The sequence below is a fragment of the Macrotis lagotis genome, chromosome 5 (genome assembly GCF_037893015.1).
Source record: "Macrotis lagotis isolate mMagLag1 chromosome 5, bilby.v1.9.chrom.fasta, whole genome shotgun sequence".
Lineage (NCBI taxonomy): Eukaryota > Metazoa > Chordata > Mammalia > Peramelemorphia > Peramelidae > Macrotis > Macrotis lagotis.
In genome coordinates, this window is record NC_133662.1 from 70,371,958 (window position 1) to 70,493,853 (window position 121,896).

General features: G+C 33.9%; 1 protein-coding gene and 1 pseudogene across 1 annotated transcript; both read right to left on the bottom strand.

The window, feature by feature from the left end:
- Positions 1–50,899: 50,899 nt before the first annotated feature.
- On the bottom strand, positions 50,900–57,684 carry LOC141489310 (protein MEMO1-like; annotated as a pseudogene).
- A 1,043-nt stretch (positions 57,685–58,727) lies between these two features.
- Positions 58,728–117,945, bottom strand: ELOVL4 (ELOVL fatty acid elongase 4). The gene is made up of 6 exons (XM_074237382.1): positions 117,515–117,945; positions 87,082–87,269; positions 84,362–84,442; positions 71,475–71,646; positions 67,809–67,936; positions 58,728–63,705 (listed from the first exon to the last, which is right to left on the bottom strand). The coding sequence occupies exons 1-6, from the start codon at positions 117,612–117,614 to the stop codon at positions 63,436–63,438; spliced, it is 939 nt and encodes a 312-aa protein (XP_074093483.1). The 5' UTR covers positions 117,615–117,945; the 3' UTR covers positions 58,728–63,435.
- Between the last annotated feature and the right edge of the window lie 3,951 nt (positions 117,946–121,896).

Here is a 121,896-nt window from a genome sequence, read left to right on the forward strand (position 1 = left end):
AATCCTCATAACTTGACTCCAATCTCCTATTCCTAGTTTATTATTCCATACTTTACTTCATGAACCATAGTTCCATATATATATATATATATATATATATATATATATATATATATATATATAAAATCTTTGCTGCTCCTCACACATAACATGCATTTTCCTCTATGACTCTGACAAACTATTTTCTTTATCTCTAATTCATCCTTTCTGCACCTCCATTTCTGAGAATCCCTGATTTTCTTCAAAGTTCCTCCAAAATTTCCTTCAATGGCACCTGCTACATGAAGTCTTCCCTCAATCACATCCTAGGATGCTGGTGATTCCTTCTGAAATTATCTTATATTTAAAAATTTCACAGGATTGGGACTAGCCAAGATGGCAGCGTGAGAGAGGAATTCCCCAAAACTCTTCCCCAAAAAACTCCATAAGCCATACAATTATGATTCTAACAAAATTTTAGAGAGGCAGAACTAACAGAAAGACTGAGTGGAAACAATTTCCCAGTCCAAGACAACTTGGTAGATTTGCATGAAAGGGATCAGAGGTTGGAAAAAGTGACAGAGCAAACCAATGCCAGTCTTCCAGGAACAGCCCACAGGTTGCTCTGGGAGCACCTGGGTCCATGGCAGTGGGGCGGTTTCCAGACCTCTTGGCCTAGAGATCGCTGGGGTTCAGCTTGGAGGGTCAGCAGGAGAACTGTGCCCCACCAGAATGAACATGGAGTTCAGGCCAATGCCAGCCTCAGAGCCACAGAAACTATGGAGCAAACCCATTTTGTTATGAGAACCAAGCAAGGTTTATAAACTAGGTGGAGTTGAAAAGACTTAGGAGATAATTGGATATAGGAAGGGAAAGGCAAAGTTGAAGATGACTCTTAAGTTTTATACCTGAGTGACTGAAAGAATGGTGAGACACCCAACAGAGATAGGGAAGTAAAGATTGCAAGGTTTTGAGGAAAAGATCATGCCACAGCAGCTGCTTCTAGAGCACTCAACCTACAGACACTAAGGGAGTGAGGAGAAACTGCAGAGATCTCTCCTTGGGACAAGGCTCTGCTGTTTTGCACACTCAGATCCAAGTTGCATTAGGAATCCCTATACTACCATAGAAGAACAGGGATCCTCCTCACAACTCCAGGGAAGAGGGGAATGCTTGTGGTCATCCATATACCAGAATACAGGCCAGGAGAGCAGTCTGAGTCTCTCATAATACCTTGAAGGAATTAAAATCCCTGGGAGGGGGATCCCAACCCCCCCAAAATACTTTGAAAGTGAAGTAAAGCAGATATAGGCTAAGAAAATTAATAAATAATAGAAAAAGAAGAATCTGACCATAGAAAATCACTTTGGTCCCATGGAGGATCAAAAGATATCCTCAGAAGATGATGAAGTCAAAGCTTCTGTATACAAAGCCTCCAAGAGAAATAGGAATTGGTCTCAGGCTCTGGAAGAGCTCAAAATAGACTTGAAAAGCAAGTTAGGGGAGTAGAGGAAAAAATTGGGAAGAGAAGTGAGAATGATTCAGGAAAATCATGAAAACCAAGTCAGCAACTTGGGGAAGGAGATACAAAAAAAAATGATGAAGAAAATAACATGCTAAAAACCAGTTTAGGTCAAATGGAAAAAACAATCCAAAAGGCAAATGAGGAGAAGAATGCCTTATAAAGCAAAATTGACCAGTTGGAAAAGGAGATTTAAAAAAACTCTCTGAAGAAAATAACTCCTTCAAACATAGAATGGAGCAAAGGGAAGCTGATGACTTTGCAAGAAATCAAGAAACAGTAAAACAAAACCAAAAGAATGAAAAACTAGAAGAAAATGTGAAATAATCTCATTGAAAATACAACAACCTGGAAAGGAGAAATAATTAAAAAATTACTGTGCTACCTGAAAGTCATGACCAGGAAAAGAGTGTAGACTTTAGTTTTCAAGAAATAATTCAGCAAAATTCTCTTGAGATCCTAGAAGCAGAGGGTAAAATAGAAATTGAGGGAATTCAACAATCTCCTGAAAGAGATCCCCCCAAATGTTATAGCCAAATTCTAAAACTCCCAAGTCAAAGAGAAAATACTACAAATACCTAGAAAGAAACAATTCAACTACTATGGCACTACAGTCAGGACTACACAGAATTTGACAGTGTCTACATTAAGGGCTCATAGGGCTTGAAATATGATATTCTGGAAGGCAAAAGAGCTTGGATTGCAAACAAGAATTACCCCACAAACTGCCTCTATGACTTTTCTCTCAACATATTAATTTTGATTAATAAATAGCATGGAAACAATGTAAAAATTATCAGACTGCCTTTTGTTGGGGGGGAGGGGGAAGGAAGGGAAGGTAGGGGGGAAATGTATAAAATTCAAAACCTTACCAAAAAATGATAGATAGAAACTACTATTGTATATAATTGGAAAACAACTAAAATAGTTATATAATAAAAAAAAAACCTGAACATCCTTTTTCAGGGGAAAAGATGGACATTTAATGAAACAAGGGACTTTCAAACTTTCCTGTTGAAATGACCAGAACTAAACAAAGTTTGATTTCCAAGTACAGGACTCAGGTAGAAAGGACTGATTAAGAGGGATTTAATGGTGTTGAACTTCATGTATTCTTTCATGGGAAGAAGATGCTGATAACTCATATGAACCTTCTCATTTATAAGAGCAGTTAGAAAGAATATATATAGAAAAGGCATAAGACAGAGTTGACTATAATGGTATAATATATTATAAAGATGGAGGCAATGGAGATAAAGGAATGCACTGGAGAAAGGGAAAAGAGGTAGAATGGGCTAAAATATTTGATATAAAAGAGCAAGAAAAAAACTTTTGAAATGGAGTGGGAGGGGAGAAGGTGAGGGAGAATGAATAAGCTTTCATTCTCATCAGAAATGGCTCAGAGAAGAAAAAATACCCAATCAATAGGGTATAGAAATCTATTTTACCCTAGAGGAAAAAGGAGAGAAAAGGAATGGGAGAAAGAAGAGGGGGGAGGGGAGGGGTAAGTGATAGATGAGAGGGAAAATCGTGGGAGAGAGTAGTCAGATACAACACATTTCTGAGGAGGGACTGGGTGAAAGGAGAGAGAGAGAGAGAGAGAGAGAGAGAGAGAGAGAGAGAGAGAGAGAGAGAGAGAGAGAGAATAGAATAAATGACAGTGGGGAAGGAATAGAATGGAGTGGTAATACAGTTAACAATAGCAACTGTGGTAAAAAATATTGAGGCAATTTCTCTGCTGGACTTATTATAAAGGATGCAACTCATCCCAGAGACAGAGTCGATGGTATCTGAACACAGACTGAAGTACACTTTTTCTTTCTCTCACTTCTTTTCTATTGAAGTTTCTCTATCATTTGGGGAGGAGGGGGGTTTATGTTTAATTTCATAACAAGATAATTGTAATAATGTGAACATAAATAAATAAATCATTAAAAAATTTTCACATGATTGGAGAGTTAGAGGAAATATAATCATTCCAACTTAATAATCAATGGGATCTCCATTGCAATATGTCAGGAAAGTGCTTGCCCAATCTCTACTTAAAGATCTCCAAGGAATGAGAACCCAACATTTCTTAAAGGAGTCCATCATATTGATAACAACAGCATTAACAACACAATAATATTAACAGTTAATGTTTATATATTTTATGAGGTGTTTTAGAATGGCTACCATCTCTGCTTTGAGGGCTTGCTAAAACTTTTTCAAGGTTACTTGTCCACCTTTAGGGTTCACCCAATTCTCACCTGTGACTCCAAGTAGCTCAGCAAGCACAAAGGGTATGGTTAAATCTTGGCAGATAGACTAAATCAAGTTGAAGGCAACTGATATGTCTCACCTGTCAGTGAGTTAGGGAAATGTCTACTCCAAACATATGAAGATTTTCCCTGATGAAATGGATGAATGAGAACAATTTATTCCAATGGCCACGAAAGCAACTGAAGCAGACACCATGGAGTCCTTAGAACTTAGTCATAGTTGGAAGATACCAAGGTCATCTATGCATCCTCATCCATCACCAGTCATCTTGACTTACTTCCTGCCACTGGATTTCAATGATTCTTAAAGAGTATCTTAGCAAGCACAGGGGGTATGATTAAATCTTGGCAGAATCTAATTCACATACAAGTCAGGAAATTGCCCTGTAATACCATTGGTCCTTTTCAAAAACAAAAGACAAAAAATAGCAACGATGTGTGCTAATTATATCTTATTTTATCTTCACAAAAGTCTGAGGAGTGAGATGCCATGATTCCCATTTTACTTTTGGGAAAACTGAGACAAATGGAGATTTAGTGACTTGCCCAGGATCACACATTTAATAACTGTGTGGGAAAAATTTGAACTCAAGTTTTCCTTACTCCAGACCCAATCCCCTATCAACTGATTACCTTTTGTTGGCACCAAACCAAAATCAGTTACTTTTGTCATTTTCACCCTTTATACTTGCTGCTGTTCTTCAGGATCAAATAGAACAAATCTAATACCACTTCCACAATATAAACATCATTGACTGACTTCCCCTTTGTATTTTAATCCATGAATTCCTAGCTTTACTTCCTCTGAAGTCTTTGAAATCTACTTTCCCAAAATGTAGAGTACATGTCAGACGCTCACTGAACTTCCTGCCCTCTGTCACAAACTCTAAAAATGCTTCCTCCCAAACTTCCCATTGTTTCTATTCCAGCAGCTGGTTTTCCCTCTTAATGAGAATCATATTCAGAAAAAAAAAATTTCTTGTTGGATCCTCCAATTTTTGAAAGATTAAATATCACCAAAGCATGTCAAAAAGTTATTAGCTGTTCTAATTTGGAAAACATAGACCTCAAGCAAATTTCTGAACAATTTAAGTCCCCCATTACAGTTAGATCCCTATTAGTGCAAATAATAGGTTCCTCCCCCCACTGCCCTGCCCCATTCGATCACATTATTTGATGTCACACTGCATGTTTCCATCAGTCTGGAACCAATAACTATTTTTCATAATTATAACTTCAAATAATATAAATTCAAATATTACTATATCTTGCTTCTGTTCTAGGTTTATGATCCTTTCCTCAAATTCCTCATCTATGAGTTTTGATTTTTGGGGGTCAGGTGATCTGTAATATACTCTAATGTCAGAATTACTTGTTTCTCTATTCATTGACCTTCTTCCAAATATCCCCTCTTGCTTCCATACTTTTCTGGACTTCCTCACATAAACATGTGTGTGTGTGTGTGTGTGCGTGTGTGTGTGTGTGTGTGTGTATGTAAATTTAAAATATGATTCTATGCAACCTCTCTTTTGTCAGTCCTGTTGTTTTTGAATAAGGAATGTCCATTCAGAGACATGGTCCAGTTGGTCCCAACAAATCTCAGTAACATCTATGAAGCCAAAATGTACCTCTTTACATTAGCACCTCTACTTCCTCTTGGTTTTTTTCTAAACCTTAAGCATATGAACATTAGTACCAGCTTCTTTCTTGAATTTTATGTCTTCTGAATTTCTAGGGTCTGCACTGCTATATTTTCTCTTTATTGGTAGATAATCTTAGGTTATAGTCCTGGTTGAGAGATAGAAATGTCGTTTTCTTCCACCACCTTCTTCTTTTAAACTCTTTTGTTTATATTTGCAAGATGCGTTACAAATCATTTTTATATGTTTTATTACGTTTCTACTTTCTGACCAGTAATGTCATTTCTTTTTAAAGCCATAAACCAAAAGTTCAAATTCCATTCTCAAATACTCACTTTCTTATTCAGTTCACATCTCTTCAAGATATTTTCAGTATGCCTACAGAGAATGATCTTATATCCCAAACTTTTATTATGTATATAATTGGAAAACAACTAAAATAGTTATATAATAAAAAAAAACCTGAACATCCTTTTTCAGGGGAAAAGATGGACATTTAATGAAACAAGGGACTTTCAAACTTTCCTGTTGAAATGACCAGAACTAAACAAAGTTTGATTTCCAAGTACAGGACTCAGGTAGAAAGGACTGATTAAGAGGAATTTAATGGTGTTGAACTTCATGTATTCTTTCAAATGTAACTGCTGACAATCCATAGAAAATATAATATAAAATAATAACAGCATGTCAACTTGCCCCAGAACATTTCTATCTGAATATCATTGATAAAAAATGAGGAAAATGAGATAATTACAAGAATATTAGCTGATATATAAGGCAGCTAGGTGGTGCAAGGTAAAGAGTGCCCGGCTCAAGACAGGAAGATTTGAGTTCAAATCCAATCTTATCTTAGACTTTTGAGCTGTGTGATTCTGGGAAAGTCACTTAGCTTTGCTTGCCTCATATATAAAATGAGCTGGAGAAGAAAATGACAAATCAATCCAGTATCTTTGCTAAGAAAACCCCAAATGGGGTCACAAAATATCAGGTATGACTGAAGAACATCAATAACAACACAGGTTTTAATTTTCCCAAAGTACCTTATACACACTAATGATTTGAATTGCATAAAATTCTCCAGTTATTATCCCCCCCCCCCCCATTCTACAGATGAAAGAACTTGATCTGTCTATTCGGCTTCAGATCCACAGTGATGAGGTAGGAGATGCATATTCCTTTGGAAAATATTGAGGAAGAGGATTCTTGTGAGGTCTTACTTACAGATGCAGGGGTTGTCCCAGGCTTCCTGAACTTGAAAAGGATAGATAGGAGTGGAGCATCAGGGGAAAAGGAAAAGAAGTAAACGAAAAACCAGAGCATGGAAACGTGATTAGGCTCAGCAGCTAGGGAGTCCTGAAGTACTGAATATCTCAGAGACAGAGCAATATTTTTAAAATTATAGTCAGAGTAGATAGACAGAAGAGGGAGCTGTTATGGAGCAGAATCACCCTCAATTCAAATCTTGGTGAAACTAAGAACAAAACAATAGATTCTAGTCTATCCCAAAAAATTAGTAATCATTGTGAAGAAGAGCACTGAGACAAGATAATGTGAATGACTGAAAATTTTGCAATTTCTCATTACTTAATTTTATTCTTCTGAAAGGCTTTTATCCCATTAGCCATTTTGAAACCCGTTTGAGATTGTACCCATTTTCATAATGGCAGAAAATGAGCATGCCTCTTGATTTTCTTTTGCTATTCCTTTAATGTCTTAATTAAATGGTTTTTCTAATAGAGTCTTGATTCATAAATGGCTGTGTAATGTTGTTGTTCAGAATGAGACCTCAGGTAATAATTTTCATTAATAATTGCCTAGGGTAGTCACATTGTCCCTGAGCAAAATAGAAAGAGGTTTCAGAGCCTATAGAGTTCTAGTTATTAAACAAGAATTAGTATTAAGAATGTCCAAGGGATGTATAATTGAAAAAGAGGTGGTCTTTTCATGTAGAAAGATCATGAAATGAATGAATAATTAATGAATGGGTATTTATAAACACAGGCACCATGCACTATAGTACAAATCAAATACAAACAAGGAAAAACAGACCTTACATTAAAGAAACTTACAGTCTCAAAGAAGAAGAAAATATAAAAAGGGTATTATAAAGGATGAGAAGAGAAGGTATGCACTTGACTTAAAAATGTCCTCAAAGCGATATGTAAATCTATTTCTGGGCTAGGTAAAGTGAATGCTCATCCATTAAAGCCCATGGCCCTAGCAACTAATTCTGGGGCAGAATAAAAAATGAATAGTCTAAATATCATACTTAATTAGTGACTCCTATAATACTTACAAACATACCCATACTTCCCCCCATCTTTGAACAACCCTCACTTGCCTCTACAATTTCTAAAGCCATGTTGGCTGTTCCTTGGCTGTCAAATTTCTAGAAAGTGCTATCTCTACTTATCTATCTGTACTTTTTCAATTACTAAACATCTCTCAGTTCAATGTAATCTGATTTACATATCCATCACTCATCTGAAACTGTTCTTTTCAAGAACATGAAAAATTTCTTTGTTCCCAAATTCAATGGCACTTTCTCAGTCTTTATTCTTCCTGACCCTTTTTCTGGAGACCTGTTGGAGTTTTTTTTTTTATTATATTGCTCTTTCTACCTGCATGACCAATATAGCTCATTCAATTTTTCAGGATCACCATCCTCTGCTCCTTTTAAGTGGTTGGGCTCTGAACTTCTTGCTCCTTCATTCTTCCTAGCCTCCCTTTTTCTCAGTCTGATTAAATCTTGTGACTTACTCAATCACTTCACTTAAGCTATGTGATCACACACAAGATCTCATCAATATCCATTTCTCTGATTAGAAACTGATATTCCCCTGTCTAGGAACTTACCTTATGCCTTATCCCTTTTCTTTGTCCTCATCAGACTTCCATTCCAATCTCTCCATTCTTAAGTTCTTTCTTAGAAATACTGTGGTCTTCTTCTCTGGATATAGATTGCATTGCCCATAATAGGTCTCTTAGGGTTTTCTGTGATCTCTGAACTACTGAGAGGAGTTGCATATGTCATAGTTTATCATCTCACAATGTTGTTGTTAATGTGTACAGTGTTCTCTTGGTTCTTCTCCCTTCATTCAGCATCAGTTCATGCAATTCTTTGCATGTTTCTATAAAAACTAACCTCTCATGATTTCTTATAGAACAATAGTACTCTATGATAATCATATACAATAATTTGTTGAGCCATCCCCCAAGTGCCATCTACAAATTATTGCATATGATTGTCACATGATATAACTGAATGCATGCTATTTTTTAAAACTTCTCTAATGTTTTTTCTTCCTTTTTCATGTTTTATCTTCTTTCCCTTTAGTTCTAATTCTCTTTCTTAAAATGATTAATATGTAAATATTCTAAACACAAAGATACATGTACAACTTTCATCAAACTTTTTGCTGCAATGGAGAGGGGAGAGGGAAGGAAGGATGGTAGAAAAATGTGAACTCATAAATGTGCAGATGAATGAATGCTGAAAATCATATTGTATGTAATTGAAAAAAAAATAAAATTTTAATAAAAAATATAAAGAAAAACTGCCTTGATATTCTAGAACCAGGGTAAAATAGAAATTGAAAGACTTAACCAATCACCTCCTGCTATCCAAAATTAAAATTACCAGTATTATTATAGCCAAATAATAGAATTCCCATGTCAAGGAGAAAAATATTACAAGTAGTCAAAAATAAACAATTCTATTACTGTGGAGCCCCAGGCAGGATAGCACAAAATTTAGTAGCTTCTACATTTAAGGATTGTCAGGCTTCAAAAATGATTATTCTGGAAGGAAAAACAGCTTGTATTAAATCCAAGACCCCAAAAAATTGAACACACCCTTTCAGGGGAAAAGATGGACCTTCAATTAAATAAGGAACTTTCAAATTTTTCTGACAAAAAGATTGATGCTAAACAAAAAAATTTGATCTTCAAATATGAGACTCAAGTGAAACATAAAAAAGTAAACAGGAAAAAGAAATCACAAGAGACAACAATGTTGAATTATTATATTTCTGTATAGGAAGATGATGCTGATAACTCATACAAACCTCATCTATTAAGGAAGTTAGAAGGAGTACATACATACAGATGGATGGATAGATAGATAGATAGATAGATAGATAGATAGATAGATAAATAGACAGGCTTGAATACAAAGGGATAATATATTACAAAGAGAGTTAAGGTGCAAGAGAGAAATGTGCTGGGAGTAAAGGGGAGATAGAATGGGGTAAATGCTTTCACATAAAAGAGGCAAGGAAAAGCTTTTGCAGTGGAATGGAAAAGGGAGCAGGTGAGGGAAGGTGAGTGAATGAACCTTACTCTCATCATTATTGGCTCAGTGAGGGAATAATATACACACTCAACTGGATATAGAAATCTATCTCACCCTACAGGGAAGTAGGAGGGAAAGAGAATGAGAGAAATGGAAGAGAGAAATCAGAATCAAAACACTTTTGCTGGGGGGTTGGGTTAAGGAGAGAGAGAGTAGAATAAAAGGGTATGGGGTGGGAATAAGATGAAAGAAGATATAGTTAACAATAGTAACTGTAGGGAAAAACAATGAAGCAAGTTTCTCTGATAAAGGCCTCATTTCTTAAATGCAGAAAACTGAGTCAAATTTATAAAAAATAAGAGTCATTCTCCAATTGATAAATGATCAAAAGAAATGAACAGTTTTCAGATGAGGTTGTAAATGCTATGTCTGGTCATATTAAAAAAAATTCTAACACTACAGATTGGAGAAATGCAAATTAAAATACTTATACCTATTGAATTGGCTAAAATAACAGGAAAGGAAGGAAAATTATAAATATTGGAGGAGTTATAGGAAAATGAGACATTAATACACTTTTGGAGGAGTTGTGAAATGATTCAACCATTCTGTAGAACAATTTGGAATCATAGATAAAGGACTATAAAATCATGCATTACCTAGCAAAGGTCTGTATTCTAAAAGAGATGAAAAATAGGAAGGAAAGGATCTATATGTATAAGAATATTTATAGCAGCTCTTTTCTGGAAAGCAAAAAATTGAAAATTGTGGAATGTCCATCAGTTGAGGAATGACTGAACAAATTGCAATATGTGATTTTGATGGAATGCTAGACTACCATAAGAAATGATGATCAAGACTCTCTCAGTAAAACCTGGAAAGACTTACATGAACAGATGCAAAGTGAAATGTATTGTATACAAAGTAAAAGCAATATTCTCAGCAGTGTTGTAACCCAAGACAATTCTTCAGCACTTATGATAAAGAAATCTATTTATCCCTAGAGAGAGAGCAGAAGGTGTCTGAATACAGATTGAAGCATATGCAGTTTGAATGTAGACCAAAGCAGGTTATTTTCACTTTTTAAAACTTGCTGGGGGTGGCTAGGTGGCATAGTGGATAGAGCACCGGCCTTGGAGTCAGGAGTACTTGGATTCAAATCTGGTCTCAGACACTTAATTACCTAGTTGTGTGGCCTTGGGCAAGCCACTTAACCCCATTTGCCTTGCAAAAACCTAAAAAAAAAAGCAAAACAAAACTTGCTTTATGTTTTTTGTTCTTTTTTCTCGGGACTTTTTTCCCCTTTAGTTCTGATTCTATTTTCACAACATGACTAATTTGGAAATATGTTAAACATCATTAAACATGTATAACCTAATAACAGATTACTCACTGTCATGAAGAGGTGGGGAGGAAAGGGAGAGAAGTAGAAAATGTGGAATCCAAAAGTTTATAAAAAGATGAATGTTGAAAGCTATCTTTACATATCATTGAAAAAATAAAATCACATTCAAAAAAAAGAAAGAAAAATATCTAATCTAATGAGTTAGATTAAGTTTTTAGCACTTAAAATCCAACACTGCTTGGCCCTAATCTGTCCAAACCCAAAACAATTTGGCTCTAATCTGTCCAGGTAATCTCAATGGGTATTATTCCCTTTTCCTTTGTATTCCGTGATTCAGCCTAACAGTCTTTCCCTCTCACACACTCTGTTTTCCATCTTTATGGCTTTGTGCCACCATTTCACATGTCTTCATTATCATGACTGCATAGAATCCCTTTGTACCTTCAAGGTGAAGTGCAGAAATTGTTTTCTTCATGAAGGCTCTTCTGAGTCTCCTTAATTCCTAGTCTACTACTCTCCCAAACTACCAACTAAGTTGTTTTTAACTACTTTGTATGTGGCTATATTCATCAACTTTATTAAATGATATTTGTGTTATAAACATGCATATAATTATTACCATGCATTATATCTGGTTTTATATACATTTGTTGTCTTTCCCATTAGAATGTAATCTTTTTGCAAGGAGGAATTGCTTCATTCTCTGTACTTGCCTCCCCAACACCTAGCAGTGTCTAGCACATAGAAGACATTGATTGAATGATTGATTGATTGACTTATTCTGTCTAGTGCCTTTTCTATTCATTGTCTATATTGTCTCTTGGTGACATCATCAACTACTACATTTCAGCTGCCATCTCTCTGTAATTAACTCCTGAGATCCATAAGTACACATATTCAACTTTTATTTCTTTCCTCAGCTCTAGTCCTAAAACTCCAACTTGCTGTAGGACATTTCTGCCTGTGTGCCCAATAGGTATCTTAAACTCAATATGTCTAAAACAGAACTTATTATTTGCACACACACCAAAAATCTACCTTTTCTTCTATCTTCACTATTCAATTAAGGGTGCCATAGCTCTTCAATTTTGGGGTGCTAGGTGGCACAGTGGAGTCAAGAGAACCTGAGTTCAAATCCAGTCTTAGACAACTTAGTAGCTGTGCCCTAAGCAACCACTTACCCCTGTTTGACTCAGTCTTCATTTATAAAAGGAGCTAGAGAAGGAAATGGCAAATAACTCCAGTATCTTTACCAAGAAAACTCATAGTGAGACGGTGGGGAATTAACCTTGACTGAAATGACTCAACAACAAAAAGTTCTTCCCAGGTTTACAACATAGGAATCACCTTCAACTCTGTATTCTCACACACTTCCCATTTTTCAGTAGTTGCAAAGTCATGTTGATTTTATCTAAATCTCACATCAAAATCCCTTTTTCTTAAAGTCAAGAAGACCCAAGTTCAAATCCTACTTCAGATATTTGCTAGTTGTATATAACCTTGGACAAATTGGCACATCTTTCTCAGTCTCAGTTTTCTCATTTGTAAAATATGAAAATAATAATAGTACTTATCTCACTTGCCTTATTGTGAGGATAGAGTATCTAAGCTATTTTGCAAATCTTAACTCACTGAATAAATATTAGCTAATATTATTGTTAATAGTTCCACCCTTTATCACCTTTTGCAATAAACTCCTAATTGAATTACCTGTTTCCAGTCTCTCTGCTCTCCAATCTGTCCTCTAAAACTTTGCCAAATCAATATTCCTTAGAACACAATTCTCATCATGTCACTCCTGTGTTCAAAAAAAATGTTCCCTTTAACTTTAGTATAAAAATATACATCTATCTGTTTGACTTTCAAATCCCTTCATGAACTGACCCCACCTACTTTTTCCAGATAGATGGAGCATTGTTCCAACTTGTACATTCTGTATTCCATCCAAAGGAACATACTTGATGTGCCACATAGATGACATTCCATCTCCTAACTTTAAACCTTGGTACAAGCAGTCTCCCTTGTATGAAATATACTCTTTGGAACCCTTAGCTTCCTTTCAGACTCAAGTGGAGCTCTTTTTTTTCCTAGAGAACTTTCCTGATTGTCCTTCAGTGATTAGTGATCCTCCACTAAATTGGTGATTCACCTCCAAATTGTTCTTTGGAAATGTCCTGTGTTTTCTTATCTCGGGATTTTTCCTAAGACCAGACACTGTTTCCCTTTGTTCTTGTATCCCCCAATATAGTAACATACCTGGTGCCTCAAAAATGCTTGATATAAATGCTTGCTGATTGAATTGAATCGATTTGAAAGAAACTATTGCATTAGAGCTGTGCTTGACATTACATAATACCACAATATATCCAGTGTACACTCCCATAGTTTTTATCTAAATTAATAACAATGAATCCAAACTTGTTTATCAGGAAAAAAGATCTAAACATTCTGCATGACTAGCAAACACCTTGTTAGATGCATATATTAATAATTTCAACACCTGTTCAATTCATTTCTGTCTAAACAAGTTATTTTATCATGCTTAAAAATACAAGATCTTCTATTTCAAAAAGAACCATTTCTGATCCTTTACCTGTAGTATAAGACCAATGTGGGTATACTATTAAGAAACTTATCTGCCCTTTCTAGTATTGCATAATTTTCAAAAACAGTTGTTCAGTGGTTTTATTTTTCTCCAATATTAACTCTAGATATCTATAGTCAAAAGTAAAAGGTCACTGTGCAATGAAGAATTCCTTTCTTTTATTCAAAGAGACTCCGGTGACACTCAACAGGCTTTATCAAGTCAAGCATTTGATCTAAACATTTAGTATATGCTAATGATTTGTAAATGTCAAAGTGAAAAAGCTAGATGGTGAGAATATAGCAACAGAGTAGAACATGCAAAATAGTAAAGATGAAAGAAAACTGAGTTTGCAATAAGAGTATTGGGGTTTAAATATTGCCTTTTATTTCTGACTACCCACATAATCTTGGACTAGTGGTTCTCATACCTTTTTGTCTCAGGATACCTTTATACTCTTTAAAATTATTTAGGTTATCTCAAGTAGATCTTGTTTACTAACTCTGCTATTTAAAAAGTTTGAGAGACATAATTTCTAATGACAACATGTTTATTAATAAAAGGATGGTCATTTACCTGGCTCTCTCTCAGACCAAGGACAATCAAGACAGAAGGTTCATGGTTTATATGTTCACTCAAGAAGGGTTTTCTGGAGGGTGGAAATCAAGTCTGATTGGTTAACAATTAATAGGAGAATGAATATTACAATGAGGTGCTGAACCTATACAAATAAACTTTGATCATGACATTTACTTGTAAGTTAAAGCCAGCTTTGGGCAATATATTCAAAGAATTTATCTCCATCCAAAGTGAAGAGCACAATGGCTTCTCCATTTGAGTAGGTCTGAACAAAAAAGATAGTCCAATCTCATTATCTGTAATGTCCTTCAAGAGATTAACTTTTAAAATCAGAACTTTAGAATTAGGGAGCAGCTCTGGAACTCTTCAAATCATTGGTTTTATTAATCCTTTCTCTCATCATATATTTGCTATATTGGCAATTAAAACATCTTAGTGTTCTTATGAAAATAGTTTTACAATATTTTGGTTTAATTATGCAGCAAATTTAATTAGCAGCAAATTATGCTTTTGCTATTTCAAGGGATTTAGTAATCTACTTAAAGGAGTTCTTTAGAAGAAATACTCTGCAGAGTATTTTTTTAAAATGCCTGTTTTGTATTCATTTAAGGAAAAGTCATTCATTTTTTAAAGGAAAAAATTCAAAATATTTGCATTTTAAATAAGCCTGAAATATAAAAATTTGAATTTGCTTAAGAAGGGGGTTGCTATTCATTTTTTGTAAATCTATTGCTCAGATAAAGACTTTATTCAGCATAAGTTTCACTTATTTTTTATTTTAAAAATTGCTTTATATTTGTATACAAATCCACTCCTATTATCTTTATTCCTCTTCATAAGTTGTTTTTTCTAGTTTCAAATGCTCTTCCTCAATCACTCCTTGAGAAATCAATAAAACAAAAATCTGCTAAAGATATTATACTCAAGAAAAATAAATATTTGATTCATCCATGACCAAAAAAATGCTTTAATCTGTACTTTGAGTTTATCACCTCTCTATTTGGAAGAGTGTAGCATATTTCGTCATGAATTGTTAAGGGTCATTTAAATAAAAAGCACTAATGGTGCTTTTTAAATGGTTCATTTTGCAAAAATTCAATTTGCAACTCTTCAAAATCAGGTATAACTATATAGAAAATGCCAGGACAAGCAGAAGTAAACTCTTATATTCCTCTAAGAGATGAATTTTGTATGTTTTTAAAATTTCAAAAATAATTTAATATTTATAAAAGATTTATGATAGTATCTATTGAGATATTATGCTATCTGCTACCAAAAATGACTGAAAATGTTCTCTTAAGTATTTATAGCAAATACAGGAATACATAAAAATGACATTATTTGAAACTGAAGAAAGGTTTCACTTATATTTTATATCTTAGAATCATAGATTTAAAGTTGAGACTTCAGATGACATATGATTCAATCTTATTTTATAGATAACAAATCAGAGGACTAAAGGACTTGCACAAGGTCACTTTAAGTAGTAAATGGTGACTCTCTTACACAGATTCTTTGGATTTCATCTCAGAATCTGTCCTGTCTGGATCCTCAGTAAGAGTATAAATAGTTGAACAGGTACAGATACCCACTGTGGAGGGAGATTAGAGTTAGAAGTTAAATGTTGTAAAGGACCTTAGAGGCCATGACTTTCAACACCCACATTTTATGATGAGCTATCTGAAGCTCAGTTTGTATAGAAATGCATGTCAGAGACATTTCTTTAGTCTTTTGAACACCAGATCTAAACTCTGACTCCCTCAATTTGGAGATTTTCTACACTGATGAAATCACAAATTTAATATAAAAAATGAAGGCATTATTAATAGCAAGACTTCAATATCTAAATTTGTACTATGTATCTGGCATACAATAGGTAATTAATATAATGGTTTTACACTTAAATATACATATTTGTGTTTAATGGTAGCCATCTCTAGGATAAGGAGGGAGGAGAAAGAAAAGAGGGAAAAGGTTACATGAAAACTTTATTATATAAAGGAGTAGTAAGTTGTATACATAATAGACTTGAAGTTTTATGTATAATCATCTTTTTTCTATTCTACTATATTATGGAAATGTTTGTCTTAGTTCTTAAGTTCAGAATAAAATTAATAAAACTTAAAAAAAAAAAGAAAGGAGTGAATCATTTATCAAAAAATAACTCCCTGACAATTATGAATAGTACAAACAAAATTAATTCAAAATTTAATGATTTTGAAACAAAAAACTCAAAAGAATAAAAGATATTCTGTTTCAAAAAGATAAGCACTTACTGAATACTATCAAAAGGTGAGATTTTAGGGGTGGCTAGGTGGCGCAGTGGATAGAGCACTGGTCCTGGAGTCAGGAGTACCTGAGTTCAAATCTGGCCTCAGACACTTAATACCTACCTAGCTGTGTGGTCTTGGGCAAGCCAGTTAACCCCATTGCCTTGCAAAAACTGAAAAAAAAAAGGTGATATTTTTGCCTTACTAAATAAATTGTCTTTCCTGTTTCATATTTCTATAAATAAGTATTTCAGGTCTATAAAAACATCCAATTAATATGTCAGAAAAGACATAAATCAATATTAGAGCAACAATTCTATTTCCAAAGTAGCATTAGATCTAAGAACTGTCCTCCACCTCATAAACATTACATGGAAATCTATACATGTTTATGCAGGAAAGAATTATCTGATTACTACTTGAGAAACATGCTTGATATGCAGATTTTTATGGAACAAGGATAGGTCCACCCATTAAGTTTGAGAGTAACTATCATCATAGTATCTAAGTTTTTTAATACCTTGCCAAGGAACAGGCATATCCAATTAAATATCTTTGGAAATTAGAAATATCTTATTTCCAATTACAATAAACTATATACCATTCCCACATTATAAATCTAAACTTTGACTCCCTCAGTTGGGAGACTTACTACACTGATGAAATCACAAATTTAATATAAAAATGAATCGCATTAACAATAAAAATATTTAAAGTCTTCTCAATATGTGGGGAAAAGATTGATTTCCTTTAAAAATAATCTGGATAAGAGAGGTTTTCACATACAACTTGCCTTTTCAAGTCTTCCCATAGTATTTTGTCTGTAATTTACTCTTAATTTCATTCTGCCTCATCTATCCTTATGTGTATATAAGTCAACTAGCATATAGTCCAGGCACTATGCTAAGCATTGGTGATACAAGAAAGGCAAAAGACAGTCTTTGCTCACAAATAGCTCACAAACTAATGGGAGAGACAACATATAAACAACAAGCTTATGCAAATAAGCTTTATACAAGATAAATTGGAGATAATCTCAGAGGTATAGCCCCAGGGGAATGCTAAAGCTAGCTCATACTAGCTCTCGCAAATCAATTATTCAATTTTCAGTGTGAGCATTTCCCCATTGGAGATCTTTAAATGTTACAGATCAAGGGTTTTTTTTTAATGTTGTTGATTATTTATACTTAAGTGATGGGAAAATGATAATAATGCAGTTTAAATTTTAAAATGTGTCCCCCATACATTATTTCTTTTGAAGATGACTCTAACTTTTACTAGCACATTCCTGTAAGGCATTAACTTTAAGAAGGAAGAGGGAAGGGCAGCTGGGTGGTGCAGTGGATGGAGCACTGACCCTGGAGTCAGGAGGACCTGAGTTGAAATCTAGACTCAGACACTTAATAATTACTTAGCTGTGTGGCCTTGGGCAAGTCACTTAATGCTATTGCCTTAAATAATTTTTTTTAAAAAAAGAAGGAACAGGGAAAGATTACTAGTAAAGTTAAAGATATTAACCAAAATTTGAAGGAAACCAGGGAGGCCAAGAGGCAGAGATAAGAAGGAAGCAATTTCCAGGCATGAATTATAACCTTCTGGAGCACAGGGATTGAATAACATGCCACATTTGTATTACTAACATCTAGCAAAAAGCCTTGCACATAAAAGGTATTCAATAAGTGTATGTTGAGATATATTCTGTTAGGCATAAATGACCACTTATAAAACTTGACCTTAAAAATGTTAAATTCTGAAAGGTAATTTAGCTCACATTCACATATTTTTGACATATTTTAAGTATATTATCTTAGTAGCACTGAAAAGGAAAAATTTTGTGTAAATAGGTTTTTGTATCCAAGTGAAATCATATAATTTTCTTGTCACTCACTTGGAGTGCTATGGATGATGGGAGGGAAAGTGTGAGTTAAATTCCTCAAAGTTTTGAACCAAGATGCACCTGATATTACCCTCTCTTCTACTTCCTAGCCCCATTCATTCACTTTTCCTATGATAATAATTACTGGTCCACAGCTGTAGGTAAGTACAAAAAAGTCATGTTAATTAGCCCTGGTCTCACAAAGAAAGTCTGGAGCTTGTCTCAATATTTGTAAATTGAAAAAAAAAAAATCAACACTTTCTTGGAGACAAATGATCTGTCCGTTAATTTTCCCCTGAGGCTGCAACCTAAAGTAGACAGACTACAACCTACTACATTCCAGTGGTCACACCTTTCTTAGGTTGACCTAAGTGCTATTTGTAAGTTGATCAAAGATGGGTGAGTGCTTATTTTCATGGTTGCTGGTGTGTCTAAATCAAAGTCCTACAAGTCACAGAAATACTTAACGAGTTAAAGACAACCTGGCATAATGAATGTAGAGCCAGATTTGGAGTCAGAGAGAAGGTAGTTCGAATCTCTGTGCAGAGGTTAAAATCTTATTATGACTCATGCTAGTTGTGATACCTTGGCTAAGTCACTTAAGCTCTCAGAGTCTGGGTTTCTTCCTCTAGAAAATGAACATAATAATAGCACCCACCTTATAGGATCATTGTGAGGATCAAATTATATAATGGATATGAAGCATCTTGAACATATGATGCATATATAAATATATGTATGTATATGTATGTATATGTATGTATGCATGTACATATAATTACTGGGGCATACAAATGTCATAGAAATCATAAGATAAAAAAATTTATAAATATCAGTAATGATAATGGTATGTATTTTTAATAGTTCTTCCACATGCTAATCATTAATTAACTACGGTGTAAAAGACAGCTAAGGGAAAAATGCCTAACAATTGCATTGTCCAATTCCTCCAACAATTAAATGACCAATTAATTAATGGTTTGTATATAGAAAACAAGGGAATATTGATTAATTGGTTACATAGTTACCCCAAAATACTGTGTCAAGAAGCAATGTGGTACAGCAAGATTAGGTGATAGGTAGATAGAGAGATAGATGGATGATAGATCAATAGATTGATAGATAAATAGAATATTTGAAGTCAGAGGACCTGCATCAAATCCCAGTTCTGTTATTTGCTACCTCTATGATTTTGAGCAAGTCCCTAAAGCTCTTTCTAAGTACATTATAGCCATGATGGATGGTCCTGAATCAATAAAACTGGGAGATATAGGTTGGATTTATCAACTTCAGAGAAGTTTAAATAATATCACAATTATTAAAGACCTATATGAAATGTATTAAATTTAAGAAGATTCTAAAATTATAAGAATCTAAAGTTTCTGTGAGATTTTATATATATAATTTTATTTTTTCAGTTTTGAATTATGTATAACACTTGTCATATTTATAAAAATGCAAGATATTGTGAAAATTTTAGAATGCCGATGGTATAATTCTCAAGAGAGTTAAAAGAGGTGAAGATCAAAAAAAACTTAGGAAAAAAATTCGGATCCTGTTATTACTGAATATTATTACCAAAATAAGTGAATTCAATCAATAACTATGTGCCTATTGTGCCTCTTTCTAACCTATACTAAATTTTTTTTTAAATCTACATGTGTATTTGGTTATTTTTTTTATTAAAACTTGGAAAGAAAATAGACTTTAAAAAGCAAGATGCTATAGTAGATAACATTGTTTTAGTCATTAAATCGAGTGCAAGGTTCTAAAAATATAAGAACCTAATGTGCTTAGTGTCCCTTGATTTGCAAAACTTTTGGTCTAGAGGGACAAAAACATCCCCTCCAATGAGTTATCTTAGCATGAATATATTGCACTCCCTCTGGAAAGGATTATTCTTCTAACCCCAGTTTGCATTGGTGGGGGGGCATCCCTACAGGGTTCCTAACTACTTCTTCTCTTGGGGTCTTTGAGGGTAATTGAGGTGTTGTGTCTTCCAATAATCTCTTCCTATCTGGTGTTTTCCCACCAGTTGCTATCAATTAGTTTTTATAAAGTGATATTTCTTGAGAAAATATATAAGTAACAGAAGTTACAAAATTTCTCCTAAACTAGGGGCCCACTCTTCTCCTGCATACACTTGTTTCCATTGGGGAAGTAGCACTGACCTTAAAGCATGAGCATTTTGAGCCACACATATAATGAATGCATTCCTTTTCTTTCCTCTTGGATTCCCCACCAAATTTGCTTTTGGGTGTAGCATCATATAAATCCTCCATTGCTCAGCTGGACTAACACTTTGCAAGATATAGTGCCTCAGCTGGTGGGACAATCCACTGCCAGGTTAGATCAAGCTAGAGACAAATATTCCTATTACCATCCCTACTAGTCATTGATGTAATTTCTGGCTGCTGAAGGGTCTCCTGATGGAAACTCTTCCAACTTTTTAAGTTCATAATGTTTAATCTAGCCCATTCTATTTCCAGATTCTCATTCACTCAAGATAAGAAAAAGAGAAACATATCAAATAAAGATGCCTTGTGTTTAGGGGCACATGGTGACCAGATGGAAAAATAGAATAACCAGTTCCTACTTCACCTGATGGCTCAAAATAATTCTCCTTGCATTAAAGCTGCCAGAGGAGTGAGCGATCATCTGCCCAAATTTTGGTATCCAAACTCAGTTCTGTCTCAGTTTATATTGCATTAGTCCTTTGAGCTCCTTGGGCAATTGGAAGACTTTCATTAACACATAGAACTAAACTCTTCATTAACTGAGGAGTGTAGTAAATCAGGCAGAAACTGATTTACTAAAGTTCCATGAGTGTATTGGCAGAAAATATTACACGTACTTTGTATTGTGATGTAAAAAAGTTTGAGAGATGTAGTTTCTGGGTGATTAATCATCTTATTAATAATGCTAACATGTTATTAATAAAAGGATGTCAAAGACAAATCACTTAAATCTCATATGGCCTTGGAAGAGGATGTTCCTAAGCAATTAGTAGCCATAGTGGCTATTGGTGATGTTAGGATTTCTTGTATAGTTCTTTTGTGTACTCTTGCCACCTCTTTATCTCTTCTGCTTCTTTTAAGTCTCTACTGCTGTTGTCTTTTATCATGTCCATTTTTGCATGAAATGTGCCCTTGATATCTCTAATTTCTTTGAAGAGCTCTCTTCTTTCCTATTCTGTTATTTTCCTCTATTTCTTTGCATTGCTCATTTAAAGAAAACCTTCATGTTTCTTCTCATTATTATCTGGAATTCTGTATTCAGTTAGTTATACTTTTCCCTTTCTCCTTTCCTTTTTCTCTTTCCTTCTTTCCTCAACTATTTGTAAAAACTCATCAGTCATTTAGTTTTCTTGTTCTTTTTCTTTGAGATGTTTTTTGTGTACAATATAGTGAACTTGTCCATAATTCTTCAGGAACTCTATCTACCAAATCTAATTCCTTAAATCTATTCTTCACTTGTATTTCATATTCATAGGGGACATTACTTAAGTCAAACCCATATGGTTTGATGGTTTTCCCTACTTTCTTCAATTTAAGCTTGAATTTTGCAACAAAAAGTTCTTGATCTGAGCCACAGCTTCAGCTTTTATTTTAATTGACTGTATAGCTCTAATCTACCTTTAGCCATAAAGCATTTCATTTAATCAATCTAATTTCCATATTTACCAAATGGTGAGGTTCGTGTATACAGTAACTTTTTGTGTTGTTGAAAAAGAGCATTTGCTATGACCAATGTGTTATCTTAACAAAGCTCTATGAGTCTCTATGCTCTCCATTTTATACCCCAAGAACATGCTTACCTGTTTTTCTAATTATCTTTTGATTTCCTACCTAAGTATTCCAATTCCCTATAGTAAATGACATCTCGTTTTTTTTGGTTTTATTTCTAAAAGATGGAGATTTTTTTTTAAAAGAACTGATCTGCTTTGGCCTCTTCAGTATCAGTGGATGGAGCATAGAATTGCATAACTGTTGTTGAATAGTTTGTCTTGGATTCCAATAGATATTTTGTCATTTTTTAAATTATCCCCTTATACTAGTTTTCTCCTCCTTTTAATGACTATGAGATTACGTGCTACTGTTTTTCTCACCCTTTTATTCACTGAAGACTACTCCATTTCTTCTAAGGGATTTTTGCCCACAGTTGTATATATAATGATCACCTGAAATGAATTTGCTTTTAATTTCTATAACACGATTAACTCACCAATTCAATCCAACATACCTTCATTAAGTCCTTAAACTAAGTCTAGTACAACACTAGACAAAGGGGATAAAAAAACACAATAGTGCCTTCCCTCAAGGAACATATTTTCTATAGTCAGTCTTCAAGGATTTACTAAGAGCTGACTGCTGCAGGCTCTGTGTTAAGTGCTGGAAATGCAAAGAGAGGTAACAACAAGAACTTGCCCTCATGGAAATCACATTATATTGGACAACATGCAGATAACTATATACAAACAAGAAAAATACATGCTAAATAGAAAATAATCTTAAAGTGACTGCTGGGAAAGGCCTCTGGCAGAAGGTGGGATTTGAGGAAGTCAGGGAAGCCAGGAGCGGGAAATGAAAAAAAAAAGAAAATTCTTGGTATGGAGCGTAACCAGGACAAAATGGAGGTCCTTGAAGAATAACCAATAGGCAAATGAAAACTAGATAATAAAATATGAGGGAAGTAAATTTGAAAAGTCTATAAAGGTAGGAAGGAACCTGGTTTTGAGGATTTTAAAGGACAAACATTTTTAACTACCTACCAGATCCAAGTGCAAATATTATTTTGCCTCTATTATAGATGAAGAATATGAGAAATTATAAATTGTCCAGGGTCACTAGCCACTAGTATCAGAGGTTCTTTCACTCAACAGTATAAAGATTCATCATAAAATAATGATACCTACCTTATGAGACTCATTCTACCCTCTCATTACCAAAGGGCTAGGTAATTACATCCTGGATAGACCTGTTTCATATTCATGTCATTGGAAGGGAGGAGAAACTCAGTTTAAACAACAGGATACATTGTGTATGACAGAGTAATAAGGAATTTTAAGTGGATCTTTCCCTTTTTTCCTATGGATATTTGCCAGTGAAAGGGACCTGTTGGCTTATTTCTCTGAAATTCTAGGTATAAGATTCTGGAAAACCAGAAGATTAAGAAAATAGATATGATATGTTCTATGTGGGCAATAATATTCCACCTCCATGGACTTCAGTTCCTTTATCAATAAAATGAAATAGTTGGACTAGATCAGGAGACAACAAACTAAGGCTGGTAGGCCAAATCCAGGCTGCTATTTGTATTTGTATGACTTTTGAGTTAAGATTGGTTAAAATGTTAAAATGTAAAAGTCATTATTCCTTCTTAGGTGTACCATACCATACCATACCATACCATACCATACCATACCATACCATACCCAGTGTACCACTGGGCTGGATTTGACCCAAGAGACATAGTTTTCCAATCACTGATCCAGATGATGTCTCTTTTAGCTTTAAACATATGATTTCCCTTAAGCCCTATCAGGAAACCAGGTCCAGTGTCTCTTTGCAGCTCAGAAGGTTGCTGAGCTAATAGATTACAATTGTTGGGAGTGATCATAAAATCACAGACCTAGGACTAGAAGGAATGTCGGTGTCAATCTAATCAACCTCTTCATTTTACAGATGAAGTGAAGTAACCAATAATTTAAAAGTCCACTTTTTGATCAGGTAGACATTGCTTTTTTTTGAAATGGGACTTAATTCTTGCTATTAAAATTAAAATTTAAATTTAAAAAATAAATTAAATTTTAAATAGTTATTTAATTTGTATATGTTGTCTATAGACTTTTAAATAAAAGGAGACCTAAATGATAGTTACATCCAATCATAATAATTTGGAACATAATTATGAAATTATATACTTAGGCTAATTTTTTCTCAGAAAACAAAAATATCAACTTAAAAGAACAAATTTGGAGGTAAGATCCTAGCCCAGGAGACAGGGAAACTAAAAATACTGTAGAAATGATTGTGATTGTCTGTCAGATATTAAAACATAACATGCATAACTAAAATAGACTTAAGTTCTATTGAGTTTTTTTTTAGATTTTTGCAAGGCAAATGGGGTTAAGTGGCTTGCCCAAGGCCACACAGCTAGGTAATTATTAAGTGTCTGAGACCGGATTTGAACCCAGGTACTTCTGACTCCAAGGCCAGTGCTTTATCCACTATGCCACCTAGCTGCCCCCTATGCCACCTAGCTGCTCCTCTATTGAGTTTTAATACATGGGAAGATATTTCATTTCTAAAAAGCTACTGGCTGAAATAATCTTAAAATGTCATCCTCATGCTTCTGTTTAAAGTTATGACTTCTAAGAAAATAAAATTTCATTAAAAGCATCCACTCATTTACAAAGGCTCCACATCCTCATTTGGTAATGAATTTAAATGCCTGAACTTCTCTTTTCTTCTCATTCATTCTCTTGACCATTCTTTTTAAAATTCTAAACATAAATACAAAATAAGAAAAAAAATATTGCCATGTGCATAGCAGTATATGAGACAATTCAAAATTTAAAGCAATAAATTTTCATTTCAAGAAAGCCTATATATTAAAGACCATACATGTTGTTCAAAATTGTCCATCTTTTCTTTTATTAATTTATTTTCACATTGCTACAGTAATCTTGTTGTGAAAGTAAACTTAAACCACCCCTGCTTCCCCCAACAAAGATAGAGGAACCTCAAGAGAAAGGAAGTAAGAGAAAAAAAAAGTAAGACAAATATTATACCATTATAGTCGGCTCCCTCCTTAGCCTTGTCTATATATGCTCATCCTAACTGTTCTTATAAAGTTCTGAAATTTGACTATAATATTTCTGGGAGTTTTGGCTGTTTAGGGACATGATCATTGGATTCCCTCAATTTCTATTTTACCCTCCGCTTGTAGGATCTGAGGATTATTTTGCTGTATTATTTCTGAAAATTGATATCTAGGCTCTTTTCCTGGTCATGACTTTCAGGGAGTGCAATAATTTTAAAATGATCTCTTCTGGATCTCTTTTCCAGTTGTTTTTCCAGTGAAATATTTCATGTTTTCATCTAGTTGTTCATTCTTTTGGTTTTGTTTTATTGTTTCTTGATTTCTCATAAAGTCATAAGCTTTCTTTAGCTCAATTCAACATTTGAAAGTATTTTCTTCAGAGAGTTTTTTTAATTGCCTTTTCCAGCTAGCCAGTTCTAGGGCATTCTTCTCTTCATTGGCCTTTTGGATTGCTTTTTCCATTTGACCTAAGCTGATTTTTAACATGCTATTTTCTTCAGTGTTTTTTTGTATCTCCTTTACCAAGTTGCTAATTTGGTTTTAATGATTTTCCTGCATTGCTCTCATTTGTCTTCCCAATTTTTTTCCCTACCTCCCTTACTTGATTTGCAAAGTCTTTTTTGAGCTCTTTCAACCAATTCCTATTTCTCTTGGAGGCTTTGGATACAGAAACTTTAACTTTGTCATCTTTTGAGTGTATATTTTGATCCTCCATGAGGTCATAGTAATTGTCTGTGATCAGATTCTTTTTTTTCCTGTTGTTTGCTCATTTCCTCAACCTATGACCTGATTTGCTGTACTTCCAAAGCTTTTTTTTGGGGGGGGGTGGTTAGTATATCCCTCCCAGGGAACCTTAATTCCTCCAATTATTCTGAGAGGTGCTGACTGCTCTCCTGGCCTGTACACAGGTTTGTGAATGACCACAAGCACTCCCCTCTGCCCTGGAGCTGTGATAGCAGAGAGACCTCTGCAGTCTTTCTCCACTCCTTGGACTGTCTGTGGACTGAGCACTCTGGAAGCAACTGCTAGATGACTCCAGGCATTCCCAAGGCTGCTCTGAGGTCTGCATTGGGCTGGACTCTGTGCTCACTCTGAGGGGACAGAGTTCTCTCATCAACCCTCCAAACCTTCTCCAGTGATCCCTGGGCCAAGAGGTCTGAAAACACTTGGCATAGTACAGCTCCTGCCTAGACTTCACTGTGGCACTTTCTAACCCTTGGTACCGGTGTATTAGATTTTCCCATGGATCTACCAAGTTGTCTTGGGTTGGAAAATTGCTTCACTCAGTCTTTCTGTGGTTCTGTCACACTAGAATTTGGTTAGAGTCATAATTTTTTGACTTTTGGAGTTTGGGGGGAAAGAGCTTCTGGGAACTCCTGCCTCCTGCCTCCAGTGCTATCTTAGTTCTGACCAATTGTCCATCTTTTCTTTGCTTTTCCTAACTATTCTGAATCCAAATTTAGGTCTATATATCCTTCTTTGATTGAAAAAAAAAGAATTGCTACTCAGAACTCTATATATGATTATCATTCTTCTTTTGAACAAATATTACATTCTTTCCTAGAAATCTATTATCCAGGCTGTCTCCTTTATCCATTTTTAAAAGAATTGTATTTTGAAAGAAAAATGAGCAAGTATTTATTAAAAGGCTATGCATGCAAATACAAATATCTTATAAACCTGACCTCAAGGACATTATATTCTAATGGAGGAATACAACCTTCATTAGGGAATAAGGGTCAGAGAAGAGAGATTTGATTTGAGGAAACATATGAATTTTGAGTGAAACCAAGAGACATATGTTATACTTTTCCAGAAGCAAAGATAGTATTATTTTGACAGGTTTCCTAAAGTAGCTGTGGAGTATATATGTTCTATTTCAGAGTAAATGGCAAGATATGTTGTCAAGGTTCAGTTCTTCTGCCATTTCATGATATTGAGTGGAATATTCCCTCTTAAGAGTTAATATTTTTAGTGAAGTCATCTTAGGGTTAAAAATCATTAAAACAAGGACAGACTATTATTCTTAGACTATTCTTAGAAGAAAGAGGAAGAGAGACCTTGCATTTCAAGACAGGCACCCTCCCAATTCTGTTGGGGGGGGGGGGCAGTGGACTATTTCCATAGAGACCTTGCATTTTTAGTTAGTCACCTATTTGATGATAAAACTATCTTCCCTGAGAGAATAGTAGACTGTTCCTATGAGAATAACCTTGCATTCCAATGAAGCTCATATGACTCCTCTTGTTTGATGATATGTAGACTGTTCCTAGACCTCGTGTTCCAAGACAAGTTACATTACTTCAATAAGATAGTTATAATCCTGAAGGTTATTCTCACTATCTGGATGGTGAGGTAATATTTTATGAAAACCTTTCATTGTTTTCTCTGTTGATGTTTTTCACAAGTAGAATGTAACTCTGAAGACTAACCAATGAGTTGACAGAAAGGGATGACAGGAAGGAAGAGGGAATCACATTCGACCATATAATCTTCCTTGACTGTCAATTCGGGGCAGCTCCTTGATCTTTACTACTTTTGTGAGACTTGGAGTGTGCCCTTTTCTCAAGAAAAAGCCAAAATAAACTTTTTTTTGCACAGAGGAGTTTCTATATATATATTTTTTTAGTTTTTGCAAGGCAATGAGGTTAAGTGGCTTGCCCAAGGCCACACAGTTAGGTAATTATTAAGTGTCTGAGGCCGGATTTGAACTCAGGTACTCCTGACTCCAGGGCTGGTGCTCTATCCACTGTGCCACCTAGCTGCCCCCGAGTTTCTATATTTTTAACTGGATTTTTATCCCACACAGTTTGGGCCCCTGACTGGGAATTAGCCCCCTCTTTAAGACTCTCTTGGACACACACTCAATTGGATGCCATGCTGGAAATTGTCAGCAACTTGTGATTTAGTGCTCAGGCAGATTCCTTGAGGAGGGAGGGAAGAATCCCAAAGAAAGACTTAGTTTGAGCAAAACTGAAAGCCAGAGGACCTCTGGAGGCAGCACTACAAGGGAGATGCCCCACCACAGGAGAAGACCTAGAGATGGCACCACAGGTTCATAAGTCTGTGTACACAAGCCCAGGTGTAAGTAGCCCTGTGGGACCCAACCCTTGTTGCCCCCACATCAGATCAAGTCTGCAGATTGTGACAGATGGGAGCAAAAAAAAAAGAGCAGGGGTGGAAGTACTCCCAAGCAAATAATACAATTTTTAGGGAGATATTCCAAAGAAGTCCAAGTGGTTAGAGGCTGTGTGGACAAAACAGAAGGGTCAGACGTGCCAGCCAAGAGCCCTAATAACAATGGGGAATAAATCCAAAGTAAAAAAGGAAGAAGTGCAGAAAATGACAAAATGCTGTTGACTTTTTCTCTTTCCCGCTTCTTCACTGTGATTCTGTGTTGCCAGAAAGCTTTCTCCTCCTTTCCCTCCTCCCCCTCCCTGCTTCTTTTCTCCAGGGAACTTGCCTGGTTTTTTTTTTGTTTGTTTGTTATCTCTTGACCTTGGGAGGGAAACAGGAGCAAAAAGGGAATTTGTTAAGAAAAAGGACTAATTAATAATAGAGAGAGAGAGAGAGAGAGAATTGTTTCATGAAGACTTAGTAAAATAAGTGTTAAAAGGGACCTTATTTTGAAGTTAAAGAGACAGGAAAGAGACAATGAAACTTACTAGATATGTTAATTAAAGAAATCATAGAAAGAAATGTTATTTTAATTTGAGAAAGTTTTGGAGAAGTAAATTCCAGAAAGTCAAGAGAGTCAGATTAATTCTAAAGTATATAATTTGGTCATACAGAAATGCCAGAAAAGGGAAACTAGATAGTTAATCTTTTACCAGAATGATATGGTAACAGTTTATTAGCATAGATTCTGGTAATGTTAATTATTACAGAGTAGAGTAATGGAAAAAGTGGGGATCTAAGATTTTGGACCTGCCTCCTTATGTGAAAAGTTATGTGGTTTATTCTATCTGAAGAAGGGAGTAGGTTATATTCCAATTAGGCTGCGAGATTTTTTTTGAGTAGCTGTTTACCTTCTCAAAATTTTACCAGTTAAAAATCAATAAATGTTAAATATTAAATCCTTTGAATGGAAAATGTATTGTGGAAAGTGAAATCATGTCTATGGTTTATATAGCTAGATCAGAACAGTATTAACTACAGTCAAAAAGAGTTAATGAAAAAGAATAGTGGAACAGAATATTAAGGAAAATGTAAGTTGTATAGTCTGAGTAAGAGGTTCTGAAAGTACTGGAAAGAGAATCAAGGCAGAGAGACAATTGAGGCTTTTGAACCATATGTTAAGTATGGAAATTGGTTAAAGCATGTAGACAGAAGATTTGCGCAGTTTTGACATTATATAAGTAAAAGGATTGATTTGGGGATGGTGGAGGTGATTTAAAAATCAATGTAAGGAGTGGCTAGGTGGCGTAGTGGATAAAGCACCGGCCCTGGAGTCAGGAGTACCTGGGTTCAAATCTGGTCTCAGACACTTGATAATTACCTAGCTGTGTGGCCTTGGGCAAGCCACTTAACCCCATTTGCCTTGCAAAAACCTAAAAAAAAAAATCAATGTAAAAAAAGGTAGCATTAAAAGCTAAAAGTTCAAATGGAGATATATGTTTAAATGAGGTTGGGGTAATCTTAAGATTGCATTAAATTTCCACTTTTATAATATCTAACAGTGAATTGATTGGAAAAGTGATAAACCCAATAAGATGAAAAGTTTGATAGGAAAGCAATTGCTAGGTAAATGATAATTTTTTATTATATTATTTTTGATTCTATAATGTGCTAATCTCTTGTACAAAGCAATCTGATGATGTAGGTAAAATGAATTAAAGGGTTTGTAAAAAAAAGTATGTTTTTTTTATTCTAATGTTTTATGGCTCCTCCAGAGTCACAGGAAGAAAAAGAATTAATGGAAATGCTGTAATAAATAGGGACAGAATGACCTTGGTGAAGGTTGGGAGTCTGCCTAAACTATTGTCAGGATAGACTGTGAGTTATGGGCTCTTAATCAAGCTTTAGAATTACTAAACAAGGGGTAATATTTTACACCAATTCAAAATATGTTTGGGTTCATATTTCTGGAAAAAAAATCTAGGGTGAATCAGTAATGATAAACAGTAAAGGTGAAAAATTAGTACATATTACTTTATTTACTTTTTTATTTTTTTAGGTTTTTGCAAGGCACTGGGGTTAAGTGGCTTGCCCAAGGCCACACAGCTAAGTAATTATCAAGTGTCTGAAGCCAGATTTGAACTCAGGTATTCCTGACTCCAGGGCCGGTGCTCTATCCACTGCACCACCTAGCTGTCCCTACATATTACTTTAATATATCAAATTGAAGGGAATCTCCAATTCCCAGAACATTATGTTCTAATATTTAGAAATGTTAGTCAGTGAGGATAGAAAATTCTTATGTTAGAGCATTGAGAAGTTAGAATTGTACTGATAAAGATAAAAAGAATTTGCAAACTTTTTAGGCTTTGAAAAGAAAATGATTTAAGATTATTTTGAGTATGACTTTTAGAATTTAAGAGAAGTACAAAGAAAATCTTGCAATTATAAAAAGGGATTTTTAGCAACAACTGGTTTTAAGAATTTTTTCTGTGTTGCAAACTTTTAGGGAGAAAAGGGAATATACATGAAATTGAAATATGTAGTGAGATAATTAGTAAACTTTGTATAAGAACAGAGTCAAACAACTTTTTTTGAGAATTTAAAATTGTGTTACAATAACAAACAATGAATGAACTGAGGTTTAACCTATCATATTTGTAAAGATTTATTATGAGAAAACTAGAGCATACCTTGCCAACAGGTTATATTTCTCAAGGTCTTTTTGGTCCAGAGAATTTGTGAAAGGCTGTGTTTTTTTAACCTCATATTTATAAAAGGGAATATCTATATGTAAGATCAATGTAGCTTATTTAATATCTGTTACTTAAGAAGAGGAAATAAAATGCAACACTGGCATGGGTAAAAAGTGTACATTGGGCTTTTGAAGACTAAATTCATGGAGAATCTTATCTTCTCTGTTTTGAAAATAGAAATGTATTTGGAATAAGAGATAAATAAGCTTATAAAACACAAATTTAGAGAAGATTTGTATGTAAAAGCTAATAATAAGGTTAACTTTAAGAGAACCTATTGTTTTGTTTTGCTTTAAAAGAATGAGATGTCAGCATGAAAACTTTATGTTTCATCTAGGTTAAGAATTTAATGTTTAAATTTTAAAATAAAATTACAGATTTCTTCCCCCACATTAAATGCAGATTCAGAAGGATAGTGTATAAGAGATTGGGAGGTATATATCTTAACTGCAAGATACTTCTTCCAATAATGTTGTGTAAATGTGAGGGGCTTTGGAAAATGATTAGGAAATTAAAAATTATGTAACCCTAATTAGTTTACTTATCAATGAGTAAGATGTTGAAGAGTGTTATCAAACATGTGATCTGCTTTTAGAAATATAAACTATTTTACTATAATGATGTAAAACTTGGAATTAATGATTTATTGCTTTGTAAGGATAGTAAGGGAAATTATCAAAGGTCATGACCCTCTGGGTTCCCCAAAATTTTTAAATTTTGTGTCCAACCTTGCTCTAGATCTATAGGTCCAGGTATAAATGTAATAATGAAAAATTGTTTTGCGAAATCTAGTTTTTAATATGTTACACTTATTCTGTTTTGCTAAATTTGGAGAGCCTTAAAATAATCTAATGGATTTAATGAATGAATGAATTAAGAGTAATAATTTGTATTTCAAACATGGCTAATAATTAAACAGGTTTATTATAGAGAATTGTTTGCATAAGAACTTGCCAATAATATATATATATAAATTGTAATTTTTGTGGTTATATGTATATATATATATATATTTATATTTATAATCTCAAAGTTGTGATTGCTTTGAACTAAAAGCACCTGAGCAACATGCAAAAGACAATAATGATAATAATTTGTGATTTTTTTCTGTGACTATCTCTGGCTAACTGTTATGTGAGAATTCTTAGACTAATCTCCTAACCAAAGGAGGTGTTTATTTATTGTAATGCAGCAGGCTAGTGAAGAAGCCTCTAATATACTATCTTTATCCAGAAATAAAACAGATTAGATTTCAAACAAAGGGATGTAGGTCTGCAGATTAGAAGTTAGTGCCACCAGAAGGATAGAACTTTTAGTTGAATTATGAAATATTTATGAAGTTTTTTTATGGAATACTCCAGATGCTGGGAAACTTCACTGCATTTTGAATGTTTAGAAAGTAACCTTATTTAATATATTCTTTTGACTTGGACACTCAGAGTAGATGTATAGGGAAGGGGGCTGATTGTGACACCACCACCCCCAATTCAGATTAGAATTAGCATTTAGTCCTTGTGAAGTGGATTCACTTGGAGATCTAATTAGATGGAATTACTATTTTAGATCATGGGACTTTTAATTGGCTTTTGTTTTGTGTCTGACATCAGGTATGATCAGCAAAGGCAGTGCTGTTGAGTCAATGCTTTCTTGAAGTCAGGAAGCCCAAAGGAGGTTTGGACACTACACAGGTGTCAGGTGTATTGGAAGAAAAAGTTGAAGGGGCAACTTTTCAGTACAACCTGAGGTTGGACCCTTTTGACTTGACTTCCCCAAATGTGACATTTGAATAATATCTCACCAGATAAATATAAAATTTAATTTAAGGCATCATGTGGATGATCTCTGTCTGGAAACTGACACTCAAAATTATATCTATAAAGGAATTTTCCTTTGATGTCCTGGATCTTCATAGTAAACTGCTAAAGTTCTGATATAGAAATTTTAGGTCAAGTGGAGTTTAATAGCTAGATAGGCCAGCATGTGGTTTTAACCTCTGCTATTAGCTATATGTTTTGAGAAGAATTAAGATTCTTTGATTTTATTTTATACTAGAAAAAAGGATATTTAGATAAGAAGAATAAAGAAGTTATATAATCTCAAAATACACTTCTCTGCAGCAACAGTTTCAAGTTCTACTTTGAGAAGGGAATGTAAGTTAGTTGAGTATATCAGGAGAAGAATCACCTATAGTTTAATTAAGAAACATCTGGGGAAGAAAGAAGAATTCATTTTAGTTAAGGATGCTTGAGTTATTTTAATGAAGAGCAAGAGATTAAGGCTATTTATATGTCACTTGCTGGACACTCTGTCCAAAGATGGTCATCTAATGTAAATGTTATAAGCTCAAGTTAACTTGATAATTTTCAATACATTCACTTGTGAAGTGAACAATTCTGGAAGTCATATTTTTGTTAAAGTATGTATATCAATGTGACAGTGAGTAAGGCAAAATGTGAATTTTTATAGCTTTAGAATTTTATGGTCTAATGATGAGTCTGTCTGATAAAATGTTGTGTTAAGAAGCTCATTTACCAGAAGAGGAGATGTCAACAAGCCATCCTAAAGATACAGAAAGAAATTGAATATCTTCAGGGGAAAAGAGAGAAACCTGACGAATTCATCTTCCTCCATTGTGTCTATGTGTGTGTATAGGTTGTTTGGTCAGGGTTTCAAGAAGAAGATGGGTCCCAAGTGGACAGGAAGAGAAAATAGAACCTAAGAGGATAGCAAGGATAGTGTGAGAGGTTTTCAGATGCCAAATATATATATGTACATATATTTAGGGGGGAAAAAAGAGGATGGATTGAGTAGAATATTCCCTCTCAAGAGTTAATTCTCCTAAGAATAGTCTAAGAGTAATAGTCTGTCTTTGTTTTAACAATTTTTAACCCTGAGAGGACTTCACTAGGAATATTAACTCTTGCATTCCAAGCCAGGCACCCTCCCAATTCTGTTGGGGGGAAACAGTGGACTATTTTCAGAGAGACCTTGCATTTTTAGTTAAATAACCTATTTGATGATAAAGCTACCTTCCCTGAGAGAACAGTAGACTGTTCCCATGAGAAAAACCTTGCATTCCAATGAAGCTCATATGACTCCTCTTGTTTAATGATATGTAGACTGTTCCTAGACCTTGAGTTCCAAGACAAGTTACATTACATCAATAAGATATTTATAATCCTGAAGGTTATTCTTACCATCTGAATGGTGAGGTAATATTTTATAAAACCTTTCATTCTTTTCTTTGTTTCTGGGGTAGATTGTCACAAGTAGAATGTAACTCTTAAGACTAACCAATGAGTCAACAGAGGGGGATGATAAGAATGAGGAGGAGATTGCGTTAGGTCATATAATCTTGCTTGACTGTCAATTCGGGGCAGCTCCTTGATCTTTGCAACCTTTGTGAGACTTGGAGTGTGCTCTTTTCTCGAGAAAAACAAAAATAAACTTTTTTTTTGCTCAGAGGAGTCTCTATATTTTTAAAGTGGATTTTTATCCCACACAATATATTAGGCCTTCAGCTCAAGATGATCTTCTCTTTTTCTCCAGAAAAATGCTGTCAAGGAAATCTCTTGTTGGGAGATTGATGCCTAATTTTCATACTCAGGAACTCTTGAACACAGAATCTCTCAAATTCAAGATTGTGGTAATCTCTGAAGTTGAAAAATCCAGTTTTAAAATCAGTAGTTTGTAACCTGGTCTCAGAATAAGAAACAAAGACCAAAGAAAGTGTCTCTTGGTTCTAGACGTTCAGAAATGCTTCTTTGAGGCCTTTCTGAGCAAGCACAGGTTACAACCATGCACTTCTCCAGAAACTCTGGGAAAAGGAGAAATGAGTAGGAAAAGGAGAAGTTTCTTCCCTTCTCCTCTACTTTGTTCTACAAAAATCAGAAAGTCTTTGAGGCAGAGAGTATGGATAAAAGTAAAATAGAAAATAATGAGTTATTTCTCAACTCATCTCAGACTATTGAGTGTAAAGAACTCTTGGAGTACATCTTTCTGGATTGAACATCAACCTGTTAATCATCAGGAAGTATTATTAATTTCCAAATCCCAATTATAAAAGTGTCAGCACTCAAGTCATCCTTCATGGAAAATACTCATCAGATTGATGGGGGCAGGGAAAGGAAACAGGTTTTTATTAAGCTCCAAATACTCTGCTAATCACTTTATAAATACTCATTTGATCCCCAGAACAACCCTTTAAGCAAGATACTGTTATTATTCTCATTCTACATTTGGAGAAACTGAGGCAAACAGGACAAATTATTTGCTCAGGGACTCTCAACTAATAATAGCTGAGGTCAAATTTGAATTTAGGTCTTCCTGAGTCCAGGCCCAGAACTCAACCCTCTGTGTCACCTAGCTACTTATAACTACAGCAAAATCTACACCCTGAAATTCCATTGTTTTTTGTCTAGGTTCAACAAATTGATAATTCTATCTCCATTTCAACAGTTTTTAAGGTAGCATGGAGTCATCCTAAGTGTCATTATCATTCATAGATGATGTCTATACTCCTATGTGTTTCTTATTATTATAATACTTCCTTTCTTAACTGTTTTGACATACTTGTTCACTGTAACTCCTGGATCTTTTTTAGCCATATTTACATATACCTGAATCACTCCAACCCCTGTTTCTGTACTGTTTTATATTTAACTTAGTCTTTAAGTAATAAGATTCAGCAAACATTTATTAAGTGTCAACAATGTACAACTATGGGTCACTTATGAATGAATGTGATTTTCATGCCATTTTATGCCTATTAAAATGCTACATATAGCTAACTTTTTAGGAATATTTGTATTTGTCATTTTTCAGGTCTTGTTCATCTCCTGTGTCATTTGATTATATATCCTTGCTTTTGTTCCTCAGTCTTTTTTCTAATGCTAACTTTGGGGTAATTCCATGACTTCAAAGCTGGAAAACCTAAAAGGAAATTCTACAATCAATATTTATGGATTTTTGTAATACTGGGGTTTTTTTAGGTTTTTGCAAGGCAAATGGGGTTAAAGTGGCTTGCCCAAGGCCACACAGCTAGGTAATTATTAAGTTTCTGAGGTCGGATTTGAACCCAGGTACTCCTGACTCCAAGGCTGGTGCTTTATCCACTATGCCACCTAGCCGCCCTGTAATGTTGTTTTGGAAATCTATTTTAAATACCCAAATTAACCACAAAGGAAATATGAAGGAAATATCTACATCCAAAGAAAAAAATGATAAATAGAAGAATGAGGGGAATAAAAAAAAGATTTACATAACTATTTGATTACATATTTTAAAGGAATAACAAGTTATACATAATGTGTAATCATTTCTATTATCTTCTGTTATATAAATGTTTGTTTTATTAAAAAAATTTAAATAAAAATTTTAAAAGAAATTTATTCTCACAACTTTGCCCATCTCTATAAATTGATAAGTTCATTAACAATAATTATTATATCTCTGCTATATACAGAACTAGGAATTTGAAATTCAAATATAATAAATGAAACAATCCCTTAAGTGTATGCTAGTAAATATTTAGCAACTGACTCTCCAGAAAAAAACACCTACTCAACATAATTTTAAGTTTAATCTGCATTAATATTTTCTCTGTCACTTTCTTAAATCTGGAAATCAACAAAACAATAAAACAAAATAAATCATGATTTATAGAATTTGTTGATTTCAAAGATGTGAGTGCTTACAGAGAAAATTTAATAAGCAGCTTTTGAAAGCTAGTCCCATCATACCACCATGAGGATTTTACATTCTAATGAGGAAGACAAAAAGTATATATACAGAATAGATATAAAGTCAGTTAGAACAAAGAAGTACAACAGTATTAAAATGCAGAGTAGTTTGAGAGAGAGTGCACTGATAGATGGAGTAAGGGGAACTAGGAAAAAGTTTCATGGAGAAAAAAAGTGTTTGAACTGTGTCTTGAGGGAAGCAAGGGATTTTAAGAGGTAAAAGTGAGGAGAAAGCACATTTCAAGAATGTGGGATGGTCAATGTAAAATTAAAAAGATGGGGATGGAGTGTTCTCTGGGAGAAATAGAGAGACGTAATTTGTCAGAATCACAGTGTAGGAGGGGAAATAATGTCCATTGAGGTTGCAAAAATAAATTAGAAGGTATGTAAGGTATGTAAAAACTAAACAGAGGAGTCTATATTTTATTCAAGAGAAAGAATTCTTAACTTTTTGTGTCCAAGATACCTTTTACATTCTGGTGAAGGCTATAGAACTCTCCTTGATTTAATGTTTTTAAAGTTCATAAAATAAACCATACTAGATTACAAAAGAAAATTATTGAAAAGCATGTTTTTAAATATATCACAATTCCCAAGTTAAGAACTCCTGTTCTAGAAAAAAAGCTACTCAAAGCTGAGTAGGGTTTGAACTGTGATTAAGGAAAATTACTCTGAAGGAAGTGTGTAGGATGGATTGCAATGATGACAGATTTGAGAATTAGAAGGCTGTTGCAATAATCTAGGCCAAAGGCAATGAGGCTCTGAACTAAGGAAATTGTAGGAGTAGAGATAAAGAAACACTGTAAGATATGTCGTGGAGGTAGAAATGATAAGATTTGTTACCTGGTTGAATATGTAAGATAAGGAAGATTGAGGAAAAGTTAAAACTTGGGAAATTGGAAGAATTATGTCTTTGGCTTAAATAGGCTATCAGGGGAGAAAGAAAAAATTTTTGGAAAAATAAAAAGTTCACTTTTGGACATGATGAGTCATCTAAATAGAAATAATAATTAAACTCCATTGGAGTTGATGAGGTCACCAAAATAATATATAGAGAGAAGAGGGCCTAAACAAAGCTAAACAATTTTATGTGAATAACTAATGTCTTTATTTCCAATCACAACCTCTCTCCTGAGCACAAGATGAGATATTTCTATTAGCATACCAAGTATCTATATTTGATTATTTGACTAACAAATCAAATTCAATATATTGGGAAAAAACCTGATTTCAACTAAAAACTATTCCTCTTCCTAGTTTCTCCCAATAATTATAGCCAGAGTCACACAGTGATTGTTTATAAGGTGAAATTTGAACTCAGGTCTTCCTGGTTCCAGTCTCAGGACTATATCCACTGTATCACATATCTCTCTGCTAACTAAACCCCTTAGCTACTGAATTCTTTGCAAAGATCACAACAATAAATATGGTAGCCCTGAGTGTCTCACCCTAAAGGGACATATGAAGTAGATGAGGTCCATTAGTAAATGTTATTCCATTACTTTGATCCTTGCCAATGATGTTACATTTATATTACTGACCACAAGGCAACAAATAAATATCTTAATTTTTTTAATAATAGCCTTAGGATCTCATGACTATAGGGGACTCCTGATGTGGAAGTATTCCATAAGCTAATGTCTTTACGTTTGTTACTCAGTAGATTACTCTAGTTGTTTCTTTTGTACCTACTCTAATCCCTTGGTCCATTGCTTATTTCTTAACCAGTACCAGGCAGTTTTGATGACTGCCACTTTATACTATAGTTTTAGATCTGATATTGCTAGGCCACTTTCCTTTGCATTTTTTCATTAATTCCCTTGATATTCTTGACTTTTGATTGCTTCAGATGAATTTTTGTTGCTATGTTTTCTAATTCTGGAAAATAGCTTTTCGGTAGTTTGATCGGTATTTTAATTTGAGTAGAATTGCTATTTTTTTATATTAGTTAAGTCTAACCATGAGTAATTGACATTTTCTAATTGTTTAGATCTGACTTTATTTATGTGAAAAGTATTTTGTAATTGTGTTCATTTAGTTTCTATGTTTGTCTTGGGAAGTAGTTTTCCAAGAATTTGATGTTGTCTACAATTCTTTAAATGGAATTTCTCTTTCTATCTCTTGCCATTGGGCTTTATTATTCATGTATAGAGAAATGCTGATGATTTGTGGGTTTGTTTTATATCCTATTACTTTGCTAAAGTTCTTAATTATTTCAGGTAGTTTTTTTTACTTGATTTTCTAGGATTCTCTAAGTTTACCATCATATTGTCTGCAAAGAGTGAAAGCTTTGCTTCTTCACTGCCAATTCTAATTCCTTCTATTTCTTTTTCTTCTCTTATTGCTAAAGCTAACATTTCTAACACTATATTTAATAGTAGTGTTGATAATGGGCATCCTAGTTTCACCCCTGATCTTATTAATATAATGCTTATTGATGATTTTAGATAGATATGCTTATTGTTTTAAGGAAAACTCTATTTATTCTATACACTCCAGTGGTTTTTTTTTTAATGGAAATGGGTATTGTAACAATGTAAAGTCTTGAAGATATTGTTTTGACACTAAGAAATTTGATGATCTGTCCAGTCTTACAACTAGTATTTGTCAGAAACAAGACTTAAATCCAGGTCTTCCTGATTCTGGTTCTCTATCCATGCCATGCCATGCCATTCTTTTTTTTTTTTTTTAGGTTTTTGTAAGGCAAATGGGGCCACACAGCTAGGCAATTATTAAGTGTTGGAGGCTGGATTTGAACTCAGGTACTCCTGACTTCACGGCTGGTGCTCTATCCACTGTGCCACCTAGCCACCCCTATGCCATGCCATCTTAAATAATAATGTTGATATTCCAATAACAATAAAATTACTTAACTGTTTGAATATGCATTATTCACTGCCAGTAGAATAAATTTATAATAGAAAATATTACCAAAGCAGTTTAAAAAGCCCCATATAGTTAGACCTAGAATGGACATTAGAGGTAGTCTGTATCAACTCTCTCATTTTATAGATGAGGAAACTGAGGTATAGAGTGGTGCAATGGCTTTATCAACATAGGGAAAAAGTTGCAAAGCTGAGATGTGACCCTAGGTTCTCTGATTTCGAGCAAGGTTTTTTCACTATAGCTCAAGATGGTCCTCTCTTTCATTTGAATGGATTTCTTAAATGTCACTTGTAAAATGAAAATGTATCTAATAAAAATTATAGAAAATATCATTAGGTTAAAATCTTAAAATTAGCATAATAAACACTATCAATATCTTAAAGAATCCCAAGATTACTGCTTTTAGATATTTTCATTTTTTCAAGTTTTATTATAATAGAAAATTAAGAAAAACACTTTTTATTGATTCAACTTATCTTTGAAAGTCCATAATATATGATCCATAATTATGATCCCATAATTGAAAAGTTTTAAATTATAGTGATTGGAAAAATTCAACGTAATTCAAACATTACTAAGTACAACATATGTTGTTATACACCAGGTATATAAGAACAAAGGGAAAAAGTCCCTGCTTTCAAGGAACTAAAAATCTTTCGAGGAGATTAAAACTGTATACAACCATAAAATTTGAGAAGGGAGAGAGCCTAACAATTAGGGGGATCAGAAGAGGTTTCCTGTAGGTGGTGACAACTGAATTGAGTCTTAAAAAGAGAAGAAGCAGATATGAAAACATATGACATTCTAAACAAGGTCCTATGGAAGGGGACAGAGTGTCAATTTGAGGGAATAAGTCACTTTGGTTGAAATGTAGAATTCATAAAGTCTAGTATTGTGAACTAAGCCTAGAAATATAGAGTAGAGTGAGATTGTGAAGAAATTTAAAAGCCAAGAAGAGGATGTGGTATGCCAGGGTAGAGATGGGTTGCCACAAATCAAATTAAATGGCAGTTGTTATCCAGGTGAGAAGTGTTGGGGGCTCTTGATGGTGGCCAGGTAGAGTGTAAAGAAGGGGTTAAATGTTAAAATACTATGGAAGTAGACTGGAAATGGGTGGCACAGTGAATAGAGGAGGAAAAGTCATCATCCTGAGTTCAAATCTAACCTCAGACACTTACTAGCTATGTGAGCCCAAGCAATGAGTCACTTAAATCCTGTCTGCCTCAGCTTTCTCATCTGTAAAATCAACTGGAGAAGAAAATGACAAATCCCTGCAGTATCTTTGTCAAGAAAACCCCAAATGAGAGCACAAAGAGTTGGACATGTCTTAAAAAATGACTACACAAGAATGGGAAGAGGTTTAATAAATAATTGACTATGAAGGGAAGAGGTAAAGGAGACTAAAGAATTAAGGATGCTGAACATTTATGATTCACTTAATCACTTTAGAGATTATTGTTAACCCTTAGTTGAGAGCAGTTTCAGTTGAGTGCTGAGATCCATAGCCACATTGGAAGAGAATGACAAATGAGCAGAAGTCTAGAAAATGGAGATAATGAGCAGAGAAGGATTTTTCCACCCCCAGGGGTTTGGATGAGGAAGGGAGGAAATATATAGGATGATAACCTGATAGGATTGGACATTAAAATGAAGGGCTTTTTTGTTTACTTTGGATAAATTTTTTTGAGGATAAAAAAAATCTGTAATCATTTGAAGGCTATAGGGAATGAATAGATATTCAGACTGGAAGTCAGAAGTCCTTGGTTCTAGTGCTTAACTAGGTGAATTTAAATAAGTTCCTTGATTTTTCTGTTTCTTCATCTGTAAAATAAGGTCCAGATTTTTATTTCTAAGGTGATCTATTTATAAAATTCTAATCTCAGTTATAGTATTTCCTGGAATGAAAAATTATATTTACTATATGGCTCACTTCATTATAATATTTCCTTTGTTTATCTAATATTAAAGAAATAGTATGTTGACAAAGAAAGTCAAGACACAAACCCAGAAAAAATGACATGAAAATACCTGCAAGCAAGGCCTCATAGAATAGTAGAAGAGGCATAAAACAGGAAAAATATGTTATGAGACTATACCACTAATAAAATTCCCACAATTTTGGATGGAGAAAACAAATTCTAAATTTTATTGGACCATGATTTATCTCTATTCCCTTACATTCTTCTCAGAAAGTAATGCTAATTTTTAAAATCAAATAAAAATACCTATGTGTCAAATAACCAATATAAAAATATATCTTCAAGGACTGAAAATTTCAATTATGAAAGCTAACTTTTAAAAATAAAATCAAACTTTATCTTTAGTTTTTATATTGTCTAAATTTGCCTTTCTGTATAGTCCCCTTTCTCTCAGAGAGGCATTCTATATGTAACACAACAACTTGGAGAATTCTGAGAAGATAGTGGGAAAAAAAGAAGGAAATTGCCTTGTTAACTACAGTCACAAGAGAACAGATTCCCTAATTTTGGTTCCAGGACAGAGGGGTAAATTGAATCTTGCAACCAGAAGGATTGCAGTAAGAGCATTTATAGTTACAGTGTTGCTGAAAGTTCTCATCATTTCTCAGGGGAGAGGGGAGTACTTGAGGTAAGGTTCCCAGATATCAAAAAAAATAACAACTTGAAAAACTAAAGTTTGAGACATTATCTCTCACTACTTGGGACTGGAGCCCAAATCTAAAATAAAGTCAACATCCAAGAAATAAGACACTAAAAAAAATGAGTAAGTAAAGAAGAAAGAACCCAACCACTGGTGATAGGGAAGATCTGGGTTCAAACTCGGAAGAAGACAGTGAAGTTAAAATAGCTACTTTTACTTCAAAGAAAAATGTAAAATGGTTAAAGACTCAAAAACAGTTCTCTGAAAAACCTAAAAATACTAGTAATTAATTAAGAGAAGTTGAGGGAAAACTAAGGAGAAAAATAATAAGAGTAATGCAAGGAAAACTATAAAACAATGAAAAGGAAGTCAACTAATTGGAAAAAGATACAAAAACTTACAGAAGAAAAAACTCTTTAAAAATTAGAATTGGGGAGGCGGAGCCAAGATGGTGACAAGAGAGGTCTCTTAGGCACTCTCTCATAAAATTTATAAACTAAGGACTCTAACTAAATTTTCGAGAGACAGAACCTACAGAGGGACCCAGTGAGGCAGTTCTCCTACTCAAGGTAACCTGGAAAAGAACAGAAAGGCTCTGCTCCCCGGGGTTGGAGGGGTGGCCCACCAGAGGGGTGGCCCGGCAGAACAAAGAACTTCAGCTGCCTGAAGGCAGCCCCAGGGCTCTGGGAGCTGTGGCTCACAGCAGCGGGAGAGTTTCCTGACCTAGGCCCCGGGGGAGCACCAGGCACAACTTGGGGGAACAGCGGAGGTACCTCTGCCAGAGCAAGCACATGAAGCCCAGCCCTCAGGGCACACAGCTAGCAGCATGGCCAAGGCAGTCCAGATCCAGGAAACAGAAGCAAGCAGAGCCGGTAAGCAGGAGCCCCCAGGGCATGAACCCATTGAAGCTAGGGAGGGGAGTGAAGAGAGACTGCAGAGCTCTGTCCTCTGCCCCTGGAACAGGACACTGGGGTTCTGACCACATTCAGATCCTGATCACAGTCTAGACCCCTCCAAAGAACAGCAGGGACACCCCCCACCTCAGCCCCATAGCAGAGGGGGGTGCATATGGTCATTCACAGACCAGGAGGGAGGACAGAACCTTACACACTGAGACCCTTGTGGGAGTGTCCCAAAAGCTCAGGAAGCACCCCCAAAATAGGCTTAGGTTGGGCAAATTATCAAGCAGAGAAAAAAGAGGAACACCATTGAGGAAATATTTTGCCTGTGAGCCCAAAAAGGATCAAAACAGTCTGAAGATGAGGAAGCACAAGCTCCTGCATCTAAAGACTCCAAGAAAAACAGAAATTGGGCTCAGGCTATGACAGAGCTCAAAAAAGACTTTGAAAAGCAAATGAGGGAGTTAGAAGAAAAACTGGGAAAAGAAATGAGAGAGATGCAGGAAAAACGTGAAAATGAAGTCAGCAGCTTAGTCAAGGAAATCCAAAAAGATGCTGAAGAAAATAGCATGCTAAAACCCAGCTGAGATCAAATGGATAAAACAGTTCAAAAGGTTATTGAGGAGAAGAATGCTTTAAAAAGCAGAATTGGACAAATGGAAAAAAGATAAGAAAACTCTCTGAGGAAAACAAATCCTTCAGACAAAGAATAGAACTCAGGGAGATTGATGAATTTATGAGAAATCAAGACTCAATACTTCAAACCCAAAAGAATGAAACATCTCATTGAAAAAAACAACTGATATGGAAAACAGATTTAAGAAAGATAATTTAAAATTATTGGAATACCTGAAAGTCATGATCAGGAAAAGAGCCTTGACATCATTTTCAAAGAATTACTACAGGAAAATTGCCCTGATATCCTAGAAGCAGAGGGCAAAATAGAAATGGAGAGAATCCACTGATCCCCCTGAGAAAGAGATCCCAAAAAACCAACCCCCAGGAATATTATAGCCAAGTTCCAGAATTCCCAAGTCAAAGAGAAAATATTACAGGAAGTCAGAAGGACACAATTAAAATACTGTGGAGCTGCAATCAGGATCTCACAGGACTTAGCAGCAACTATATTAAAAGCTCATAGGGCTTGGAATAGAATATACTGGAAGGCAAAAGAGCTTAGAATGCAACCAAGAATCAACTACCCAGCAAAACTGAATGTCCTTTTCCAGGGAAAAAGATGGACTTTCAATGAATCAGGGGAATTTCAAATGTTCCTGTTGGAATGACCAGAGCTGAACAGAAGGTTTGATCCCAAAAGGACTCGGGTGAAGCGTAGAGATTGGAGGAGAAGGGGAAAATATGAGGGACTTAATGATGATGAACTGCATGTATTCCTGTATAGAAAAATGATACTGATAATATTCATATGAACCTTCTCAATTAACAGAGCAAGTAGAAGGAGATTTTAAAAGATGAAGCATAGGAGAAAGCTGAATTCGAAGATAAAATATGGTGTAAAAATCGAGTCAATAGAAAAAAGGGAAATATAATGGGAGAAAGCAAAAGGAGAGGGGGAATAGGCCAAGATATTTTATATACTAAGATTTTTCTTTATTACATTGAGCTATTGCAATGATATGGAAGCGGGGAGGCAAGGGGGAATGAGGGAACTTTCACTCTCATCAGAGGTTGCTAGGAGAGGAAACAGCATATATACTCAATGGGGTATAGGCATCTGCAGTAAGAAGGAGGGGGGGAATGGGGAAAGGGGTGGGGATGTGAATGAAGGAGGAGAGGATGGACCATGGGGAGAGAGTGGTCAGATATAATACATTTTCTTTTTTACTTCTTGCAAGGGGCTGTGATTGGATGGCCTGTCCAGGACCATAGGGCCAGGTAGATGCTGGGCCTAAGGGGTGGTATGGGGGCTCACGGCCTCTTGGCCCGAGGGCCAGAGATCTGTCTGCTATGCCACTCAGCTACCCTACAGCAGAGTCAGAGTGAAAGGAGAGAGAAAATATAGTACATGGTATTGGAGAAATACGAGAGGAGAGAGTTGTGATGAGCAATGGCAACAGTGGAAAAATATGGAAGTAACTTTTGTAATGGATTTATCATAAAGAATGTGATCCATCCATGACAGAGTTGGTAGTGTTGGAACACAGACTGAAGCACATTTTTATCATTATTATTATTATTATTATTATTATTATTATTATTATCATTATTATTATTTGGGGGGTGGTGCAGGGCAAATGGGGCTGGGTGGCCTGCCTGGGGCCGCATAGCAGGGTGATCGTTGGGTGTCTGAAGCTGGATTTGGACCCGGGTATTCCTGGCTCAAGGGCTGGTGCTCTGTCCACCACCCAGCTGCCCCTACTATTATTACTATTCTATATTATTTTGGGTCTTTTTTTCTTTTTTTAGTTTTTGCAGGGCAGTGGGGTTGGGGTGGCTTGCATGTCATACAGCTGGGTGATTGTTGGGTGTATGGGGCCAGATATGGACTCAGGTGCTCCTGGCTCCAGGGCTGCTGCTCTGCCCACTGTGCCACCTGGCTATACCTACAATTATTACTATTATTTTTTATTAATTTAAATTTTAATTTTTTTTCTCTCCCCTTTACTTTATTGCTCAAGCGAATCTATATTTTTGGGGTGAGGGGTGTTTTGTTTACTCTTAAATGAGAATATTTTATTAATGTATAAAAAACATTTGTAAAAAATGAGAATAAATAAATAAATATTAAATTAAAAAAATTAGAATTGGGCAAGAGGAAGCTAATGACAACATGAGATACTAAGAAACAATAAAACAAAATCAAAAGAAAGAAAAAGAGAAGAGAATATGAAATATCTCATTAGGGGAACAACTGACCTGGAAAACAGATCCAGAAGAGACAATGTGAGAATTACTGGAGTACTTGAAAGTATGATCAAAAAGAGTTTTTGTATAGACACTACACTTCAACAAATACATTTAAAAAATATTTTGAAACTTTAAATTAGAGGGTAGAACAGAAGGGTTTTTTCAAAACCCACCTAATCACAACCTGAAAGAGATCCCAAGATGAAAACTCACAGGAACATTATAGGTAAGTTTTGAAGCTCCCAGGTCAAGGAGAAAATACCATAAGCTACTAGAAAGAAACAATTTAAATATTATGGAGTGATAGTCAGGACAGCACAGGATTTAACAGTTTTTTTACATCAAATCTGAAGGGAATAGAATGTGATATTCCTAAAAGCAAAGGAACTGAATTTGTAAACAAGAATAAGTTACCCAGAAAAGTTGAGTATTTAATACTGGAAGGAAAAAAGATATTAATTGAATTAAAGGACTTTCAGCACCTAAACCATCTCCAACCATTCTGATCAATATCTTGCCAATGGATCCAGATGACTTTGGAGCAGAAAATGAAACTGGTGAGTTTATGGTGTGCTTCAAGAATGAAGGTTAAACAATAACAACCAATTGTCAAAGGATATGAACAGGAGGTTTTTTCAAAGCTATCTAAAGTCACAGAGAATCCTCTAAAAATATTACTTAACAGAGAACTGAGAATTAAAATAATTTTTGGAATATCTTCTCATACCAATCAGGCTGACTAAAATGACAGAAGGGGAAAATGACAAATGTTGGAGGAATGTAGAAAAATTGGGACGCTAGTGCACTATTGGTAATTATTTTGGAAAGTAATCCGGAATTATTCTCAAAGACTCACAAAGCTATATATAACCTTTAATTTAACAATACCACTTTTAAGTCTTCTTCCCAAGGTGACCAAAGAAAAAGGAAAAGAACCTATATATTCTAAAATATTTATAGAAGGTTTCTTTGTCCAGATTAAGAAATGGAAACTGTCAGGATGCCCATCAACTGGAGAATAGTTAAATAAGTTGTGGTGATTGTGCTACAAGAAATGATGAGCAGTTAGATTATTATTGATTAGAGAAATGAAAATTAAAACAACCCTGATACCACCTCATACATCAGATTGGCTAATATGACAACAAAGAAAAATTATAAAAGTCAGAGGAGATGTGGGAAAACAGGGACATTAATGCAATGATAGTGGATTTGTGAGCTAGTCCAACCATCCTGGAGAGCAATTTGGAACTATGCTCAAAGGGCTATAAAACTTTGCATACCCATTGATCCAGAAATACTACCATTAAGATTTTATCCCAAAGAGATCATAAAAAAGAGGAAAATATCTACCCCATACAAAATGTTTATAACAGTTCTTTTCACAATGGCAAAGAATTGGAAATTGAGGAGATGTCCAGCAATTGGGGAGTGGAATACTATTGCTCTGTAAGAAATCATAAGCAGGTGGATTTCAGAAAAAAACAGAAAAGATTTGTATGAAGTGATACTGAATCCAAACTTTGTACATATTAACAGCAACATTGTTTGATGATCAACTATAATAAACAGCTCTTCTCAGCAGTTCATTGATTAAAGATAATTCCAAAATTCGTGTGATAGAAAATGTTATTCATATACAGAGAAAAAGCTATGGATTCTGAAAAAAAGACCAAAGCACACTATTTTCACTTCTAAATATTTGTTTTATGTTTTTTTTCTTTCTCATGGTTTTTTCTTGTCTCTTATTCTAATTCTTCTTTCACAATATGATTGATATGGAAATATGATTTACATTACTAGATCAGAATACTTAATGTCATTAGGAGAGGGGAGGAAAGTTTGGGAGGCAGAAAAATGTGGAGCTCAAAATCTTATAAAAATGAATGTTGAAAACTATCTTTAAATATAATTGGGAAAAAATTAAAATAAAAAAGAAATAATAAGCAAGTTAATTTTATAAAAACAAAAAGACTCACATGAAATAATGAAAAGTGAAATAAGCAGAACCAAGAGAATGTGGTGTGCAGCAACAGCAATATTATTTGAAGAATAAGTCTGAACAAAATGTTATTCTGAATATTATAAATACTCAAATAAGCTGCAAAGGAACTATGAAGGAAGATGCTATTCACCTCCAGAGAAAGAACTGAAATAATTATGCATAATATGACTTTACATATTTATTTATAGATATAGATATATGTATGCATGTGTGTGAGAGAGTGCATTGGTAATAATAATAATGTTTGTCCTTCATTTCCTAAAAAAGACCCTGACATCAGGGAGATGATGCCATGATAAGCACATGAATTCGATTTGAGTGAGGAGGTACTGTCCTAAGTTGTCAGACACTCTTTCTCCTCCAGAGTCACCTGGATCCAATGGTCAGATGTGAATTAGGAAATGGCCCTGAATACTGGGCAATCAACGTTAAGTTATTTGCTCAAGGTCACACAGCTAGTAAGAATCAAGTCTCTGAGGTCAGATTCGAATTGCCCTCCTCCTGAATCCAAAACCTGTGCTCTATCCAATGCATCACCTAGCTGGCCCTGTGTGTAATGGTAATCTAGTGTGGAGTAGGGAGGGAAGGAGTCATTTCATAAATTAAAATGTAACAAAAATAATTTTTTTAATTTAAGGGAAAAAATGAGGGAAGAGAAAAACAGCAAAACCAAACAAGGTATGGAAATCATTTAAAATTATAAGCATAGTTTCAGAAAAACTTGAGAAGACTAATATGAACTGAAGAAAATGAAGTGAGCAGAATCAGAAGTATCTATACAGTAGCAACAATTTTAAAAAGACAATCCAAAAAAACTTTATATTCAAACAGAGTTTTTCCTTTTTAAAAAAATGGGGGGGGGTGTGGCTAAGTAGTACAGTGGATAGAGCACTGGCCCTGGAGTCAGGAGTATCTTAGTTCAAATCTGGTCTCAGACACTTAATAATTACCTAGCTGTGTGGCCTTGGGCAAGCCACTTAACCCCATTTGCCTTGCAAAAACCTAAAAAAAATTGTTGATGCAGAAATATGTTTTACATGACTTCATATGCATGAGTATCATATTTCTTGCCCTTCTCAATGTGTAGGGGAGGGATTAAAGGGAGGTGGAGAATTTGGAACTGAAAATAAAATTATTTTTAAAAAGAGAAAATAAATATAATGTTCAACACCTATTGTTCTCACTTTTACAAAAGAGTATCTCTTTTTTTATCAGAATAGCTAAATCTTTCACAGTTGATTATACTATATTGTTGATACTGTGTATGATGTTCTCCTGGTTCTGCTCATTTCATTTTGCATCAATTCATATAAATATTCCCATGTTTTTCTGAAACTATCCTGCTCATTATTTCTTTTAGCACAATAATATTCCATCATAATCATATACCACAACTTGTTCAGCTGATGGGCATTCCCTCAATTTCTAAGTCTTTCCATTACAAAAAGACTTGATATAAACATTTATGTTCATAAAAGTCCTTGTCTGTTTTCTTTTATCTCTGTGAAATATAGATCTAGCAATGTTATTGCTTGGATCAAAGGATAAACATCATTTTATAGCCCTTTGAGCATAGTTCCAAATTTTCTACAGATGATCACTACTCTATCAATAATTCAATAGTGTACCTAGTTTCCCACATCTACTCAACGTTTGTCATTTGTGATAGGTGTGAGGTAGTACCTCAGAGTTGTTTTAATTTGAAATTCTTTAAACAATAGAATTCAATAATTTTTTCATATGATTATAGACAGCTTTGATTTCTTTTCATATCCTTTGGCCATTTATCAATTAGGGAATGCCTCTTATTTTTATATATTTTATTCAGTTCCCTACATATTTAAGAAACAAGATTTTTATCTGAGAAATTTTTTATAATTAGTTTATATTACATCACTGCCAACTGTACCTTTTATTCAAATTTTTTTTAATTTCTCCTTTACTTTGATATATTTTTGCTTTTGATTTTTCTGAGATCATGACTACTACCTCCGCTTTTTTTACTTCAACTTCTTCAGTCCCTTATTTTACGTATTTCTGTTTCAAGTATGTCCTTATAATAATAGCATATTGTTGGATTCTGACTAATCCATTCTGCTACCTTTTTGTGTTTCCCTTCTCCTTTTCCCTAATAAATAAGATAGATTTCTATATCCAACTGAGCATGTATGTAGGTATCTATAGATATATAGATATAATTTATTTTCTATCATAAAAACGTTTCCTTGCACATTTCTTTTGTTGTGATAAAAAATTTTACCCATTCTTCCTTTCTATTCCTCCTTTTAGTAGTGTATCCCTCTTTCTCACTCTTTCATTTTTTTAAATTCTTTTGAGTTGGGTAATCCTTTTTCACAAGTAAAAGAGAAGGTATCTATTGTATAACATGAGTAGTAATTGACTAAACTGTAGATTTATTACATTCCAATATGGATAATTTATAAAGGCAAGACTTTCACCCTTTTTATTTATTAACAATTTGCAAAACTTTTGAAAATTTAAATATATGTGCATAGATTGGTAAAGAGTACAAATTTAGCATATGGTAAATTCTTTACAGGTTGTATTTGAAGAACCATCTGTCACCATGACTTTACATCCATCATCACTTTTTAAAATCATAAAATATTTTGATTTCATTTTCCCTTACTTCCATTGTTCTAAACAAGAAAACATTTTACAATGAGTTGAAATTAAGGAAGGACTAACCAAATAGAAAAAAATAAAAGAAAATTCTATTGACTTTGAGGGTCCAGTATCCCCCCAAAGCAGAAACTGTATCTTTGCAAGGGCTTAACTAGGATTCCATTTAGAGAATGTGTATGTGCAGGTGTTATCCCTGAATATTCAGAGCTTCAGGTGTTCCAGCTGAATAACTCACTGAACTGTGTTGCCAGTCTCTATACTGACTTGATTAGGCATAATTTTAAATTGAAAAACTCTTATTCATTCCATATTCATTCCATTTTTCTGAGTTCTAAGGTAGCATTTAGTAATGCCCCAAAGGAATGTCTTCCACATATTGTGTTATAGTATTTCTTTAAGTAATTGAAATTTCTTCAAGTAAAGAAAACAGATCTAGTTGTCCTATAATACTCCCTCTGGAATTCATCATAGTAACTGAAATAGAAATTTTGACACCCCCCCCCAATGGTGGAAATCAGAAGAAACCACAAAGATTACTAGGATGTTAGATAATACTTAAGAATTTTCCAAATTCCTGTAGTTTTGACTCACTCAGAGCTTCAACCAATATAGAAATAGTGGTAAACTCATCTTTATGGCTTTAGCAATATAAGGGACATTTATTTTAATACTGTGTTCATCTTCATCTATCTGGAGAGCCATGTGCTCAAACATTCCTGTATTCCTTAGCTCTTCCATAAATCTTTTGATAAATAGGAAGGTCATACTGAGGTATTCTAGATAGATAGATTTTCATATATATATATATAATATATACCTGTATATATCCATACTGGAAAGTACACATCAAGATAGGAGCACATGATGGGAAACCGCAAATATGAATATTTTCCAGAAAACAGATGGATCCACTTGTTTGTAAGCATGAGCAACATATCCTGTGTGTGTGGAGGGGTGCAATAATGACTCTAGCAGGTAATTTCGTGGATTATACTATTGAAAGCTAGCCTTCTAATTGTGTATTCACTTGAGGACCAGCTCCCCAAGTGGCTGGCTTCCCAGCAAGCCACTTGGTTGGATATCTTGGGACCTGTGCCACCTATGGTGCAAGAGAATGAATGAAGAGGAAGCAGTGGTGGCTGTAGGGGAGGGGTCAAGAGCAAGCCCAGCCCAGAAGGAGGTAGCTGCTTGAAGGGGATCTGTCCAACCCAGGAAGAGAAGGAGAAAGAAGAGGAAGTAATGGCTTTAGCAACCCATCCCAGATCACCATGGACTCAGAGTGCTCTCAAGGTAGCCCACAGTGGACTCCCAGAGTGGGAGAGAGTCCTGAAACACCCTGTCACCACTTCTCTTGGGACTCTCTCCTAGTCAACCCATATCACTCTGCCACCCCACCTCTCAAGCACCCCATACCCCTCACTCAGCTCCTACCCTGGCATGGCCTCTCTGCCTAGCTTTTCAAAATGATCCCAATAATATTGCAAGCCTTCTGTCAGTTTAAGCTTTCTAAATACCCTAATAATGATAAAATCCTTAGGAGTTACATTTATCATCTTACCATTTAGGAACTTAAACAGTTAACCTTACTGAGTCTCATGATTTCTCTTTTACTTTTTTTATTTTTTACTTTTTTTTTACTTTTTGTGCTTCCCTTGAATCTTTTATTTGAAAGTCATATTTTCTGTCATGTTCTAGTCTTTTCATCAGAAATGCTTGAAAATTCTCTATTTTTTTAAATATCAATTTTCCCCTTTGTTAGGATTCACATTTTTCTTTGAGGCTTTGTTTGTAGATGTTTTGACATCATTGTCTTCTTCTGAGTTTGTGTTTTGATCTTTTCTGTCACCAAAATAGATTTTTATGATTAGGTTCTATTTTTGCTGTTTGCTCATTTTCCAGCTATTTATTGCTTTTGAACTTTATGTTAAAGTGGGCATTCTGACATCAATCCCCTCTGGAAAGAGATCCTAAAATGAAAACACCAAGGAATGTTGGGCCAAATTCCAGAACTATCAGATAAAAGAGAAAATTCTGCAAGCAGCTGGAAAGAAACAATTTAAATGCTAAGGAGCCACAGTAAGGATTATGTAGGACCTGACTGCACCAACATTAAGGGATAAAAGGGCTGCAAAGCTGAGCCTTCTTTGTCAGGGGAAAAGATGGACATTTTAATGAAATGGAAGAATTCCAAAAATTCCTTATGAAAAGAAGCTAAATTGAAAATTTGGACATCAAACAGGAGGTTCAAGAGACACATGAAGAGGTTAAAAAGGGGGGGTAAAGAAAAAACTGTTATCCAATAAGATGAAAATGGCTATATCCCAGAATGGGAAAAAGATTCTCATAACTCTTAAGAACTGTAATTCTAGGAGCAGCTAAGCGGCTCAGTGAATAGAGCAATGGTCCTGGAGTCAGGAGTACCTGAATTCAAATCCAGCCTCAGACACTTAATTATTATTACCTAGCTGTGTGACCTTGGGCAAGCCACTTAACCCCATTGCCTCGTGAGAGAGAGAGAGAGAGAGAGAGAGAGAGAGAGAGAGAGAAGAGAGAATTGTAACTCTGAGAGAATATATACCTAACCAGAAGTGATGGACACTCATGACTTATCCATGAGACTGCTATCCAATGGGATGAAACTAGTTATAACTCTACTTGGGAGAAAGATTCTAATAACTCTCAAGAATTATAACTCTATTAGATAGAATATACTTAGCTAGAAGTAATGGATACTCAGAATTTTCTATGACTCAGAATGATTTAAAAATACCTCCTCCTTAAAAAGGGGGGACAGGAAGGCGACAGGAGGAGGAGTAAATCTCATTACATTAAGAAGTACAGGGGCAGCTAGGTGGTGCAGTGGATAGAGCAAGGCCCTGGTGTCAGGAGTGCCTGAGTTCAAATCTGGCCTCAGACACTTAATAATTACCTAGCTGTGTGGCCTTGGGCAAGCCACTTAACCCCATTAGCCTTACAAAAACCTAAAGTACAAAAGAACTAGGGTAATAGAGGGGAAGAAGGGAGAAGATGAGAAACACCTGAATCTTCCTCTCATCAGACTTGGCTTAAAGTTAATTTACACACATACTCAGTTAACTTAAAATAATCTTACTTTTTAAGTATTAAAAGGAGAAAAGGGGAGGGGGATGGAGAAAGGGAAGGGGAGAAAAAGGGGGAACTAACAGAAGGAAGGGAAGGGAAAAGGGGAAAAAGGGAAAAGGGAAAGGGGAAAGAAAGGGCAGGGGTGGACATAGGAGGGCAAACACACTGAAGTAGGTGGTATTTAGAAACGAAATGCAGATGGGGGGAAGGAGAAAAATACAAACAGAGGGAAGATAGCATGGAAGGCAATAAAGAGTTAGTAATTATAACTTTGAATATGAATGGGATGAATAGCAGAGTGGATTAAAAACCAAAATCCTACAATATACTGCAATTTGAAGCAGGGAGATACATATAGAATAAAGGTAAAAGGTTGGAGCAAAATATATTTTGCTTCAGCTGAAGTGAAAAAATCAGGGGTAGCAATTCTTAGCTCAGATAAAGCAGCTGCAAAAATAGATCTCATTAAAAGAGATAAGGAAGGAAACTATATCCTCCTAAAAGATACCATAGACAATAAAGTGATTTCTACTGAATATACGTGCACCCAATGGGATAGCATCCAAATTCTTAGGGGAGAAGCTGAAAGAACTACAGGAAGACACAGACAGCAAAACTCTACTAGTGGGAGACCTCAACCTCCTGCTCCCAGTTCTAGATAAATTGAGTCATAAAATAAACAAAGAAGTTAAGGAGGTAAATAGATTGTTAGAAAAACTAGATATGATAGACTTATGGAGGAAACTGAATGGGGATAGAAAGAAATATGCCTTTTTCTCTGTAGTACATGGAACTTACACAAAAATTGACCATGTACTAGGGCATAAAAACCTAATGACCAACTGCAGAAAAGCAGAAATAGTGAATACATCTTTCTCAGATCACAATGAAATAAAAATCATATGTAATATTGGGCCAGGGAAATACAGACCCAGAACTAATTGGAAAGTGAATAACCTCATTTTAAAGAATGAGTGGATCACACAACAAATTACAGAAAGAATTATTTTACCCTAGATAATGACAATAATGAAACAACATACCAAAACCTATGGGATTCACTCAAAGCAGCTGTTGGGGGATATATTATATCTTTAAATGCTTATAGGAATAAATTAGAGAAAGAGGAAATCAATGATCTACATATGCAACTAAAAAATTAGAGAAAGAACAAATTAAAAATCCCCAATTAAATACCAAATTAGAAATTCTAAAAATTAAAGAGAAATTAATAAAATAAAAAGCAAGAAAACTATTGAACTAATAAATAAAACCAAGAGTGGGTTTTATGAAAAAAACAAATAAACTTGATAAACCTCTGGTCAATTTGATTTAAAAAAAGAAAGAAGAAAACCAAATTGCTAGTATCATAAATGAAAAAGGTGAACTTACCACCAATGAGGAAGACATTAAAGTAATAATTAGGAATTATTTTGCCCAACTCTATACCAATAAATTTGACAATCTGAGTGAGATGGAGGAATATTTACAAAAATATAAGTTGCCCAGGTTAAGTGAAGAGGAAATTAAATACCTAAACAACCCTATATCAGAAAAAGAAATTCAACAATCCATTATTGAACTCACTAAGAAAAAAAATCTCCAGGGCCAGATGGATTCACAAGTGAATTCTATCAAACATTTAAGGAACAATTGGTTCCAATTCTATATAAACTCTTTGGAAAAATAGGTGAAGACAGAACTCTGCCTAACTCTTTCTATGAAACCAATATGGTGCTGATACCTAAACCAGGAAGAGTTAAAACAGAGAAAGAAAATTATAGACCTATCTCCCTGATGAATATAGATGCAAAAATCTTTTAAAAAATCTTAGGAAAACAAGTACAAGTTATCACTAGGATAATACATTATGATCAAGTAGGATTTATCCCAGGAATGCAGGGTTGGTTCAATATTAGGAAAAGTGTTAGTATACTCAAATTATATCAACAACAAACCTATCAGAAATCATATGATCATATCAATAGATGCTGAAAAAGCTTTTGACAAAATACAGCACCCATTTCTACTAAAAACACTAGAGAGTGTAGGAATAAATGGACTGTTCCTTAGAATAATAAGCAGTATCTATCTGAAACCATCAATGGGGAGAGGATAGAAGCATTCTCAATAAGATCAAGGGTGAAACAAGGATTCCCATTATCACCACTACTATTCAATATCGTATTAGAAATGTTAGCTTCAGCAATTAGAAAAGAAAAAGAAATAGAAGGAATTACAATTGGGAAGGAAGAGACAAAATTCTCACTCATTGCAGATGACATGATGGTCTGCCTAGAGAATCCCAAGAAATCATCCAAAAACTATTGGAAACAATTAGCAATTCTGGCAAAGTTTCAGGTTACAAAAATAAACCCTCATAAATCCTCAAATTTTCTATATATGTCTAGCAAGATACAACAGGAAGAGCTAGAAAGAGAAATCCCATTCAAAGTAACCTCAGATAATATAAAATACCTGGGAGTCTATTTGCCAAGGCAGACTCAGAAACTTTTTGAAAACAATTATAAAACACTTCTCACACAAATTAAATCAGATTTAAATAACTGGGCAAACATCAACTGCTCATGAATAGGTCAAGCTAATATAATAAAAATGACAATGCTACCAAAACTAAACTACCTGTTTAGTGCCCTACCAATCAAAATTCCAAAAACTTACTTTAATGAGTTAGAAAAAAGTTGTAAGGAAATTCATATGGAGAAATACAAATTCATATGGAGAAAAAAAAAGAATTTCCAGGTATTAATGAAAAAAAAGTGCAAAAGAAGGTGACTTAGCCCTACCTGATCTAAAATTATATTATAAAGCATCAGTCATCAAAACCTTTCTGGAGACAATTGATAGGGATACAAATATATCAATGTGAAGAAAAATATGTTTAATGTTGATGTTAGTTTATGGTCTATAGTTTCTTCAAAATAATTTTCTTCCTTGTTTGTATGATTTTACATTTGGATTGTTTCTTTTTCTTTGACAAAATGATTACAACTATGGCTTTCCTTAATTGACCTGAGACAGTAAATTTTGTTTGATCCTCTAACATAAAGTCCATGAATATCTTTGCCTTTTAGGTTTATTTCTTACAAATAAAAGATTGTAGGCTTTGTTTTATTATCCAATTATTCACCATTTTACTAGTTGTTTAATCTAATCAAATTTTTTAAAAAATCAAATAACAAAAATTATATTATTTTCCTCCCACTTCCCTCTATCATTAAAAAACAAAAACAAAGTCTTTGTAACAAAAAATAATTTTCTCCATTGATCATATCAAAAATAAATGTGTTTCATTCTCTCCTGAATTTATTACCTCTCTGCCAGGAAGTAAATAGCATGTTTCATTATGAGTGCTTTAGAATTCCAGTTGAACTTTGTTTTGATCAGACTCCTTAAGTCTTTCAAAGTTGTTATTATTGAATAAATTTTTCTTATTTTGCTCACATTTCAGATTTCTCTGAAAACTGATTCCATCATACCTGTCAAAGGGTATGCACAAATGAGAATCATTTTAGTCGGAGTTTGAAATTGATTTCCAGAATGACTAGGCCTAGTCATAGCATTTGTGTGCCTATTTTCCTATAATCCCATTAACATTTGTCTAATTTTTTTGTCAATTTTGTCAGTAATCCTTCACATTTAAAGTTATGAGAGTGAAGTTTATATTTTTCTCCATTCATGTTTCTAAAATTGCTAATTTTCTAAATTGGCATTTCTTTTTTTGTTGTTGTTGTTCCTCTTTTGAGAGTGTTTTGTTACTACAATTATTTTTTAAATCTACTTACGTGGTCTCTCTTCCCTTTGTGGACTTGATTCACCCTCATACCTTAACCTCTTCCCACTGGTCATCTTTCCCTTTAATTTAGGAATTTAACTTAATTTATTGATTTTTTCTTTCTTCTTTTCACTTGGTTATCTTTTTTCTTCTATTTTCCTTTCATTTTTATCTAAGCAGTTAACTGAGAATCATACCTCTTGGTTTTTTTCATTTTCTTCACCTTTTTACCAAAGATTATTTCTTTACCTTGATCTCTTCATTAGTTCTCTTCCCTTTCTAATTTATTTTAAACTTTTATTCTTTGATATCTGGTCATCTTTATCTTTCCCTTTTTTTAGTCTTTTTATGTTCCTTATAGAATTAAAGCTTATAATGGCTGAAATTTGAGTTCCCTCTTCCATAGTTTCTAGGTTATTGCCTAGAAATCTCCTTTATATCTGTTATGCTTCATGCATAGAAGTTTCTGTTTAAATATCCTTGTGTTTAATTCAAGTCCCTGACCTCTCTATGATCATTTATTTTCTTTACCATTTGCCATGAAATCTTGCCTCTGAGTGTTTACTTTTTCACCCTACTGAAAACCTGTCCCAGGTATTCCAATTTTCCTTCTGACAAGGCAGGACATTGCACATCATGGAGGCAGAACACTTTCTCAGAAGTGGAATGGGGATAGAAAGGAATATACCTCTTGCCCCAAGTTCTTTCAGGTTATACTCATTTTAAAACTCTATCTTTTATTACAGAGTATCTCTCTTCTTCCATGGAAATGTTCTTTTTTGATACTCCATCCCACAACTCCCCCCCCTTTTATCCTTTTTTGCTATTTATTCCCTTTATCCTGCACACCTTGTTCTCAGAATCCAGAGGAATTATGTCTTCTTCATTGTTTACTATTAATTTGATTGGGATACACCATAATCCTACTAAATTTTCTAAAATTTCCTCTCCCCTTTTATACAGCCTTCTAGTTTAGTTCCATTATAAAGTTTAGTCCCTGGTATCTCAGACCTGTTTCTCCACCATTCCTTCTCCTATTTCTTTAAATTCTACTTTCATATTTATGCCCTTTTATACTTTTAGAAAGCTATCTCTTAATGGTTGTCCTGTTATTTCTTTTATTTAAATCCATAATTGTCTTTAACTCTCCAGTTCTTTTATTCTTAAGAAATGATTTTTTTTTGTTTTTTGCAAGCAAATGGGGTTAAGTGGCTTGCCCAAGGTCACATAGCTAGGTAATTATTAAGTGTCTGAGGCCAGACTTGAACTCAGGTACTCCTGACTCCAGGGCCAGTGCTCTATCCACTGCATCACCTAGCTGCCCCAAATGATTATTTTTTAACTTGTGCTTTCCTTGGTAGTTATATTTATTTACCTTTCATATATTGGGGTGATTGAAAGTTGAATAATCCATCACACCTTTTTTTTTAATTTCAGACTATATCTTGATCTCTTTTAATTCTCAGATATTCCATTCCCTTCAGTGGTTTCTGATGGGTTCACAATGGTCCTATGTTCTTCAGATTTCTTCTTTTTTTTTAAATACAAAGATTCTCCTGGTCATTTACAGAATATCTGTCATTGGAATTAAATTCAACCACTATGAGTTTGAAGCAAAGGTTTTTTTTTTTCCTTGAGATCATTCATCCTTGAGATCATTTGTGAACTCTTTCAATTAGTACTTTTTCTTCTGAATTCAGAAGTTCTGGGAAGTTTCTCTGTATTATTTTTTGTTTCATGTTTATATTTTTTGCCTTGTCATGTTTTCCTAGAAAACCTATGTTTATTGTCTTCTATATCAATGCTTTGCTTTTGTTGAGATGTGTTCTTCTAATGTCATTTGTTTTTTACTTTTTCCAGATTTTTCTTCTCATTGATATATTTGTATCCCTATCAATTGTCTTTATTTTTTCTTTGTTTGTTTGTTTCTTTGGGGAGACTTTCCACTACAGATTCAAGTTTTGTTTTTTTTTAGTCAGCTGATTATTTCAGTTTATTATTATAAATTCTACCCTTTGTTCCCTTTAAATTTCCTTTCAAGATTATGATTTTTCTCTTATCACAGAGGAACATCCCTCTGTAGTTTGGCACTGTAGATCCAAACCATGAGCTATTGGTATACTTTTCTTTGTCTTACAATATTTATTCAGAGATATTTACAACCTTTTACATGACTTGTTGATAGTCATCTTCCCTTCTGTTTTCGTCCCTAAATTTGCTGATTTATCTAATCTAGGTTTTTAATTGAATCTTCTTCCTCCTGAGATCTTTGGTGGTTTTAGTCTTTTTGACTTTATGTTCCCCAATTGTTCATTTTGGGGAATAAACTTTTCTTCTTTTTTCTTTAGTGTTTTATTTTCCCCCAGTTATAAGCAAAAACAATTTTTAACACTCATTTTCAAAACTTGGAATTTCAAATTCTCTCCCTTACTCCTGCCCCTCCCACTCCCTCATTGAGATGGCAAGCAATTCAATATAGATTATACAAGAATAGTCATGCAAAACATTTCCATAATAGTCATATTGTGAAAGAAAAACTTCCATTTGTATTCAGGTATCATTAATTCTTTATCTGGGAATGGATAACATTTTTCATCATTAGTCCTTCAGGGTTGTCTTGAATCGTTGTAATAGTTAAGTCATTCACAGCTGATCATCTTACAATATTGTTGCTTCTCTGAATACAATCTGTTTCATTTTGTATCAGTGCATAGGTCTTTCCAAATTTTTCTGAGAGCCTACTGATCATCATTTCTTATAGCAGCATAAAATTCCATCATAATCACATACCACAATTTGTTCAGCAGGGAATTCACTTTTCAGTGGCCTTAGTCCCTGCTGAAAATAAGTTCTTTGGGGATATAACTGGTCTCAACTGAATGCCAGCCCCCCCCCCTTTTCTTTGGGTCTTGTATAGCCCTTTATAATACTTCTTTCCTGCCCAAGTTTCCTCAGTTCATTAGTTTTCTATCTGAGAGTGATGGACTCAGAAAGGGCAATCTATTCTCATTGCCCACTACAATATTTTTAGGTAGAGTTACCACAGAATGGTAGGATGAGAGCAGAGTCAGGGTGTGCTGGTAGAAACTGCAGCTATAACTGGGCTATTTTTGAGTGGGTCCCAGAATATAAGTAGATGGGACCTGTTGAAGTGTGGGGAATATTAGGAGGTAGAAGTTATTGATATTGCATCAACAGACTGAGGATTATGCACTTTTTTCAATAATATGGCTATTATCTTTTTTAGCTCTCTTGAAGTCTTAACCTGAGGAAAACAGCTTCAATTGCTCTACTGATGAAGCATAATTTCAATGTGGGGAGATTTTGATAGTAAGCAGACTTATCAAAAATATCTAGTTCTTTATCTTGTTTGTCATGTGACCCAGAAGTTTAGTAGCTAATTTTTTTGATGGACAATATACTATTAAAAATATAAGTTTTTATGCAAATATTCAGAGTGGGTATAACTAATTGTACTGAAGTTTTGACAGTTAAAACTTTAAATTAGAAAAGAAACCCATTAGTTACACAAATATAGCTTAAAGTTAAGAAATTAAACTCCCAAGAACTAATATATATTTGAATAAACTAATTAAGAGAAAAGATCATTTTTTTTCTCACTGCAGCAGCATATTTATTGTGCATAAATCAAGTGGCAGAGAATGAGGAGCTCAGAGGAACCAGTACAGATTGTTTATAAGGTTACAAATCTATCATTATTACAGAAATAAGAAGCAAAAACAAACTATTGTTATTCCTATCAGATCATAACATAATGGATCTGTGGCAAGTATCTAACAATTACAAATGCATTAAGAAAAACACTGAAATGCCCAATTTTAATGCACAATAAATATTGTATGGTTTACAAAATTTTTAAAAATATTGTCTGCCACAGTCAAACAGTGTGTGTGTGTATATATATATATTTATTTATTTATTTATCCTGCACATGCAGTTTTACATGTCAAAATTTTTAGAACCTTGTTCATGCTTTTGTGTCAAATATTACAGTTTTCCACTTTTTAATAGGATTATATCCAATACCACCCTAAAAAATTAATTAATTTTCACTTTTTATATGACTATATCCAACACCCCCCCTAGCAAATTAATTATATGTATAAATGTATATATATATACACATATACATATATATATTATATATTTTTTAAATGTCTTGACTTGGGATTTCTTCAGTATTGGGAACTTCCAGTGGAAGGCTCACCTCCCAGTGAGGTCACTTCCTCTACTGATACCTCATTCATAATTTGTAGTCTTTGAAGAGATGACTAGGGAACTTAAAAGTCAAATGACTTGTTCATAAGGGATCATCTAGCTTATGTATGTCAGAGGCATGAGGTCTTCAAAACTTCAAGGCCAGCCTTACCATATTGTTTCACAAGTAATATGCATACACAGTACATATTCTCTTCCCTAATGAATTGGTCACATATTATGTCAGTATTGCATTTCAATGGCAAAAGTAGTTTTATAGTTCTGTCCTTGTCCATTACCTTATGACATTAAGCACTGTAAATTTCAAGCTTTCAGCACCAAGGAGTCAAGAATATTGCACTAGAATAGGATTGTACTATACGTTATTAATAAATAATATCTGAATGTAATCACAACAAAATTCACTATAAAACTAAACTTATGTTTAAGTGGAAAGAATGATTCTAGAAAAAAACCTGAGTATTCACTATTCACAGAACTAACAAAGAGTAGTGACTTTTGGAGTTTACTATTATTAATATTACTTTGGAAGACTCCTTGTGTATTTATGTGGCATTTTTTAAATTAAAATTTAATTTTAAATGTTCTTTTCAACAGAAGAGGTAGGTATATTTATGCACATGAAATCTGTAACAGACACTAAAATCAAATAAAGAAAGCTTGATAAAATCAACATATTCTTTTCTAACAGCATATAGATGTAACCTGTTGATATTGCTAATAAAGACAAGAGACATTTCATGTTCCAATCAGACAATAATTATAATTTTTCATAATACATTTCTGACAAAAATATTCAAAGGCTACCTTTTCATCACAAAAAGTTGTTTCCCCACAATCATTTGCCTCAGTGGCTATTCCAATATCCTTTGGGCTGCTAAAACACATTTTCTGCAATGTTTTCTTATATTTACCCTCACCGGATTTCACCAAACACTTAAGAGTTTAGAGTCATCACCAGATTTTTAATACCTAATTATAACCAAAAGTGGCATGTTCATACAACTTCAGCAAGTAAATTGAAATCCAGAATACTTAAGATTGTTTATATTACCATTATGCTTCAAGCCAGAAAATGGAAAGTGTTCCCTTTCAAATTAGGGCATGTAGCTGGTAATTTAGACTAAAGGGTTGTTAGTGAGGGCACATATGTATCCTAATGTCCTCATTAAGCAGTCACTTTGTGATATGGCTCATCTAGTTGGTTCAAAAACCAACTTTAGAAGAAATTGCACATATGCACAAAAAGATTCATGAAAACTCCATTATATTTTGCTAGTGCTATACTAGCAAAAGTTTTTCTGTGAAGAACCTTGTGGCCTGAAAGATAATCTTCCAAATAACAGAATGATCCTTTAGTTTGGACAAAAATCAAAAGTTAACTAGAAGTATTATTATTAAAACAATAATCATAAATAAACAGCTGAGTATCTTACCTAACACTTTAGTTAATCTAAAGGTTAACTGGCACAGAGAGAGAAGGCTCTTTTCTCCCTATTCCAAACCCTCATTTGCTTGTTTTTCCCTGAAAATTTTATCAAATGGGAAGTTCCTCACTGTCAAAAAAAATTAAGGCCTGGATCAAGTTACTCTCCTTTTGCCTTTCCATTATGCTTCTTTTTTCCATTCTCCAGTTGCTTTTCTGATTTGCTTACTCCATTTGCTGAAATACCATTTGTTGCTGTGGTTCGAGTTTTTGATTTCTTGGGGTCATTGTATGTTTGATAGTAGAAATTAAGAAACAGAAAAATAAAACTGATGGCATAAACAATAAGAGCCCAGTGCATCCATTTGGGGAAGGGGCAATCCGTATAAAGAGACAATGCTGTGTGTCCAATGGTCACATAGAACTGAACCTGAAAGAAGAAAGACATAGAATAAGATTAGACTGACCATAGACTTCATTGTTATCTTTTGAGAGCATCATGGTTCAATGCAAAGAGTTGATCTTGGAGTCAGGAAAACTTAGGTTGAATCTCAGTTCTGTTTCTACCAACTTGGTGACTTTAGTCAAGTCAGATGCACCTTCCTTAGTTTTCTCATGTGTAAAATGAAGGGATTAGATTAAGTGATCACCAAGAACCCTTCTAGTTCTAAATTTATGATCCTAAGTATACAACACTCACAAATGAATCTTAGGGAGTAAAAACAATTTATCCACCTAAAGTAACATTTATCCTTCAGATCAAGGAAAAAATATATTACTAAGTCTATATTTTTCATTTTTATCAAATTTTTTGTGTATACCCTTATTTTTTTTAGAGTCCAGAGCTATCATAACCTATATTATAGGAATATACACAGTGTTCTAAAAATCTTAGTGCAGACAAACTTTTATAGCTTTAGGGAAACTCAAAATCATAGTCATTTCTTACTTAACAAGGGAGAGGTAAATAAACATTTAAAACCTTTTTTATGAAGCAGAAACTTTAAAAATTTTAATCCCAAATAGATCTCTTAAAAAGATTCTTAAAGTTACTTCCAAGCTCCAAAATCATAAATTAAGAAGTTATTATTTCACATCATGAATTTTATTAAAACAAAAATAAATGTTAAAATACACACAATATTACTATAATTAGAGCACAGGTAAACTTATTAAATAAACTTAATTGAATTTTATAAGACTAATTTGTTAGGTATTTTGTAAAAAAGATTTCTCATGTCCTATTTTGGACAAGCCTATTCAAAAGACATTATGTTCCTTCTACATAATGGATACTAATTATTCTTAAGTTATAAAAGTCAAGTTTTTCTCTCTTAGGGTACCATCTAATAAAAAATTATTCTCATAATGTTATGAAAAGTATATTGAGTCTGTGTAGGTCAGAGAATCTGAATTCCAATCCCATTCTGCTATTTACTGCACTCATGACCCTTTGAAAGTCATTCAGTATCTCTGGGTCTATTTCCTCATCTGCAAAATGATGAGATTAAACTAGTTGACCTCTAAGGATCACAGGATTTAGAACTTAAAGAGACCCTAAAAATTATGTTATTTCAAATGACTCCATAATTCAACAAATATCTATTACACTTCTAATATGGGAATTACTGTGTCTAGATTCCAGATATATAGAAAAGAAACAGAAAACCAAACAAAACAAAAAAAAGAAAATGCTTAAAACTTCTAATAGTCAAAATAAAGATTTTTGATTGTCTCCAGTTTCACAATGATCTTCAGAACCTATATTACCAGAAAAAAATTATTTTTGTATAGATGTGAATGCTTACTTGTATTTTCAAAATGAGGCTGTGAAAAAAAAAATATACTGTTTGCAATCTAAGGTTTTCATTTCTTATTCTCCACTCAAATACACACACACAGACACATACACAAAGACATTTGGATAACAGGAAAAGTAAGTTATATATTTATGAAAAAGTCTGATGCCAAAAGCTTGGGAAAAAACTACCTACAGTACTTTGGTTGCAAATAACTCCTTCACACCCAATATTCTGAAAAGTTGCGTTTCCTGTTTGGTTAGCAACTCAAAGTAGATCTGAGTAGTATTTTCAACTATGATTCCACTGATAAAATTTAATACACGCTATGATTAAATCAAATTATAATAAATGCTAAGCTTTGAAAAGCAATTATCAGGTTGGTTTCTGGATTTTTTGGTATGACTGAGGGTAAATCCTTTGCTCAGAAAAACAAAACTTACTAGGTCTATATCCTAAGAGCCAATGACTCACTGTCAAAATCACCATTAAATGATCTGGAAGCAGAGACTGGCACTTTCTATAGCTAATTTATTTGTGGCATTTGTTTATTCAACAAATATATGAATAGATACCATTTGTAAGAAATTGAAAGGTATTTAGAAAGTTATAATGGTGAAAGTCACAGTTACTAGATAAGGGAGTTAAAACTTCTGGTAGAGATGATAAATTAAAAAATATATGATACAGCACAGTTATTTGGAAAGGAAGAGCAAAGCATACAGGGGAAAAACAAAATAAAACAGGCATAGATGGTAGACAAAGATACTAAAAACTAATCTTTAAATCAAAGCTTTCAGTATTATAAAAGAGAAACAATAAATGTGGATTTATTTTCACTCAAAAATTTAAAAACAAGTATACATTAACAACACTTCTCATCATTAAAAAGGATCATTTTATCATAGATTTAGAGTTGGAAGGGAAATCACAAGGCAATTTAGGCAAAGGAACATAGAATCATAGATCTAAAACTAGAAGATACCTCAGTGGACATCTAGTTCAACTTCCTCATTTCACAAATGAGGAGACTGAGACCAAGAGAGAGATTGCCTAAGAATACAAAGGGAGTAAATGGTAAAAGCATGATCTCTGACTCCAAATCCATTCCTCTTTCTGCAGTACATTATATTGTTCATGGGATTTTTAAATTATTACAAATTCTTTGGCAGGGGGTGAGGGTTAGAACAGTAGGGGATGGGTAATCAAATCATATACACTAAGTTACAAATCTGATTATATCCTTTGACTAAGACTTTGGCATCCACAATAGTACTGTCTTATTTTGCTTAATTAGATTAGCAGTATTTATAACCACTCACTTTACTTACTGGATAATATTTCCTTTAAAAGTAATTGGTTTCTGCAACTTTGAACTTATAATCATTGATCATATGTTATGTGCCTTTTAAAAACACATCATTTTTTAAATGCCATATATATATTCAGTTAGCTAGCTAAAAATTATGGTATTGATTCTTAATATGTGCTTACAGTTAGGATTCTTAAGATCTGTTAACAGTTTTGAGTGGAATATTCCCCAATATAACCTTTTAGGGTTAATATTCCCAGTGAAGTCCTCTCAAGGTTAAGAAATATTAAGAAAACCAAACCATTATTCTTAGTTTATTCTTAAAAGTAAGACTTTGCATTCCAAATGAGACTTATAATGCCACCTGTTTTCTCGATAAGGAACTGGAAGGATAGTAGACTGTTTCTAGACCTTGCGTTCCAAGACAAGTTACATTACTTCAATGACATCGTTATAATCCTGAAGATTATTCTCACCATCTGAATGGTGAGGTAATATTTTATGAAAACCTTTCATTCTTGTCTTTGTTTCAGGGGTAGATTTTTGCAAGCTGAATGTAACTCTGGGCAGCTAGGTAGTGCAGTAGATAGAACATTGGCCCTGGAGTCAGGAGTACATGAGTTCAAATCAGGCCTCAGACACTTAATATTTACCTAGCTGTGTGGCCTTGGGCAAACCACTTAACCCCATTTGCCTTGCAAAAACTCAAAAAAAAAAAAAAAAAGAATGTAACTGAAGACTAACCAATGAGTTGACAGAGAGGGATGATAGGAAGGAGGAGGGGATCACCATAGGCCATATAATTTTGCTTGACTGTCAATTTGGGGCATCTCCTTAATCTTCACTACCTTTGTGAGACTTAGAATGTGTCCTTTTCTCAAGAAAAGCCAAAGTAAACTTTTCTTTTTGTTCAGAGGACTCTCTATATTTTTTAAGTGGATTTTTTTTAGGTTTTTTGCAAGGCAAATGGGGTTAAGTGGCTTGCCCAAGACCACACAGCTAGGTAATTATTAAGTGTCTGAGGCCAGATTTGAACTCAGGTACTCCTGACTTCAGGGACAGTGTTCTATCCACTGCGCCACCTAGCCACCCCTTTTAAGTGGATTTTTATCCCACACAATTTCTATTATAATTTAATGAACAAATTTATTTTCATGATTATTTTATGAAATGTTTTTGTTTATAGAGAAAAGTATTATTTCTAATAGTACAGAAGGTGTTAAAAATGAAACTGAACATCACTATCTTGTCTAATAGATTCATAATAGAAAAGTAACATCCGAAGAATCTCAATAGTTGAGGTTAAAGAGAAGAAAGGACGTCTGTTTTCTTAAAGACAATCTTAACCTCATTCAAACACTTTGCATTAAATAATCTTTTCACTTGGTTTCTCAGAAGAAATTTAATAAATATTTTACTTACAAGCTGCAACATGGTCAAGTATCGTTTCCACCACAAATATTTCTGAATCCATGGGCCAAATGCAGTTAAGCCATAATACGAATACATAATCACATGGATAAAAGAATTAAGCTGAGCTCCAAAAAATGCTGTTGAAAACATAAGTAATAATTACATTGTTTAAATGGTTTGTTTAAGTTTTACTATTTCTCAATCTTATATGTTTATATAAGAAACTAAATCAGAACCTCTATCTGGAAATTTGTTGTGTCAGTTTTTTTTATGGGGAAGAAGCAAATTATTTTAAACAAGTTCATTAATGCTTTATTCTTAGGGTATGTCCTGTAACAGTACAAATTCAACTTTATCTCCTAAACCTTCTATGCATATGGTAATTATCAGACTAATGCTAAACAACTATTAAATCACTGTTTCAAATCATCAAAGATTAAATTATCCTCATTATATTTATCTAAAGAAGGAAGGAGCAAAAAACCAGATAGTCTAGAGTAGTAAAAATAATGCTGGACCAGGTCTAAAGAGTAGTAAATAGTGGGGACCTTTATCATACAGATGGAACCTAGTGGGATACTCAATATGTATATGGTAAAAATATCCCTATGAAGAAAGCCCAGAATGGAACACCATTCTTTCCCGAGAAAGAGGTTATTAAATGTTCTCTTAAGTCAAATCTGATGGTCTTTTCCCCAGTCTTAATTATCCTTTTCCCCAAACTTATCTCTTTTCCAAATATTTCTATTTCTGTCAAGAACCCCATTATCCTTCCAGGCATCCAGTTTGTCATATTTGACCACTAATTTTTCTTCTCATTGCCACCCATCTCAAACTGTTCTCCTTCTACCTATATGACTACTCCTCAGTCTCCTTTACTGAGTCATCATTTATATCTTGCCTCTAACTATGGGTATAATAATAATAATAATAATATCTAACATTTTTACAGTCTTTTAAGTATTACAAAAGGTTTTACATACATTCTTTCATTTAATTCTTACAGAAAGGGGTGGCTAGGTGGCGCAGTGGATAGAGCACTGGCCCTGGACTTCAGGAGTACCTGAGTTCAAATCTGGCCTCAGACACTTCATAATTACCTAGTTGTGTGGCCTTGGGAAAGTCACTTAAACCTATTGCCTTGAAAAAAAACCTAAAATAAAATAAATTAATTCTTACAGAAATTTTCTAATGTAGTGCTATTTTTAATTTCCATTTTATAAAAGAAGAATTTAGAGAGTTTCAGTCCCATATCACCAACTGCTTTCTGGAAATTTTGAACAAGATGTACAAAAAAGCATCTTAAACATAACATATCCAAACTAGAACTCATTATCCTTTCCCCCAAACCTCTCTTCCAAATGTCTATTTCCATCAAGGGCACCATTCCAGGGACCTAGTTTGCCATATTTGATGACAAATTTTTCTTCACTGTACATATCCAACCAATTGCCAAGTCTTATCAATTTTACTTCCACAACTTCTATCCTACCCATTTTCTTCTCTTTAATCACACAGGCACCACTCTAGTTGAAGCCCTGATTTACCATTGACTAAATATTGAAGTAGCTTTCAAACTGGTTGCCCTATATTAAGTCTATCCCTTTCCCAATTCATTTTTCACAGAGCTGGCAGAGTGATTTACTTAAAATATAAGTCTATGTCACTGCCTCATTCAATAAACTTTGATGACTCCCTATTACCTATAATATCAAATATAAACTTCTCTGCACAATAACAGAAACTCATCTCAGCAGAATGGTGGTAGCAATATGTGTTAGAAGAATCTAGAATGTTCTTCATACTTAATCTTGAATATTAGATATTATTTGAGAAGATAATACTAAAATTTTCCTCCTAATAAGAAGCGTTAATTTGATAACAGACAAAATATATGATTCCCAGCTATTTTAAATAAAATGGTCTAATTTTCTAAGGGAGATGGAATTGTTTCTCAAATACTGTTGAGGAATTTTTCTTTTCTGTTTTGCTGCATCTTCATCTTCATCATCATCTTCACCCCCCCTTTCCTCACCCTCCTCCTCTTCCCCTTCTTTCTCCTCCTCCTTTTCTTCTGTTTCTTCTGCTTCTGCTTCTATTTCTTCTGTTTCTTCTCCTCATTCTTCTGGATTAGACACTCTGATTTCATTGATATAAAGAATTCTCAGGAGGAAACTTTCTCTACCTTTTCAGATTTGCACCTGCCCTATAATAGTAACATATAACAATTTAAAAAATTGTCTGGGAGCACCGAAAAGTCACGGGTTTGCCTAGGGTCACACAGTCAGTATGTAACAGAGGTTTCTTAAACTCAGTTTTTCCTCATTCCAATATTATCTGTCTATTAAACATTACACATTCCCTCACATTTTATTTTGGAGTGAGATAATAAAAGTATAATATTTAATCAAAATGTGAATTTATAAAATGTATAAGACCTCCATCAAGATTAAAATATCAGTAAATAGATAAATATCTAAGTAGACAGACTTAGTAGTGTTCCATTTTAATACCACTAGGTATAAAATTGCCAGAGCAGACTATTTTAGCCACAAAGAAGTTTTATAAATATTCCTTGGCTTCTCCTTAATAAATACTTGAAATTAAAATGTAGAAATAATCTAAAGCAACTAATTTAGGGGTTGAAATTCTCAATTCCATGTAAAATATTTCGTGTCTACCTAGCTGTGTGGCCTTGGGCAAGCCACTTAACCCCATTTGCCTTGCAAAAACCTAAACAAAAAAAAATTTTGTGTCATGACATTTTGATGTTAACATAGAAAAAAATTTGTTCAATAATATTCATGGCCATATCTTAAATTCTAAGGAATAAAGCTAATATAAAAATGTTTGCTTGTTTAAATGGAATCCTGCATTTACTTTAAATAAAACTTTTCAAAAGTAAAATTCATATATGAATCACCATTCTCTCACTAATTATAATAGTATAACAAAAAAAGTAGAAATAACTACACTATTTACCTTATCCTTTTATATCCTGAAAACTATGTTGCTTCACATCTACACATCATCATGCAAGCCAAGAGAGGCTTAAAGGTTGCAGTCTGTTACAATTCCAGATGGTCTGGTCTTTCTTGGAAATATTCTCAATCCATCTGATCCTCAGAAGACTAGAGCAGTTTTGGGGGTCAAATTAAAAGTTCAAAAGTTCTTTAGCATTGATATATGTCTTAACATCTATATAATGTCTTGATTCTACCCATTCTACCTTAAGAAAAGATATGAACCCACACACCTGACCTGGGAGACTTCAGACTAAATATATATATTTATATCTTGGTATTCTTTGAGACTGATATACTAAAAAGGCAGTAGAACAGAAGGTAATGAATGGATCTATAGACTTATCTTGCTTGGTCTATATAATGGGATATAAACTTCCAAAGTTAGAAAAAGGGAACATATCAAGCAGTTCTCTACCATGTGATTTTTCTCTTGAGTGTTGAACTGGTCATAGATACAGCTCTATTCACTTATGTACATTCTTTGAAAAAGGAAGATAACTGACATAACTATAAGTTGATAAGTGTCACACTCAGACAGACCACCAATTCTCTATTACTTTCCTTCAGAAAGTAATACTATGCAAAATTCATATAGTTCATGCAAATATATTAATTTCCTCAGCTCACTGAAAATTCTTAAAATGTTCACCTTGTCCTCCTGCCACCCACTTAATGCCGATCCACCACAATGTAAACATAGTACAGTGATGATACACATGAAGGAAAGATACTTGGTTGTTTTTCTTCCTCAGTATAAAGAAGACTGTATCCAAATATTCAATTCCTTTCGACACAAAATACCACCACAGAGCACCAGCTATCTGCAAAAGGAGGAAAATAAATAAGTTGTTAAGCACAAAACACCTTGGTGTAGTTATACTAATTCCAAATAATTATATGATTTTTGTACAATATGTTACATGATATTGATTCTCTAAATATTATACAAAATACAAAAGTTTATTTCCCCAAAAAGATTTGCTGCCAAAATATTTACAGCATGATACAAGCAAGGATTAATAGCAAGGTCTAAAACTGAATGAACACAATGTTCAAAGAACATTTTATTCTGCCAGATATCTGTAATACATGCTAAATATCTGAATAGAAAACAATGCAATTTTTTCAAGCTCTTTGGCCATACTTTTTTAATGATTACTATAGAAATTTATCTCAAATTACTATAGAAATGTAAATCTTAACTTTCTTTAAAAATATGTATTAGATACATTTGCTTAGCATATATCATAATATACATGTACTTTATCATAATATAGATACTAAATCATATTAATGTAAATATAATAGAATAAAATATATCATAATATAGATTCTTTAGATACATATACTTTAACATAGTACATGATCTCTTTTTAAAAATTTTTCAGCAATTAAGGATCTAATGGAAATACTTTGTATAAATTGAAACTCAAGGCAGCAGTACACTAAGTACATATAGTTTTATTTAACATACTTTATATACATTAATTTATTTGATTCTTACTGAAATAAAAATATAAGTATTAACCTCATTTTGTACATAAAGTGATTACCAGCTAATAAACATCTGAATTAGGATTGAAACCTAGGACTTTTGAGACCAATTCCCATGCTTTTTTAAAAAATATAGCTGCTACCAAAAGGTTGCTGTATATAATTCTCTGATAATTAGATAGGTCTATGATTTCATTGATCTTCTTATTTCCTCTAAACACATATTCTTTTGGGGGGGGGGGTTCTGCAAGGCAATAGGGTTAAGTGGCTTGCCCAAAGCCACACAGCTAGGTAATTATTAAGTGTCTGAGGCTGGATTTGAACTCAGGTAGTCCTGACTCCAGGGCCAGTGTTCTATCCACTGCGCCACCGAGTCACCCCTAAACATATATTTTAACATTTATAACAGATTCTCCAATAAATCTACCTAAGAAGATCAGTCAATATTCCAGAGATCTCCCTCAGAGCCCTAAATTTGTATGGACACCAATTAAAAAGCTCAGCTTTTTTTTTTTACTCACTCTGTGCCCCAAATCTCCCCCCCACCCCAGTCTTACATTCTTCTGATGTTTTCTTTTCTCTACAATCTTCTTTTGTAATATATTTCAGTCTGCTCAGGAGCACAGTGTTCCTCCATTGCCTTTCAGTAATCCTCTAACATAATTCTTCAGAGACTATTATATTCTATGACTTGGTGCTATTTTATGAATAGCACTATGGGAATTTAAATGTTAAAAACTATGAATCTTGGTTTCAAGAAGAATCTTTGAATCATTGAAATGACAACATAATTTCCTAAGGGTTATTCAGTCCATTCTCCATTACCTTTTCTGTTTAAGGGAAAGTGTTTGATCGATTAGAATTATCACCACAGACAACCCATGTTTTTGCACAGGACTTCCTTCTTGGATGTGCTTTTTAATGAGAATTCAAAGCCATAATCTCAAATAAGTTTTTTCTCAGAAATGTGACATTTAACTAGTTTCTCCCTATTCTTCCTTTTCTAGACACAAATTTTGAGCTTTATTCTCTCAAGTTCTTTGTGATAGTCGTATTAGTTATATAAGTTCTCTTGCATATTTTCTGATTTCTCTAAAAAAAAGAATGCTGATCTAATTAATCTACCACACTACACTACCCCCCACATGCCACACACATAGTTTTTCTTTTTACCTGATTTGTAATCAGGGCTATTCTCTAAATGAAACATTGCCATGTAATTTGCATTTATAGCGTTTTCCACCTATATAAATACTCAGTTGCATAGTGAGATGAACTTTACCACAGTGATTACATTTATAGGGTATTTCCCTCTCTGTAGTCTATAGATGAATATAAAAACTTATAGATGCATAAAAAACTATTGATACATTTTAAAAATTTGTTGATAATCTGAGTTTTATTTCATATTAATATGTTTATAATCTCTCAATATGCATCCTCTTATACTTAGAGAAACTTGGGAGACATTTTAAATCTTGTCCACAGTGATTATATTTATAGGAATTTTCTCAGACAATGTATACAAAGCAATCAATATTCTCAATAACCTCAAAATTGCATTGCTGCCAGCAAGGAATTTGATTTAGTCTAGCTATTTTATCTTATGTTGCCTCCATTTCTTCATAGAGTAAATTCAGAACTGTGATATTAAAATTCAAATGTAATATCTCTAGTGCCATTTATGGTTTTAAAAAAAGAATATGTCATAAAAATCTTTACAGATGTTTTACATTTTTCATCTGTTGTGCTCCTTCCAATTTTTGTCTTTAAATACTCTCAGTATGGATCTTTCACTAAGAATTCTTTAAAATTTTCTCCATTACTTTTTTTTGTTGTTTCATGAGGTAATATTGTTCATACTTTCTATATTTATATTTGAAACTGATGCTATTCTTGGTTGATATCTCTCTCATTTGATAAAGACATCAAATATTTACTGGTTCTTTTGGCTTTTCTTCCTTAAGGCAACTGATTTGTATTGTTTAATTTCCTTGGGAAATTGTTATAATCTATATCAATAACTGATCATTAATTTTCCATTTTTCATCATTAATAGTCTACTTAAATAGGTCAGGCTGGAGTTGTTAAATTATATATCATATCCTCTTCTCATTTCTCTTCTTCTTTGTATTAATTTTTTGCTCTGACATGTTACTGGTGTGTGTGTGTGTGTGTGCATAGAATTGAAGTGGGAGCCATTCCTGTATAGATATATTTACAGGAATAGCTCCCATTTCAATAATTTCATTTTTTATTTTTTCAATATAGTGTTCATCATAATCATCATCTACAACTCTTCCCTCAGGAACAATTTATAATAGTTAGTTAATAAACATTTATTAAGTGTTATTAATTAAATATTGTGCTAAGAACTAGGGATACAGTTCAATTCAAAAAGCTCAAAATCTACAACACTCAAAAGGAAGCTGAAAAACAGAAGAGAGCAGGGCAGGGAGAAACAGTGGTACCGAGTCTTGGGTCGTAACACAAGTCCAGAGAAATATAGGCAAGTGGGAAATGAAGAGATGGCTAGCCAGAGTACCCTTCTTAAATTGGAGGGTCTTTGAGGGGTTCTCCACTCCATTTCACATTTAGAGAACTAATAGTTAGGTTAATGATTATATATTGTCTAAGAAATATTGTGATTCTTAGCATCCTCTGTCCTTTTCACCACAATGCCGCAATTACTGAGAAAACAACAAAATAAAACAAAATTGGAGGAAGTAATTATATACAAATGAAGTCCGTTTTGTATTTTTCCTTGGTTCATGGAATGCCATGATCAAAGAATTATCACCAAATGATAAGCCCATAAATAAGCTGCAATTCATTAGGCTCATCCTACAGTAAATGTTTCCTAAATTGTGGCTATGATCCTTGTTAAATAATACAGGGGTTTTTTTTCCCTCCATCTTGTGCTCTCATTAAACCCTATTAGGATACCAGATGGTTCAGAAAGATTACATTACAGCCTAAGATTAAGGGTCTAGTGAGAGGTGACCTCTAACATTTTTAATTGAAACAAAATATAATCTTTTCTAAAAAGAAAATATTATAATCTAATATTATTTTCCTCTCAAGTTCTTATATCTTTAAGTAGATTTTGCAATATGTATAGAACATGAAGTAAATATTAAGTGATTTTAAACTAGTCCATAAGTAAAATCTGTTTTTATCCTCTGGCTATTTAGGGGCTTGACACAGATTCCTTTTTACATTCAGGCTAACATATTTAGATTTGTAAAGTTTCATGTATTATGCTTATGATTTGTTCTGTGTAAATACAATAATTCTTTGTTTGAAAACACTTAAAATTTAAAATACAAAAAAAAGTAAGGCAATGTATAAAATCGGTGAAAAATATTTACTCAGGGCTCAGAATTATTAACTGTAGAGTCTAAGTTCTTGAAACATACATGAAATGGTTGGGGGAAAGGCTTTAAACAAATTAGGTGCAGTAAGTCTACATTTTGAAAATTTCTGACATCACATTATTTAAAGATGTTTGGGCATGATCATTTGTGATAAGTAGGCACTGTCCTGTTGGTAAAATGTCTCCTGATCTACTGTAATATTCCTGGATGATACTGGATTTTTGTTCTAAAATGAGCAAGTCCTTTACTTATTTTTACACTATTCTCAGAAGCACCAAATAGGCTGGAGAAGTAAAAAGTTATTTGATTGGTCACTGTTAAAGAAATGATTTCCAAAATTATTCTCTGAGGAAAACTAATTCTATTTGTCTAAGGAAATAAATTGCAATCTATATATACATATACATATATATGAATATCTTACATTTATATTTTGAAGAAATTATTATGGTATAATAAATAGTCTCTTCTTAAGGTTTTTAAATGTAAAATATTTGGAGAAATTTAACAGGATCAGTGTTTAGCTGGCATATTTATGGCTAGCAATATGTAAATTTAAGACAACTCTAATCCCTAAGAATGTCAGACAACTTAATAATCCTATTAAATCAGTAATCTTCCTCCTTATGAAGCTTCCAGTACAACATGAAAGTCAAAAAAGAAATGGTTTCTGACATCTAATATGATGTCCAACATACTGGTTAGGTGCTCAGGAACGCAAAAGATGATGTAAATCTAAAGCTTCTCATTAAGTTTTCATATTAATTCATTCATTCATTCATCCAATTAGTAATTATTAGAGTTTATTATTGTTAAAATATTCAGCATCATGGGGATATAAAAAATGGAGGAGTTGATGATCTAGTTAAGTTTACTATCTAGTAGACCTAAGTTATACCATAAAATTAATGTTTAATTTGATATTAATCAAATAATGAATGAATGATATTAAAGAGTTAATTTTATTTTGATAAGAATATAAATTCCTTGCATGTCTATCTCTTTTTGAACTTTCTTCTCCTTATTAGTGTATGTTTTTAAAATATTTCATTGTTCTTTTCTTTCCTCCTTTTTTTTCTATCAGTACCTACCAACTCCTACACACTCTCTTGTAACAAATAAGTATAGTCAAGCAAAACAAATGCTCAGTTTGGTCATATCTGGAAACAGCTCATTCTAGAGCTCTCATCCATTATTTCTCTTTCAAGATGTGGGAATAGGTTTCATCATTATTCTTCTGAAGTCATGATTGCTTACTACATTTATCAGAATTAAAAAGTTCAAAGTTGTTTTTCTTTACATTATCATAGAGTCATTGCAAAATTGTTCTACTTTTGTCATTTCACTAGTCATCAGTTCACTTAAAGGCTTTTCTGAATTCATCCTGCTTGTATTTCTTACAGCACACGTTTCATTATATTCATATGTAACAGTTTATCTAGTTATTCCCGAATATTGAAATATAAACTTTTCCCCATTTATTTGTTACAATTTAAAAAACTGTGCTATAAATATTTGTATGCACATCCCTCCTTGCCTTCAGTTTTTTTACCTCTTTGGAGTAATAGGGTATGTACAGTTAAGTGACTTTTGGAATATCATTTCACTTTGCTATAAGGAATAGTTTGATCAATATATTGTTTTGCCAACAGTGAATTAGGGTATCTATCCTATCATTAGGAGCCCCTACTACCTGTTTTGTCATTTTTGCCAATCTTATGAGTATAATATGAGAATACTGAATGTCAAAGTTGTTTACATTTGTATTTAGAATCATTCATTTAGAGTTAGAAGGAACCTTGGAAGTCAACTATTCCAATCCCCTTCTTTCACAATTGAGGAAATTGCTTTTATTATTGTTGATATTGAACATGCTTTAAATTTGACCAATTATCTATTGATCAATTCAGAAAAGGCTCTCATTCTTATTCATTGCAATCATTTTTCTATAGCTTTTGGATATTAGATGTTTATTAGAAAATCTTGGTACAAATATTTTCCCAGTTAATTGTTTCTTTTCTAATCATAAGGGTACTAATTTTGTTTGTAAAAAAGCTTTTCAATGCTATGTACATAAAATTGTTCATTCTTATTTTATAAGTCTCTCCATTCTCTGGTTTTGTTAACTACTCTTCCCTATCCAAAGTTATAAAAATTGTCTCCACTCCTCTTCCAATTTGTTCATAATATATTTTTATATTTAGGACATGTTTATTTTGAGCTCATTGTAATATATGGTTTAAGGCACTGGTCTAAAACTAATCTCTACCAGAAGGCTTTCTAGTTTTCCCAGCATTTTTTGTCAAATACAGAACCCTTACTGGTTCCAAATGATTTTTCTTATTATTATTTTGCAGTGTAGTTTGCGATCTAGGCAAACTTACTACTTTCCCTAATCATTTCTTTTGACATTCTTTGCCTTTTTTCCTTCAAAAGAATTTTATTATTATTTTGTCTAACTCTATAAAAAATCATTTGGTTGTCTAGAATGGCAACAAATCTGTAACTTAATTTTAATTGTATTCTAATTTTGATCATATTAGCACAATTCAACCATGAACAGTTATTTTTCTCTCCCATTACTTGGATTTTTTTAGTTCTGTGAGTGTTTTATACTTGTATTCATATAAAATCTGGATGCATTTTGGGTGCCAAATTTCCACATGTTTTATACATTCCATAGTTGTTTTGATCAGAATTTCATTTTTAAGTCTTCAACCTGTGTCTTCTTAGCAATATTCATAAGATTAATAATTTTTTCAGATTTTGTCTTGCAAATTTATTAAATTAAATTTAGTATATTCTCTAAGATTACATAAACATGGTTTTGTTTCTTCTTTGTCTATGCCCATTTTCTTCTTATTGCAATAGCAAGCATTTCTATAACTACATGAAGTAATAAAAGTGACTATTTAGCCTTACCCCATTCTTTTAGAAAGGCCTCAATTGTGTCTCCATTATAGAGAATTTATTTGCCTAATTAAGGAAAGGTCAAATAAGTTCTATGACTTTTACTCTTTTTTAACATAAATGAATGTTATATTTTGTCAAAAATTTTATTCCTTTATTTTTCTATCTACTGAAATAATCAGGTATTTTAAAATTGTCTTTGTTATTAATATTGTTTAATGGTTATAATTTTCTCAATTTTGAACCAACCCTTCATTTCTGGTTCAAATTCAACTTGATCATGGTGTTTAATATTTTAAATATATCACAGTTAATTCATTATTAATTCTTTATTCCATTTCTGCATTGCTATTCAGTAGTTATTGACCCATAGTTTTATTTTTTTCTCTTTTATTTCTTTAATGTATGAGTGTCAAAACTATATTTGACTTCTAGAAGAAATCTAGTAGGATTCTAAGCCATTTGGGTCTGGGGGGATTTTTCTTTGGGAGTTAATTTGTTTTGTTCAATTTCTTTTTCCAAGATTAGACTATTTTAATTCCTTCTTGTTCTAGTAATCTGATTATATAATCTTATAACTATACATCGATTTCATTAAAATTGCTAGCACTGTTGGCATACAATTCATTAAAATAGTTTATAACACCTCCTTCTGCTCCTTTCATCTATTGTGAATCTTCCTGTTTCAATTTTGAATTTGGTAATTTTGTTTCCTTTCCTTCATAAAAACAAATTATCTAATACTATGTCTGTCATTAATTTTTTTCCAAAAAGACAGTTCCTACCTTTATCTGTAATTTCAATGGTTTTTTTGTTTTCAAATCTATTAATCTCTTCTTTGACTTTCAAAATTTCTACTTTTTAGGATTAGCTTTGATTTGTTACTTTTTTAGTTTGATTATTTGCATGCTAATACATTTATCTGGTTTTTATTTTGTTATTTGAAAAGATATTTTCTACTGACTGTTTTCACTATATCCCAAAAGTTGTGATATATTTCATTGCTGTCATTTTTTTTATAAAAGTATTTACTATTATTAGGCCTCTGCATTCATTAGGACAATATTAGTCTTCGTTTAATTTTAAATCTTTTCCACAAATACTCATAATAATTTTTATAACATTGAGGTCAATAAAAACTTCTTAACTATTTCTCCATTTAAGTATACAAAAACAAAAATTACAGTGTCTCCCTTCAGGAGGAAGGTAGGTATCACTGTGGTTAGGGTGCTGGAGCTAGTGTCAGGAAGACAGATTTAAATCCTGCCTGAGATATTTACTAGCTGTGTGACCCTGGGCAAGTCACTCAACAGTTGTCTTTATATATATATATATATAAAATGGGGATAATGGCAACATCTGCCTCATAATATTGTTGTGAAGATAAACTGAGAACTATTTTTCAACCTTTAAAATGTAATACAAACACTAATATGAAATAGAAAAAAATCATTTCCATATTTTACCTTATTTAATATATACTTTCATTTGAAGGTTGAGGAAGTAGAGCCGGGGATCCTCAAAAGATAAAATTTGACCACAAAATAATAACTTTTCAATAAAACACAAGCAACACCTTGAATCATCCAAATAACTTCACTGAAAACATGATACCAGGCAGCTCAGTAACTGCCAGTAAGATATTGTGAGGTATAGGTCTAATCTAAGGGCTCTTATTGGAGACAAGGAGGGAAGTGACCAAAAATGTGAAATATCTCATTGGAAAAACAAATGACCCAGAAAAAGATGCAGAAGAGATAATTTAAAAATTATTGGACTACCAGAAAGTCATGACGAGGAAAACAGCTTAGAATTTATTTTTCAAGAAATAATCCAGCAAAATCGTCCTGAGATACTAGAAGCGGAGGGCAAAATAGAAACTGAGGCAATCTACCAATAAAAAAAACTCCTAAGAATATTATAGCCAAATTCCACAACTCTTAAGTCAAAGAGAAAATATTACAAGCAACCAGAAAGAAACTGTTCAAATATTGTGGAGCTACAGTCAGGATTACACAAGATTTGGCAGCATCTACATTAAGGGCTCAAAGGCTTGGAATATGATGTTCCAGAAGGCAAAAAAGCTTAGATTACAACTGAGAATCAACTACCCAGCAAAACTGAACCTTCTTTTTCTTTTTTTTAAGGTTGTTGGTCTTTAAGACAATGGGGTTAAGTGGCTTGCCCAAGGCCACATAACTAGATAATTATTAAGTGTCTGAGGCAGGATTTGAACTCAGGTACTCCTGACTCCAGGGCCAGTGCTCTATCCATTGTGCCACCTAGCTGCCCCTGAACCTCCTCTTTCAAGGAAAAAGATGGAAATTCAAAAAAATAGGGGACTTTCAAACTTTCCTATTTAAGCAACCAAAGCTGAACATAAAGTTTGATCTTCAAGTACAGGACTCAGGTGCAACATAGAGAGGGTGGACAAGAAGGGTAAATTTTGAGGGATTTAATGATGTTGAACTGCTTTATTCCTGCATGGAAAGATGATACTGATATTTCATATGAATCTTCTCATCTATTAGAGCAGTTAGAAGAAGCATATATAGACAAGGCACAGGAAGGAGCTGAATATGAAGACATAATATATAAGGATGGAGTCAATGGGTGAGAAAGGAATGTACTGGAAGAAAGGGAAAGGAGAAGTAGAAGGGGCTAAGATATTTTATGTAAAGACAATAAAAAACTTTTGCAATGGAGTGAAAGGGGGGAAGGTGAGGGGGAATGAATGAGTCTTCATTCTCATTGGAAATGGCTCAGAGAAGAAATAATATACCCAATCAATGGCATATTCAAATCTATCTTACCCTAGAGGAAAATGGAGAGAAAAGGGTTGGGAGAAAGGGGACAGAGGAGGGAAAGGAGGAATGTAGGTGATAGAAGAGAGGGAAGATCATGGGAGAAGATAGTCAGATACACTACACTTTTCAGGAGGAACAGGGTAAAAGGAGAGAGAAAAAATAAAGGGAGATGGAGAGGAATAGGATGGAAGGAAATACAGTTAGCAATAGCAACTGTGGGAAAAAAAATACTGAAGCAATTTCTCTAATGTAATCCATCCCAGAGACAGAGATGATAGTATCTAAACCCAGAATAAAGAAACCTTTTTTCCCCTTCACTTTATTTTTCTTGAGGTTTCTCTATTTTTGTGGGAGCATGGGGGTTATGTTTACTTTTACCACAAGACTATTAAAGTAAGGTGAAAATAAATTAATTAATTAAATGAACAAAGTAAAAAAAAATGTGCCTTAAAAATAATACAGTGTGTAAGTTGACTCCTTGATTTTATTTATTAAACACTCCAATTGAGGCTGTCTATTAACTGAGGAATATAACTTAGATTATGGGGGTTCTTAACCATTGTTCTATGATGGCATTGCCCTCCATTCCTCAAACAAAACTTTAAACTCCTCAAGGGTAAATACATTTATTCTACTTATTTTGGTATAACTCAACCACTGCAGCATTGGGGAAAGGGTAAGTTGTCAGGTCTGTGTGGTGAACAGAATAATTCATTACTGCTCTTTTAAGGAAGAAAAATGGAATTCTTATCTTACTAATGTATATAAATACTCAGTTCAATAAACGATTATTTAAGTTCTTACCATGTATCCATCTATACTGGCTAGGTGCTGGAAATACAAAGACAAAATGATTTCAAGGAGTTTAAATTCTACAATATGAATTTCCATCATGGAAAGGTGTATTGGGAAGAGCACTGAGTTTTGAGTCAAAGAACCTGAATTCAAATTCTAGGTAACTTTAACCAAAATCATTTCTCTTTTTTTGAAACTTTGTTTCCTCATAAGCAACTAGGTATTCTAAGATCCTTTCCAATTCTAGAGCCTATAACCTAAGATCTAAAATATAGGTAAGCTGGAAAATCAGTATTTATAATTTGTTTCATAAATAGAAATGTGATCTATCTGTATCTTCCTACTCCTAGTCTACTGACTTAGAATCATGCAAGAATAAGTAAAGAAAAAAATTTTTTTTCCTCAAAACTTTTGCTACAGGAGGCTAGGTGGCACAGTTGATAGAGCACCTACCCTGAAGTCAGGAGTACCTGAGTACCTTTGGCCTCAGACACTTAGTAATTGCCTACCTGTGTGACTTTGGGCATGTCACTTAACTCCATTGCCCTGCAAAAAATATATAAAATAAAAAAAATTTCAAATTAAAAAAAAATTGCTACCAAAGGTCTTTACTCCTCTTAAAAATCTAAAAATTTATCTATTGGACAAAGTAAATGACTCCTTAAATCACTGTGGTTAAAGTGAAGCAGTCCTAATCCAATTAATTCTTGCTTGCACAACCAGGGCCCTAACATTTATTTACAGTCCCAATCAGCAAGAAATGTAAATAATTCAATTGCTTAAATTATAATAGTAATTGTACTGAAGGATATAATGAATTATTTTGAAAACATAAATGCCCAATGAGATATTCAAGTCTCCTTGTTTAACAAATAGGGAAAAATACCAGGTATAGTGCTTGATGTTATTTTTGTGAAATAACAATAAATAAAATACTTCAGAGTTTTGCCAACACTTGGCAATAACAATAAAACAAGAATGTGATTGTCTGCCTAAAAGAAAGAAAAGATTGGGTTTTTGTCTAGCATTATAATGCTGATATTTTCTTCACTGGGTCCACTGTCTGGCTTGGATTAGGAAATCTTGACCAAGACCATGTGTGCTGTTGATGAAGACATTTTATCGAAGAAATTCATGAAGTCCATTCTAAAAGCTGATTTTTAGAGGTCACTAAAACTTTAGGAGATTAAAAGAGAACTACTTCAAGTGTAGGGTTATACTAATCACTTAATATATTTTTAGAAACTTTTCTTTCTCAAACATACTTATCTGAAGCAATATTTGTTGGTTAGCGATAATAAAAACAAAGAAACTACTCATTTAATCCTATTCTAGGCATAACAATATTTTAATGGCATAGATATGAAAATAGCAAATAAAAAGGAACAGTTATGTTAAATTGATTCAATCTCTACAATTTTTTATTCTATGTATTTTAGAGAATCAGCATTGGATAGAGGCTAGACTCTAAGAAGAGCCTATGTTAAAGCCTTGCTTCTGAACTATACATTGCTTCTGACTATAGTTAGGTCATTTAATCTCTTCATGGCCTAGGCAATGCTACAACACTGTAAATTACAGATGAAATGCAGATCGGTGATAGAAGTTCTCCACATCAATGAAATCACAGGTATGAACCAAAACACATAAAATTTATGAACATGAATGCATTTGAATAATTTTAAATGGTTTATAACAAAGAATTTAACTATGTTATCAATATGCTTTGGGTGGGAGAACACTGATTTCTTTTCAAATATGTATATTTAATAATGAGCATGTAATTAGTTTATTGTGTGTTATAATTCTCTCAAGTATCACTACATCGACAATGCTCAAGACTTAGCTTTTCAACAAAACTCTACTTAATTGTCCTTCCCAATACTTCAAAGTCTTTTTCTGATCAATAAAATAAACTACAAATAGTTCACAGGATAAGCAATGAAAACTGACCACACATAAATATAATTTTTAGTATATGCTTAGAACCATATGTACATACACATATATGTTACTATATTTACTTAGAGAAATACTGTTGAAATAGAAATTCACTATAACATTAAAATGTGTTTTAAATTAGATTGCTGAATATAAAGTTAAGTCATTTACTTGAGAATATTACTGATCAATAATACCTTAAATCTACTTACCCTGACTTCATTCACATCATCTGAATAATCCACACTCTGGCAAACATAGCTATATCCTGCAGCAGTTGATGCCAAAAATAGCTAGAAAAAAAAGGATATATATTTACATTAAAATTTTAACAGTTTCAACATTAAAAGTATATTAATATGTGTAATAATTTGTAAATGCATAAAAATACAATTTTTTAAGGATTAAAGACATTAAACTAAAATATATAGTAAAATATTAAAAGTTAAGAAAGAAGGCAGACAGATATAAAGCAAGCTTTTGTTCTAGCAGGTTAAAAAAAGTTTCAAAGACAGGAATACAGAGGAGAAAATTCTAGGCTATTTTCAATAAATTGCACAGTGGGCTAGAAAATACAAGAACAGAAAGGAAATAACAAATCATGGTGGCAAAATGGAAAGCAAATATGTCTAATTTATATTTCTAGCAAGGACTAACATAGTGCTCTATATAAAATGGGTGCTTAATAAGGGTTTAATTTGTAGATTTTTATGGTCAGTTTCTTGAATTGCAAATGGATCATAAATTTACATATCAAGCATTAACCACACTCTGGATTTTAAATCCTACATCTGGGTATTTCCATTTCAAACTCAAATATCCAAGTAGAATTCATCTCCCTTTCCTCCATCTCCCATTTTCAAACTACTCCTCCTAACTTCTCTTTCTACCTAAGGCATAACTATTCATCCAGTAACCAAGCTCTTAACCTAAAAATCATCCTCAATCCTTCCCTCTCATTCCTCATATCTAATCAGTGACCAAATCTTGTCAATTCTACCTCTACAAGATGTCTTAATCTTCCCTTGTTTCTCTCTACTTATAAAGCTATCATCTTCATTTAGACTTCTCACCTAAAGGGGCAGTTAGTTGGGCCTAGTTTGGAATCAGGGTAGATATGCCCTCAAATCTAGTCTCAGATGTTTACAAGCTGTGTCAGTTAACCTATTTACCTCAATTTCCTAACTTGTAAAATGAGGACAATAATAGCAACTATCTCCCAGGGTTGTTATGAGGACCAAATGTGATGATATTTATAAAGCAGTCAGCACAATGCCTGGCCACATAGCAAATTCTATAGCTGTTACTATTATCTTTATTATACCAGTGCTACAGCCTCCAAATTGGTCCTCTTGCTTCCAGTTTCTTCTTTTTCCTTTTCAAATTTTTCTTAAGGCAATGGGGTAAAGTGAATTGTCCAAGGTCACACAGCTAGGCAATTATTAAGTATCTGAGGCTGGATTTGAATTCAGGTCCTCCTGACTCCAGAGAATGGTGCTCTATCCATTGTGCCACCCAGCTGCCCCTTCCTTTTCCAATCCCAAATCCTCACAACTGCATATTGATATTCATTGTTCAAGGCTCAGTTCAAATGTCACTTCCTAAAAGAGAATGTTTCTTAATTTAACCATAATGATGATAACAATGATGATACTTGGTGTTGTGAGCATCTCCAAAACACAAGATGAATTTAAGTTTTCTGAACACCGACTTATTCCTTTGTAAAATGAGTGATTAAACTAGGTAAACTCCAAAAATTCTTCTTTCCTGCTTCTAATCTGTAATTCTATGACTATGATCTAAAGGCACCTTGATTCCTAGACTTTCTATACCATTACCATAACCACATCAATTCATTTAAGCATTCAATCAACAAAGCACCTACTATGTATTGTGTCTGGTGTCAGAAAATACATGTCAAGTATGATCCCTCTCTGATAAGCACTTAAAATGTAAACTTTCATAATATTTCATAGGATCCATATACTAATTTCACAGGATTCAAATACGATTTTAGCATATTACATTAAAGCTTAAATAATTATATTTGTGAGAACTGTAATTAATAACACCAAATAATTTTAGGATACCATTATCTAAAGCAATATTAAAAATGTTCTGATACCATTTTATTTTTGGTAGACAAGGAAACCCAAGAAATTATCAGTACACACATTAATTGCACTTGTTTATGGTCCCTTTTGATTACTTTGTAATCATTTTGTAATATGTTGTACATTTGAAAGCTGCTTTCCCTCAGACTGTAAGTTCATGGAGGGCAAAGATTCATTTCTGTCTTTGTATTACCAGCATCTATCACAAAAGGCTTAATAAATACTTGTAGAGGGGATAGCTAGGTGGCGCAGTGGATAAAGCACCATCCCTGGAGTCAGGAGTCCCTGAGTTCAAATTTGGCCTCAGACACTTATTAATAATTACCTATCTGTGTGGTCTTGGGCAAGCCACTTAATCCCATTTGCCCTGCAAAAACTTAAAAAAGAAAAAGAAAAGAAAAGAAAAGAATAAATATTTGGGGAATTAGTAAGTTTAATTGAAGACAGATCAATTGTCTGAGATCCTTTACTATTTTGAGGTTCTACGATTCTTTGTGAACAGATTACCATGCTAAGAAAGAGTTTAAAAAAGTTAAATAAAACATGTCTCTTCTTTCATGGAATTTATAATCCAGTATGGAGTCAAGATGCCAACATAGATCATTAGAATATCCAATGTTATATAATGCATTAGGGAGTGCAATGTGAGATCATTAATGATTAGGGAAGATCAAGGAAGAACTAAAAATGTCCAGAACATTAGATTAGCTTTAATGGTAATTAACAATTATCTTCAGATATAAAGTAGCTAATTAGACTTTTATAGGTTAAATTTCTCTAGCCACTGGGGTTATTATATAGACACCTAATAAACATACCTCTTTGAAAATAAACATGTTAAGCAAAACCATTCCAAAATTATAGATAATCAACACTAAACGCATCTGGAAGGGTTCTCTGTTCTTCATCCATTTGGGTCCCAACCACACAAAGAGGAGATAAAGAGTACTTATACATAATGTAGGGATTGGAGATTGCATCAGAGGCCAGTTTTCAACACGTTTATCTAGGAAAAGAACAAAAAAAATCAAAAATTACTTTAAAACTTTGTAAAATTCCATTTTTATTACATCTTAAACTCAAACTAAAAAAAACCATTTACCTGATTTTAAGCTATAGTGATTTTTAGTAAAGTACTATACAATACTTTAAGTCCGACATATTAAGAATTTATTAATTCTAAAGCTGATAAAGGCTTTCTAATCATTTGTGGCTGTGTAATCTATATAAAAATTTTTATCCTGTCTTCTCTTCAAAATCACTTCAAAATCACAGAAGAAAGTAACAAAGCACACTAAAGGCTTTTGAGTTAGGTACTAGATGAAAAATTAAAGTAGTAAGAATATACTTAAGGCATGAATTTTTTAAGGAGAGATTACTACAACTATTAAAAATGCATTGCTAGTGATCATTGGAAACTAGTCTCTTAGTCTATGATTAGAGAAAAATGGATGTATGTAAAATAAGAATGAATTTAGGAAAAACTGTTAACTATGAGTTCTAAAATATAATGGATCCATTAAAAAGAAAAATTACTGAATGTCATTCACTTGAGACTTAAAAGACAAATTATGTTTGAGACAAACTATACTTTTAGGACTTAAACTATACTGAGACTTAAACTATACTTTTAGGATGAATTATATATGAAAAAATTTAAGTAGACAAGAGATTATCTCAAAATCCGTTCTAAGCCTATAGCCTATAATTTTACAGAAATTGCCATTATTATGTCCGGTTTTGAACATTTTTCCCCCTAAAACACAAAAAGAATGAATTTTTTAAAATTCCAGAAAGGAATTTAGCACCTTTCTAATCAAAGAGCTCCAAATATCTATTTATCACCAAAACCAGGATCCCATAGGACATTAATAAAAAAGGTTGATTCAGAGATAATCTTTAAAAAAAGTTTTTAAAAACTTGAATTAATCCATTAACTATAATTATCTTAGATAGAAGCTGAAGATGAGCCATGAGAAGGACTCAGAACTAAAAAGAAAGAAGAAAATAATGAATTATATTGAGCAATACATATATATATATATATATATATATATATATATATATAGAGAGAGAGAGAGAGAGAGAGAGAGAGAGAGAGAGAGAGTGTGTGTGTGTGTGTGTGTGTGTGTGTGTGTGTGTGTGTGTGTGTGTGTGTGTGTTTTCAGGTTTACCCATATTGTCTCCAAAACACAAACCTAACTTTCTAACACCAGTATTTTTTCTAATGTTACTACATGACTAAAATTTTACAATCTTTGAAGAAGATTACAGGTGACCCAAAGGAGAATGGAGATATGTTGTAGTATATTTGCACCTATTACTTGCTTTCCCATGTAAAAAGATTCCACAATTACCAATAATTGTGGACAAGAAAATTTGTAAAGGGTAACATTGAAAAGCAGATAGGATTAGAATAAATGGTAGATTAATCACAAGTAACAGGAAATCTGAGAATTTATTGGTATATATAAAATGTCAAAAGATGAAAAGCATTTTGCATATCTTAGAGTTTTATATAAATGATATCTATATATTCTCATATTAAGCAACATTTTTAGAACTTCTTTGAGAAATATACCCATCTGGCAGTGAGTTGAAGCCTACAATCCATGAAATGCTCAGGATTATGGAAGAAACCTATTATGCAATTATTAATAAAAACATATTTCTCCTCCTATTCTCAACCAAATTTCCTCTTTTTAAATTTCTTTATATATTTTGAATTTTACAATTTTCCCCTAATCTTACTTCCCTCCTCCCCCCCCACTCCCCACAGAAGACAGTCTGTTAGTTGAATGTGATGAGAGAGAGAAATCATATCCTTAAGGAAAAAAGTAAAGTATAAGAGATAGCAAAATTACATAATAACTTTTTAAAAATTGTCAACCAAATTTCTTAAAAAACCAATTTATGATTGGGTCTCCTTCCAAAGTCACTGATGATCTCTTAATTGCTAAATTTAATACTCTTCTCAGACCTCATCTTTTTTAATTTTCTGAAGCAATAAACATTGTTGGCCATATCCTGAATACTCTCTCCTGTCTAGGTTTTCATGACTACTTTTTTTTGATTCTCCTCTGCTCCCACTCAAGCTCTTTTGTTGAATCTTCATCCAAGTTATGCCTACACTAACTACTGTTAGTGTATTACAAGATTCTGCTATGGCCCCTAATTTTCTTTTCCTTTAGATTCTCTCAGTTGATGACTTCATCAGCTCCAATAAGTTCAATAATCATATTCATATAAAGGATGCCCAAATCTGTTCATCCAGCTCAAATCTCTCTCCTGAACTCCAGTTTTATAATACAACTACTTACTGGCCATTTTGACTTGGCTATCCTAGAAATATCTCAAACTCAACATATACAGAACATAAGTTATTATCTTTCCCACCAATTCCATCACTCTCCTGAATATTCTTATTGCTTTCAAGGGCATTACCATCTGCCCAGTTATCTAGGTTCAATATCTTGTGTTATCCTCAATTCTTCATTCTATCACACTCCACATACCTAATGCATTGCTACTTCTCCTAATTCTGTACCACTACATTTGCATATGTCCCCTTCTCTCTACTCAACACAGTCTTTACCATATTTCAAGTTTCCAATACATTTTATTTGAAAATTTTTAATTAGTTTCCTTTATTCATTTCTCCTCACTCTAAACCATCCTACATACAGGTGTCAAAGTGATTCTCCTAAATTGTTGACCAGGTCTCTCTTCCTCTTACTCGATAAAATCCAGTTCCTCACTACCTCCATGACTCAAATAGCAAGTCCTTTATTTGAGAATTATAGCTATTCACAACTTGGTTTTATCTTCCCATACATCTAACATTCTGCCACAACCTAGTCATAATAATTCACTTGTTCTTCCTTTCACAGAACACTCTATCTTCTGCCTCCATGCCTCTGCATTGGCTGTTCTGCATACCTGGAATGCTCTCTTGCCAATTCTAACTCTTAGAACCCCCTGGCTTTCTTGAAAGTTCATCTCAAACATTAACTCCCACAGGAGACTTTTCCTAGTCTCCCAGATGCAAATGACATTCTCTCCAGATTTATCTTGAGGGTACTGATTTTTATATGTGGCCTCCTTGGACTATAAGCTTTGTGAGGGCATGTCCATGTTTGCACTATTTTTTGTATCTCCAAGACTTGGCACATAGTAAGTGCCAATAAGTGCAACTGATCTAAGCGATACATTGTCATTTTTATCTTTTGCATGTAAAGTATTCCATAAGATATTACTTTAGCCTTTTTTTGGTAGGGGCAAGCAAAAACAGTTATAATACAAATAGTATGTATTTTTATGATTTGTGAAAAAACTCATAATTAAAAATTATTTCTGCATTGTAACTAAAACTGCAAAATAAAATGGTCTTTTGACATTCCTGTTGTTATGACATCTATTTTGGTCTATCTTCTTTTTGTAAATGTAATTCTTAACGTTCAAGAGGCAGCATTCCATAGTGAATAGAGCTAAGAGGATCTGGAGTCAAATCTTATTTCTGACACATACTTCTAGTGAAAGATTCATACTGTAGATTTTGTTTTGCATAAGCCAACTCCCTGAGATTATAAATCACAGAGAATGTGTCAATCTTTACTTCTTCATCTAGGAGTTCCTTATCCTATTAAAATAACAAGTCAGACCTCCTTAATGCACAATGACAAGTTCAAGAAATATTGTTACTATAAAAGTTTATAATCATCAATTTTGTTTAGCTTTTATAATTTATAATTTGAAAGCATTTATACCTAGTAGAAACTCATTTTTGAATGCATGAAAAATAGTTACTTTCAAATACTTAGAGGTATATTAATGCTATCAAAATATAAAAATCAAGTGGAAAATAAGCATAATGGCATGATTTGATGGCATAACATTCAAATATAAGACTGATTTAAGGAAAAGTCAATAAAAGTCAAAAAGCTTCTACAATGACTGTGAACAAAACATAATCAAGGCAGACAGATTTTTAAAAGAATAGTAAATACTAAGAGGGAACATGAAAGTACAAAAATAATGACTTAATTTTACTATGAAAATAATATGTTTATCTTCAAACCAATTTGGGAGTAGTCAGATCAAAACTCCAAATAATTAGTAGAGAAATTCACATTTATGAAGTTACATAATTCCCTGTTCATTTGGGGTCTTAAAATAGGTGGTTTTGAGATGACATTTCAAGAAGGAAAAAAAATAAAACAGAAAGGGAAAAAGAAAAGAATATATATTTTTCTATTTTCAGTGATTATTAATTTACTGAATCTTCTTTCCAGAGCCAAATATTCTGTGATTAGAACAACAATTTAAAAAATAAAAACAATTTTTACAACATGAAAACATTAAAGATATAAACCCACAAACAACTAAAGAGTTACCCTATGTCAGAGTTGCTATGTTATCCTATTCTCATTTGTTAACCATAGGACTATTTTTTCCATGTGTTTGACACAAGTAGCAATGACACAACTTACAGACATAATAAATACTCTATGTAACAAACAGAAAAGTTCTTATCTAAAGCAAGATTCTATTGTTTGCACATGTATATTGCTGTCTCCCTTCTAGATCCAGAATTCCAACTGACAACTTCTACTTCTTCCAAGCTCACTTTCATCGTTTTTAAAAGTTCCTCACTATCTACCTCCTCCAATTAATGGAAAGGAAAGGAAAGCAAAGAAATAATCCAGTCCAAATTTTTAAATACAAAATGTATTTGTAAGGTGGAGAATAAATAAGACTTCTCATTCTACTATGTATGATTTATAAATCCTGACACCGATTAAAATATTCCTGCACCCTATAAGAAAACAGAATCTTTAAAAATGGATAATCACTCAAGGAAGGAGTGAAGCAAGTGAAACTCAGGACAATATTATAAAGGATGGGGCAAAAGGAAAGGTTTTTAAAAAAAATAAAGACAATGAGGAACTGAGACAAAAGAGAAAGAGTATTCAAGTGGGATTTAATCAGGTGATCTTGGTCCGGTCACAACGTTTCTGAGATTCAGTTTCTCCCACTGTGTCAATGAGGGTGTTTGGACTGAATTTGGGATTCTTCCAAGTCTATAATCTTATGACAGAACAGTTACAATGAACAGTTGAACAAATAGTTAGAAAGAAATAAAACAGAGTAAAAAAAAAATGTTTGAAGGATGGTAATTTATCATTCACTCCATGGCACAGTGAAAAAGAAAACTAGATTTGAAGCCAAAAGAACAGGGAACCTAGCTCTACTTATTACTATAGTTATGACCTTAGGTTAGTCACAACATCTTCAGTCTTAGTTTGCTCATCTGTAAAATGAGAAGGTTGGAGCTCTATGGCCCCTTCAAACTCAAAATCTTTGAAACTCTCATTCTTTGACCTCCTAAGCACTCTGTTACAACTTTCTTACATCCTATATCTAGCAACAATACACTCTAGGGTGGCTAGGTGGCACAGTAAACAGAGCACCAGCCTTGGGAGTCAGGAGTACCTGGGTTCAAATCCAACCTCAGACACTTAATAATTACCTAGCCATGTGGCCTTGGGCAAGCCACTTAACCCCATTGCCTTGAAAAATCTTAAAAAAAAAACCCAATACACTCTAATAAAACCTTCATATACTGCTAGCAACCTGAATTTGAAATCAAAGTAGCAAATATTTAAGTATCTTCTGTGAGCCCAAGGTGCTCCCTTCCCTTTTTCCTTAAATAATAAAATTATATTCATTACCCCTAGTTTCTCTACTCCCCCCCCCAGGAAAAAGTACTCATTATTAAGTGAATTTTAAAAATAAATGAATAAATGCTTAATAGTTGTTGAGCACCATACTAAATAAGTATTGGGGATAGAAATACAGAAGCAAAGATAATTCCAGTTTTCCAAGACTTTATGTTCTAAAAAGGGGGAACACAATTCATATAGAGGAATCTGATCTGAGAAGCATATTTTGGTTTGGAAAGCTAAATAGATGGTAAGTGGAAATATAAGGGAGAAAACTGTCTCATGATTTCCTTTGTCAGGTTGTCATATACTCTATTCAATATTCATTTAACATGTACGTAACTGAAGCACTATGATGTTTACAATATCATATTCTAGGTCTCCTTTCATATAATCTAAACCTTTCTTCAAATTATGGTTCTTATACATTTTTTTGGTGTCATGGTCCCCTTTCAAAGTCTGGTGAAGCCTATGAACCTTTTCTTGTATTAATGCTTTAAAGTGCACAAAATAAAATGCATAAGAAGGAAAATAAGGATATGACATTTTCCCCATCCAAGTTCATGGACTCCTTGAAACCGCTGATCCCCAAGGAGTCCATCCACTCCGGATAAAGAACCGCTATTCCAATCAATAAAGAATTCTTGAATCTCACCCCTTCAATTAATTGAAAGTAAGGTGATATTCATTTCCTCCCAAATCACCATCATCTGCTTGGACATAGATTAAATTTCTTCGTCTAAAAACTTCTGCTCAAATTTCTCTATACCTCTTTAGGGTTTTTGTCCTTTTTAGTTTTGCTTAAAATAATATTTCCGCTTACAATAAAAATTCCAAGATCGACAGGATCATGTCTCATTACCTTGCTGAATGAATATAATATTCATTCTGAGCACCATTTATAGATCAATACATATACTAATTTTAGAGCTCACAAAGGAGTTCATCATGATTTATGAATATTCTTTAAAGTCTATCAGTGGTCCCCAACTCTTTGAGTTAGGATGACTCTCTTTGAATCAACATCAAAAAATTTATCATCAAAGCTGATGTACTATTATTATTCATACCTAGTTAAGAAAATATATAAGGAAAAAAGCTATAATAAATTAATGAATGCTTTAAAATGAATGTATTTTATTGACAACATCTATATAGACTTGAAAATGATAATAAATATGTATATGCAATTCTATGCTTATGCTAAATATTTTGATAGGTCTAAAAAAAATCAAAGGCAGTACAGACTTGTGAAGAGCTGACTTTGACTCTAGGAAGACCTGAGCTTAATTCCCATTTCTGATTCATTTTAGCTATGTAATCTTGGGCAAGTCACTTGCTCTCTCAATGATCTAGGCAACTCTCAAAGACTCTAAATTGTATGGATAAAGGAAGTTTCCTCATCTGGGAGTTTCCTATACCAATAAATCATGGATCCTGTCCCTCTTCCTACAAAAACTCAAAGTGACTACGTTTGATGGGCATATGGATTCTTTTTTTTCAGGTTTTTTTTGCAATGCAAATGGGGTTAAGTGGCTTGTCCAAGGCCACACGGCTAGGTAATTATTAAGTGTTTGAGACTGGATTTGAACCCAGGTACTCCTGACTCCAGGGCCAGCGCTTTATCCACTGTGCCACCTAGCTTCCCCAGGGCATATGGATTCTTGAACAGTTTCAGAGTTACAGAGAGATCTGCAAGCCCTCAAATTGCAAACTATAGAATAAGAGTTAAACCAATACAAAGAGTTAAAACAAAAACTACAATAACTACCAATAGCAACAAAGACAATTATTTACTTATTAGAAAGGTAGGAGGCCCAGACTTGGGATCAAATGACCTATACTCCTGGTCTGTCACTTACTAGATTTGTGACTAAGCAAGTTGCTTAATCTCTCTATGCCCCAGTTTCCTTATCCATAAAGAGGTAAATAATAATTACTCCAGAGAGTTGTGAGAATCCTAATAAGAATGCATGCATGTATGTGTGTGTGTGTGTGTGTGTGTGTGTGTGTGTGTGTGTGTTTTGGGAAACTTTAAATCACTGTGAAACATCATTATCATTGTTGTTATTAGTTTGTTTCACTTCATTAGGTAACTAAAATACTGTTACCTGTTTATATGACATTATAGCTTAATAATTTAACTAATTCTTAGTTTCAGCACATATTGAAAGTTAAATAAAGGTGTATCTTTTTTAGTGCAAGAAATGAATAAAATTTTTAAATGTTAAAATATAACTCAAAGCTAAGCTGTAAAAATGATTTATAGTGCTTCATATAATGGGTAATACATATTTGGGTCATTTAAATTAGTTTTAGGATTATACTCCTAAAGGAATTTTTCAATATCTCAATCTCATAGCATTAAGAAGACAAATTTCCTAAAATTAGATTTTTGAATAAAAATTATGAGTTAAATGTTTTATATTGCAAACCTCAGAAATTTTCTGCTACCACATTTTATGGGATTTCTATCTAAACATTAAATAAATCTATGTAGGAGATGTCGCCTAAAAACACTTTTTGTAAGATAGGCCAATTTAGACTGGCTACGTATATTGGTTATATAACCAATATAACTTAGCTATATAACAAGAAACTTATATGTGAAACGCTAATTAATCATAACTTTCTAATCTTATTTTGTACTGTTTTTATAAATTTTAATTCTTTGACATATTTAGATTTGGTATAACATTTCTTAATATTTTTCTTTTACTTTTCTGCTAGCATTTGAATCTGTATAATACTAATCTTCATAAATTTTACATTATAATAAATGTATGTTTTCATATTCAGAGCATCCCAAAAGTATTAATGCAGTTTTAATCTTGTAAAGCTTAAAACTGCTTTTAAGATTTTGGAGATAGCCTGCATATAATATTCACATGCTATTCTCTTTATAATAAAAACAGCCTTTAAAAATGCTTACAGATATCCTCTGATAGTGAATCATGGAAAACCAATAATCTCTCAAGAAAGAATTACAGCTGATCCAAAAGTCAATGAAAAGATATATGGAGGAAAGGCATAAATAAACTTTGATATATAGTCATAAAATTATTTTTGTAATAACAAAAACCTGGCAATAAAGTAAGAGTGCCTACAAATTCAATTCAATCTCAACAAGCATTAATTGAGGAATATCTGAATCAATTGTGGCAAATAAATATAATAGAAAGTTTTATCAAAAATGAAAAAGTATGAGATTTTAAGACTGATAAAGGATGAAGTGAACAGAATGAACTATGCACATGACTAAAATAATGTAAGTGAAAGCAGAATTTAAAAAGATTTGATTCAGAAATTGTAGAGAAGTTCAGTCATAGTAAAAGAGATAAGAAAGGAATACTTCTGCACTTATACTCATGTAGCAATTTAGTAACAAACTCAAAAATAAAGCCCCAAAATTCCAAAGCAATTCTTTTCCTCCTCCTGACTTCAAGGCCGGTACTCTATTCACTGCACCACCTAGCTTCCCTGGAGCTCATGAATACCTCCTCAATGAATGTAACTTTGTTAAAGACACATTTTTCCTTTTTGTTTTTGTATTCCTAGTAACTGGTCTTTTGTCCGATTTTAATTGGATTGACTTCAATGGAATAATGAAGGTGAAGCTTTTTGTAAATCGTAAGAGCATTTTGTAAATGTTATTCATTATTATAATTAGAAATAGAGAAAATAAAATAAAAAAAAATCTAGCCACTTGTTAATTCTCTGAATTTGAACAGTTGCAAGATAAATATCAACCACTAGTGACTTGCTTACAAAATAAATGATTCCACTAGCAAACTAAATGCTACCACATATTTGTTTTTTTCTTTCTCAAAGGATTTTATTTGACTGTAATTTTTCTTTATTACTTTCTTTGCAACTACAGTTTGAAGAATTTGATAAATGAATGATATTCAACATAGACCCTGTAAACTATAACAAAATGAATGTGAGAAAGAAAAGCCATTTGTCCTGAGTCAAACAAGAAAGGAGTTAAAATCAAATTAGAGAGTAAATTGAGAATCTGGTTATACACAGAAACCAAACTCTCATTCTTACCTCAATTGCTATACTGAGTGAATGTTGACAAAGACCAACTTAGGAGATAAGCTAGAGAAAATACCTAAGACCCCTAGTGCCTTGTTCAGATTTACCATAGAGAAATTTAAGATCTAACATTTCTAACCTCCAAGATCCAGGGCAGTCTAGTGATCCAGAGGGAGGTGAAGTAAGGCTTATCTTCCCATCCAATCTGGGCAAAATCTAACCCTGGCACAAAGGTCCAATTAAGGAAGTGAAAGAGATGGAGTTAACCAAAGAAGATACTACCATTGAAAATCATTATAGTCCTAGAGTTCCCCAAAAAGAGAAAGCCACTTTGTAAAAGTTGCAGGCAGAGACTCAAAGGGGAAAAATAGATTTTCCACAATGACTATATAACAATCTAGAAGAAATAAAGCAAGGGATAATAAAAGAAAGTAAAACTTCTAGAGCAAAGAATGGAAAATAGTTTATTTAAAAATGGTAAGAAACAGATCTCTTGAAAACTAAAACAGACCAAACAAATATATGATTCCATGAGACAATAAGAAATATACAATCAAAATTAAAAGATTGAATTTTTTAAAAAAATATAATATTTGATGTCAAAAGCAACAGATTCAGAGAACAGGTCAAAGAGAAATCTTTTAAGAATCATTGGACTCAGGGTGGCTAGGTGGCGTAGTGGATAAAGCACCAGCCTTGGAGTCAGGAGTACCTGGGTTCAAATCCGGTCTCAAGACACTTAATAATTACCTAGCTGTGTGGCCTTGGGCAAGCCACTTAACCCTGTTTGCCTTGCAAAAACCTAAAAATAGAAAAGTCATTGGACTCCCTAAAAATCAAGATTTTTTTTTGCAAGATCTGGAACTATATTTCAAGATACATAAATAGGGGCAATTTATACTGAAGTGGAGAGAGCATGGACCTAGAGTCAGGAGAACCTGAGGTCAAATTTGACCTCACTTAACTAGTTGTGTGACCCTGGGCAAATCACTTATCTCTGATTGCCTCCCCATGCCCTCCAAATAGAAATTATAAATAAAAACCACCTAAATGACAAAATAAAGACAAGAGAAACCTATCAAACATCTGTAAAAAAAAAATAACAACCAAAAAAACAGAAAAGGAAAAGATCTAGGAATGCCAAAATCCAGGCATCCAAAGTCAAAGAAAAAATACTGTAAATATGCAGAAGGAAACATTTCAAATTTCAATGAGTTATAATCAAGATGACAAGATGACAAGATGACATAAAACCTAGGATTTCACTAAAGATAAAAAGACATTTTAGAACACAAAATTCAAAAAGACATGAGATATAGGTTTACAAGCCAAAATAGTTTAGGCTGCAAAAATGAATATTATTCCAAAGGAGAATGGAAGAGAGGACTTTGAAGTATTTCTGATTAAAAAAAAAAAGACAAGAGTTGAATAGGACAAGATGAAAATCAGATTGATTTTATAATGATGATGTTTGTTCTTCTTTCTTGAAGAAGACCATGACATCAAGGAGGTGATACTGTGACAAGTTGGATTTGAGTGAGGTGGTGTTATGCTAAGTCACCAGTCTCACTTACTCCTCCAGAACCATCTGGATCCAGTAGCAAGCTATGAATCAGGACAACAGTAAATGGCCTCGAATGTGAGGCAAATCAAGGTTAAGTGATTTGCTCAAGGTCACATAGCTAGTGAGTGTCAAATGTCTGAGGCTGGATTTGAACTCCCATCCTCCTGGCTCCAAGGCCAGTGCTCTATCCACTATACCATCAAGCTGGCCTTTCTGTATAGCCAAAGATGGATAAGCTCTATAGAACCAATTAAAAAAAAAAGACCTGGTGTGATTGTGGCTCAGATCATGAGCATCTTATTGCAAAATTCAAATTTACATTGATGAAAGTAGGGAAATCCATTAGATCTTCTAGGTATGATGTAAATAACATTCCTTATGAAAGTGAAGTGGAAGTGAAGAATAGATTTAAGGATCAGATATGGTAGATAGTGAATAAGACTATGGTCAGGTTCACTATATTGTGTATGAGACAGCAACAAAAAAATTCTAAAGGAAAAGAAAAACAAGAAAGCAAAATGACTGATGAGAAATAACTAAACTAGGAAAAGGAGGAAAATAAAAGGGAAAGGAGAAAGGGAAAGATATAAACAACTGAATATAGAATTCCAAGGAGAGACAAGAAGACTTTCTTAAATGAGCAATGTAAAGAAAAAGAAGAATACAATACATGGGAGAACCAAGAGATCTCTTCAAGAAAATCAGAGGTATCAAGAGAACATTTCATGCAAAAAATGGATATGATAAAAGACAACAATGGCAGGGACTTAAAAGAAGCAGAAGAGATGAAGAGGTGGCACAAATACACAAAAGAACTGTACAAGAAATCCTAACATCACCTATAGCCACTATGATGTGGTTATTAATGTAAAGCCATGCATCCTAGATAATGAAGTCAAGTGAGCCTTAGGAAGCATTGTTTTTTTATTTGCTTTTTAAAGATTTTATTTATTTTGTTTTAAAATTATTCCCCCATTCTTGTTTCCCTCCCCTCCAACCCCCACAGAAGGCATTCTGTTAGTATTTATTTACATTGGTTCCATGTTATACATTGATGTCAATTGAATGTGGTAACAGAGAAATCATATCCTTAAGGAAGAAAAATGAAGTATAAGATAGTAAAATTACATAATAAGATAACGGGTTTTTTCCCTAATTTGAAGGTAATAGTCTTTGGTCTTTCTTCAGAGTCCATAATTCTTTCTCTGGATTCAGATAGTATTGTCCATTGCAGATAGCCCAAAATTATCCCTGGTTGTTGCACTGACGGAATGAGAAAGTCCATCAGGGTTGATCATCACCCCCATGTTGTTGTTCGGGTGTACAATGTTTTTCTGGTTCTCCTCATCTCACTCAGTATCAGTTCATGCAAATCCTTCCAGGCTTCCCTGAATTCCCGTCCTTCCTGGTTTCTAATAGAACAATAGTGTTCCATGACATACACAAACCAGTTTGCTAAGCCATTCCCCAATTAAAGGACATTCATTTAATTTCCAATTTTTTGCCACCACAAACAGGGCTGCCATAAATATTGTTGTACAAGTGATGTTTTTTACCCTTTTTCATCATCTCTTCAAGGTATAGACCCAGTAGTGGTATTGCTGGATCAAAGAGTATGCACATTTTTATTGCCCTTTGGAGATAAACCCAAATTGCTCTCCAGAAAGGTTGGATGAGTTCACAGCTCCACCAACAATTTATTTCCCATATCCCTTCCAACACTGATCATTGCCCTTTCTGGTCACATTGGCCAGTCTGAGAGGTGTGAGGTGGTTTCTCAGAGATGCTTTAATTTGCATTTCTCTAATAAGAAATGATTTGGAGCAATTTTTCAAATGACTATGGATTGCTTTGATTTCCTCATCTGTAAATTGCCTTTGCATATCCTTTCACCATTTGTCAATTGGGGAATGGCTTGGTTTTTTTTGAAAACTTGACTCAGTTCTCTGTATATTTTAGAAATGAGTCCTTTGTCAGAAATACTAGTTGCAAAAATTGTTTCTCAATTTACTACATTTCTTTTGATGTTGGTTACAGTGGTCTTGTCTGTGCAAAAGCTTTTTAATTTAATGTAATCAAAATTATCTAGTTTGTTTTTAATGATGTTCTCTATCTCTTCCTTGGTCATAAACTGTTTCCCTTTCCATAGATCTGAAGGTAAACTACACCTTGATCTTCTAGTTTGCTTATAATATTGTTTTTTATGTCTAAATCCTGTATCCATTTGGATCTTATCTTGGTATAGGGTATGAGGTATTGGTAGGAAGCATTGTTAACAATAAGCTAGTGAAAGAGACAGAATTTCAGCTGAGCTGAAGATCCTAGAAGATAATGCTGTTAAAGTGCTGCACTAAATATGACAGCAAATTTGTAAAACTCCAGTGACCACTGCATGGAAAAGATCAGTTTACACTCCAGTCCTAAAGAAAGGCAATGCCAAAGAATGTTCAAATTACCAAATAATTGCACTCATTCACATGCCAACAATATTATTCTTAAGATTCAGAAAGCTAGGCTTCAACAATGTGTGAAGCAAAAATTGCCAGAAGCAAAGCAGTTTTTGAAGAGGCAGAGAAACTAGAAACCAAATTGCCAACATTCACTGGATTATGAAGAAAACAAGGGAGCAACAGAAAACATCTACTTCTGCTTCGCTGTCTACACTAAAGCCTTCAAATGAATGAATTACAACAAAATGTGGCAAGTCCTCCAGAAGATGGGAGCATCAGATTATCTTACTTTTTACTTGAGGAAGCTGTATGCAGAACAAGAAGCAACTCTTAGAACTGAACATGGAACAACTGATTGGTTTAAGATTGGGAAAGGAGTATGAGGAGACTGCATATTTCACCCTACTTATTTAACTTAAAGGCAAAATTCATCATCTGAAATGCCTGGTTGGATGAACCAAAAGGCAAAATTGCTGGGAGAAATATTAACAATCTTAGATATGTAAAAGATACCACTCTGATGGTAGAAAGAGAAGAAGAATTAAGAAATCTTTTGATGAGGATAAAAGAAAATAGTGTAAAAGTTGACTTGAAACTTAACATTAAAAAAATCAAGATTACAGTAATTGGTCCTATCAATTTCTGGGAAATTGGAAAGAGAAGAAATAGAAGCAGTGTCAGATTTTATATTCTTGGGCTCAAAGATCACTGCAGATAGGCAGCAGCAGCCATGAAAGTAAAAGGCGCTTGCTCCCTGCAATAAAAGTTGTGGTAAATCTGTACAGCATACTAAAAAGCAGAGACATCACGTTGCTGCCAAAGTCTGTATAGTCAAAGCTATGGGTTTTCCATTAGTTTTGTATGCCAGTGGGAATTGCACTATAAGGAAATCTGAACACCGTAGAATGGATGCTTTCAAATTGTGGCGCTGGAAAGGCTTTTGAGAATCCCTTGCCTAGCAATGCAATCAAATTAGTCAGTACTTAAAAGGAATTAATTCAGCCTGATATTGAAAAAGACAAATATTGAAACTGAAGCTTAAATACTTTGGTCACATATTGAGAAGAAAGGACTCATGGAAAAGATTCTGATATTATGAAAGATCAAATGAAAAGGGAATGACAGAAGATGAGATGGATAGTGTCAAGGAAGCAATGAACTTGATCTCGGACAGACTTTGATACACTATGGAAGATAAAAGGTGTGGCATTCTCTGGTCCATGGGGTCATGAACAGCAACTGAAATGCTTGAAAGCAAGTCAAAAGAAATCCAGAAAAGTTCATTTATGTGTGCTATTGTAATAAGCACATTAAAGTTGAGAAAACTGAGGGAAAACAGAGAATAAATATCTTTGTCCAGCTCACTAAAATAAGTGCCCAAGTCCAAATTAGATTTTTTTTTATACTGATTTTTCTAGCCTCAAGCTCTGTGCACTGTTCCACCTAACTCCATTTGGAAATGCTCATGAAATGAAGGGATTGCTTTTAAGTGCAGGATTTTTAAAAACTGATTTTAAAAATTAATATAATTTAGAGGAAATGTTATAGTTAACTTTCATTTTAATTTTTGTGACTTGACAGAATTTAAAAGTGTCATGCCATTGCTATCCTCCCAAATCAGGGATCCTCAAAAACTTTTTGCAATCATAAAAATTAAAAATTGTCCAAATCAGTAGATCATCTCAAATACATATTTTAAATTTTCTTTAGAATAAAGAAATAATATATCACAGATTAAATTTTTGTAAAATCACAACTTAACAGAGGCAGAAAAGATTAAGAAGAGGTAATAAAAATACACAGAAAAACTATACAAGAAAGAGCTTAATATCACTGATAACCATGATGGTGTAGTTATTGATCTAGAGTCATATTATAGGAAAAAGAGCTGTGGTTCAGATGGAAGAATACTCACATGAACAAAATATAATTTATTTTTTCCTATATAAATCACTTTAGTATAATTTAAGATGACTGTTAATACAAAGATTTGATTTTTTTTTAAAATGGGAACTAAAGAGTTGATTCAATTGATGGAGGCATGGCAAAGTTAGGAAGATGTAGATGCAGGTTTCAGAAGTATAGAATTCCTGAAGTAAGAATTTGGAGTAATATTTCCTGTGTCATTTATTTGGTTATAACTAATTATATACCATATTTCCATATAAATAAAAATGGAAAGTGAACCAAAGAGACAATGGAAAAACATAAGGTATTAATCATAATGATTTTCACGTAAGAAGTGGTACACACACATACACACACACACACACACACACACACACACACACACACACACACACACCAAAAATGATGTCCATGAAGGAATTGGATTACTAAGAAAGGGGCTGATCAGCAGGGAGAATGAGAGATAAAAGATACATCTGAATCCTGGATAGGAATCCTCCAAATATTTACAGAACTAAAAGAATACTTCCAATATAACTATAAATCTTCTACAGAAGAACCATACATTGTATTGTTGAATGATTAGCCTTCACTAATATCCTATTTTAGCATTTCATCATGGCAAAAAAGTATCACTTGAGTTTTCAAGGATTTAGCACCAAATTAGCTTTCACATGTTCTACCACAATGGAAGGTTTCAAGTATATATGTATTGTGTTGAACTACATATCTAATATTTGTGTATCAGCTTAATTTAGAAGTCTTTTCACCAGGCTTGTCCCAGCATAATGAAAATTTAGGTCATAGTAACTCTTCAAGACCATGTGATAATTTATGGAATGGTCTGCCATTCATGGAGTGGGTACCCACAATGATGAAGTTATAGATCCATCTAATATGCAACAGCATCTGAAACTTATTCAAGGAATTATATGTATTTTAGCAAAGGACAGAATAATGGTTTGTATCTAAAATTATTTAAATATTGTTAAAAATTATGGAAAGATAATAGTACACTTTTCTGCATCCACTATATGAAAGCATAACATATGTCATATTGGGTACCATCATGATCTATGTAGTTGGTGTCAAGGAATATTTAGTTTTGTATCAATAGGATCACAGAATAAGAACTGGAAGGGGACTTAGAAGCTATCTAATATAACACTCATCTTACAAAGAAGAAGAAAATGAGGCCCAGAGGTGTGTAACTTCCCCAACGTCACACACAAATCAAGGTTATTTGATTCCAAATCCTTTTCATCACCAGGCTTAGTTAGTAACCTAATAAATATGCAATTTTATGGTGACAAATATATATTATAATTTGAAATACAGTTTTAAAACTGTTTCTTAAAAAACACTTTTAAAATAGCTATTTTTCCAGATTTTCCTACTTCTTGAAATAAGCTTATTATCTATCTAAATTTACATCTTCTAACTTCAAATGTACCTCCTGAGCTCTAGTAGTTCAAGATGGAAATAATTCTATCCATAATAATTTTGAATGGATATGTCATCTCACGGATTCAAGATTTGTTCCAAACTATGCAGACCAAAACCCACCTGTGCCTGCATATCCTATATGCCTCTTGACCATGTTTTCCCAAAAGTTAACCATAGGGGGTCCTCTAATTTTTCCAGAATACAATTGGAACACTGGTTGTCTATATGTCTTACCTTGTTCTTGTCATATGACTAGCCCATTTTGTATTCCTACTATATAATTTCCTAAAGATATTATTTACTCTTGGTCTTCAGAGCTCCCTTTTGGTCACATGATACACTCAGTGCATATCCACCATTTGCCTCTCCATGGTCCTTTGTGTGATACTTATTAATTCTTCTAAGACATTGGAGTTCCACACTTCATTGACATTTAGCAGAACCAGTAAAATGTTATTAAAGGAAAAATGAGTCTTTGCTTTAATTCAGAAGCTTGAGATAAATAAAAGAGCTTATAATTCTCCTAAAAAGAACCTAGTCTGCTTCCCCCCACCTTCTTTTACACTCTGGGCCCAGTTCATTCATTATCCACTTGTACTATTTGTCCCACATATACATTCTATTGGAAAAGCTCTAGCTTGTTCATCCAAATCTAATTTGAAATCTGGACAAAAGGCATTTTTCATCTACTTATTCTCTGGTATGTGGAAAATTCCTTTGAAAGATTACTAACCTCTTCCAGGAAATATTGCAAAGTTTAGGGATTTGGCACCAGCAACAAAATACCATCCCCAACAATCGCATATGAAGGACCTCACATAGAAAATTACTCCTCTATCTGGATTCTGTGTTGGATTTTCTCCATCACAACTGGTAATAATACCTTCCAGTTTTATGTTACTATATGACGCTTATTATCAGAGGCTCACTAAACATAATATAATCATAATTTTATAACATCCAAGGAAACATGAATAATCTTGACCTATAGATGGGATAACACCTTAATGTAAAAGAGTCTGTAAGACTTTGCTTTATACTATCTAATAAAATACTTTTTCACAATCAATATGTAATAAACTTAGATAAGGTAGTTTACTCCTCCAAATATTCTATTTTAAGTCACCTTATATGATTAAGAATGATACTGAGGAATCAGACATAATTGAATCAAATGTACAACAAGATGAGGAATTGACTACTTCAATAGATTAAGGGATGGATTTCAAGGACCAGTATCTTTATTTTAATTTAACATTATCACAATCTCTTTATTTGTGATAAATGTATAAGTTTAAATTTGTCAAAACCGTATTTTTTTTTAGGTTTTGCAAGGCAATGGGGTCAAGTGGCTTGCCCAAGGCCACACAGCTAGGTAGTTATTAAATGTCTGAGGCCACATTTGAACTCAGGTACTCCTGATCCCAGGGCCGGTGTTCTATCCACTACACCACCTAGCCGCCCCCCCAAAATCGTATTTTCTAACACAAGTAGTTCTAATAAATAATTTCAGTTATTTAGTTTTTTGCTTTGAGTACCATACCTTTTAAATAACTTATTTTAAAAATTAAATTGAGATATTCTTATTTATTTTAATTAAATAATGCAATCAAAATCCCTAATGTTTAATTTAAAGCTACTAATTTCTCAGATTAAATTATAAAGGAAAAACCAGTCCCTATATTTTATATTACAAATTGAATTCCACTGTGCATGTTTGGAGGAAAAGAAAACATATCTAATTCTTTGCTTTAATTTTAAAAATAAGAATAGATAATTTAGCATATATTTCTTTATAATTTTATATTTATAATGATGAATGCTAATAATTTTCTATTTTATAATTTCCTTGTGATTAGAGCTATTCACTTCCCTTCTCAAAAAAAATGTTTATTCTCCTAGAAAATATTCTCCAGTAGTAATAATCTCACAACAAAAGTATTTAGAGCAATATTCCAGAACATATATCTCCCCAATTAGAGTCACTTTAATAGTTGTAGTTTAGGAATTAAATTTATATACTTGTAGTCTACATGTCATTTGTTATCACTATTTTTCCTAATATTATTAATTATTCAGAAAATGTCTAGGGGGTACATACAGCACTAGAGCACCTTGAAAAACACTAAACATAGCACTATGCTCAGCAAGCATACAAATATTTGTTGAAATAAATGAAATAGGTAGGGCTTATATTTTCATTTTCTGCTTTTAAATAACTTTGCTATTGATTAATTAGTAAAGGAAAAACAGAAAATGCAAAACAAAATAAAACAATGGACTTATTACTTTAAAGGACTTTATATGTTGTTCAGTCCAAACCTCTACAACATGCCCTCTCTGGATATTAAAAAATCTGAGACCCAGACAGATTAAATAACTGTGTAAAGAAATAAGTAATAAACAGCAAATGCAAAAATCTGACTCCAAACCCAGTGTTCTTTCCCCCTGTCCCATACTCCTTCTTCCAATCAATTTTGCTTTTTGTCAAACAGTTCTGGAAAATGTTTTGTAAAAGATTTAAACATATCAATGAAAATAAGATTTTACTGCATGCTGAAAAGAAATTCCATGAATACAAAGACTGATTTCTATAGAGTAACTGCACATTCAATTTCTTGTTTGTTTTAAGTTTATAACACACAACTCACTGCTTTGTTTCTCTTCACACACACATATTCATTCAATGATGGCTTTGAGTGTTTTGCTTTTTTTTGCTTTTGTTTTCTTCTGATATAAGTCCCCAAGGAGTATATAATATGCCTGAGTGGTTAATGAAATTCAGAGGATGAAAAGATCATTTCAAACTGGCATGGTTGAAGGAAGTTTTATTGAAGAAGTTAAATTTTTTCTGAGAATTAAAGGATGGGTAATATTTGTATTAGCAGGAAGAAAAGAGAAAGACAACCCTGGATAGATGGTGCAGCATTCATAAAAACAAAGAGGTATCAATAAACTTTTAGCTAAAATGAAGAATTCAAATAGAACACTACTAAGTGTTGTACATGAATCTCTACTGAATAATTTTTTTAAATTACAATTGCTGATAGATTCAAGCCTATACAAGCATAAAGTATGGTAAAAATAAATTACAGAGTAATTCATATTTGGATGTCAAATAGTATACATAAACTAGGTGGCCAGTGAGATTTAAACAATTATAGTTAAGTAGGTTTGAAAAAATTGCTAAAAATCTCAAGCAAGCTACAGCCCTGAGTCAGATGAGTCAATGTGTCCCAGATACTACATATTGGTTTCCTTTTTAGATTTAAGGAGAGCAAAGAAAGATGAGGTTGGGAAAGCATACCAGTAATAGATTATGAAGGACTTTTAATGTATCTTTTAACTCGCCTTCACACACATTCTTTTTTTTTAAAGTAATATGTTTTAAAATCAATGTTAAAATAGTGTTCTTTGTCACCACATTTAGGGAAAGAAAAAAGTCACAATTATTTCATTTCTTCAAGATTTACAAACATTTTACTCACAATAATTCAATAAGGTAGGTCATATAACTATTATTATCCTTATTTTATAGGTGTGAAAACTGAGAGGTTTGGCCAAGGTTCCCTGTTTCCAAGTTCAGGATTCTTTTACTTTATTTCAACATTTAAAAAGGAACAATATGAAAAATTAAAACTACTCCTTTACAAATTCTATTTAAAGTTTTTATATAAGACTGTGATAATTAACAGTGAAGGAAAAAAATCATTTGAGAAAGTAGGCATATATGAGTGTGTATCTTCTTTTCACTTCTTAATATCATGTGTTAAAATCAGTACAATCAAATTGATAAATAAAAACTCTTATTTATTTTGATAGGCAAAGTCATTACCATGTTATATTCTTTTACATTTGTGTGCTTCCTCACAGAAAAATGTAAAGAATAAAAATGAATTTCAAAGGATATGAACATATTGTCACAGTTTTCAAAAACCTGTGTCTAATTTAGTAGATTTATTAATTGGTAATTTAGCAATTTGGTAACTAAAAGTTTATTAGTACACAACATGCCAGAATCTCTTCAATAAACAATATCTCATCATTAAGTTTAACATTAATTCTGCCAACTGACTAAGATATCATCTAAATAGAATATTTATTTACTTAGCAGAATCTGTTAAGTAGTAAATTAAATGTCACAACTTTTTTCCTAGCCATGTCGAAACCATGTCACCTCCACTCTAGCTGTTCTACTCAAATCACTTTCACAGTAACTACCTGGACTCTGAGAAGTAAGCCTTTACTTTATCTGGCCTGGAACCAAGATTCTATTATCGTGACCGTTTCAGGAACATGATGCCACTTGAATACTCCTTCAAATTGCTCTTTATATGTTGTTTTCCTCCATAAGAATATCAACTCCTTGAAAGCAGGAACTATCTTGCTTTTTACTTGGATTTCAAGTGCTGAGCACAATACCTTAGCACATATGAGTCCCTAATAAATTTTGCTATCATTTATTTATTCATTCATGCTAAGATCACTAGTTCCTAGATCCAAGATCCTCTTATCAAGTAGAGATAATAATGAGGGATGAACTCTACAGCAAAGTAAAAGAAAAATGGCAAGAATCTAAGTAAAGTTTTTAGAGAAGAATCCAAAGAAATGTGTTTGCCTAGACATCTTCATATGATACCATCTGGCATTTTGAATGTGAGTATGTATATGTGTGTGTAGAGTTACCGGCCTGATCTAAAAAATTATAGGCAATCCCTAATTTCACAAGAAGTTATGTCTAAAAGATTCCTTTTAAGATTATTTGGAATTCTCCTAGAGAGATGTTAAAAAACTATTGTTTCCCAAGTTATTACATAAAAACCATTTTACCCATAATACTGATGGTCCCGCCTCTTACTTTCTTGAAAAGATGAAATCTAAATTCATCTTTACCTCCAATACTCTCCTCCTATATAAGCAAGTCACTAACCTCCTTAGGTCTCAATATTTTCTTCCATTAAAGTGAATTTGACCAGGTAATGTTTGAGGTCTTTTTCTGCTTTAAATCTATGATCATATAGGTAATCAGATTTCCTTGAGATCTCATTCATTAACATGACTTTATTTATGACCTCCTTGCAAAGGAGTCTCAAATGTCTCCCAAGGGCTTTCTGATCTCATGTTTCCAACTGTCTCCTGGATATCTTACCCTTTCAAGTTCAACTTATACAAAATTGAGCTCATCTTCTGAAAATCTGTCCCTCCTTTAGTTTCTCTATTTCCATTGATAGGATCATAAGCTTCCTGTGATCCAAGCTCCTCAACCCTAAGATCTCACTTTTTTTTCCTCTTTTCAACCCCAGACCCTGCCTCCTCCCATGGTCTCCACTTCTGGAATTTCTTTCTTTGCATTCATTCACTCTTTTCCATTGCCATTTAAATTACCTTAATTTGAACCTTATCTATTACAAACTATAGTAGTATTCTCAGTAAATGGTCTTTTGCCTCCAATCATTTCTGATCCATCCATCCTTCACACTGCTGCCTGAATAATTTCCATAATGAATTGTTGCATGACTTTGTGACTCAAAAATATTTGGTTTTTCTTTACTGCATACCAAATCAATTATAAACTCCCGATTTTGATATTCAAAACCCTCAACATCCAAATCCAACTTTATTTTATATTATTTCCTTTATAGTACACTACATTACAACTTTACCCACCTCCCCCAGTTTTATTTTGTACTTTGGTATTGTGTTTTTGTTCATACCATCATACCATGGTTCATTCTATGCCTTAGGAATTCTCCATTTCTATCTATCAAAGTCCTTATAATCCTTCAAGTGTCCAACTCAGGTACCCCTGATCAATGAAGTCTTTGCTAACACACTCTCTCTCCTGGCAAAAATTATCTTTCTCTCTTCAAAATTTCTCCACCCACCCCCACACACAAATATATATGTATAATACATATATATATATATAATATATTATATATATATATATATATATGTATCCACACTGACCCTCCCAAATACATTTTCACATTCTGCCTTTAATCATAATTATTTTCAATGTATCTCTCCCTCAAAACACACACACACACACACACACACACACACACACACACACACACAAACACACAAACAAAACCTCTATAATTTCATAGAGAGTAGAATCTGGGTCATATCAATTTTTGCATCCTCATTACCTAGCATTTAGCTTGCATATGAAATATCTTTGAGATATATATATATATATATATATATATATATATAGCCATCAATTTAACTCAAGAAATAGTTACAATGACAGTTCCACTTAGTCTGAACTCCCTTCACAAGGGCACATACTAAAATTGGAACTATAGACAGAAGATTATATCATTTTTCTAGTCTACAAATAGTCAAAGTAAAGGAGAAAATTTGCAAAAGAGGGAATACAAATAATTATTTCAGGAAATGTTCAATTTCACTAAAAAATCAAAGATGTATAAAGTCTTTCATCTACTAAAATGCAGCCATCAATTTGTCCAAAATAATTACAAACAATGAAATTCAATACTGGCAAGATTGCATTCATTCATTCATTGCTGATGAAATTGAAACCTTACAGAATCTTTTTTGGATAGCAATCTGAAAGTACAAAGTAAAAGTTATAAACTAACTATGCCCTTTTATCCAATAATTCTGTTGCTGGGAATATACCCAGACACTCCATTGTTTGACTTGTAAAGTCTAAAAATCTGTCTTCAAGCCTACTTTTCCAAGCACATTGCACATTACTCTCCTTCCACATCTGTGTTCCTGCCAAACTGACCAATGTGCTATTCCCTTGCACATGACATCTTATCTTTAGGGCCTATACCTAGAATGCATTCCCTTTTCACCTCTGGCTCATAAAATCCCCAACTTCCTTCAAAAAGTTCAGTACCATAAAGTTTAGTATAAAAATTACCAGTTCAAATAACATACTTTGATCTTTTCCTGTCCCCCATTCAACCTAATAGTTAATCCTTCCACCCAAGGAAAATAATTTTATAAATATGTTTGTTTTTACCTCAATATAGGTTACTTAAGGTCCAAACTGTTTCATTTTTTTTTTGCCTTTGTGTCACTAGCACTTAGCACAATGCCTGGCATAGTAGGCACTTTGTAATTGAATCTAGGAACAACTAGGTGATATTGTATGGAGTGCCAATCCTGGAGTAAGGAAAACTCATCTCGAGTTCAAATCTGCTTCAAACACTTACTACATGATCCTGAACAATTCACTTAACCCTGTTTTACCTCAGTTTCCTCATCTGTAACATGAGTTGGAAAAGGAAATGGCAAACCACTCCAGTATCTTAGCCAAGAAACCCAAGTGGAGTCAGGAAGAATCAGATATAACTAAAGCAACTGAACAGCAAGTGTGTCATGTATATTGCTATGTTACCAGAAACAACAAATAAAAGAGGTAAATCAAGAATAAATATACAGGAAAAAAACTAACTAAAAACATCTTGAATGTCAAATAGAGTAATGGTTAAATAAATTGTGGTACATTAATAACAATAATATTATCTAATATAAGCAACCTTGCACAATGGTAAAAAATAATGGAGTAATCTAGAAAGACCATTATGAAACAATGCAAAACAAAGGATGATCCAGCAGAATTTAGCACATACAATCACATGAAAAGTATTTGTGAATAAATGGTACTAGAGCCCTAGGACAGCAGCACTATTAAGATGGTATGATTCTTTCTGCATTGAAATTAACATAGTTACTAAACAATCTTCAAACAAGAAAAGACTAAGAACCTACTATGTGTCAGGCTCTCTCTTAAGTGCTAAGGCTATCAGCACAAAAAAAGGAAACCTTCCCTACACAAAAGGAACGTATTCCAGTGAAGATTATACAGTATATAAATATAAAGTAAATAAATAAAATGTAATTATGTTTGTCCTTCATTTTCAAAGAAGACCAGATTTGAGTGAGGAGGGGCTGTGCTAAGTCACTAGCCTTACTTCCTCCTCCAGAGTCATCTGAGTCCAGTGGCCAGATATGAATCAGAACAACTAGAAATGGCCCTGGATGTGAGGCAAGCAAGGTTAAGTGACTTGCCCAAGGTCACACAGCTAGAGTCAAGTGACTGAAGTCACATTCGAACTCCCATCCTCCTGAATCCAAGGCCAGTGCTCTATCCACTGCACCACCTAGCTACCACAAATAAAATGTAACCTAACTTCCTAAATACAAAGTGGTTTGGGAAGGACAGAACTAGAATTTGGTTAGAATAAGAAAGAAACACCTTTAAGGTGAAGGTGGTTCTTAAGGTATGTCTTGAAAGAAGAAAGAGATTTTAGGAGTGTGGAGAGGTAAGGAGAGAATGCATCTCTCTACATAGGGGATAGCCAGTGTAAAGGAATGGAGACAGAAAATGGAATGTCATGTGTGAGCAATATATGTGAGCCAATTTGGCTACATTATAGAATATAGGAGGAGGAGTAATATCTAATGAAGTTGGAAAGATAGTATGAGGCAAGATTGTAGAGTCACGTGATCAAATCAATAATTAAGGGAAATTACTCTGACAACAGTGTTCAGGATGAACTACAATGGCAAAAGACTTAGGGAAAGCAAGACCTATTCGGAATTATCAAGGTTGGAGGAGATGGGAGTTGGAACTAAGATGGTAATTGTGTGAGTGATGAGGACTCAAAGTGAGATATTGTTGAGAAAGAAAGACCTAGATTTATCAGAGTGGAGTGAAAGATATTGAGGAGTTAAGAGTAACCCCAATGAGAAATTTTGTAAGGTAAGAGAGTTAAAAAATAAGAGGGGAGTCAATTATGGGTATCTTGAGAAGTCTATGAATCATCTGCATACAGATGATAGTTAAAACCATGAGAGTTGTTGAAGTTGCTCAAAGAGAGTACTTGGTAGAAAAGGGCCTTAGACAGATTCTTGGGGAACCTCCAAACTTAGGAGGAATGATATGATTAGCCAGAAAAAGAAATTAAGGAACATATAGTTGTTTAATGTTATTTCTGATAAGACATTTAATTTAAAAATTACCTTTAAAGGCTAAACTCTATTTGAAGTGCTGCATGATCCCACAGGTAAGTAAGACACTGACTTCAATTCTGAATGTGGCAATCATGTCACTCTGAGAATAAGATGTGGTAATTTGGGTAACACTTTTTTTTTTTTTTACTATTCAAGAAGGATTGTCCATGTCACAGAATGGATGTTTCTTTAGGACTGTCTAGTGAGGATAACAATAAGAACAAGAACTCACACTGGCTATTTTAGATTTATGAAAACCTTTCTCTACAATCTCCTTAAAAGCTACTGATAAAAAATGATTATCCTATTTTAATTAATGTATATGATTAAATTATTTTTACTGGATCACAGAGTCGAGTCAATGAGGTCATCCAATTATAAAATCTTTTCATCACTACAGAACACTGTTCTATTACAGTTAGAGTGTGCAATCTTGAAATCTTTTGTTATATAATTACACTTTACATGCTTTTCTTTTTTAAAAAGTATATCATAATGTTAATTAATATTTATGAAGTTTTAAAGTTTTTATATAAAGATAATTTTTAAAAAGGTATATTTTTAGAAAAGTAATAAAACAGAAAAAAATACAAAATATTTAAATGGTCAAAATAGACTATATTTTAAAATTAATATATACTATAGTACCTAGAAGAGATTTGTTTTCAAGTAGTATTTCAGATATGATCTACTAATACATAAAAGGGTATTTATGCTGAAAACACCTGTTATTATTAGGACGGAATTTCTTATTCAAGAAGAAATCTTCTACTCCTGGAAAGAAAGAAGATAGAACTTACTTAAGTGTGAGAAATTTCAGAAAGATTTGGAAATCTCAGTAGGAAAAGTATTACAAGGGTGGATAAAGGGATATTTAAAAAAATACAATTTATGCCAAAGAGTACTAAATTTAAAGTACTTCAATGCCATGGAAACTACCTTGGATACCTGAATTTTTCTGAAAGTATTTTTAATTCTTTTCCTCTCATACATGTCTTCAAATTATCTTTATTCTTAAGACTTTTTATTCTACTAATTTTTATTATTTCCAAATTGCAAACTCATCTACTTTTTTGAATACTCCTCCTTTAAACCAACATTTGGCTTTCCTCTCATTGACCCTCTCTATAACTCAAAGGAAAAACATGTTCAGAGTTTATCATCTTTGAATAGGAACAAGGTGAATGGGACTAGCAGGAGAGTAGGACAGGTTAAATGGCAGGGGAGGAGGTGAGGGAGGAAAAGAAGAAGAGATAAAGGATTAGAAATAGAAGATTAAAAAAAATGATAGAGACCACATATATTCCAGATAGTCTTCTGCAGCTGGATATTCTTAGTACAAGGAGGTAGAAGAGAATTCATCTTTTAAGAAAGTAAACCCCTAAGTATCTACTTCTATTCAGAAACCCCATCTTGATTACTGGTAGGTAACTGATTCCAAGAAGTAAGCATGTCTCAGGTTTTGTAAGTGGATCTTCTAAGCACCAGGGCAAACCTTCAATTCCTATTAGATATGAAAGAATGAAAATCCCACCATTATTCCAAAAGAGGATAATAATTGTTAAAGGGTAGGCAATGGTTCCATATAACAACAGCATAACATTTATGGTAGAGAAGATTGCCTTCAATGAAAGCCACTTATACAGAAAACATGTAGTCTCTGTACAAACTTAACAAGGCAGATGGTCTAGTCCAGGAATTCTTAATCATTTTTGTGTCATGGATCCCTATGACTCCTTGTTAGAATAATGTCTTTAAATTCATTAAAATAAAATACATTGAAATGCAAAGGAAACCAATTATATTGAAATATTGCTATCAAAATTTTTTTCTAGAGAAACAAATTCACTGACCCCTAGGAATCTTGGACTAGATTTTCTCTATACTTCTCATTCTTTTTTTTCCTTACTCCTTAAACCAAACCTAAACTATCTCAATGAGAACCCACAATTAGAAAACATCTCAAAGACTTTCTAGTTAATAAAGATTTCCCTTTATGAGATCTCCAGATAATGGAACACCTATATCTCCTACATCACAACCTTTTCTTGAAGAAGTTTGGCTAGTAGAAATCCACTACCTCCTTGGGTAGTCCTGTGACTGAAAAGGGAAAGAAAAGATGAAGCCAGACATACAGGTGTGGGTGTTGTAGATATTGGGACTGAGGAGTGTCCTATATACCTGGTTGATGCATAACTCCCAAATATGCAAAGCATAAACTATTGCATTACTTGCTAAAGAATATGTCATGAACAATATTGCACAACTGTTTAAGATAAACTGATGCAACCTAACAAAAAAGACTATAAAAGCAACAGTGAAGGTTTTAAATGTTTTCCCCTTCCTTCAAATATAATATGATGTCAGTACCATAAAGTTCTACATCAAAAAAACGTAACTGAAAGAAAATTATATTATTTCATCAAAGCATTGCTTTTTTAAAAAAATCTAATAGTGAAAATGAATTCAGTAAAAATTGTTGGAAGGGGGAAAGGAACAGAACTAAACCCAACTAATAAATGACTAAATTTTTACAACAGCAAAATATTTTAAACTTGCAATTGAGTACAAAGACCTATATGAAAAAGACTTTTTTCTTTTAAAACAGTCATAGTAGTATGAATAGCAAAGTGTCCTTTTCCTTAACCAGTTTCTCAGAAATAGTCCCCTATCAAGAATCTTCTGAACAAATCTCCTATATCACATCCATTTCATTATATTACCAGTCTAGCAAATATCTTTCTCTGTCTCTACAAAGAAGCTGAAAAAAAAAAAACCCAACCAAATGGCAGGGTACAGCTTGCATCTCTCCTATTGCCTAACATGGTACTTTGCATTTAATAAGCATTTAATTGAATTTATGTCATTTTTCTCAATGTATTATTGATATTGTGCTATAAAAATATTAAGGAATCTTAAATACTTCTTAAAAAACTTTTAAAATTTGAGATATTTTTTAAAAATTAGAAATAGTTCATCAAAAAAAAATCATTACCGATGCCGGTATAAAATTAACACCTTTTTTTCTTTCAGAGAAGTATAAATTACAAATATGATAGCCATGACAAAGTAACAAGGCAGTTAGGAAAAGTTTGATGAAGTGTTCAATTAGTCTTTAAGTGGAGGTCCTTGGTGAAGTGTCAGCAAAAAGATCTGTCATTCAAGAGTTCTCTCTCATTGCACATTCCTGCACTGCAGTGCCCACAGAAATCATTTACCATTGAAAAATCTTCAGTAAATAACAATCCTCAAAGTTCTGCGCCTAGATTGCTTCAGTGGATAGAGCACCGACCCTGAAGTCAGGAGGACAGGAGTTCAAATCTGACCTCAGACACTCGATAACTAGCTGTGTGACCTTGAGCAAGTCACTTAACCCATTGCCTTCCAAACCGAAAAAGAAAAAAGAAGTTCAGAGTCTTAAATGAGGTGGGTATTTTTTTCCTTTTCAATTTTTAATAATATAGTTAGAAGACAAAGCCCACTAAGAGCATAAAGGAACTGCAAAGAAAGCTAGGGAAGCTTTCTAACTAACAAGAATCTTTCCAAATTTCTGTTTATTTCTGACGTGATTACCATAAAAAGGTTGTGGGGTTTTTTTCCCCTCCCATTTAAATACTAAATTAAACCTGTGCACAAAGTAGACTTGTCGGATGAGATGGGAAGATTTGGGAGTGAAGGGTGGGGCAGTTAATGCAATGAACCTGTAATTCTGGGGGACACTGCGCGCACAACCTTCATCTGAAACGTCAAGTCTCTAAGGAGAGCGGGTGGGGGGCTAGCCCTGGGATGTGGGACGCGGCATCACCGCGGGTGGGAGTCCGGGTGGGGGTATCTGGGGCAGGGGCAAGAGACGGGTCCACAGTGACACACACAGCCTGCATCCGCTCTGAGGGACTGCGGTAAATGTCCCGAGAGGAGCCGCGGATGCAGGGGCCGGGGGCGAAGGGCAGGGGAGCGCGGCCCCGGGCCGGGCGCAGGGGACTCCGGGGCCATGTTGAGGCCCCGTCCCCGCAGAAGGTGGATGGGGAGGGCCTGCCGGGGGAGGATGGCGCGGCGATGCCAGGCCGGCCCCGTCGGGGCTGGGCTCGCGGGGGATGGGGACGGATGGGGGCGCGCTCACCTACGATCGACCAGGTCCATCGGTAGAACTCGATGGTGTCGTTGACCGCGGTGGACACGGCGTCCAGCATGCGCGCCGGTTCCGAGTCCAGGAGCCCCATGGCGGCGGCGGCGGCCAGGCAGAGGCGGCGGCGGCGGCGGCGGAGCGGGTCCCGGCGGGGGAGCGGGGCGAGCGGCTGGCCCGGAGGGGACCGACGGCTGCCGCCTGGCGCCCTCCTCCTCCTCCTCCTCCTCCTCCTCCTGCTCCGAAGCCGCTGCGGGGATGGGGATGGGGATGCTGCAGGGGCGGCGGCAGCCGCGGCGCGAGCGGGGCCGAGGGAGAAGCCGCTGTCAGCTGCGCCGCGGAGGAGCCGGACCCATGGGCCGTCCGAAGGGAGAGGCGCCTTCTGCACTCTGACAGCCTGCGCGCCCGCCCCGCGGCGCCAATGGCCTGCACCGGCGTCACATGACCTGGGGGCGACCCTCCCCCCTCCCACGCGCTACCGACACCGCGCCGTCCGCGAAGCGAGAGGGCGAGCGTGGGGCGGGGGGCGGGGGCGGCGGCGGCGGCGGCGGCGGCGCGGAGAAGAAAGGGAGGGAAGGAAAACACGGGCTGCGCGTGCGCACGCGGGGGCCCCGCCGGCCGGGCTGGACCGGCCGGGCTGGACCGGCCGGGCCGGGGTCGTACGCGCCTGCCCACAGGCCTCGAGAAGAGAGCCCCGAAGGGCAGGGGCTAGGGCAGAGAGGGCCCGAGAGGATGGGGGCCCTCGCCTCCCATCCTCCCTCTCCCCCGCAGACACCTCATGAACTCCCGCCAAGAATGGGCTCCTTGGGCAAGAATTAGAGCCGGGTTGCCCCCTTCCAGAAACGTCCCCAGACGCGCGGGCCAAGGGCACGACGGCGCTGCTTGTCCTGGAGAAAAAGATGGGACCCTGGTCCACGCGCATCCATCTCCCTCCACATTGGAGAAGCTCCACATCAGTTAAAAATTTCATTGTAGCTCCCTCCGTTGTAGAAGCCAGGAAGATTCCATTGCAATTTCAGCAACACTAGATTAAATAGCACTAGGCACTGGGTTAGGAGGGCTGTGAAGATAAACTGCAGACAACCCACACCCGCACCCACCGTACATTTGATGAAGGAAAGGGATGTTCATTTCAAAAATGTTCATTTCAAAAAAAAATTTTAAGAAACCAATCTGGTTGGGCTGATAAAATAAGTAATACAACAGCAAACATTAAGAGACTAAGAAATTCTGAGAATAAGAAGAGCAGGAAGGGCTGAACAAAGTTTTATAAGGAGAGATGATGGAAGCTGAGCTGTCTATTGGAAGATATAGATAGAGGGGAGGACATTCTAGGTGAGGATGATCACGTGTGGGATTTATCAGCAGCAAATTTTCTCTATCTTCAAATCTTCTTTAAAATTGAGATTGAGGGGGCGGCTAGGTGGCACAGTGGATAGAGCACTGGCCTTGGAGTCAGGAGTACCTGAGTTCAAATCCAGCCTCAGACACTTAATAATTACCTAGCCTGTAGCCTTGGGCAAGCCACTTAACCCCATTGCCTTGAAAAAAATCTAAAAAAAAATTGAGATTGAGGAGAGATAGAAGATACTGTGGGAAGAGAGGGATCCTTGGGATAGCAGGAAAAGTATACATGTGTTAATCTAGCCCCCAAGTCAAGCCAAACTGGCTTTCTTTTTGATTCCCTTCACACTACATTCCGTCTTCTATATCAAAGCCTTTACACAGTCTGACCCCATGCTGGAATACACTCCCTCCTTATCACCACTTCTTGGTGTCTAGTTTCCTTCAAAGTACATACAGCTCAAATGCCATCTCTTACATGAGGCCTCTTTTGAAACCTAGTGCTAGTAAAATGTATCTAGAAAAATTTACCTTGCATTAATTTGATATATATTTTATATGTAATTATATTTTCCCCTAAAGAATATAAACTCCTCAAGATTAGGGACTTTCATTTTTGTGTAGTGTGCCCATCATAGTGCTTGATATATAACAGATGCTCAATAAACACTTCATAATTAGTTGATTTATTATTTTATCTATTGACATAAAACAAGTTTTTACAACAGGGTCCAATAACATTTTTATCAACTGCTTTATAATTTGAGATGCTTTTCTAAAGGTCATTGGGAAAAACACTTTGACATAGTTGACAATGTCAAGACAGCATTTCAATATTTACCTTTTGCATCTTTTCAAGATTTACTCAGCTGTATACATATATATATATATATGTTTTCCTGTGTAGGAGGTATGATGAATGTGAACATAGCTTGGAAACATAACAAACCAAAATTTGGGACATTGATTCTGTGGTTTTGATAGATAATGTCCACACCCATCAAGGAGGTGCAATCAAAGTAATATGTTTGTTCATGCTTTCACCTTGTTAGGTTAATTATTCCAAGTCATGTTCTTGATACATGTCTACCTTTTTTAGACTAGAAGTGTCAATAGGATGGAAATTATGTTTGGTTTTCTTTATAAAGAACTTATTGGGAAGCCAGGTAGCACATAACCCATAACCACACTACATTGCAAAACAAAACAAAAAAAAAAAGAACTTATAACAATGCTGCACTTTAGTATTTAAATGTATTTAATAATGGTGAAATTTTAATGAAACTAAGTATTATGACTTCATTTTAAATGCTATGGAAATGCTAAGGAAAAGATGACCAACTAAAAGAAATTTCTTGTACAGTAATAATCTATTAGTTTGTATGAATTTTGCTTTCCTAGCATTAATTAAATGCATTATCTATAAAAATATCAGACTCTTATGTTATACTATATAGTTTCTTACACTTATTTGGTCAAAATAAGGAACTATCTTCTGACCTTTTTTAGTATTTAAACAAATGAGATTTAGCAATCCCTATCACATACTTGCCATTTATGAAATGGTGTCAGGGTTTTCTGGTCCATACATTTACTTTGATTCTATATGGAAACTGAGAGCTCCTAAACCTCACCAGAGGAAAATTGTTTCTCATTTTCTCTGGTTCTCATTTCTGTATTATGGAGTCCTGGTATTCACTTTGGCTACTGCAGAAGCAAGACCTTTGATTAGAAATTTGATTAGAAATTATAACATTCCAGAGTAAAGGACATTAACTTCCTGTAGTTAATTCCCTCCCTCACTCCACTCTTAGTCCTGTCCAAACAAAAGAACAAAAGAACTAGACCTGGATTTGACCACTAGGTGGCCCTAGTCATGTATAAAACCTAAACCACAGTTGCACCCTTTTACTTTACAGGTGAGAGTTGCACATTTTCTTTTCTCCCTTACATCTTCCCTACTACAATACATGGAAAAGGAATTAATAATATTATCAAATTACCATGTGTCTCTAAAGAAATCTGACAAGTTCTTTTAGGCATCCATGTTATGAAATACCCTATAGAACCTGAAATAATTCTTTTTTTTTTTGGTTTTTGCAAGGCAATGGGGCTAAGTGGCTTGCCCAAAGCCACGCAACTAGGTAATTATTAAGTGTCTGAGGCTGGATTTGAACTCAGGTACTCCTGACTCCAGGGCGGTGTTCTATCCACTTCGCCACTTAACTGCCCAGGAATCTGAAGTAATTCTACCCAAAGAATGCAGGAATGGGTCACATAATGTTCTATATATATATAAATAATGCTTTCTTTCATTGTTTTAGGTGTTATATCTTCACAATGAGATTAGAAACTCTTTGTATGTAGTGATTGTCTCTTATTAGTGGAAATGGTTTGAGGTACTGAAAGAGAAGACAACCAGACTTGTAGTCAGAAAAGCTGAATTTGAAGAGCACTCTACTACTTGATGCCCATGTGTGCAATTCTCTTACATTCCCTAAATCTCAGTTTTCTTATCTGTAATGATATATCTAAAACCTTCCTAGCTCTAAATTCTCTAATCCTATACTTTCTTTGTTCCTCATAATGTTTAACATGGTGCCAAGGATGTAAAATTATTTCTTGATTAATTGATGAGGTAATATTAAGTATAAGAACTTATGACAATAACAAAAAACTCAGTATGATAATACTAAGAAGTTCATAAGATCATGGATTTAGAGCCAGAAGGGAACTAAGAAATCATGTTCCAAATGAGGAAACTGAAGAGTAGAGACATTGAATGACTTGTCCAAGGTAATGCAAGTGGTAAATAGCAGTAATGGGGCTTAAGTTTAGCTCCTCTCATTCCAAATCCAATAATTCTTCTGCTGTATACATTACACTGCCTCAAGAATTAGCAAGAGTAGTAACTGAGATTAAATTGTGTTATTAAAAAGGGGAAAGGGATAGAATATGACTTGGAGGAGAAGAGAGGGAGAGGTATTACAGTAAGAAGGAAAGATAATATAAGAATTAGAATAGATGTAAAAGCA

Coding starts and splice junctions, on each gene's coding strand:
- ELOVL4 (XM_074237382.1), bottom strand. CDS start 117,614: ATGGGGCTCCTGGACTCGGAACCGGCGCGCATGCTGGACGCCGTGTCC. Junction 87,270..117,514: donor ATGGACCTGGTCGATCGTAG/GTGAGCGCGCCC, acceptor TTCTTTTCCTAG/ATAAACGTGTTGAAAACTGG. Junction 67,937..71,474: donor GTGGGTGGCAGGAGGACAAG/GTGAACATTTTA, acceptor TGTTTTCAACAG/CATTTTTTGGAGCTCAGCTT.